General features: G+C 39.1%; 2 protein-coding genes across 2 annotated transcripts; one reads left to right on the top strand and one right to left on the bottom strand.

Moving 5' to 3' along the window:
* Positions 1-34108: 34108 nt before the first annotated feature.
* VTA1 (vesicle trafficking 1) lies at positions 34109-59215 on the bottom strand. The gene is given in 11 exon segments (XM_032215894.1): positions 34109-34789; positions 38499-38579; positions 39948-39993; positions 39995-40052; positions 40350-40354; positions 42720-42817; positions 42820-42841; positions 46139-46214; positions 46710-46837; positions 55429-55523; positions 58994-59215. Coding segments are annotated over 11 exon segments (897 nt in total). The 5' UTR covers positions 59103-59215; the 3' UTR covers positions 34109-34610.
* A 12042-nt stretch (positions 59216-71257) lies between these two features.
* Positions 71258-89384, top strand: NMBR (neuromedin B receptor). Its single transcript, XM_032215364.1, is given in 5 exon segments — positions 71258-71667; positions 85347-85609; positions 85612-85694; positions 88979-89199; positions 89201-89384. Coding segments are annotated over 5 exon segments (1161 nt in total).
* The last annotated feature ends 54795 nt before the right edge of the window (positions 89385-144179 follow it).

Below are 144179 nucleotides of genomic sequence, written 5' to 3'. Positions count from 1 at the left end.
AACAGTCTGGCCGTACCGGTAGTAGCTGAGAGCAGTTGACAGCTTACCGGTATGATGACTCGTTTGGCCTGCCTGCCTGCCTGCGTTCTATACCTGTTTTTAAAGCAACCAGCCAACGCATTCACAGTGTGCAGTGCCTGTGCAAGCCTCAACAAGCAGCTAGGTATTGCAGGGGTGGTGGATTGCGCATGCGTGTGCAGCGCACATGCACAAACAGGACACAGGGCCCCGTGAGCAGCGTACTGCTAGCAACGGTAAGAGAAACCCACCACTGGCCTCAATATATTCTTTATGATTATGTCTGTATATGACTATGTCTTATTTTCTGTAGATCAATGTTTCTCAGCCTGAGCAATTTTAAGATGTCTGAACTTCAACTCCATGCTGTCTGGGGAAATCTGGGAGTTGAAGTCCACACATCTTAAACGTTGCTAAGGCTGAGCAACATTCATTGATTGAGAAACACTGCAGCAGATCTTCTTAAGTATCATCTCAGAAATAAGTTTTCAATTTCAATATAATGTAAGCATTCACTAAAAAAAGTTAGTTTGAAAACTTGATGTTAAGAAATTGAGAATAAGACTACTCGGCATCTTTGTATGCCATTTGAGGGCAAAAGTTTAGTGCAGCATTTGCATTTTAGGATTGTGAAAAAATTGCTGATTTTTTAAAAAACTTTTATTTGTTTGGCTAAAATAGGTTTAACAAAGGGCATATGATCTGCTGTGGCAATTCTGTAGCAGCATCAAATTGAAACTACAGAAACCTTTCAACTTCTTCCTCATGCAAAGGTCTTGCAGCATGAACTCAGTGCACAATATGATTCATTAGCTCAGAGGACTCTTTTAAACTTGTTTTCCATGTTGGGACTCATAGACTAGGCACTGTATATATTGTAAACTATGTTTTCTACTATTTTTCTTCTAATTTATCAAAACAAAATCAGGTAATTAACCTTTTAAACATTACTTTTTTAAAAAAATCACACTATTAAATGTATAGCTAAAGGTTATTAGAATCCATTTTTTGTATTGACTTTTATATTGTCCATTTTCTGAACAGATGTGGAAGTTTAGAAATATGCAAGGAAGGCTAACCTCAAGCTATTTCCATCAGGGGTATATTAGCTGGAAACTTCATGAGGAAAAGTTTTCTCAGCTCTTTGTTTGCAGCCCAATTTAGCAGGCTTGAAAAGTTTGGAAAATCTGGAAAAGTTTTAAATAAACATTTTCAAATTTGGATGAAACCAAATCTAAACTCTAAAATCTTTGAAGCTGATTGTTACATTTTCATTGTATTATATTAACATGTTAAAAGGTTACAAGTGGTACAGGACAGAATTTAAATTACAGACTTATTTGAAGATATGGCATAAGATAGTTCTGTAAAAAAAAAAGAGATGGAAATAAAATGCCATATTATAACAAAGAAAAAGGAAGTAATGAAATTATCTGACTCATTTTGTCCTGAAGGATAAAGAAGTGGATAGTTGGTTCCTATTCAGTAAATTTATATTGCCATTTTAACTTATTGTTAGAAATTAAATTTTTTTATGAAGCAATGATAACTCATTAAAAGTAATAGTTTTGATTTCCTATTGGTATCATAAAATAATACTTTGCAGCCTTTGGTTATTTTATTACTATGTATCCTAACTAGGTATATTTTAATTCTGTGAGTCATTATAATTATTTTAATTGGGACAGTCTTGCCTGATGAACTAGGCAGATGAACAATTCAAGCCCCTCCAGACCTTAATTCCAGGCTGTATGGATTCAATAACTATTCATGTGGCTATCAGCATGTAGCTATTTTTTGTACATTTTACATAGTGTACTGATTAGATGTATGGAAACAAAACTCAGCACGGCAAAGAAAATATTTGCTAGCATACTCAAGAAGTGAATCCTGTGAATAATAATATTTGCATTGGCTGAAAAGCAGTTGAATGTGGTAACTGGATAGAAGCCATTTTCCCCTTTAGCAATATAAATATGTTCTATATTTCCACAGAGAGGCCACAAAATAATAAAATAATAGTAGGAAACTAACAAAGCTGATCTTATCTCAATGTATCAAACTTTTGCTTATTAGGAGATTGCTAACTGAGTTGGCCACCCATGCAAAAACTCAAGAAAGTAGGAAGTTGTGGCATAACATTTTGATTACTATATAAAAATCATACTATAATGTAACATGAGATCAAGGTTCTGATGGAGGATAAGCTCATACATGGAGTTGTAATGTTTAATCCATCTTGTCTTGGACCATGCAGTTTCTCATCTCCAGTTCACATTTCTGGCATTACTGAGTAATAAAAGGGAAACCTAAAAAACAACTAATAAGAAACATACATTATAATGACATTGATGATGCATAATAAATTGTAAAACACCATTCAAAAATGAGAATTTAATGCAAAAGTTATGTTTTTAATACAGATTCATATTTTCCCTTGAAATATGCATTCTGTTAGCAGGATATATTTATATGAGATCAAAGGACAATTACATAATAGTAGATGAAACATATTCAAGCTTGGAAAAACCACCAAGTTCAGAGAGCATTAAGGACCCTATTATCCATAATGTTTGTTAAAATGCAGATAGAATATACTGTATAGGCTAAGTGGCCTTCTTATTTATCTTATACATGTGATATCACTCCTACAACCATGTGAACAGCAAACCAAAATGTTATCTCCCATTTTCCATTCTCAATTAAAATAATTTTGGCTTACTTCCAAGCAGCCAAAATCCTAGTTCTACAGGCATGTATTTGCTTGCATTTGGTGACATTTATTTGTGAATTTTTTAAAAAATGTTTTACAATAATATTAATTATTGAATTTGAAATTGTGGAAGCAATACATAAAGCCATCATTCTACCCAAAATATTAAAACATATGTAAACAATATAAACTAACGATTAGGTACATAACGGCACTATATATCTTTAGCTTGTTTTCACAATATTTGCAAACGAGGTCAGGCAAAAATATCTATGGAGCAAGAGCTCAATAAAATTAAGCAACTTAAGGAACTCAACAGGAAGTCATAAGGATAAAATATTTACTGAGGAGAAAATGTCACAATGTTGTAAGTGATGAATGCAGAACTTCACGCTGTATGTCGGATGCTGTTCTTTCTTTTTCTTTCTTTTTCTTGAATTTTTTTTCTGGATTCTTCTTTTAGTGGAAACATCTTTGCCCTTATTCTTGTGCAAGAAAAAAAAAGGATTTTGAATAATACAGACATGAAGAAAAACTTACATATGGTCCCTAGAATGTCAACAATTAAGGCTCTTTTGATTGAAGAATTTATTATCCTATCTAGTTTTTTCAGAGGTCACTCTATTATGTCCCCATCGGTTGTTTCCACTTATTAATGAAGGCTGAAATTGAAGCCTTGGAACATCATGAGTTTAGTTTTTATGTTTACTAGGAAGGCACACTTAAAGAACTTAAGAACTGCATCCTGTGACCTTTATCATTTACTATTGTTATACTTAGAATTATGTTATCATTTTTATTTGTCTGCCATGGGCTACATAATTTTTTTATTGTACATACATCACATTCATAATTTAAGGAAAAAATCTAGATGATTTAAATGCCTCTTTGATTTTGAAATTAAATATTTCATAATGAGCTACAGAGAGGATATAATGCTATACAGTATCGTTTAACTTTAACCTATGATGATAAAAAATATGTAAGGACTTAAAATCTATTCTGTATGCTCTATGAAATGTCTACAAATGTGTATTGTTAAAAGATTGCATTTTTTTGGGAATTCCAAACTCTGAACAAATGGCAGTTTAAGATTAGTAAATTTATACATAGAACCAAAATGCAAAAATAAACAAACAATATATAAACACAAAAGATACCTTGATATTCCATAATTAAACCTTATTATAATTCTAATCTATCAATAGCTTTTTGGCTTGATAAGTTACACCTTGGTTAAAGACGAATAAGAGTAAACATGCCACTAGCAAAATATATAGCATTTTTTGTCCAAAACATTAATAACTTGGACTTACTCAAAATTCATTTCTTCTGAACATGTTCAAAATTGGGAAGTTGCCCCTTACTTAACTTCACAGTCATGGCCTCTTCAGTCTTTTATATTTTTTCGTTACTTTTATGATGAAGATAACATTGAATAATGTCAGAGCTGAATAATGAAAGGACTTTATTACTAAAATATTTATATGGGGGGGGGGGCATTCCTAACATGAAAGAAAAATTACAAATAATTTTAGGAAATGTGGCTCATTCATGGTTTCAAATAAATAAAATTCTGTATTTCATGGTATTTCTGGCAGTTATAACACAAGCAACTGGAGCAATCTGAAATTAAGCTAAATCAGCCTCTAATAGGAAGACTGGGAGAGTTTCAAAAATTTACCAGTTTAGGCAATGCATAGGTTTGCATGTCATTTCCTAACAGGAAAGTCTGTGGCTCTTTCTATGAATGACACTGTGCACAGTTGAAGATGCATTTAGAAGTGCAAGATTTTCCATAAAATACTCACCACATCTGTGCAAAACAGAAAAGATTATCATTCTCACTTCTGAGAATGATAAACAAGTCTGATAAAGTGTAAAAGAGGAAGATATGCACATTGTTACCTAAAAAGTCCCTAAGAACATTTATTTACGTTGTTTCTTGTAATTGTTTTGCCTTTGCGTCAGTATTTCACTTCTGGCAACTGTGTAGTGAGGTCTTTTTAGGATTGGGAGAGTGACTGGTCCAAAGCCACTCAGATGGCTTTGTGCCTAACAGAACGTACAGTCTCCTAGTTCCTTGCCTGGTGGCTTTAACTATTATACCAATTTGGCAGTCTCCTTGTATCTTACTTGTCTGTAATACTTTTCTCAAGTAGCACTGCTATTATAACCAAGTAATTTGTCTAGAAGATGGGCTCCTGGCACTAATTGCTAAATCTTCCGTGCAACTGGTTTAGCTGTACGGAATGAGCCAAGATCAACAAATTGACAACCATGTTGCATTTCTACATAGATAAATGCAGCTCGCTGATCCTATACTCATGCTGTCTTCAAGGCAAGACACCAGAGAAGCAGAATAGTTTGGAATCAAGGAGGTTAAAATAGTTAAGCCACTATTCTACTCCAAATAATTTAGGTTGATAGAAACAAGGTGTCCATTTGAGCTGCACGTAACAATTATTAAATAATTGTGTAGCGTTAAAGGTCTCTCAGATGAGATGGGCTGGCATTTTCCTATGTCAAGACAAAAGAGTATTTGCAAGGAGTTGGGGGCAGATTGATGAATCCAGTTTTGCAATAGCATAGGCCTCTTTTGAGATATTACATACTCACATGAAAAGTATGAAAGCAACAAGTTCCCACAAATGCTTGTATCAATAGACAAATCTTCAAATGACACATAAATAAAGCATAAAAGAAAAAAAGTGACTGCATGGCATTTGATTTATTTGTTCCTTTGCATTAGTCTTGACTGCTGAAGAGTGCATGGAAAACTCAATGCAGTTTTTAAAAAATACTCTGAGAAGTGGCTTGTGATTGCCACTCCTGGAGCTGAGACAGAAGAAATGGTCCAAAATCACCCTGGCTTCATGCCTAAGGTAAAATTAAAACTCAGTTCTTAGCTCAGTCCTTTAAACATTACACCAAACTGGTGCTAATTTCATATATATAAGATCTAAAAATTAACATATTTTAACAAACTTTCACATATTTTCGAAACAAAGTAATTAGATAAAGCAAGATATTAAAAATAGCTTGCACAGGTGGCCTATTTTGTTCATATTTAATATCATTAGTGAGTTAAGGGATAATACAGTGAGCTCCATAGTAGGACTTCCAATGCATAAAATAGACATGTCATTCAGTATTATATCCATTGAAGATTAGAGGAAGCATTTAACATATTTGATCCCAATACATTAAATAAGGTGAAGTAAGTATGACCTATGAGTCATTGCAGAGGAAACAATTGTAGTCTGACTGTCAAAGTTGGCTCCAAATTGAAACTTTTATATGTTTTTCAATGGTAATCCCACAGAGAACCTACTAAAATCTATTGTAAGCATAGTTACGCATATGATCTATTTCATTGTGCAAGGAGTCTAGGAAATGAACAAGAATGGACTTGTAAAAACCCTGCTACAAACCATCTGTACATCCTGGAGAAAGGGTGGGACTATTATAGCTTCCAAATATCAGTTCTGATTTCTTTTCCAAGAAAAATCTCATCTAGAACTAGTTGTATCTCCACAATTATTCCACTGAACAACAGTGCCACTGTATTTCTTATTCATACCTAAGTTTATTAACCCATACATAGTTTTTCACTCATTGAACTCAGAGACCAATTTGAAGCCTGCACAACTTTCTTGGCCATCAGATGAAAGGTGGCAGGAGAATTGGGTACCATTGATAAACTAAAGGCTCTATATTCTTATCTCTCCCAGTAATTCAGGTAGATGTTAAATTATGTAGGCACAAAACTGAATTCTTAGGAATTCTAAGAAGTAAAAAAACATATTGTTTTCCCAGTGTGGGGAAACATAAGGAAATACCACCACAATAAATAATATTGGAAAAGTCAAGCATGACAACGCAGGGGATAAGCTCTTCAAGTTTATTTAGGACTAGGAATGGATAGATATGTCATTTAATTTAATCCTCAAATCCAGTGGGTGCTAACTTCTGACTTGAATGAAAAAAACCAGAAACACAGTATAAAATAAAATAGAAAATTAAAAATGGTTACAGCCACAGTAATGCTTTCATTCATTGAGATTCTGAGTATCTTTGATAACTTTAAATCAAGTTCTTTCCTCCATCTTAGGCTATACTAAAAAGAAAAAAAACCCATTTGGTTTGGTAGTGTTACTGAACAATATTACATTTGTTGAATTTTAAATGCTTCTTATAAGGCTGATCATTTGCACTAAGGATTTATGTGGCAGTTTTGTGTCTATAGAAACCCATTCAAGCACAGCTCCAGAGATTTTGTGATTCTAAGGAATTGAGACAAAGACTCATTGAACTTTAGAAATGCAGAATGCTTATTATGTTTTACTTCTCCTCCAGATCATCTGGAAATGGAAACTAAATTAAACCAACATCAAAGGTCTATTATAAAAATAAAGCAGTAAAATGTACCCCATTTTTGACTGAATTGCAAATGCAGCTAGTTTTAAACCAATCTGATGTAAATAGAAATTTCTAATGGAATAATTTGGGCCTCTCATAAGTTTGCTTCCCTGAACAAGCCAAGAGCAATAGTTGCCATATTTTACAGGGGTGTAAAATACATCTCTTGGTGATGGGAGTTGGTACAGTAACCATTACATCTTGTTTCAAATCTTGAAGTACACAAGTTTATTCGTGAAAACATCACATTTTCTGTTCCTGTGGATGCCTGATTTTAATTCTCTCCCTCCCCTTTTTCCTAAGATAGGACTGGTTTTGGCAACCCACAGAAAACTCACATTGCTTTTATATTTGTTGTGGAAGAAAGGAAGAAAGTACAGAGCAGGTTGATCAGCTCAAAATGTCTCTCTCCATGGAAACGTCAGCTAATGGGAAGCATCCTTATAGAAAATGTCACCATCCACATCATAAGATCTTGAGCAACTTCCAGCCCTCAACTTTCCATCTGGTCTGGAACGCTGAAGGTTTACTGAGGTACAGCACTCCAGGGCTGGGAATGAAATAGGTTGTCATTGTTGTTGAAATATAAAGGTGTTTTTATTTCATTTTTTTTAATCATTGGGGAATGAATGTATATAATTTATGTGAATAAAAATGTATTCATAAATTTCAACCACAAGGTTTGTGGAACATATAAGGGGAAAAAAGCACCGACTCTGGGGAATTTTGAGTGCAAATTACCATGTTTCCCCAAAAATAAGACAGGGTCTTATTTTCTTTTGATCCCTGAAATAAGCATTTGGCCTTGTTTTCAGGGAGGTCTCATTATTTTTGAGGTGCAGGATGGCTGCTGCTGTGTTGCACATCGCTGGGCCTGCCGCTCTTTTTGCAGCGGCCATTAGCATGACAGAAGGGGCATGATGGCTAGGGTTGCGGGAGCGGCCGTTAGGTAAGGGGTGCATGGGGCATGTTCTCCCTGTCTTTCCCCTTTGGCCTCGCCTCCTCAACTGGTGTTCTTTCCATGGCAAGCAACCAGAGGAAATGGGGACCAGTTGCACATTTGTTTAAATATTTTGGGGAAGGCTTATTTTGGGGGAAGGGCTTATTTTAGCACATGCTCTTAAATGCCTGATTGGGCTTATTATCCAGAGAGGTCTTATTTTTGGGGAAACAGGCTAGGTAGTCTTTTAGAAGATCCAGGTTTAGACTCTTGACAGTTGGTGCTGGATATACAATATCAATGAGATGAATTAGTTGCCTGCTTATTATGTTTCACATCATGAAACTCTACACAGGTGGCTTCAACTGATGACCAAAATTGAGGCCAAAATTTCTGTGTCTAATCAAAACATTTGTTAAGTGAGTTTTGCCCCATTTTATGGCCTTTTTTTGTTAAGTGAACCATTGCAGTTGTTAAGTTAATAACATGGTTATTAAGTGAATCTGGCTTCCCCATTGGCTTTCGCAAAAAAAGTGATCACACAACCCCTGCAGTCATCATAAATATTGCCAAGCATCTGACTATGGGGAGGCTGCAACGTTTCTAAGTATGAGAAATGGTCATGAGTCCCCTTTCTCAGTGCCATTGTAATTTAGAACGGTTACTAAATGAACTGTTGTGAATTGAGGACAACAAGCAACCTGTACAGGTTTGGAGGGAGTTGAAAAGCGAAAGGGACTGATTTTTGCCTTCTTAAAAACCAACCAGCCAACCATCATACCGAGCCAGGTTTTTTTTTGAGTAATATTTCATACCATCATTTTAATGTGTGGCCAGGTTTTTTATTCATTTCTGCCCTTTATAGCAAAAGAATTTTGCAGGGCTTAATGACATCACTAACCTGGGGATTGTTGTACCCTCTTCTGATAGGTGTGATTTATAGCTGGCTCTTATGTCTGAGTTGCTTGTGTATGTTTTTTTTGTTCATATATTTTTGGCCTGGAAACCACCCATAGTTGTCATGGAGTTGGGCAGCACTGAAACTACACCCACCCACCCACCCATCCACCCAACCCTCATGGTTAGATAGAATCAGTAAGTATTACTGATTGCCTAAGCAATCTGCATTTTCTTGGCGGCATGATATCTAGAATATGATGAAGATGGAAGATCTATCTTTTGTGCTCAGTCTTTTAAAAAGTATTAGCTAGATTTCCACATTGCACTATACTGGTTTTTTATTTTATTTTCCCAAATCCTGTTTTGCAGATTTAACTTGGATATTAATTATGACACAAATTAGTGTCACAGTGTCTGGCTTCACAAACTGCCTCTAAACCAAACAAAGAAAGTTGTATAGAATTTACGGTAGCAGTCTCAGCAGATGGCAACATCTAGCTGGCCTTAGCTTGATCTTGGAAACAGCACTTACAACAGATTAATAATACTTGGAAGATGGATGCCTGGGAATTCCAAACTTATTGGCTAGAGTGAGACATGAAAGGCAACACAGAAGAAAGCAGTGCCAAGCTCTGTAGATCAGCTCAGAGGACTTTACATTTGAAAGTGTGGCAGCTCAGCTACAATTAGGAGCTTGAGGGATTGTTTGTCTGCATGATGTAGTTGATCACTGACTAGGATTTCAGATGGATTTTTTTTTTTGTCGTATCACTTCTACGTGGTTTGCTTTGAAAATATTTGCTGGGTTGACATGATTTAATGTCTAATGTTGCTTTTATTACTCTTCTAAAACTTCGAGTCTTCACTCATAAAGTTGGAGGTATCTTATATAAGATCACGTTTCCATCTGCATTCTTTCTTTTTTTTCTTCTTAAAGCAAGTTTTAGCAGTAGAAGAACACGAAGTTAATGGAAAATACTTGGAAGTGCTTTTGTTTTAATGAGAAACTAGAAGGGCTTCCACCAAGCAGATGATTTCTCTATCATCATTCCCAAAACCATTGTGCACATTATTTGAGACAGTTTGGTCAAGTGATAAGGCACCATGGGTTCTAGCGCCACATTAAGTATGAAAAGCAGATTAGGTGATTTTGAGCTACTCTCTCAGCCCAGTTCACAGGTTTGTTGTCATGAGGAAAATATGAGGAGGAGTATTAGGTATATTTGCCACCTTGTGTTATTTATAAAAATAATTAAGACAAGTTAATAAACATGTAAATAAATGTAATGATTTTTAATATTTAATAATAATATTTAACTATAGATCATTAACAATATAGAAGTAGTGTGTCAAGTATAGATGGAAGTTCCAAGGGTGCTTTTTCAAGAGGCAACTGGACTTTCTTGTTTTTTCTTTTGAAGACATTTCACTTCTCATCCAAGAAGCTTCTTCATCACTGACAGGATAGTGGAAATGGAAGGATTTATATTCCTTGCAGACAGCTGGTCATTTGCATAATTTTAGAGTGTCGTTGAAGTCCTTGGAGGTTATCTGGTCCTCAGGGTCACCTCAGTAGTGCTCCTGGTCCTGTAGTCTGCAATTTTTTCTTCTGGAAATCCATTCTTACTCCCACCACCATCAGGTGGTGGGTTCCAGATCCTGTTCCAACTGGTACGGATGAACAGGCCCCTGGTGGCATCCACATGGACACGTGCAGTGTGCGTGCACACACACGGAGCACACATATGTATCTTAGAGCCTCCGCAAGCCTCCGCAATGCTCCAGCTGCTCAGCAGAGCATGCACAGGCCCGTATGTGCCATGTGTGTGAGCGGAAGTGCAGAAGCCTTAAAGACCGGTAGGTGCTCGGGCTGGTGGGTGGACCTCCAGAGCACCATACCGGAATAGTATCCGGTGCTCCGGGCTGGCTCCAGTATGCCCATACCGGGCGTACTGCCTGCAACCCACCACAGCACATCATTCAAAGGGCGTTCATCCCAATTGTATAGCTAAGTCTGAAGAGATTCTCAGTCCTGCCAGGCCATACAGATAAAGTCTCAAGAGGAGGTGGTATTCAAAGGTTCTGAGCAGTTCTGGAGAACCGGTAGCAGAAATTTTAAGTAGTTTGGAGAGCCAGTAAATATCACCTCTGATCAGCCTATCTATTCTCTGCCTTCCAAGTCCCAGCTGATTGGGAGGAATGGGGTATTTTGCAGTAACCTTCCTGGAGTGGGAGGGAATGGAGATTTTACAGTATCCTTCGCTGCCACACCCACTAAGCTACACCCACAGAACCGGTAGTAAAAAAAATTGAATCCCTCCCACTGCTCCAAGGGCTTCAATGATCTTCTAAAACGATACAAATTACCAGCTGTCTGCAAGACATATAAATTTTCAATTCCTCATTATCTGTCAGAGCTGAAGAAGCTTCTTGGATAAGAAGCAAAATGTCTTCAAAGAAAAAAACAAGAAAGTCTAGTTGCCTCTAAAAAAGCACCTTTGGGATCTGGATGACTGAGAATCTCTTCAGACTTATAGCTGGAAGATTCTTTTCCATCACACATATACATTTACTTAATGAAACATAGCAATTACAATGTAAAAATGTTGTCCTGGAACTACCTTGAAAATGAAACTCTCATGAACCTTATTTGATTGAATTTGTTGAAGATAAGGACATATTCTTTGCAACTGTGCAGAGGATGAACCACTTATGCTTCTAGTAATATTGAAGGGCTTAACTATCCCACAAAAGAACTAGCTATTAATTTTGGCAAAGAAAAAGGAAACAACGACAGTAAAATGATTCATGCAGATTTAGAAATTCTCTTCCAAAATTATGAATCCAGCTCCATTTGCCTCCTTGACTTACTTGACTTAAGTCTTTAGCGTCGGTTACGGCATCGCCAATCCCTTCGCTGTAGAGTTGCATGCATCCCGAATCAACGGGATCCATGATTCTAAGCTGAGTACTACTTGAGCTCGCCGGGCCCAAGAGTCGACAGAGCCCCTTCTGTTGGAAAACGGTGGGCACCTCGAGAAGGCAGGGGTTGTCTTGATAATGAGAGGCTATATTTTGCGCGTCAATTATCCTTGCCCACCATTTGCCTCCTGCAAATAGTCACAACTTCATATACTATTGACTCCATTTTAAATAAAGGGGAAGGGGGTTATTCCCAAGACTCCATGTGCCTGGCACAGATTTGCATTTGGATATTACAATTTTAGCTTGTATTTTCCCCAGGTTTCCTGGGTGGGGTTCATTTTCTAATCACAACAGCAGCTGTACTGAGAAATAAGCTGGACAATGAATTAGTAGAGAATCAGTGTGGTATAGCAATTAAGGTATCAGGCTAGAAAGTAGGAAACAATGAATTTTCATCCTGAATTCTCATCCTGTTGCAAATCCAGTTGGATGACCTTGGGAAGTATCGCTCTCTTAGCCCTAAAAAGCAGGCAAAGGCAAACCATTTAAAAAAAATCTTGCCAAGAAAAACTTCAGGGACTACTACAAGCAGTCCACCAGGAGTCAACACTGACTTGAAGACACAAACAAATTAGTAACTGACCCAGGGTCATCAAATAAGGTTCATGATCAAGAGGAAGTATTAATTCTGGTCTTATATGTGATTCATTTGTACTTCTGACTTCTATAATTCCTAGTCTTGCTTCATGATTACTTCCTCTCTAGTAGAATGTACTACTGTTTCCATGACTGTTTGAGTGCATTAAGTGCACTCAATGGCACTTATTTATGAAGAGGTGTGGCAAAACTTGGGTGAAAATGTGCATATTGAGAAAACTGTGTGGAAAAATATCTACTCTTCTTTTTAAAAAAATACTAGTCTTTTTTATACCGAAAAGTGATAATGTGGAATGTTAATATAGCAAAGCCTAAAAATAATTAAATTAGAATGGGCAGGTGCCATTGATGCCAGTAAGTCAGATGAAATGTAGAAGGGGGACTGCCCGGACTGTCCTATCATGACAATAAATGCAATAGTTCTTTGAGTAAAATTGACTCCCTCTGTTTCTGTAAGAGGCAGAATTGATTGCTCACTAAATCTAAAAAAACTGTAGAGATTATTGAGTAAATAAAATATTATTTTAAAATATCAATGGTTACAGAAATCAATAGTGGAGAAACGGTGTCCCTTCCAATCTTTTAAATTACGAGTCCCAGTCAACATGACTGACAAAACCTGATAAGATCTCTTGATATAGACGTCTTTCAAGGAAATTAGGAATCAAAACCATAACAGAATGATTAACTCGGCATGCCAGTTATCAGCATTAGTAGAGATTTTTCACCAACTATGTTGAATATACATGATATTATAGTGAATTCTCAGTTTCATAGACTAAACAAGGGAAGTGTTAAAGCAAAATATCGCTCGAATCTTAATGGAATTTTTGGCATGAATATTTCATGTATTGTACAAGACACATTTAATGCATGTGCAAAAGCATTACAGTGTACAGACAGATGACACCCCCCCTGCACCCAACATCTGCTAAACCAAAAGCTGCTAAATTGAGGGTAGCTTTTCTTTCTCTTACTCCTTTTGTTCTGAATGAAAAATTTCTACCTCTAACCTCATGAGGAGATATACTTCCCTCTTCTGAGGAAGAAGAAGCAAATGTAAGCCTTTGTGAGTTCTATTTAAGTGGAATTAATGTTTGAAAAGCATCAGGTAAAATTTGAAGACTACCTAAAATGTGTGAGTTTAAAAGGCAGAGTGGAATGATAAACTGTAGACCAGGGTGTCAAACTTGATTTCATTGAGGGCCACATCAGGGTTGTGCTTGACCTTGGGGCCAGGTGGGCATGGCCACGGTGGGCATGGCCAGCTCAACATCACTCATGTCGGGGGCACCTGTGTTGGCCTGAGCACTCTGCCAACGGAAATGGAGCTCGGGAGGGCTGCATATGGCTCGTCCGTTTTCGCTAGCAGAGGGTTTCAGGAGGCTGTTACAGCTGAAAACGTTAGCTGTTTTTGCTGGCAGAGGTACTGCGGGCCAGGCCTCGTTGTTTCCAGGGTAGCCCTGTGGTCCAGATCTAAGCACCCTACAGGCCAGATCTGGCCTGCGGGCCTTGATTTTGTCAACACTGCTCTAGGCCCTGCACATTTTCTCTGCATCTTATGAATAACAGTCAGAAATAAATTACTAATTTGTAGACCTACCTTCCATTGTTAACCACTTTGGGTAGGAATTATGGGAACTATGTTCTCACATAGCTGAGACTGTTTTAGATAAATTCTGAATCTTTGGTTGTCCAGTGCATCAAAGAATGGAAAGGATGCCGAAGGCTATTGAGCTGGCACCATTTTGGGTGGTACAAAAGTAGTGCTTGAATATAGGGATGGATGAAATAGACAAATGGACTAACAGGCTACATGAAAGTTTCTGGTAGGTTATGATATTTGTTTATGGATGCACGCAACTGTATAATTTTTTCCCCCCAATGTGATTTAGCTGAAAATTTCTTTTTATATAGCAAAAAAGGAATATTTTCTATGGATAGTGGTCAAGATACTCAGAGATGGGCAGCAAATATATTTGATAAAAATAAGTATATCAATCAACCAATCCACTCTTCCAACAGGCTATGCCAAAAATTAGTTTAAATAATCAAGAAATTTCTTTGGCAATCAAAGGGTCACTCTTCATTTAACTCACACTGCCAAGTTTCAAGAATAGCTGTGATTTCATCAGCTAAACATATGAAAAAAAGTGATAATGTTTCCTTTTGCACAAAGTGATTGGGTATAATAGAGTGTGAATATTTTTCCTTCTCTCTCTTCAAGAGCTTAAGATTGATTCTTTTTTTAATTGGAAAATTAAAATTCTGGGGTAAGACTATAGAGAATGATGTTGACAAAGTAGTTTGATTTTCTATTCTCTTCTGTCTTCAATTCCTTTTGGCTAACTGCTTTGGATATCTTTTTTTTTGCACTTGGTACATTGTGACCTATTTCCTAAATAATAACATACAGGATATGTAATTATATGTGTGTATACACACAAACATTTGGGATATCTAGCAGTGGCACCTGGGAGAGGGAGGATGTCAGATGCCACATTGCAATGTAAAACCCATCCTGTTTGAACATGTGTGCAGTGTCCTAGTGGGTAAGAAAAAGGGGCTTTTTTCATAACTTTCCCATCTGCTGATTTTTAACTTCCACCCACAGACACTGTTGATAATTATTGAGATCCCCTAAGATTGAGAACAAGTAGTTGCGGACCTTTACCCAATGAGGCAGTCTCCAACTATTTGTAAGGAAAAATAAAGAAGACTTCTGTGATTAGTTCCTTCTGTTCAAGCTTTCCTGGTTCCTCTCTGCCTGGTTCTTTCTACCAATTCCTTCTTTGCTGACTGCCTAGATTCTGTTTCTTGAAAGCATTGGTATGGGAAGCATTTATTTTCCTAAATGTAGAGATATCAGGCCCACCACCTATGCATTTAATATCTGCATATAATTATTTTAATATGGTACTGTACCAAAAGTAGGTTTCTACCAGTTCACACTGTTTCAGGTGAACCAGTGGTAATTTGGCCTGGGTTGCAGAACTGGCAGCGACCCAGGCTGGCCACGTCCCCAAGGCAGTTCCTTGGTCTCCACTGCTGTTGCTTTTAAAAGTTTTTCATGATCTTTTCGCATGCGCAGAACAATTTGCAGTGAATTGCACACACACATGCAGCGCGCATCTGGGGCGCACACACTTGAAGTGAACCGGTACTAACGCAGGTAGGAACCCACCCCTGTACTGTACAACTGGGTGTATAATGGATTCTGAGTAAATTATAGCTGGGAGAGTGGAAAAATGCATCCACTTCTCCAGCCTACGTAAATAGAAGCATTTACTCAGGGCAAATTGATGGGTGATATGGATCCATTTTCTATTATGAGTGAGTCAGATGATATTCAGTTGTTTGCTAGAGTCATAAAGTGTGTTTCTCTATGCTCCTTTTCAAAAAACCTATATTCCCCTGAATATCTTATTACACATCTTGGTTTAATATTCATTCTTGACAGGAAAGAATGGTTTGCCATTTGTTCTCTTCTCTCCACAGTATTTTAAATCAAAGCTTTCATTCTGAGAGAAAAAAAATAAAAAGGTTGTGCATTAGTTACAAACCTTAAGAGGTCGTGGAACACTTTCATAAACCCTAATTTGAAAATATCTGGATGTCTGACAATAAGTGGTTAAATGTCTTTGTGTGTATGCAAGTGTATGTTTGCATTGTGTGAATATGTATATTCAAGGACTGGGAGGAAGAATACAGAAGGCAATTCCTATCCCCTCTATTAGCCCAGTTCATAACCCACTGATGATTCTGGCCACATGTTTAATAACATAATTTTTCTCTGGAAATACTGTGCCTATTATAGGTGATTGCTGGTCTCTATTCTTAGATTCATTTGGTTCACGGTTGTCCCTTGCCAGCACACACAAAGCTGGCCACTCCCCTGTCCCAGGAATAAGAATGCCTGGTTGCAATTTATTATTAATTTTTTTTGTAGGATTTCAAATGTTCCCTCCTATTGGCAAGTGTTTTATTATAGAATTTGAACGCTTTAATTATATTCAGAGCAAAATTACATTCCTTCAGTCCTGGCATTATAACTTAGAAGCAGAAAGCCATTACAAGTCTCTGGGACAAACTTTTCCATAAACATGGTTAGGGCTGGGAAGCAATTTCTATTGTTCACAATTGTAGAACATGTACAAAATTGACTGCACTTGAATTCAATTCAGATTCGGCAGTTCTATCTATGAAATGACATCACTTTATTGATTTTTAAAGCCAGATTTGGAACACAACACTTTCCATTTCTTTTCTCTATTGCGGCTATCTATTCCTGAACAATAATATTGATGGCAATCTTTGATTCCCAGATGGTTATCTATCTTTCCCTTATTCGTGTACTAAATTCTTTTACATTACATTGACCTTACTTTTGAATGAACACAGTACATAACTGAATGGCAGAGAATATGGATTCCGTAGAACCATGATGGTGAACCTATGGCTTCCGGTTGGTCTGTTGGGCCTGATTTCCACCCTCTCCAGGCTCCAGAGGCTTTCCTGAAGCCTAGGGAGGGCAAAAATGGCATCTCCCAGCCTCCCAGAGGCCTCCAGAGGGCCAGGAGGCCATTTCCGTCCTCCATAAGTTTTAGGAAAGCCTCCGGACCCTAGGGAGGGTGAAAATTCCCCCCACATGGGGGTCGCTCACCCATGCACGGTGGGGAGTTGCTTGTGCATGCACAGGTGCAGGGTTGCTCAGGCATGCACAGGTGGTGGCCACCTGCGCATGTGCACACACACAATTTTGGCATATCTTTAGAAAAAGCTAGCCATCACTGCCCTATAGTTATTCTTATTGAACTCATGGCACTTCCAGGAAGATGGGGAAATGTTTCTAAAAGTCTGGACAATCATGGTCAAGAATTCTAGGCTGACTGAACCACTCTGAACCACACTCAGATAATGTTCTATGGTGCTCTAAGATATTATACTTAGCTGACACAGAAAGCTATCTAGATTACCCCTAATGAGTAGGAAGCTCCACAGACAAATAGACAAGAGCACAGTGTCTAATCCAACAATTGCATTACTTCATAAAGTTACTCCATTTGGCCATCGTCTTAAATGATTTCAGAAAAAAATGACGAACAATCTTCTATCAATGAATATCATTTGATGGTTAAAAATAGCTATCATGTTCGAAGAGCATACATCATATATGGGATGTTGGGTTCATACAGCAGAGAAGAATCTGTTAAGCCATGTATGATATTAACATGCTAAGTTTGGCAGAGAATGTATTTTTTCATATATGAGAATACATTTCCTTAAAATTTCCAAATGATTTAATTCAATGAGTATCCAAAAAATTAGCACTGGAAACATAGCTAATCACAATAAGCTTGTGCATAAACTATAAATAAGACCAGTCTGTAGAGCATCTACAAAAGTTGAACTCAAATGTCTGAATTTCAGACTTGGAAATTTAAGTAGATTTTTATTGTGGATTGTTGTTGTTCTGGGAACAGCTATTGAATCTACCATATTTTTTATTTCATTTTCATTTTCATTTTATACAATCACTTATATACTGTGCGTAACAAAAAAACAAAAAAAAGGAAAAAAAATCCACCATAAAAAAACCAACATAACACTTCAATCCCCCATACACCCTTTCTTCTCCCCCTCCAACTTTCATTTCTCCCCTCCAACATTCCCCTCTTCTACTTCCCTTCCCCCTCAGACATCTCCCCCTCCCTCCATCTCACCCTCCTTACATTCCCCTCTCACTCCCTCTTTACTTCTCCCCTCTTCTTTCCCTCTACTCCTCACTTTGGTGTATCCCTACAATTAATCTATTCAGTTTATTTTTTAGAAATGAAAGAAAAAGAAAAGAAAAGCGAGCAACAGTATACAAGTGCATTCTTATTGTTCTAAGAATTGAAACTGTATTTCCACCCTCCCCCCTCCCCCCTATAATCCCCCCTCCCTAACCCCCTTACGGCTTCCCAGGTCCCATACCCGGCATAGTTCTTTAACAAGCACTGGAGTGTAATAAGACCAACTAACTTTAAAGTTAAAAGAAAAAAATAGAAAGAAAAAGACACACAAAAAAAAGAAAAACAAGAAAGATCAATAAACCCGCTACATTAACACAGCTTCCCATCCTCTGTAAATCTTAAACAATGTGCCTCATTCCAAATTTCGGTTATTTATTACTTGCAGGGTTTCAAACTCTATTAGAGCCAGATAAGTTAATCAGTTGGGGTTCTCCAACTAAGGTCTCATTGCTTTATCTATCTATTCGGACCTTTAATTTATCTCTTTTTTATCCAAATATCCAAACCTTTCTATAAAACCATTAAACTCAAGTACTTCTTTCATTTTTCATTTCCAACACCTCCCATTCTGTCCTTACCCACATCCACGTGTAAATTTTTTACCTTCCACCCTGCCTTTACCCATGTCCACATATATATTTTATCCGCGTCCCATTGCTCCTCACATATTTACTCCACCTTCCTGGAGACTCTCTGACTAATCTTTCTTAACCTTATATTGAAATAGCAATTCATACAAACATCAGCTTGCATTCTAGCCCCAAGTAGTCTAGTTAAGCTTTCGCTACCCTTCCATCTCCACGCAGCTCCCAACTCCGTTCGTCCCAAACCACAACTCAAGAAGATCGCGATCTCCGCTCTCCTCGCCTAGGAAAATAATTCATGCGCAATTTGAGTTAGAGTTCAAACAAATCTTATATACAATATATGTCCACAATCAGCAGCGCTTCTTTCAGCCTCCATATCTCATCATCGATGTACAACTTTTCCATTTTATACCAGGCAGAAATCATGAAGTTTTAAAAGCATCGCTAAGTCTTTATTGTTTACTCTTCTGCCCTTCCGGAAGAGGAAAGCAACACCCTCCGCCTTGTGGCCACGTGTCCCGCTGCTTGTCTTCTCCTTCTCCTTGTCTCTCTCCAGGTCCGGATGAATCAGGAAGTCCCGCCTTCAAAGTCTTGTAATAAAATTCTCGGGCTTCACAGACAGAGTTAAAGCGATGTTTTTGATTCTCAAATGTAACTGTAATGCCAGCCGGGACTTCCCATTTGTATGGAATCTGAGAATTTCTGAGTTCTTCAGTTAAGAAAATGTAGTCTCTCCTTGCTCTTAATATTTGAGATGGTATTTCTTTAAAAACAATCAAGTCCTGTCCATCAATTCTCAGCCTCTTGTTGTAAAGTCTCTGTATTATCACATTCTGGATTCCCTTGTGGTGAAATATATAATTATGTCCCTCGGAAGCTGTCGCTGTTTTGCTACCCACGAATTCTGGCGGTAAATTTTTGGATCTTGCCAATCAAAGTTAAGTCCCAGACTTCCACCGAGCGGCTAAGAGCCTCAAAGAAGATCTGTTTCAAATTCTCCTGTTCCTTTCACGCAGTCCTCTAACTCTTATTGCAACGCAGTCTTATTATAATTTATCATGACAAGTTGTTTTTGAGCATTTTCAATTTCCTGTTGTAACGTTTGGATTTTGGATGTCAAATTAGAGTTGGTTTCTTCCAAAAGTTCCAATTTATCCTCTGTTTCAGCAATATAATCTGTCATAACTGTCATTACTCCGATCATATCCTCCTTTGCTTGAGCAATTTTAGCATCAAATTGATCATATAAATCCGATATCAGTTGATTAATTTCCTGTCTGAAATTATTAAGCGTTTTGAGAAGAAATTCTTGTGTTAACAAATCTCCAGTGGAGGCGTGGGAGGCAAGGGCAGCGACTTCATAGCAATTTTTTTGAGATTTGTTATTAAGGAAGCGCTTCTGCTTAGATTGGGAGCCATTCCAAAGAAATAAAAAATAAAAACAAGCAATCAAGCAAGCCAACAATCAAAGTCTCTGCTCCCTCAGTTAATCTTTTAACAGTTAATACGGAGAAGCCTTCAGGAGAGTAGGACTGACTAAGTACGTCACATCAAACACAAAAGCTATAAGATCGCCATCTTGTGACGCAGCTAGAAAAGGGAGCCTTTTACAAAATTGAAGCTGGTATTTTGGATAATAATAGAAGAAATTCCTCAGGAATGGTCCCCGCCCGGATTATTTTTAAATAGCTTAGCTTTGTCCTGGGGGGGGGGGGCAACCTGCCTAGGGCTGCAAAAAAGCAGCTGCGAAGAACTGGCTGGAGTAAAAGCTCAGCTAATGGTGAACCTCTTCTCCATTCACAGCGAAAAAAAAAGGCTGTGAATTACAAAGAGATCCTAACGACTGACCTTCTCCCTGTCCCTTTCTGCCATAAAGGGGAGATATCTATAGATCTTATAAGATATACAGACCAGAACTTTGAGAGGAGCTCCGTTGAGCTCCCGTCGGCGACAGGCTCCTCCCCCAGAAGCCCTGGAACAGCTATTGATGTGGCAATGCAGAACAAGTGCCAAACATTTTTGTCATGCAATCAGATAAACAGGATTATATAAAAAAACTTGGCACCATGATTGAAATATATTTTATACTGGAACTTAAAGGGGCATGCATAGCACTCCCTATTTGCCTACAAGAGCAACCCTATGGGTGGATGTTGACTGGCCCTAAATTCCTCCCAGGACCGTATATGTACTGAGAGTAGACTAGAACTTTTTCGCCATCTTGAACTACTTATAAAGTAATAAATGTAGGATAAAAATCTAATAAATAAACAAGCTTCAGAATGTAGTAGGATGGGAATTGGTGGACATTATCCCAGGTGACTCTATTGCTGCAAGCTATATTGATTATCCATCAGTTTTTGGTTACAATTGAGAAACTGTAATTACCCATAAAGTCCTTCTTGGCCTAGGCCATGTTATTTGAAGTACCTGCATGGCTCTGTGTTATGGCTCCTCTCTTTGGAATAATATGAGCTGTAGATGGCCTCCATCTTCATGATGGTTAGGAAGGTATTAAAGACTTGGCTGTTCTGACCAAACGTGACCAAATGAGCTAATTTTATTTTATTGTAAGGTTACATTAACAGAAACTTGTAAGTTTAAAAGTACTTATTTTCCTTTGTTCCCTTTATAGCTCCCAAGGAAGGGAGGATCTTCTAAACCACATTCATGCTACCGGCTGCAGTCCTTTTATCTGACTCTTCTTTTGATGGTGTCTTGTTGCCTGTCGCCAATGGTGGGATATGACCGGTATGCCCCAGTATGGTGCTCTGGAGGGCCCACCTGCCTGCCCGCCCTCCTTACCTGTATTTGAGCTGATTGGGGCTTTCGTGCACAGAGCATACGGTGCCTGTGCGATGCTCCGGAGAACAGCTGGATCGGTGGGTGGTAAGTATGCATGTGCACGCTGTGTGTGCGTGCTGCACCTGTGCTGCACCCATGCTGTGCATGTGCACATCCTGCACGCCAGGCCCCGTTGTAGTGTACCGGTTGCAATGGGATCCGGAACCCACCACTGCCTGTCGCCCACTGTCATTCTCATATATCACTACACACAGGGATTTGTGTGGGAATGTGCCAAGACTCAATTTATCATGTTTGCCTTTTTGTACCACATGCAGGGGTGAAATGCTACCGGTTCCTACTAGTTCACCCGAACTGGTAGTAAAAAAAATGCTACTGGTTCAGGCAAACCGGTATTTCTGATGATCAGCTGTGATGCTTGATTTATATTAACTAGAAAACAGGATTTCCTGCTTTCTAGCTATCTAAATTGCGTGGCACAGTGGGCTCACATGCGCTTACATTTGTGAACTGGTAGCGAAGGTAAGTAGATTTCATCCCTAACCACATGTTTATGCTAACCAGGTCATGTGCAGTTGGCTTTCTGTGTATAATACTGTAAATGCAGGTTCTGTGTTAACTTAGGAATCTAAATACTAAAATTAACAAGATTATGAAAGTCTAAAATATCTACATACTAAATAATAAGATGCTGTTAACCACATGTCTAAATAAAAAAACACTATGAAGGTCAGCAATATAAATTCTGTACAATATGTACAACTCTTAAAAGTTAAGGGACTAAGAGGTGCAATAGTCAATGGGACATGCACACTTTACAACAGGCAAACCTCTATTTGAGGAAAGGTAGGTGGTCTTGATATTATCCATTAATCTATTAGCATCTGGAAAGTAGATTGAGCAGGAAGGAACATGGGAACAGGAAGAGCTGGAAACACAGGAGGACAAATAGGATATCATAAGCTTGATTTAACACACAATTGGAATATTGTCTTGGAAGTCTCCAATTGATTTAAATGGGACAGACTCAATAGAAAGAGAAGGGATGTTGCACTGTACATAAAGCAAATGCCTGCACAGATTTTAATGAAATGGAGCATGAAAATCCTGTTGAAAGTCTTTGGGTAAAAATAAAATTGAGTTTTTATTAAACACTGTCTGGATAGATTAAAAAAATAGAAATATTGATATCAGATGAGCAAGCTTTCAAAAAGGCTTGTGATGAGCCACTGTGGCGCAGTGGTTAGAATGCAATACTGCAGGCTACTTCTGCTGATCACCGACTGCCAGCAGTTTAGCAATTCAAATCTCACCAGGCTCAATGTTGACTCAGCCTTCCATCCTTCCAAGGTTGGTAAAATGAGATTGTTGGGGGCAATATGTTGATTCTGTAAAACTGCTTCACAGAGCTTTACTTCCATCTCTAAGCGGTCTAAGTGCTATTGCTATAGTGACAATGGAGGGTTTTAGTAGTCTCAGATGACAATCTGACTCTGACAAGAATCAGAGGTCCATCAAATTCTTGTACCTTTTATTGGCAATTTCATTTATCAGAAGATGCGAGGGAAAAGAATAAATAAATCTACTACCCTAGATCTAATCCTCACCAACATGGAGGAATCATTTCAAGGTGTAATGATGAATGGAAATGGTGTTGAATCCACTGGAGAAAAATATCTGCTAACAGGGAACATTCTGAAAAACGAGATCCTGAAGGCATGATTGCAAACAATTTGTATTTGAAGAAAAAAAACCAGGAGTCCACATGTGGAAGAAAAAATAGAAAGATCCCTTCTGATGCAATATGCTACAAGACACTGATAAGTTTGCAGCATAGAGTAGTTTATTTAATGTTGGCTTTGCATCATGTGTGAATCCGAGCACTCTGTGCCTTAGTCCATCATGCAACCATATTAAAATAAACCCAAATGAACAACTTATTTGTTTTAACTAAGAACAATTGATAAATCGTGGAAACATGGATTGATGGTTCAGAAATTGCAAAATACAACCTCTATCATTCTTCCTTATTTTTGCTTCCCAAAACTGCTGAGAATTGGATGAGTAATGTTCTTTAGGCCTGATTTAAAACAATTGTTCTAAGAGATCCCCAAGATGAAATGAGCAAAACTCTATTAGAGTAATTGTTTTAGGGGTAGAACATTTTTGCTTCCCATACAGGATCAAGGCAGCTAAACTTATTAATGAGTTTCTTAAGAAAGCAGGATTGCAGCTTCATCCAGTGGAAAATAGGATTCCTGTGGGGAGAAGGAAGCTTGGGGTAACATCTTCCTGCTGTGTTCTTAAGTTGGTTCAGAAAAAATGATTCTCCCTCTCAGTAGTATAAATACAAAGCTAATTATAGCAACATATGGACTGGAGATTAAGTTTTATTTTGAATTCATAAAATATAAATTAGTTCCAGTCATTACCATTACTACATGCAATGGTTTCTACTCCAGATGAGCTAAGCAATGGAGGAAACAATTTGGTAGAAAGAATAGGGATTCCACCTTTGTCTTTACTTGTCCTCTTCATGAGGTTAATGAGCACTGCCTGTGTATTCATATAGAAAAGCTCTCTTACTGCTTGGTATCCTTCTTTTTAACTGGTTCTAAAGAAGCCTACAGTATTTCAGAGTGATGTCTCAAATGAATTTGGCTTTCAATTATCTGTCTATCAAGCCCCCTCCTCCATGTCATTTTTCATGTTGACTTTTCAAAGGGGAGAGCCTCTGTTTCCTATTACTTCCAATGAGTCAGTACATTGAAGGGAACTGTAATTTAGCTGACACTTAAACAATGACAGTACATCTTCATCTTATTACAGCATTCACATGACAGAACATAAATAGAGCATCCCAGAGCAACCAGTAAACAAGGAAGAAGCAAAATACTGTTGTTGTTTTTTTAAAAAAAGAGTCACAACATGTAGCAGGTAGGAGAGGTCTGAATTACAGCGCTGGGATCTCTTTTTGTGATTATCCCTCTTTGTTTGGAAAAATTCTGGACATTATTTATGGGACAAATAACATTTTCACTGTGTCCCCAAGCTGTTGGAAATGTAAGCAAACACCAGGCACATACTACCACATGTGGTAGATCTGTAAAAAAGCATGGAAATTTTGGTTACAAATTCATAAGTGGTTAGGAAAAATGGTTAGACAACGTATAGAGTTCAGAATTATTTCTACTAGGCATTATCACAGGTGGCTATGATAAAGGAACAATATACCTAATACTACACATCCTGACCGCAGCAAGAATGGTGTATGCGCAGCAATGGAAGAGTGAAATCACCCCTTCGGAGAAGGAGATAATAAGGAAGATACTAGTCTGTGCAGAAATGGATAGACTAATGTTAAAAATAAAAGACAAAGGAGATACAGAATATTATGACACATGGAACAGATTCTATAAATGGTTAGAAGCACGAGGTGGAAGTTGGATTAGGAAAAATTAGGGTAGGGGGGCCTGGAAATCTATATATGCATTGTGGTATTAGAATGAATAAATGATTAAAAATAATTGTACAACACAAGCACTGTTTACGTAGCATATATGTTATTTGTTTTCAGTTTGGTTTTTATGGCAAGTGAAATGCCAGGACAATTACACTGATTGTTCAATATACTTATATGTAAATAATGAAATTTTTTTGTAAATTTTTTTTACTGTAAATTATATGCTATAGGTAGCCATGAAATGTAATGTTATTGTATCATGCCACCAGGACTCACAAGGAAATATAGTTTGGAGCGTTCAGGATTTTAACCAGTCAGTTGCACCTTTTTCCTGGACTTTCAAACTCTTATGACACCCTATTTACCACAAAGGAAGTTAATATTAATCAAAACAGTCATCTCCATGGAAGATTATAAACACAAATAAAAACCATCTATTGCATTGCCCTAGCCTCAATGAGAAGAAATGAGAATGTCTTTTATTTTTAAGGCAAATTATTTGAGGGGGGGGAAACCCTTAGTCTTACTTTCCAGTTCCTTTTAATGCACAGATGGTACCTTTTGTCTGCCTAGTATTTGTACTTACAGAATTGTATTCTATGTACTGCTAGTACTTAGGATATTTTTTGAAATGACAGAAATTCATAATTTTCTTTTCCTGAATTGGGAAGTCTATGGAGATAACAATGAAATACGATGGCTTTATCATTTAATTATTCTAGCCGTTCCCAGTTCAGCACAAATTGGATTTTTTAAATTCTGTCAAATACTGGAATTGACATATTATCAGACACGAAAAAGAAAGCTACTGCTCAAAGTTTACAATGGTGCATATAGTCCATGAAATACATATCAAAGAATGAATCCAATTGGATTATCTAAGGAGGTTTCCTTCTCATGCCATTATTGATATGTAATATAGGCAAGAAACCTGTAAAGAGAGATGTATTCTCTACTGGGAAATCGTAAACTCTGAGCAGCAAATGATTGAGAATAAAGCATGGATGCAAACATCTTTCTGACCATGAGCCATCCACACCTGAGGAGCTTAATCCAAAAGCAGGTAGGACAAAAAAGTGGGTCTTACACTTCATTTCATTTCATTATTTAAACACATTATTTTTCATATTTTTAATTAGTTTCTTCTCCTGACCTCCACATTTACTATTCACCATTAACTTTTGGAGGGTCTGCTGTCAAAATGTTTCAGGATTATCCCTACAAAAATCTAAATTGAGGCTCTCCTTGAGGGTGGATTGGGTACAATTAAAAGATTTAAAGTATAACTGAAAAACTTTTTCTCTCATATAAGCCTGCCTATAAAATGTGATCATTTTTATAGGTCTTGTTTTATGTTTCCCCATCAAACAATACTTGTCTCAATTGAAAATTGCTAAGGCCTTTTCAGTAGCCATTATCAACAACTGCCCCCCAACATTAGTCTACCCTTGAGGTCTTTTAGAATAAATAAATAAAATTACTTTACTTCCAGCTGAAATTGAGATTTTAGCTAACTGGTTATACGGCTTTAAGATCTACTGAATCAATTTTCCCACCTTGGTCAGCCTTCAAATGGCAGGATTCAAGCTGCAAGAACTCTTCCACATTCTCAGTCTTCAAAACTGAAAACACTGCAAGATCCCATTGGTTCTATCACGTGATATTTAATTCCAAGCAAACATTATTTTGCTTTCTCAGCAAAATAGCTTATGAAACCAGGAGTGGGTTCCTGCCAGTTCTAACCTCTTCTATAGAAGAGGTTCCACAAATCTACAGTGCCGTTTAGAACCGGTTCCAGCTCCCTCCCCCTGCCCGTCTGCACATCAGCAAGATGAAGAGCGAGAGGAGGAATTCTGGGAGTTAAGTCCACAAGTCTTAAAGCTGTCAAGTTTGAACCCGAGGTGGCGCAGTGGTTGAATGCAGCACTGCAGGCTACTTCAGCTGACTGCAGTTCTGCAGTTCGGCTGTTCAAATCTCACCGGCTCAGGGTTGACTCAGCCTTCCATCCTTCCGAGGTGGGTAAAATGAGGACCCAGACTGTGGGGGCAATATGCTGACTCTGTAAACCGCTTAGAGAGGGCTGAAAGCCCTATGAAGCGGTATATAAGTCTAACTGCTATTGCTATTGCTATTTTTCTGAAGGGTAGGGGTGTGAGCGTCTTGTATCCTGACAGCTTTAAGACTTGCGTGCTCCAAATGCCAGAGTTTCTGAGTCAACATTTTGGTTGCTAAGCAAGAGTGTCGTTAAGTGAGTTTCACCACATTTTACAAGTTGGCCATGCCCACCCACTCACATGGCTGGCAAGCCACTCCCACCTGGTCACATAGTTGGCAAGCCACTCCCACCAAGCAGGCCACACCTACAGAAGAGGTTCTAAAATTTTTTGAAACCCATCGCTGTATGAAACTATTTGTTCAAAGAAAAGTCCATCGACCTGCCCTGCCTCATGGATGGAGAAACACTGGTATTTCATTGTCCTGATTGCCAAAGAGTAGGCCTGTACTTGGCTATACTCAGGGGTTTTTTCCGTGTTGCTTTCCACCAGAAGTTGTTCAAACATTTTGTTTCTTTATTTCCTGGTGTAGCAAGAATCTTCCAGAATTTAATTTAATTTTTTATTTAATCTTGATTGCAGGGAAAACAATTTCAGCAATAGAATAGTAAATGTGTGAAACACCGTACCTAATCCTGTTGTTAGTTCCTCTAACCCCCATACCTTTTACCTTAAGCTGTCTACCATGGACCTTACACATTCTTAAGAGGTCCCTAAGGGGGCGTGTAAAAGCACACCAGCGTGCCTACCGTCCCTATCCTACTATCCCATTTATATGCACTCTTTTATGTGTTTATGGCTATGTTTTGCTTATTTTTATCCATTTAGTTGTGCCATATTTTTCATGTGTTTTTCCTACTTGTTTCCTTGTAATTGGTGACAAATTAAAATAAATAAATAAATAAATACATAAATAATAAATATTTTTTTAGTCAAGAAAGTCCCACAAGGGCACTAGGTTGTTTAATATACTTGCAAAAGTAAAGCTAAAGGTTTTCCCTGCCAGTTGTGTCTGGGGAGAAATGCTCCTCTCTTTTCTTACCTGAAGCAGCCAGCATCGTCCAAAGCCCTTTCTGTGGTCATGTGGCCAGCATTACAATACACCACAGTCCATGGAATGCTGTTACCAGCCCACCAAAGTGGTACCTATTTATCTACAAGCATCTACATGCTTTTGAACTGCAAGGTGAACAGAAGCTGGGGCATGTGGGCAATTCCTAGACATGCAATAGAAAATATGGACATAGCACAAAAACAGGATATAATTACTTACAGACAGCTTCTTACCCTAGAAAGGGTGTATTACAACTAAAATCCTTAGATGTATTAAAAGAGGAAAAGGTAATTCAAACATGGTTCCAGTATGGATAGCTACAGGCCAGGTGGAAAACAGATCGAAAAATTGGTTTTATGCAAGTTGAGGATAATTTATTTAAACAAATAAGAGATCAAAGTTTAATGCATATAAGAGAATATACAATGTATTAGTACAGATGGATTCCGAAACAGAACTAGTTGAAGACTGTATGATAAGGTGGGCTCAAAATATTGAAGAACCAATAATGTTGGATACATGGGAAAGAATTTGGGTAAGAAATGTAAAATTTACACAAGCCCAAAACCTGAGAGAAAATTTTTATAAGATGTTTTATAGATGGCATTTGGATCCTAAAAAGCTGGCTTCTATGTATCCGAATCTACAACCCAAATGCTGGAGATGTGGTTCTCTCGATGCTACATATTTTCATATAGGTGGACTTGCCAAAAGGTTAAGGCATTTTGGATAAAAATATGGTGGATTATGCAAAATGTTCTTTAAAAAAGGATAAAGTTTACTCCTCAGTTATTTTTGTTAGGTATAATTACTGACTGTAATTATAGCTGTAGAGATTAATTTGATTTTGCACTTAATAACTGCAGCAAGATTGTTGGTGGCGCAACACTGGAAGAAGGAAGACTTGCCTACAATTCACGAAAGGACATTGAAAGTCACAAATTTAGCCGAGATGGCTAAAATATCTACATATCTTAGGGACCACTCAAACGAGAGATATAAACATGACTGGAAAAAATGGATTGATATATACAAAATAAATACAGGACTAAGAAATTCCAGATAGCTTATGATTAAGATCAGGAATGATTTAAATTGTTTAAAGTTAGCTTAGCAAGGAGGAGCTAAGTTCAATGTAAAGATATTATCAATTTTTTATTCTTTTTTCCAATATATTTAGACTGTTTTTTGTTAAAAATCTAACCGTGTACGGGTTCTGGAAGTCGGGGGAGGGAAGGCTGGGGGGGGGGGTTGGGGGGGAGGGTGGGGGGGAGGGTCATATATCAGGTTTGATGAGATGTGTTAGATTTTAATGTAATTTGACCCACATGTATACTGTCTTCTCTTACATTTTCATTACTATTAGTATCATTTTTCTTTAAAACTAGGATATCTTAAGCATGATATGAATGAAGCGGAAATACACCAATGAGAGGAGGAATGGGAAACAGAAGGGAGAAGAAAGGGGAAGAGAGGGATAGGAGAGAGGGTAAGGGGGGAAGATGAGGAGGATGAGGATAAGGAGGAGTGGAATGTAGAGAGAGGAGAAGGAGAAAGGAAGGGGAAGTAGGGTAGGAAGGATGATGGAGGGAAGATAGGAAGTTGGAGAGAGGTAGTAGAAAGAGGTGTATGGAGAGTAGAAGAGCTATAATGGGTTTTATTTTTCTGGGCATTGTTGACAAGAGGAACTGATGTAATTTCTTTTAATACTATATGATACGGCTATGTATAGTATACATGTGATTGTATATTAGGAAAATGGAAATATTTTTTTTTTTTTTAAAAAGAAGCTGGGGCAGGAATGGAAGCTCACCCCATTGGGCAGTGTTCAGGTCTCAAACTCAGGCCGTCAACTTCCAGCTGAGAAGCTTTAACCACTGAGCTATTGTGCCTCGAATATACTTGTAGTCTCCCTATTCTGGAGGCTAACCAGGTTTGTGAAAGGATGGCTAATCATATTGCAATGAAATTCACCAAGCCATCTGTTGAAAGTTGAGCACTTCATGCACACCCTTGCAGACAATGTAGGGAAGCCCTTGAAAGCAGTCATAAAAATCTTCCAGAGGCTACTGTAGCTTCAGTGTTTTGAGGAACTCTTTGTACAAGCCTACTTGCTAAAAGTCACATCCATATTGATGGTAGGAAGTAAATGAACAGGTTACAGGGTACTGATTCCATCAGAGAGCTGTTTCAGGATCAGCCAATGAATGCTGTGGTTGAGTTAAATATTCTCTAGTTACATGGATAAATAGCTTCCATATGGTGGAAAGTCTAAAATGCAACATTGTGCTCTCATGACACAAAGCCATTACTCTTTTGGAAACTCTGAAGGAAGATCTAAACTACTATGCATTGTCAGAACAAGTTCAGGCAATGAAAATACCAGAAGTTCAGGTACACTTTTTTAGAAAGTGTAGAATTGTTAGGAGGCAGATTGGAATTTCCATCTTGGAAGCTTCAGGAAAATACTGCTTCAGGTATACAATAAATTAGTTTTTCATAGTCTGCCAAAGAAAATGTGGGAGTATTAAAAAGAAACCCTGACATGGCTTAAAAGAGAAACAGCTCCTGTAAATGCAACTGTAGGGGCTTCTACGAAGGAAGCAAATATTGCAGCCTTCAGTATTCCTAAACAAGAGCTTCTATTACTTTCTTGTGAAATAGTTGAATCACTGGAGAAAAAAAATAAAACACTCTACTTTCTACCAATGCCAGGAAAATTTGGAGAATGTAGTAATTTTAATTTTTGGAATTTGCAAATTCTCCAAGATTTCTTTGGATGAAGGATACTATATAGATTTCTCCTGGCTTTGCAAAGCTGAGCAAACTGAAACCTGCCTTCATGGATACAGTGGAGAATTCTAAAATGAGAACTTGGAAAGTAGCAATGGGTACTTTAAATTTAAACTTGATATATTCTCACCTTGGAAGACTCATTTTGATTGTTTGGAGGAGGAAAGAAGATGTTTTGATGTTTGGAGTGTTTTGCTGTTTGGTTTCAAGCATGAAACAAACATTGGCTGGTATCAGTTGTTCTGAGCACTGGGACTGTTGTTGTTTTGGCTTGTGAGTCAGTGCTTTTTTCAAACTTTTTTCCAGTCTATCCGGTGCATGTCTTTGCTGCTAATATTTTAACCTAATAGCTGAGAGGAATGTTAAAAGACATAAAGCAGTTGAGGATGTGCTACAACAGAAGAAAACTAACATCTATCTTGTACTTGCCATTTTTTTAAACAAAATTCTTTGTTCTGGAGAAAAATTCAAATGAATGTATTGGTAAGTTTGCATCAATGTTTTGCTTGTTTGATACTGCAGGCAAATAAGAGTAGTGCAAATAAACATTACTGCTGGTCACATATAAAGCATGCTAATTATGCTCAAATGTAAATAAAAAGATCAGCGGTGCAGAGTTGATGTGCAAACTCTCGTCTCCCATTGATGTTAAGCTTCAGAAAGCACACACACACACAAACGCAACCCCTTTTTGATTGGGCCAGTTTGTGCAGTATTGCATTTTGTGTACTCTATATGTATTTTTTGTTGTGAATATATTATCTAATGAAGCAACATTAGCAAATTTATTTTTTTGCAATTGGCAGCCCCTATCTCTTCCTCACTGCCAAAATATGATACACTGCAATAAGGAAAGGGCCCCATGGTGGAAAAAATCCCTTCTTTGAGGTGACCAGGGCCTGGGGTTGAGTAGTAACTGAAAAATTAGGCCCTTTGCTGCAGCCACTATCTCTTCATTATTAACCAGTTTCTTCCTTTTGCCCCAGCTCTCTGAGGTACCAGGAGAGGGTTGAAGGGGAAATCCTCTTCTTGCTCAGGGTTTGGGCTGAACTACAGGAAGGGAAACCAAACAAACCTTTGGAAGTCTACACCTCAGCCAAGCTAAGGTGGGTCTTAAAAGGCCACTGATCAACTCCAAGATTTAAACAAAAATCAACTTTATGAAAGCTGCCAAAAGAAGATAAAGTTCTACACACCCAACATATGGTTGAAAAGAGGTAAAACATGAAAACCCTAGCACAATTCTAGTTACAGCCAAGCAACTCAATTTCCAGCCTTGCCTGTGATGGTCGTTCCAGAATTCAAGGCAACTATCTCAAAAACCTCAAAATTCCTCCTGCCTCCCAACCTGATCTAGCTCCTTTCATTTTGTTATTAATTTTGGGGGTCAGATAATTCCTGCTGGGGGAATCAGCTGGGTTATGATTTAAATAGCCAGTTATTGCCCTCTACATACCTTTATTGTATAAGTGGAATATTACTCTCTACAGGAAAATGCCAAAAAAATCTGTTATTTAGTAAGGAAATCTCCTAACTGTATCTAATGGAAATAAGCGATAAAAGGATTACAGGGGGGAAAAAAAGAACAGCTAATCTTTTGGCTGACAAACCAGGGTGTTTATTGAAGAAACTGATAAAAATGGATTTCCTCTGTTGAACTGCGTCGCTGACGTCATCAACAGGGCGACAACAGCCAGCATGGAGAAAGAAGGGCGCTTTAAAAGTAAGCCAATTCAACTTAAGGTAAGGGTTAGGTTTAGGTTAAGGGTTAGGATTAGGGTTAGGTTAAGGGTTAGGTTAAGGGTTAGGTTTAGGGTTAGGTTAAGGGTTAGGGTTAGGTTTAGGGTTAAGGGTTAGGATTAGGTTTAGGGTTAGGTTTAGGGGTTAATTTTAGGTTTAGGGTTTACAGCGTGCTTCTGTCTCCACACTGTTGTTGCCCTGTTGATGACGTCAGCGACGCTGTTTAGTCGGACGCGGTTTTGTGGTGGAACCGTAACATAAAACTAAAAGATATAATTTTATTGCTATTACATGGCATTTTCTTTTTAATGTGCATGCACACAGTGCGTACTTCTATAGTTTGGTAACAAAGGAAAAAAGCACAGTATTTGCATTTAGCATGTAGTGAGAAAATTGAACAGGAGCGCACTAAGTGTTTACTGAACAAGAGTTCAGTGAAGAAAAGAGGTGTTTTCTTTGTTAAATGTAGTACCTGGAATGCTAGAAATGGCAAAGTTTTGTTTTAAGCTTATATATACCTAATTTGGACAACATTGCTCAAGGGTAGGTTTTATTCTGAACTCGAAACAGCAGAATGTGTTCCTCATTCCATTAATTTATATAGGAAAAGTTAGGAGTCAATGATTCAAACTCTGAAATAATAATTGAATTTGAGCTCCGAGTCAAATCAAGAGGTGAAGAATTCTGTAATTTCAAAGGGAAATTACTGTTTTTCAATTTCCCAAATTTGGGACCTAAAATAAATCTTGATATGTTCATTTGTAGAACAAATATTTTTGACATTTAAACAGTTTCTTCCACCTCCACCCAATTGAGTTGGTGATGCACAGTGTAAGGCAGAACTAAACTATTATTTATAAAAGAAAAGCTGAGACAAAAAAAGGAGGCATATCATATTTTGTACAAAATATCCATTTAAACTAAATTTATTAACAAAAACATATTTAATACTAAAATATTTTTGTTAAAATATTTATGCATTTTAACATTAATAATTCAAACACATACCTAAAGGTTCCACAATATTTTAATAGTCTACAGTACAGCAGGAGTTAAACATTCTCATTTTTTAAAATAATGGCAAATATTAAATTCCAGATGTTACTAATTTTGATTTTTTCTTAGTGTTAGAATTAAGTATGGTTGCTTTCAAAGTTCAAGATATCTAGCTTTACATTTCATATGTATTTCCTTTATCCTCAAAACTGAAATGAACCACCCAATGAAAAAAAAACCCACACGCAAAATTATATTGCTTTAATGAGTACTGAAAACAGGAAACATTACAATGTAATTTTCCAGCAATAACAGTAAAGCTAAGTATACCTTCCCAACTTAATTAGAATGTTTATTAAAAAATCATTTCTGCCTTATTTGCTGTATTGGTTTTACTATACAGTGTCCCTCCTGCCTGGTCTGGAGATTTCAATTAAATGCATGTTGCATTTCAAAACATTCTCTTATAACAAATTCCAAACAAATACGCCATCAGAAAGCATTTTCCTCCTTTCCCTACCCTATCTTGTAAAAAGGACAGCACAGCCATGGGAGCATTTTATAATTTGGGGCAAGGAGTGCCACAATTGGTGTGCTGAATATAAACCTCTGTCTCCAGATAGTTCTCATTCGTCTGACAGAACGAATGAGACTGACATAGAGGCTGTATTCTTATCACAGAATCAAAGCTTTTGTGCAAATGCATTTTCTTGACAAGAGTTAAGAGTAACTGCCTGTTAAGTTTTTTTTAGGTACAAGTGATGAAGCCAGCAGACAAAGGCATCTCTCTGCCTGTCGTCAGTAACTTGAGGGCTTTCTGTAGATTCTGCACTGCAGTGCTCACATCTTCATACTGCAAAGCACTGCCAGCAAATTTGCAGTATTTCTGGGCCCTGGCAAAATCTTCGGGAGTCAAACGAATTTCCCCTATGAAAACAGAGACAGATGACTAAGGTTCAGCTTCCATACATGACACATTTATTTATTTACCACCTGAAATGTTTTGCTAAGATCAGTGAACAGAAAAGCTGTCTGAAGCTTAAAGTGTAACCCAATACTTTGAGAGAGATTTGCCCTTTATCTAAAGTCTTTAGAAGCTTCAGTAATCATGTTACAATCTGCACAAAAACAATCAGCACAAAAAACAAGGACAAGATCCTGTGTGTTAACCTTAGATTCTCCCTCCCTCCTCCCTCCCCCCTCAAGTCTGGAGCGCAACTGAGGCTATTAATTGATTCTGCCTTTGTATAATTTGCAGAGATATGGGATCATCTCGTTACACAATAACACTCATTCCCTAGTAGAAGAATAGAGCACTGTGACATTTTATTTTTCCTGTCAGGTGAAAGAAAAGGCCAAACCTGCATAAGATACCAAGGCACTAGGAATTTAAAGCAGTAACTTTTTTGTAACTTTCATTTTGCCTAATGTAGAAGAATGAAAAATGTCCTCATTTCTAATAAAGCTATGCAGCAGTATAGTTGTTAAGAATTATTTCAAATTTAATATACTCTTATACTATAGAAGTCTAAACAAATGACAAAGGAAAAGTTCGCATTAAGTCTTTTTTACACAGCAATTCAATGGAAAGTAGTATTAATGAACAATGCAATTTCTGTTACAATTTCTTTATCATAAAAGCAAACAAATGCTAGCTACTATACAGCTAATATTGACATATTCATATGATCTGTTTTGATCATTTTGAACATTAGCTAGACAGATATATGCTTACCATTTATCCTGATGAATCTGCATCTAAGCATACTGTATTTATTCATTGTTTAAAATAAAGTTTTGTTTGTTTTGCTGCATTTCAAAGGAATGAGCCCTATCATGTTAAAATACATTATAAACACAGAAATTTAGTGTCCTATGTCACAAGTTCCAGCTTTTTTAAATCTTAGTTTTCGTAACTTTCTAAGAGAAAGAACATTACAGCTATCTTATGTTGATGGATTGACATTGAAACAGTTCTGAATCAGTATTGCCTTATTTCCACTTCAACAAAACCTTAGGAGCTACAACACAGTATAATAAGTGCTTCCGAGGCAAGAATTTAATAATATATACAGTAGGATTTTATACATATTTATATGCATTTATACATTATCTTTTCCTCACTTTAGTTATCATTGTGATGTTATCACAATTATTTATATGTGAAATTATATCCACTATAACCTAACAGTGATAAAGATAAAAAATCTTTTAATTTGTTTCAGCTTATTGGTTTCTTCATTCATAATTCAAATTTGTAACATAAAATTGTTTTTATCTTTTTTCTTTTAGAGATTAGATGGTTTGCTTTAGCAAATTAAAAAAAAGTTTTCACACACAGGATGTTTCTTTTGGTACACATTTGTCTTTTTGAAGTGGATAAATTTTTAATCCAGTCCATATTTTTCAAAAATTGTTAATTAATTAGCTAAATCTGATTTTAATCAGTGTAGCCCTACCTACAGTTTTTTAAAAAAAACTCTTAGAACAAGCATATTATTTATGAATTCACTTTGCATGTTCTAGAAAATAAACTGAACTTCAAATGAATTTATTTCAACAGGAGTCAAGTGTGTATTTGCATAGAGCAGCAATTTTTTCAAAGAATAAGCCATGTCACAAAATATAGAGTCACTTAAATTTTCAATCTGTAACGTAACATCTATGACCTGATAAATGTATAAATCCACAATTAACTTTTAAGGTTTGGTCAATGGTGGCCTCCCTCTCTTTGAAAAACACAGCGTGAACACATTACCTCAAAGACTATCTCAAGGACATTTGTTTTCTCATATTATGATGCCAAAAGAAACTTGAAAATCATTCTTTTAGAAAACAGCCAAGGCATCAGTCCAGTATTCAACTGATTTTCTGGAACAAAGCCTAAATTAACCAATCTAATATTTTTACAGTATCTACTCTATTACATGCTCTGTTGGCAAAAAGCCTTATTTATTATTATTGAGGCCTACTTCAAATATTATTAATAATGTGCATCATGCAAAATTTTAGTTTTTATTTTAGATATTATTAATCACATCATTGGGCAGAATTAAAATTCTGAAGTGCCAAAAAATTTGACACATATTCATGGCTTATGCTGCCTACCAGAAGCGAGACATTTTGCAAATAGAAAGATAATATTTATATTTATTTTTGTCAAGCTTTTATCAAGTACACTTTATAATTAATGATAAGTCACTTAACATTAAATAAATTTGTCCATTTAGCCATATACTTGAAGTACCTTCGAAGTTCTATGTGAAATTTATTTGAAATTCTTTGTAAAATTCTGTATGAAAAGCATTTGCTTAGGTATCAATATAAAGAGCTTAATTTGAATATGTTGCCTGAGATTGGCAAATCTTTATGCATTTTTTTTTAAAAAAAAGAACCGTTCCTTGTTAAATGCAAAATTAACAAAAGTAAAATCTTCCTCAAAACACAAAAAGTTAACATAGTTTAACAAGACCACATAAGAATTATTTCTCCTTATCCACTCAAATATACTATAGTCAGGTCTTTCAGAACTCTAGTGCTAGCAATAGCAATAGCAATAGCAGTTAGACTTATATACCGCTTCATAGGGCTTTCAGCCCTCTCTAAGCGGTTTACAGAGTCAGTATATTGCCCCCAACAATCCGGGTCATTTTACCCACCTCAGAAGGATGGAAGGCTGAGTCAACCTTGAGCCGGTGAGATTTGAACAGCCGAACTGCAGAACTGCAGTCAGCTGAAGTAGCCTGCAGTGCTGCATTTAACCACTGCGCCACCTCGGAAGGTAATGATGAAAAATTGGTAATCATCCATCATTCTTTGGTCTACATAATGAGCTCCTAGGTCAATTTATAGGTTATAATTATAAATATATGAAATGTTGAGATCAATACAGTCTACATTGTATCTGCTACATGTTTTGATACCAATTATGATTATGAATTCAATCTAAAGTCCCGCCTTTCTATTAGAGGGCACTCAAGATGGCTGCCAATATATTGCCTCAACATACTAAAATGGAACTCCTTTTTCCAGGAATTGTGGAATCACATGATCAATTAAGATTCTCTACTAGAGATAACCAATTTCTATATTTTCCTCTTTACTTTGAAATTATTGCTTTTGCACTGAGTTTCATATATGTTATTCCTTATACACAATACAGGACCAAACTTTTAAGTAGTACCAACAGTGTTTTTTTTCTCTCCTTATGGTCAGTATTAGGTTCCATAGGGAACTATTTTAGACTTGTGTTAGGACTGGGCTATTTCAATTATTTTGGAAGTGTTTTCTGCTTAAAAGAGAATGCTGGGAATGTGGAAAAATGTTGTTCTGAACTCAAACACCTATAGAATCATTGAGACAGTCCATTTTTAATAAACCTATCCTAATATTTCAAATGCAAAATGGCGGCTTTAAACTTGATGTATTTCTTATTTGAAATACTTTGAATCCAAGTGTTTTGCATATTCTGAAATTCTTGAATCTATGATTGTAAACATGGATACTTTTTTCTTGGAGTACCTCCATGGAATTCAGCAAGAATTTTTAAAACAAATTCATGGTTGTGTTTATAAGTGCAGGTGTGCTGTAGCCAATTCTTGTCAATGATGCAAACTATCAGGAAAACAAAACTTACCTGCAGTTTGAACATTATAAAGTGAAGGATCAACCAGGGGAACATTCTGAGGTGTGGATTGAATTGGATTACTTGTTTCTCCTATAAATAATAAAAAGAGAAAAACAAACATGCAAATTTAGAAATATCCTATTAGCTGGAATGGAATCTATTATTTCAGAATATTTGAGAACTTTTAAATAGTAATTAAATTGGGAAGAATGTAATACTTATATAGCATTAATGTTTCATATCCATCAGCAATTTAGTTTCTATGGTACAAAATGTGCTTAACTTGATGATTAACAGAAATTTCTGGTGATTGCATGTCAGTTCTACTAAGAACAAATGAGAGAAGAAAAGATCTAGTAAATCCAGTACTTTTATCCCCACAAGAACGTAGAATCCCTCTCTATGTTACTTAACTATGTTGAAAGAGCATTAGAATGAATCAACATAAGCCATTGATATGGCTTATGTTGATTTTTTAAACTATATACTTTAGTTTTTTCTTTGTAAAGTTAATGCCATAATCCAAAATACAATGGAACTACTTCAAAAGGAAGCAGCCTTTTTTAAATATGTATTTCACTGCTTACCTGTACCACCTAATTTTACAGTGAATGAGTGAAAAATAGGCAGAGTGTTTAATATGCAAGTCTAAAATTATGATTTTAGACAGATATACTTAACATAACTTTTTGAATAGTATATTAAAAGTATTTTTACTTGGTTGGTTACAGAGTTGGCAACCACTTGTTTAACCTATGAGTTCAAACCTATGATAGCACTGAATGGGTGGTAGTTACAACTATAATTATTGCTGATGTATCATCATTCCTGCAATCAATTGATATCAATGTGCAACTTTCCCTGCTGGCTTCCCATAAATAAAGTCAATGGAGAAATTGGCAGGATATCAGAAATTGTGGTCAGATGAAGTTCTTGTTTAACAACCATCATGGTCTTAATTAAAAAAAAAGAAAATGGGACTAATGGAACTGCCAGCGCTAAATGATGCAGTCACATGGTTTGTTTTTACTTATGAACATGTCACCTAATGATGGAACTTTCAGTCCCAATAAGCACCAAGAAACAAGGACTACGTGTAATTGGAAGTAGGAGGTCTCTCAATATGTTGCTAAGGAGCAAATGGGGTTAATGTAGGCCATAGATTTCATATTAATTGTATTTGCTTTGGTTATTCAGTATGGGAACAGAACAATTATCCCTCTTTGGACCTTTTGGTGTAATTGAGCATAGTTTTTCCTTTGTATTTATATGGTGCAATTTAATAGTTCTCTTATCTTTTTAAACCAGCATGGATTTACAATAAATCTGACGGCACTACTTGGGATAGCTTCCTTTAACTGCAAAAGTTCTAAGAAATAGTTTCCAATGTCTTATTACGTAGTTAACAAATGTAGGAAATGATAAACACACACTGTTAAAAATATACAGATTACTCACCTGTGCTATGGGGTACCTCTGGGGTAACAACACTGCTTGTGGGAATAATTACTTGATGGAAAGGTAGATGATGGTTCTGATTCTTGGCTGGATGGTGTTGGAGAACTCCATCAAAATAAAATAGAGACACGTTGATTTAAAAACCAAATAGCCTTTGTTTATCAACTGTTTTATTTAAATGACCATTTGCAGTTACAATAGTGATGAATAAGTAACTTTATGGTCACTTTTTGCAGTCTGCAAATTTTATAAGTCTGTAAAACAAGGGAAAGTTGAAGTAAGATCATAAGAACAGTTGTGGTTTCATTTAGTGACTGTTTTGCTTAATGAGTGATCCAAACAGTGGTTGTTAAACAGGAACTAACTGATAGCATTGATATCTGTGGATCAATGCCTTCCAACTTCACCTATTTTGGATAAGCACTGTAAAGGTAACTAAAAGCATCTTGCAATGTTATTATTATGCTATAAGAACGTAGCAAATGTTTAGGATAAATTAACACATGCATAAGATCAGTATTAAGTAGCTATTATTGACATCATCTAAAATTGACTAGGGGGAACACATCATTATAGAGTCATCTTTGATGAGATGGATAGCACAAAAATGTAATGAAAAAATAAACATTGATGCAATTATATTGACTGAAAATTTAAGAGACTAAGATGTTCTGTTGGCACAATAATAAGTATAAGTAATATTTATTGTCATTGTACTTAAATACAATGAAATTGGTTTTAACCTCACTGGTGCAAAATTATAACAGAAACGAAAAAAGAAAGAAAAAGAAAAAAAACTAGCGTGTGCATGGAGTGATTGTGGTTGTATTTAAAGTCTCACAGCCCAAGGATAGAAACTATCTTTAAACCTGTTTGTTCGGCTGGCTATACTTTGATGTCTTCTGCCTGATGTTAGAAGTGCAAAGAGACACTGACCAGAGTATGAATCATCTCTGAGTAAGTAATAATGCTAAGATTTGAACAGAAAATGCCCATGCTCTGATTTCAGCACAAGAAAGTTGCTATTCCTTTTACCCTTAGGGTATTCACTTTAGAAATTACTTTTCTGCATAGCAGCTGCTCCTATTATTCTCCATTATAATTCTCATGACCTTGTTACCCAATCAATTGGCAATGATGACTATCAGTGGGTCTAATATTATAAGACTAAGATTTTTCAAGAATAATACTTTCAGAAAACACAGTGATTTCTAAATGTTAGCTCATTCTAGTTCAGTACTTTTTAGTTTCAAGAGAAGGAAGAAACTGAGCAAGCTGAAAGGAATGGGGGAAGTCTTCCAGTACATTTAAACAATACTGCTTTTCTTTTTGAAATGCACAAAGCAAGAACTATGAGTTCTTCAGAGATTCTGGAATACAAACATTTCCATATGAACTTTGGCACGATAATACCCTAAACTTTGTGGGTCACATATCACACATAAAATAGAACTTTAAGAACATTATTTAAAACCAATATACTCATTTTTATCTTACAAAATTAAGTGTAGTAAATATACCATGAATTAGATATTCATCCTATCCAATGAATAAATTTATTATGTATTGTATCATTTAATTTTTATTATGAAATGAACCAAATATTTTAAAATATTGATTTTTAAGCAATGATATATACTGCTGTATCTGATTATTTCTCAAATTATTACTATGCACAACTATGCATTTAATACATAAACAGACACACAATATATTTGTTGTTATTAAAGTTAAGTGTCGAATGTCAAGTTTTCTTTCAAAGCTGAATTAAGCAAACAAACAACTCTCCTACCCCAAGCTCAGTCACCCAGCAAAATATAGTTATGGCTAACTGCAGAAAAACTGATTAGTATCAAAATGAAGGATGCATAAAAATGCTATCTTCCTCAGTGCTACAGATGTTATAAATATTATTTGTAATAGCTTTTAGTTATATCAACGCTTTTATATTTATTAACCACAATGGGAACATGGCTGCAATTTTTTTTGAATCTCTCAAAGGTAAGTCTAACTTAAAACAAATGGTAATACAGGACAGGGAAGTTTCTAGAAGGACTTCTGAATGTATCTCATTTGACATATCCAATGAATGGCACGAGTTTTTAACAGATTTTGACAACCTAAGTCTATAAATTGTTGCAACCAATGCTAAGTTAAGCAATGACTATGCCATTGGGGTTAAATTTCAGACACTTAAAGACATAAATAAATCCCCCAGAGCTTCAATGTGAGTAAAAAAATACTTTTACCCATATTTCATTTTGTCTCCAAAAAGTGTTTTTATTCACTAATAAAGTTTCAACCAGCCCAGAGCAAATAATTTTTAAAGTAATGTTCACGTCTGTTTCAGTGCCCCTAAGATATATAATAAATTTGGAAATTTGAACTGTTACATAAAATACTAATTTATGTATGTGTAACTGTTATATAAAACACTTATTAATGGATGAGCATGGTTTCATGCTCATTCATAAATAACAACTTATTTTAAACATTTTGACAAACTATATATGCTAACCCAAAGTTGTAAGCAGAAATATATTCACTCAAGGAGCAATGTTTCTGAATTTTGAAAAGTAGGAAAAAAAGGCTGAATTGGGTGATTAATATATGTTAATATAATTGTGTGAGGGACAACTACCATTTCAACTTTTTGGAATACCTTGACAAAGTGAGTCTGACAGATTGAGAAATGGGGATGAGAAAAAATATAAAAGACAAACTCCTATCACATTAAATATATTTCATATGCTATTTACATTAACATAAAACATTATCAGTAATGTTACCAAGTTCTTCCATTCCAATAGGTCCAGATTGGGGAATCTCTCCATTTTTTAGACAGTTATGAATATATGTTGCCTTCCACGGGCATATTTTCTGTGCTGAACATTCTAGAAAGTTAATGGAGAATTTATAATTTAAATTTGTTCATGTCTTAGATTGCGTAAGTTCAAAATTGAAAAGTAAAATAGAAGTGTTTCTATACAAATTTAATAATTTAAATTATATACAGTAGAACCTCTGGTCACGATCATAATTCGTTCCATACTTTGGTTGCAAACCAATTTGGTCATGACCCGAATCTAATTTTGTAAATTTGATGCTAACAAGCAAACAAACAAACAAAAATGATGCGAAAGGGGAAATCGGCTGCGAAAAAAAATATTGTGAATTTTTTTGGTCAGAACCCGATTTGGTTGTGGTGAGAAGTGTTTGTGACCAGAGGTTCTACTGTATTATTTACTACTTAATTGTGCTATATTTATTCCTTGTAAAATAAGAACTGCAATACGAACTTTTACTGGTCTTCTAACTTGCATTTTTACAAATTTATAGTGTAAAAGGGAAATCTAGCCCAAATGAATGGATAAAGCCATCTTAGATGAAGTTCTTGTTCCCCACTATATCTGTTTCATGATGATACATGCACTATATATTTGGATCCATTGAAAAAAATTGTAAAATGGATAAAATGTTCAAAACTTCTCCATGTAGAGAATGGGGGATATGGGCAAAGTACAGATGCTTTGCCTAGCACATCCTGAAAGCCATCCTAATGAAGATGGCATACAGTGAAATTGCTAGTATGACAATGATAAGGGAATGATGACTTTTATCTTTATTCTGCATAGGGATAGAAAGACATGGGGAACTATTGCTTCTTATCTCCTCTTCAGGAAAATGCTGACAAGAGAGTAGGGCTCTTTTCTTTTAGCTCAGCATCCATTTACTCATCTGGCCCATTAGGGAAGGTATTTATGAGATAACTTTAATATCATTAATGCATAGTCAAGATTTCTAGGCCTACGGATTCAGCCCTACAACCCTAAAATTCCAAAATGGGCATTATTAAAAAAAATTCAAAATGTACATAATAAAATAGAAACTATTCTCTCACATTTGATATGAACAATTCTTCATTCAAAGCAGTCTGACTTATTCCTTTAAGAGAGACTCTTAACTCTCAAAACATTTTTTTTGCAGAGGAAGGACAAAAGTTTACTGTAGGGTCATAACTATTTGTATTTCTCTCGGCAGATGCTTTTTAAATCAATTTCCCCTTAACTAAAAATGTTTGGGATGGTGTCACTAAAGAGTTAGCTACCAGCTGGGTTTTCATCTTTACTAAATTTTGGGAAGAAGATAAATAACAGAAGTGTTGTGAATTTTATAGGATGAAGCCTTGAAGCAAGCAATTTTCTAGTCAGTCCTTAGCAATATGCAATTCCTTCTGGCTCAATAATTGTAATTTCTTTCAGATCATTTCAGGCGTCAGCAATAAAACTGTTTTGAAGCAATTATTTTTCTCTCATGCAGCTTTCTTTAACCAGGTAGCAACCCAACAGCTTTACAGTTTTCTATATTTTTTTACTATTCAGAAAGTAGTACTTTCCTAAGTAAATTTTCAACAGGAAACAGTCACAATAACAGGAATGCAGCCCAGTTCTTACGGATGCTAGGTTATTTACTCTCTGGAACATTTGTGATTGCTGAGGAGAGAAGGTCATAACTTTGAATCTCAACAGGAATAATCTGTCTTGCCTCAAGAGTGGCATTAAACCAAAAATCTAGGATGGCTATACAATATTTCTAAAACGCCAAGTATACGGTGTAGTAGTTTCAAAAAAAGTTAAGATATATCCTTATTCCTTTGTCTACCAGAGAAATATAATGATCCTGAACAAACCATTCAATTTCTGTTGTTTTTGTCAAGTATATGACATGTGAATTGAAAATATACTTATTCAATCTCACAAATGGTGTCTTTATTGTAAGTTTCCAGGAATTCATGTGTCTTGCTTCTGGGTGATGAGTTTAATGTGCATTTAATTATCATTTTAGTATGTTTTTATTCCAGAATTACTTTTGAAATCTGCCTATATTAGTTTCATGAATTTCTGAGATGGCTTTTCATCTTATACAATTCCTTCAATTTTAATCACCAACAGCTAAGTACAAAAAAAATTGGAACTTCTTGTTAAAATTTGTACTTCGGAATATCCAGTAAAACCTCCTGCATACTTAAGAAAATAAATTGGCAGGGAAACTGGCATGCAGAATTTGAAGCAGTTTTTACAATAGTTTCCTCTTTCCTCTTTTGTCTGGCATATCTAAATCTAATCCAATGCGGCCAAAATCTAATAATGTCTGTATAAATAATTCTTAATATAAAAAATATATTTATTTATTTAAAAGGACAGATAGTTTAATAGGTAACCATTGCATAGATTTCTTTGTAGTCAATGGAATCTCCCAACCAAAGTGCTACTTATTTAAAAAAATTAAAAAGGCATTTGGGGAGTGTCTCAATATATTTATAGTCCTCAATTTATGATTGTTTAATGACAGACTAAAATTACAAGGATTATGGAACAGGTGGTTTCTGGCCACTGCAAAAGGTCTCACGCATCTATCCCTCACAAGATACATCATAATGATCTAGGTGATGGCAATCTATTTGCACTTATAACTGATTGCCAAATGTACTGTGATCATGTGTAATCCATTTGCAGTCTTCTCTGCTGATTTCCCAATAAAGCTTATGGGATTATGGTCATTGAGCAAAGCAATCACATGATATCTCATTTAATGATTGCTCTGCTCAACAACCAAGATTCCGGTTTCTAATTGTAGTCATAGGTTGAGGACTATCTGTACTAAGCATAATAAAAAGCATATATCTATTTATACAGTATAGTTTTCTTTCTGATTATACTGGAGAAATTAATTGTCTATGAATTCTAAATTAGAAGCCGGAACAGGAATACACATTGCCAGTAAATCACTCTCTTCTTGAAAGGAAATCTGTCATGCTTTGTCCTATTCTGTGATTTTTGTTGCCCCTTTTTGGAGTATATTAATTCTGGTTAGACATTTAAACTGGCCATTCTGTAATATTCCATAGTTTTGTTCTAATCTGTAAACAATGATAATGTATTTCATTGACAATGTCTCTTCCTTGAGGATTCCGGAAATAAATTTCTCCAAAGCCCAAAGAAAACTGTTGCATTTGCATTAGAATTCTTCTCTGCAATTAATATAACTAAATGGTTGCTAAATATGAGTTTCTTATAATTAATATGTAACACTTGTAACCAGGATAGTTAAGTACAAATTTAAGATGGTTAAATTACAATATTAAAAATTGTTTCCTTTGTGTTTTATTATCGATAATATATTTTACTTACCTCATCTGTTAGTTCTCCAAACACTGTCAAGACATCTATGAGAAGACTTGCAGTATAAAAGGATTTAATCATATTTCTGGAAAAAATATTTTTTTTAAGAATAGGAATAAAAATACACATTTGAAAAATAATTAGACAAGTACACATTTTTTACATTAAACTCACAGGTAAGGGCAGAAATGAGAGCACTTTCAAGTTACATTCATTCTAGTAGTTTTCCAGAGTTTTATGCAACATGAAAGTTTTGATATTTTTATTTATTTATATTCCGTCTTTATATTATATTTACAAATAACTTAAGACAGCAAACATATCCAATACACCTTTTTCCTCATATTTCCCCCCACCACAACACCCCAATGAAGTGGATTGGGTCTAAGAGAAAGTGACTGGTTCAAAACCACCCAGTTGGCTTTCTTGGCTAAGGCGGGATTTGTACTCACAGTCTCCTGCTTTCTAGTCTGGTCTAATAAAAACCATTAGTCAAGCTGGCTTTTTATTTAGATCAAATTTAGGCATTGCTTCAAGAGCTCATTATTACATCTAATATATATTTTCCTTTGCTACCTACTTGTGAAACTGACCAGCACGATCTTCATTATCAGCATAAAGAAACATTTTCAATGCATAATTCTCCACATGGGCACAGCCAACTATTTCCTGAGTAATTGCTTCATTATCGCCAAGCTGTTTCTTCATCTAAAATATATATATATACACACACAATTTAGCTGGTTATTTATCAGGCCCCATATTGTAACTGCAGGAGCAAATCAGGATTTCTGCTTCTCGAGTTGGGTTGCAAACTTTACTTATGTCAAGAGGGAGAATAAGATGGCAACTTTTACATTTGTTCTTGTCAGTGCAAGTTGACAAGTTAGATTTTAATCTTTCACATGACTTAGAAATAAGAGGGTATGAATTATAGTAATTATACGTAATAAATTCCAAGTCTTTTGTTTTCAAAATTCAATTCCCTCATACTGTGAATTTATTAATATAATTTAATACAGTTATTAAAATAAACTGAAGATCTCAAACTGGCTTCTTGTCTTCTCACTGACATGGATGAATAACATGCAGATAGGATGAGCAAGGGAAATAATTGTATAGGTCAAACAAACCTGTATGGGCATGTTAAAAATAACATTTTTAAAACTACATTTTTTCATAAGGTTATTTCTTTCCTCTGTTCACTTTTTCAATCTTAAATAGCAATAGTTCTTAGACTTATATACTGCTTAATATTGCTTTACAGCACTCTCTAAGCAGTTTACAGAGTCAGCATATTGCCCCCAACAATCTGGGACTTCACTTTGCTGACTTCAGAAGGATGGAAAGCTGAGTCAACCTTGAGTCAGTCAGGATAAAACTACTGGCTGTGGGCAGAGTTAGCCTACAATACTCTATTCTAACCATTGTGACACCATGGCTCAGTGGAAATGGAAATCACACAAAGCAATTGATGAAATATAAAGTCCTACAAAGAAGCCTGGTGGTATCAGATACACTTTCTAAGACACATAATGAAAATCCTTGGTGTGACTATTTAATTACTGGACTTATAAGTCACTCCAATCAGCCAACTATGAATGGCATACAACTACTCGCATGTGCGAACCACGAATGGCTGCTATTCCTTCCCCGCTCCGACTAGGTGGACGGAAAAACATCGGAAACATCACCGAGCCTAGCCAGAACAGATGCGGGAGGGAATCCTAAAGGTAGAGGGTGATTCGGGGGTCATGAATGGGTGGCTGTCGGAGGGTTGCGGCTCTCCGAACGGCTCCCAGGCTGTACGATTGCCCCTGGTAGTCCTCCGACTTTCTAACGATAGAGGAAATGGCGGCATGCTGACGGCGCTGCTCCCCGGCGGTTTTCAACGCGCCCAGCGTCTTTTGACTTTACTGCAGAGCTCTCGACCGGGAGAAGCCCTGAATTCGGACTTTCGGTGGACAGTGGTGCCGGAGAGGGGGTGGCTGATCTCGGGTGGCACTGAGGGGACCTGGCGGCTGGCTTTGTTTGTTTCGCCCGCCGCCGCTGCGTTCCTCCCGGAGGGCCCCCCCATCGCTTTATCAGCTGGTGACGATCTGGATGCATCCCAGCCTTTTCCTGGCCTTCTCCAAGCTTTTGGTTTTGTTACCTACAATTGAGAGGAGCCTGAAGGAGCCCCTGGATTTCCTACAAACTTACTTGGGCCCGATAGTGTTAACGAGGCCGGTGACTTACATCTTGATTCACTGGGTGAGAGACCAAATAGTCCCTTTTATGGATTGAATCGAACTGGGAGTTAAAGTGGGAACTGTCGTGTCAGGGAGAGGGCAGCTACCTTGGATACCATCAGAGGGGATTGTCTAGCAGGCCCTGGCGCCGCTGTTACGCCCCCCCCAAGCGCCCACCCCTCCCTTATATTATTCTAACGACTATGGAGATTACTCCCTTATTTTGTCATCTTTACCATCTGACTCTCCCCTGGTGCTCTCTTGCTGGATACCTGGCATCCCCCTATTGAGGTACTCCATCACCTGGCCGCTTCCAACTGTGGACTTTGGACCTTTCGGCCTGCTGGTACAGCTGCTTTTGCCATCCACTTCTATTACCATTATTTTCCATCATTGCCTTGGGGGCTCTATCCGGAACACAACTTATGGAAAAAGCCACCTGTTTGCTCCCAACTATCTTGGACTTTTCTGGCCTTTAAGAGGAGGACTCAACTTATTCTCCCGTAAACCCCGCCCGGGCTATAGCTGGACTTCAGCCATCCTGAACGCTAAGAACTATTTAGCCTTGGCAGACTTCGCACCTTAATTTTTAATTTTTAGCGCAATTTTTCTTTCTATTCTTTTTCTTCTCTTGTCTTCTTTCTTCCTTTGTTTGGGATATGTTTGGAAGATGCGTGTGATTGCGTGAATGTGCCCACTTTTATTGCCCTATTTTGCAGTATTTCATGTTTTTTAACAATCACGTGGGGATTGGTTGAGTGAACGAATGAGTGTGTCTGATTCGGAGGGCCTGGCAGGGAATGCGGGAGCTATAGGTGTGGTTGGGGGGACCACGGACACGGGAGTGGGTCGGAGCATTACGGTCGTAACGGGGAGGGGCAGATATGGCGGGGACTTTAGGGCTGGCCATTACCGGGGAAGGAGGGCTCGCTACGTTATAGAGATCCCTCCTTCCGGCCCTATGAGTCCCACTCCGAGGCCAGATGGCACGAGTAATAAGGACCCTGGTCTCCGGCTGTTGTCGCTAAATGCCAGGTCTGTAGTTCACAAAGCTCCCCTCGTCCGGGACTTAATTTTAGACGAGGGGGCAGACCTGGCGTGTATTACTGAAACCTGGCTGGGCCCGGAGGGAGGAGTCCCCCTCGTAGAGATGTGCCCAGAAGGATTTCAGGTGCTTCATCAGCCGAGAGCTCAGGGAAGGGGTGGGGGTGTGGCTATTGTTATTCGGGAGTCTTTAGTACCTCGTAGGATCCCTGCTCCGGAGCTTGTCGGGTGTGAGTCCCTGCTGGTGAAGTTGGACCTCAAGGGTCAAGTGGGCTTGCTGTTAACGTACCTGCCTCCCAACTGCGTTGCAGCAGCCCTCCCCTCGCTCCTCGAGTCGGTAGCCGAGCTAGCAATTGAGTTCCCCAGGCTTATGGTCCTGGGGGATTTCAATTTGCCTACGCTCGGTGAACACTCTGATGGGGCGCAGGAGTTCATGGCTTCCATGACAGCCATGGGCTTGACCCAGGTAATTCGGGGTCCAACCCACTCAGCGGGTCACACGCTCGACCTCGTATTCCTCTCGGAGCAGTGGACTTGTGATCTTGGTCTGAGGGGTAATGAGATCATACCCCTGTCGTGGTCAGACCACTGCCTACTGAGGCTTGACTTCCGGAGACCAAACCCCCACTGTAGGGAGGAGGAACCGACCAAGTGGTTCCGCCCCAGGCGACTTAAGGACCCTTTGAGGTTCCAGACGGAGCTTGGGGTTATTCCTGATACTCTCGCCCACAGTCCGGTAGAGACTCTGGTTGCTGCCTGGCACTCGGCAGTCCCTGGACCAGATTGCGCCACTACGGCCACTCCGAGGTGGTGGATCCCGGAGGCCTCCTTGGTTTACCGAGGAGCTCCGGGAGAGGAAACGCCGAAGGAGACGCCTAGAGCACCTGTGGAGGTCCGATAAATCCGAATCGAACCGAGCACTTTTAACAACTTGCACCAAGGAATACATCAGGGCACTTAGGGCAACAAAAAGATCATATATTGCCACCTTGGTTGCGTCCGCCGAGTCCCGTCCAGCCGCCCTGTTTAGGATAACCCGTTCCCTCTTAAATAAGAGGGATACGGGGGACCCCTTGCAGGGTAGGGCTGAAGACTATGCCCAGTTCTTGGCAGACAAAGTTGCTCGGTTTCGGTCGGATTTGGACTCCACTTTTGCAGATCCAGCCGAGGCGCGAGTGGACGATTTGGTAGACCATCGCTGGGTTGAGTTTCAGGATGTTACCCCGGGGACGTGGACAAGGCATGAGGGCTGTGAGTGCCTCCACCTGTGTACTGGACCCGTGTCCCTCCTGGCTGGTTGCTAACAGCAGGGAGGTGACACGGGGCTGGATCCAAGCGGTTATTACCGCCTCGCTTCGGGAGGGGCACTTCCCCGCCGCACTTAAAGCGGCGGTGGTGAGACCCCTCCTGAAGAAACCATCTTTGGATCCAGCCGTACTTAACAATTACCGTCCAGTCTCCAACCTCCCCTTTATTGGGAAGGTTGTTGAGAAGGTGGTGGCCTACCAGCTTCAGCGGTCCTTGGAGGAAGCCGATTACCTTGACCCCTTCCAGTCCGGCTTCAGACCTGGTTACAGCACAGAAACCGCTTTGGTCGCATTGACCAATGATCTCTGGAGAGCCAGGGATGGAGGCCACGCCTCCATCTTGGTTCTTCTTGACCTCTCGGCGGCTTTCGATACCATCGACCATGGTATCCTTCTGCGACGACTGCGGGAGGTGGGGGTGGGAGGCACTGTTTTGCAGTGGTTCTCCTCCTACCTCTCGGACAGGTCGCAGTCGGTGTTGGTTGGGGGACAGAGATCGACCACGAGGCCCCTAACATATGGGGTGCCGCAGGGGTCGGTCCTGTCCCCCGTACTATTTAACATCTACATGAAACCGCTGGGCGAGATCATTCAATATGCGGACGATACGCAGCTGTATCTGTCCGCCCCGTGCCAACTCAATGAAGCGGTGGACGTGATGAACCGGGGTCTTGAGGCCGTTATGGACTGGATGAGGGCTAACAAGCTTGTACTCAACCCGGAAAAGACCGAGTGGCTGTTGTGTTTTCCTCCCAATAATTTGGTTAGTGTTCCATCGCTCAGGCTGGGGGGCCAAATTTTACACCCCTCAGACAGGGTTCGCAACTTGGGAGTCCTCCTGGACCCACAGCTGACCTTTGATTACCACCTGTCGGCTGTGACCAGGGGGGCATTTGCCCAGGTTCACCTGGCGCGCCAGTTGCGACCCTACCTGAACCGGGAGGCTCTCACAACAGTCACTCGCGCCCTCGTGATCTCTAGGCTGGAATACTGCAACGTGCTCTACATGGGGCTGCCCTTGAAGAGCATCCGGCGGCTTCAGCTAGTCCAGAATGCGGCCGCGTGAGTGATTGTGGGTGCACCTCGGTTCGCCCACATAACACCTATCCTCCGCGAGCTGCGCTGGCTACCTGTTGATCTCCGTGTGCGCTTCAAGGTGCTTCTTACCACCCACAAAGCCCTTCATGGTAGTGGATCTGGGTACTTGAGAGACCGCCTCCTGCCAATTACCTCCTCGAGACCTATAAGATCTCACAGATTAGGCCTCCTCCGAGTGCCATCCGCCAGCCAGTGCCGGCTGGCTACTACGCGGAGGAGAGCCTTTTCAGTAGCAGCTCCGACCCTTTGGAACGATCTCCCCGTGGAGATTCGTACCCTCACCACCCTTCAGACCTTCCGCGCAGCCCTCAAGAGCTGGCTATCCCGTCAGGCCTGGGGGTAAAGATTATAATTCGCCCCCACCCGAATGCTGAATGAATGTTGTTTATTCTTTTAATTACGTGTTATGTTATATGTTATTGTATGTATCCCCTCCCATATAAGTTGTTAGCCGCCCTGAGTCCCCTCAGGGAAAAGGGCGGCCTATAAATAAACTTATTCTATTCTATTCTATTCTATTCTACTCAAACCTGTAATTGGGGAATAAAAGCAGATAGTTTTACATAGTTTTAGCTTTAAATTTTGACTAAGAATTGACATTTAAAATAGGTTTCCATGGCATCACTAGATGACACCCTCAAACCAAGAAATATGTAGAGCCAACCCCATTATCCTAGTCGATCTTATTCTCATTCCTGGTACACAGGATAAAGGGGTGCAAAGGCCCCCTTGGTCACAGCTACCATCCATTTCCTGAATCGGAACCATCAGTCCGAGAGGATTCCCAAATTATGAACCAGCTGTATTTGGAGAAGTACAGTCGTGTTCCAAATTAAATATGGTATGTCTTTGGAATCAGTGGGCTTTCTGTCTTGCCACAATTAAATTTTAACCTGTTCCTCTTCATTCAGATCTGAACAGTCTCCAGCTACATGAACAATATTTCAACAGCTTAGGGCTCAGACTCTCCTTCCCAATTAGAATCATCTTTTCATGAAGGAGGACAATCCATGCATAACAGTATCCTTGATATCCAATCCTCAAATGCATCTCAGAAGTCACCATGATTGATGGTTTGAAATCTACTGACAGATCAAGCAGAACTATGAGGTTTACAATATATCTATCTCAGTCTCCTGAGAGTTCATCCACAAGAACAATTAATGCTAACTCTGTACCATGTCCTAACTGCATTGCGGAAAAGAGATGGAAGAGGCAGGCAATGACAAAGACAGAAGAGGTGGGATTCAGCACTGTGAAAGGATTCCACCGCAGCAGCCTGATTCCTATTCACCAAAGGATCGGCACTTTTTTTAGCGAGAGGAAGTGCGTCTTATGGAGCAAAAAATATGGTAATTATCCACAGTATGCAGATGGCATCAAGATGATATTCTGACCCTTGTGGTTGCTGTGAATCAGTGTTACCAAATATTATTCATAGAAACTACACGGTAGGTCTAAAATCTACAAATGTATCCTGCGGGTGTCTACCGATACTAATAAATAACCATTACTGATTTTGAAGAATCCGTTTAATCAGCAAAGTTTTACACTGTTTGTCTATAAGGAGCATAAGTTGTAATACTTGTTTGGATACCAAATCCTACCAAGATATAATCAACTATCACAGAGAAAGTCTTGTGTTTCTAAAATGGTTGCTATGTGATAGTGACAAATATTTGTAGTTTGATATAGGATGAGAGGAGGTTCATTCTCCGAGCTTGTGAGTTGGTTTCCGAATGTTTTGTTACTAGGCTAGGTAGCATCTTCAGCAGAATTTAGAGGATAACAGTGTACGTGTTCTTCTGCTTATAAGAGCTTTGTGTGGCCAGTAGGTCTTGTGATAAGAAGATCATGTCAGGTGAGGGTAACTTCCCCTTGACAAGATGACTGACCACACAAAGCCCTTATAAACAGAAGAACACAACCATGACATCCCCTAAATTCTACCTAGCTGGGTAACGAAATATTTGGAAAGCAATCCACAAGTTCTAAGAACGAACCTCCACGCTCAATTGTGGATATATTTAATTTTATTCACATTATAAACTACAAATATTAAAAATCTTTATTTAAAGAAAATGAAAATTATAAATAAAAAATATTCAGATAACTTCATTCTATGCCACAAAATAGATAATACTCAAATTCAGTTCAATTTTAGCCTTATGGCAATTTACCTTCCCACTCTGCCCTAATAAGGCATGTAGACAGATTCAATAATAGTTAATTCATAACCTAGTACATGCCAATGAATGCAATAGAACTATATAACTTCTTGTAGAACAGCATGAGACATTTAATATAAATAAAGATTTAATTAAATGGAGAGTTTATAGCTAATTTAATTGTGCCAAAGACCTTGAGAATTACAGGAATGCTTAGTCAAGCAGTCTATTGCAATTCAAAGAGTTGTTTTCAAAGATGTTACAGATTACAACATCTACAGTTTCAACAAGTGGACGCTGAGCTGCTGAATAGTGTCACTGTTGGGATTTAGAGAAACTCTTGCTTATCCTTACAAAACAACACCATGAACATTATGGCCCCTCTTACATTTCTTATGTTGCCAAAAAGACTGGAAAAAAGAGGGGAGATGACTTAGTACAACTTTTAAAAATGTAGAAATCAGAAAGCTGTATAACACTGATGGTGCTGGTAGTATTTAAAAGTTCAATTTAAATCACATTCTATTGCTCTTAATTAATAGATCAGGAATTTCTTATATAACCACTCTTCTCTACACCATTATTGTACTTCGATTTTACAATTCAAACAATTGTAAAAAAAAATATGGACATCAAAATCAACAATGTCAATGAATGGATTGTGTTGACAGCAAAATCCACAGGAGGGCAGAATGTTGTAGGGAGTATAGAAATGTAACTGCTAGACTCAAGTATGCAAAAATATATTTAAATCCATGTTATCAGTGCCTTGTTAAACTCCAGAACCAAAATTTTTACTAATTTGCTTGTCTTCTGAAAATAGGCCTTCAGTTTCCTTATTCATCCCATAAATATCAAATTCAGAATTATGTAAGGAATTCTAAACACAAAATTAGTTGATTCATTAAAATTGTTATGTTTTGCAATAAAACTTGCAACTGGTGAAAACTTTATACTTAGCCAAAACTCACACATGCACACTTCCAAAATTCATCATAAAAACCTTTTATAATTAATACAGCTCAGATTTTATAATTATTAAGATAATTCCATATAAAAACACTGCTAGAATACAATTCTAGATATAATATGGTACACGTTCAGCTATCCCTTCAATGCAATGGAAATGTATATGAATATGCTATGATTTCAAATGTTTAGCCAATATCACCACAGTGAGATTGATAGATATTTAAATCTAACAAAAATAAATAAATAATATATATTCATTAGAACAATTTACAAATCTTATTTTTCTGGAATGAGAAGTTTTCAAATACTGTAGGAAATTTCTTCATCGACAAATCACAAACCCATGCCATTTTCATCCATATGAAGCAGCAAAGGATGGAAATGTTTCTTTTCAAAATAAATACTACCTAATTAAGAACAGATACATTGTAACTTCATTCATGTTTTTATTATTACCAGTAACATAACAAGAAACTTACAGCTTCAAGCTGATCCATTAGTTTGCATAAGAATTTACGACATTCTGGGTTTTTACTATCAATCTTCATACCTGTCTGCATAGCATACAAACGACCTGTAAAAGAAAAAAGACTCAATGAAGTTTAGGCCAGCAATTTACCTGACTAAACAAGATTAAGCAATTGAATTGCATTAGTAATAATAATAACAAATCAAGTCTAAGACAGTAATTGTATTTTTAAGGATGTAATAAACTATCATTTTAGTAATAAGAACTATTGATAGTACTTAAGTGTGAAAACCTGTTCCAATGTGAATATTGCTGTCTCAGAATGAATCTTAGAAAGTCTTCAATAGTTTGAATAAATAATATAAATACCTTTCAAAAATTGACTGAAGTTCAGACATTTCAATTTTTTGAGAGTAAATTGAAATTGAAAACATATTGGAATGACACTGGTAAATGAAAGTCTAAACTGGATTTAATCCAAACATCAGAATACAATCTACAGTTTTTCTTGGAATAATTATAGATTTGCTACTATGTGTGCAAAAGCTAGGAGATTTAACTTACAATTAAACTTAAGCCATTTTTATTCTGTAGCAAAAAAAGAATACAATTCTGAAACCAATTCACAAAAATAACAGAGATAAACATGAAAACATATGCAAAAATCATATGAAATACTTCTGTTGGATTGCCAATTCACCTAAAACTAATCTTGTATATTCCCCCCCCCGTGACCCGACAAAAGCGCGCTGACAAAACTGCGTTGCTAAAACCGCGACGTCATCACCGTGGCGACAGAATGGCGCTTTACAACAGCGCGGCGACAGAAAGCCGATTTAAGTTAAGGTAAGGGTTAGGGTTAGGTTTAGGGTTAACGTTATGTTTAGGGTTAGGTTTAGGATTAGGGTTAGCTTTTGAATGCTAGTAAAAGCATTTTGCCCTCCGCGGTTGTCGGTGCGCTAGGGTCGCATTTTGCTTAGCGCTTCGGACAGCACGGATTTGCCCTCCACGGTTATGTCGGCGCGGAAAAGGGCTTCGCGGTTTTGTCGGTGAAACCCCCCCCAATAGTTGTGTGTAGCTCACTTATATTTGACTGTGCAAGTTTTTAATACATATTGGCCCCACACCTACATTAGTTTATTTCCAAGCGAGTACTAAGAATTTGTTTTAATTCTCCAGAGTTAGAACATTAAAGTGCCTCAGCAGTCATTTTGGAAGACATGCATTATTTCAATAAAGTGTTTTTGAAACCAGAAGACAGTAAAGTGACAATTTAGAAACTAACAGAATTGTGCCTCCATGTTAACTTCAAATATTCTCAGCTATAACTGCATTTCCTCCACTGATTTATTTAGTGAGAAAATGTATATGGTCACGCATCGTAATATACCAACATGTAATGGTAAGAGGTATCAGATTGTCAGTTTCTAAACTGGATCCAATTAATTTTGTTGTTGTTGAAAGCTAGGGTGAGGCGAAATGATTTGAAACTGTTTAAAAAAATGCACTAGGGCTGTGTATTCTTGTAAAATGATTCAGAAATTGTATTTTATATCTTGCACAAATGCAAAATAAGTAGTTTTAATGAACAGCAGAGCAGTGTTGCACTGATGCAAGTCATGAAGTATATCTCCCAAATAACTGTTCGTGTATAGCCCAAAAATAAATTCTAGAAATTATAAAGTAAAAAAAAACAAGCTGTTCTCCAAAAGCAAAAGATTACTTTATGAATCAGCTCGTTTTGAGTTAGATTTTTCACAAAATATATGTAATCAAAATTTTGAAAGCTTAAAATACATCAGGAAACATGGCCAGAACTTAAAAGTGTAAGAGTTACTGTTTTCATCCTGCCTTTATATGTATTATCCCTTCTATTTGATTTGTTCAGAAAATGCACAGTAGAACAGTATATACAAGAGACAAAACAAAAAACCTGTTATTCCAAAAATTACACAGGCTCAGTCAGAAAGCCTGCCATCTTGAGACATAGTTTTTATTTATTTATTGAACATATATCACCCCCACCACCCCATCTCAAAGACTGAGTCTGGACAGCTAACAGAAAATAAAAATAAGATTAAAAATGATAAAAACATCAAATAAGAAATATATGATCCAAAGATAAATTCAACCAACACCATCAATATAGCCAAGATATGGGCTCAACCACACAACCAAGTCCCCAAGTTCAGCAGTTAACCCAGGTTTTTAAAGCCTATGGAAAGCCATAGAATTGGGGCAAAGATCACTTCTGGGGCAATAGTATTCCAAAAGGCAAGTGTTGGTAAATAAAATGCTCTCCTCTAGGGACCCACCAGAGCCAGTGTATGATTTTCCTGATGGCCTTCACAGAACAGGTAGCTACAGCCTTGCCCTTGTCTGCATTCATCCACCAAAAAGGGTCACTAATACCAAATTGACAGCTTTGGAAGCCATATTAACACCCCCGTTTTGGGGTGAAAAGTCTTCAAGGGAACAATCCAGGCCATTGCTTCAACTTTCCAGAAGAATCCTATGGAAAAATATTCTTTGCGCTGTCACCAAGAGAATTTCATCACAGACCTCATGAAGTTACCAAGAGTAAAAAAAATGAGTTTTTTTTACTCAAAGCTCTTTGGTGTGTTCACACTTTGGTGCGAAACGCAAGATTCGTTTTTCTCGCCATGTAAATGTATACATCAGAACTAAGCTATGTTTCTCCATATCATATAATATATATGGGTGCATGCATAATGTATGTATGTATGTATTTTGTCAAATTCATGTAGTGTATATTAGAGGTGGTGACCTTTTGAGAGCTATATTCTTCTTCTTGTTCCACATCTGTCATCAGACATTGGCGATCATGTTAGCAATTCTATATTTGTCAACAGCCGTATGAAAAAGTGCTGTTGAGTTTTGTCCAAACCAGACGCTTATATTTTGAAGCCATGATGTTCTTCTTCTGTCTGGACCTTGTTTGCCTTCAATCTTTCCCTGGAGGATTAAGTGAAGGATGTCATATCACATATCCAAAATATTCTAACTTTCACTTTTTAATAGCTTTGATGATTTCCCTTGGATTTCCCAGGCGGCTTGTCACCTCATTTGGATTTTGTCAACCCAGCTTATAGGTAACAGCCATGTATAAATCCATATTTCAAATGCTTCTAGTTTTTTCCAAGTAGTTTTCTGACAGAGACCAACTCTCTACTCCGTAGAGCAGGATAGAAAAGATGTAACATCTGACAAGCCTGATTTTCAGACTTAGGCTTTTGTCTAAGAGAGCTTATATGCAACGAAATTTCATTTTAATGTAAGCCGATTACTGTACTTTCAAAGTGACAATAAAGTTATTCTCTCTGTCTGTCTCTCTGTGTGTGCGCGTGTGCTCACGTGACTCACCGAGGATCTCTCGCCCCCAGCTACGGCTCCCCGTCCCCAATGATATTATACCAGCGCAATAACAAGGGGGAAGGGTCGGACCTAGTTTTTTGACAGTTAGGATACCCAGAGAGTATTCCCCAGAACGTCAGCGGGGAAAGAGGGACGGATTGGGGGCTTCGCCGACAGTAAACCCCTCTCCCCTAACTTACAATAATAAGCTACCACAGGCTCACGCTTCTCGAGCTCCTGCGCGGTTCTCAGGAAATGTTGAATGGGCTTGAATTGCGGAGGCAGCGGGGGGAGTCCCGAGGCAGCCATGGCACTATGGGTTCACTTCAAGGAAGGCGATTCAGTTAAGGGAAAACAGCCGCCACTACTACCGTACTCCTACTACTACCACTCCTGCTATGGACTACCGTTCAAGCACTTCCGCTTCCGGGGCGAGAACCGAAGAACGGGCTCCGACCAGCTCCTTTGAAGTGCGCATGCGCGAGGAGCGCCATCTGGATGCGCGGGTGGGAGCCGGTTGGAACAAAAAGGCTGTGGCTTCTGTGGTTTTTCTAATAAACGTCCGGGTTCCTTTCTGGAAATGGAAGCAAGAGGAGAAGCAGGGACATAAAATCAAGCCATATTTTAGGGGAAAAACGATTTGGTAGAAGATAAATAGGGATTCTTTTTTTTCCCCCAGGCAGGCATTGGTCACAACTTTTTCTGGTAGATATACATTATTTTGCTTAGGGATGAGTTGACGAAAAGGCTCCCTTTTCTCTCTATGTTCTCCTACTTAATTGTTTCATTTGGGGGAGTTTCTCACTATTGGATCTCAATGAGCATTGCTGCAGGACCAACACCAAACAAAAACACCTGAAATAAACTTGGTAGACAGACAGCGTGTTCCTGGCAAGGATTTCTGTTATGGATTTCTGTTATTCACAAGTATAGCAACATTGCTGTATATCAATGTTTCTCAACCTCAGCAATTTTAAATTGTGTGGATGCAGCACATTGGCATGCTTTTTTGGGGGGAATATTTAGAAGACCACACAATCTAAAGTTGCTGAGATTTAAGAACAGTGGTGTTTATAATAGAAATACTTTGTTTCTTAGTACTACAAACTTCCAGAAGGGGGTTGACACTTGAATTGATATTTTTTTAATTTTGCTATTTCATTTGTTTTCTGAATAGAAAAAAGGTTGTTTGCAAGTACTTCTCAGGGGTAAAAAGTTGAGAATCAAGTCTCTTAGCTTGTCCAAAAACAATCCAACAATCATTTTAATCCTAACAGCATCCATTCTGCAGTATTTCTGCTTAATGATCATGTATTTGGGTTTGTAGGTCCCTCTTGTATTTTAGCTTAGAAGTTCTGAGCAGAAATGTTCTTGCTTCAGGATAATTACAACAATAATATAAAATAATACAATTGATACATTGATACGTAACCTATTGTTTTCTGGTTATGCAATGTTACAACTGATGAAATCATAATTCAGCACATAAAACATGGTTCCCAGCTATCATTGGAAGCCAAAATCCCCATCCTCATGTCATAGTGTGTTGTTGTTTGGGAGCCACAGTCTGCTTCCTGCTTGTTCAGAGGTGTCAAAACTCGCAAGATCACGTTGTCACCTGACATATCGTGATTTCCCCCCTTCACTAAACTGGGGATGGGTGGGGCCAGCACTTGACGCATCTGGTCCATGGGTCGCAAGTTTGTCACTTCTGTGGTTGTTTCACTGGGACTGATTTTTCCTGATTTCCCATCCATTCCATGTTCAGTTCAGTTTATTAGTTCAGTTTATTAAATTTCTAAATTTCTGTTCAGTTTAGGAATAATAAGGCAACACCATCATCAAAAACAAACTGAGCATTAAAGGCAAAATCTCCTTTAAATAGAACTCTACATTCAACGAAATTCTTGGCAATAATGTGAACATGGTTTTCAGCCCCAGGATTTCCTTGTGATCTCCTTCCAACTGCTAACTTGGGCCAATTCTGTTTACTTTTTGGAAATCAGCCTAGGTTGGTTAATACTGCCACATAGTTGTGTATTGGACCAAAGATGTGGCTGGGATTTAAACCTGTCTAAAACACCCTTACACTTCTAATAACTGATACAATATTGAATGCATACTTGTGGGGGGGGGGGAGGCAACCATAGTGTCAACTGCAATTATACAAAGAGAGTTCCTAAAACATATTCATGGAGGAGGAAAATGCCTTTTATGATAGCAAATATTATAATAAAGGTGATTCTGTTACTGCTTCACTAAAATTCTAGAACACGGATATTAATCAAAAGGGACTTGTTTGGAGCCATACAACACATGTTTCAAAGGGAAAAACTTTGATAAATAAGGTTGCGGTATTTCAAAACACCCTGCAGCTGCCCCTGTACCGGTAGAATGAAAGTTTGTGCAGATTGAAAGTTCAGCATTTGTGTAGAATGAAAATTCAGCATAAAATTATAAAACTGTCAGGCCAGAACCCACAGCGAGGTACAGTTGAATCCAATCCTAATGGACATAGTCTTGCAAAACTAACCTCTGCTTTGCTGCTGCTTCGGCTGCCATTGAAACGGGGAGGGAGGGCATGGTATTTGGGAGGGGTTTACTAATTGTGCTGGAGGAAGATTCTGGAGTTCTGCTGCCTGTCGGACTACGCATGCGGAGGTTCCCGCCAAGGCCAATGGCACCGACATTCCATCTTGGTGATGCCTTTAGAAGTTATCTCACACCTGACACTTAGGAGAATTATGATTGGACTGTAACTGGGATGCCAAGGGGTGGGGAATGGGTTATTTTATATATCATTCTCTTTCGCGCCTAAATAATCAGTCTTCGCTTTGCTACGCTTCTAATCATTTATAATTAGTAAAAGTACACTTGATTTCTATCAATGGACTCTCGTGGTTTTCTTTCCTAATTATTCAATGAAGAGGTGCTGACAACTAAACTAAAACTAATCTTTTAAGCCGCTAGATATATTCTGAGAGTTTTTAGGGTGTAGCTACCCTGAACTACTTCCTCATTCCCCCATACTATGCAGTCCCTTAATCTGGACCTCTTTGTGGTGGGATTTACTGACTCCTTCCTGGGAAACTGTTTTGCCAACATCCCTCTCCCCACTTCTCCAATACAAAAAGGCTCACAAAAGCCGCAGAAGTATTAGGGCAACATAAATAAACTTCTGCAGCAGTGGTGGGATTCAGAATTTTTTACTATTGGTTCCGTGGGTGTGGCTTGGTGGGTGTTGCTTGGTGGGCATGGCAGGGGAAGGATACTGTGAAATTTCCATTCCCTCTCCACTCTAGAACCTGCTGAATACCACCTCTGTTCTGCAGTCTAATGCAGCAAGAAGCAATTTATCAGTGAATATTTTCTGTAGTAAAATGCTCTCTGTGCTGATGATTCCATAACAGTGCTCTCACAGAAATGAACAATAAATTTACAACAATAATCACTGATCACTAACAGCAAGAATAATTGTGTCAAGAATTAAAAACAGCTGCTTGGCATTGTGGTTAAAAACAGACAGTGGTTCTAATATAGAGAAGAGGAAGAAAGAAGATTTATTTTTCCTTACAGAAGATAAAGTACCTGCCTAAAAGGTGTTCTGACTGCTGTAATGAATAAGACAGTGGCATTCTGGACATTTTTGTTTCAATGTGTTCATAAGTTTCTGGAAAAGTATGTTCAGTAAAAAAATGTTAGTAGTGATTAACTAGTGTGAGTGTAAAATTCATTACTGTTGAAGAAAGAAGATAATGTCAAGTCAAAAACTTTTCTTGCCCAAGTCATTAATAGAAAGCTGGATACTTCAAAAACATGTGTAGCTGGAAGTGTTATCATGAACTTCCATACCTTGTGCTTATTGTGTCTTTATGTTTCAGTGAATGAGTGCTGTTACTAATCAAAATCTGGTAATATTAATGATACATATATTTGAACAATCTCACCTTATCTGAGAAGATTTGTTGGCAAGGGATAGGTCACACTTGAAAGGAGAGAAGGCTTGTCAAATGCCTTTATGGAAATGCGCCTCAGGGCAAAGTATTAGTACAATCTATGTGCATTGGTGTGGTGCAGTCATTGAAAACTTGGAATACTAATTGCATCTATAGTCATCAAAGCTCACTGGCTGAATTTCACCAATCATTAACACTGTATTTTTCAGACTATAAGATGCACCGTGTATAAGACGTGCCAAGATTTTGAAGAAGTAAGTAAGAAAAAAGTTTTTGTCCTCCCAGCCTCCAGGAGCACTCTGCAGGCTTCAGCAGGGCTGAGTTAAGGCAAAAATGCCCCCATTTTAACCAAAATGGGGACATTTTTCACTCCCTCCAGCCTGCAGAATGCTTCTGGGGGGTGGGGGAAGGCAAAACACTCAAGTTTTGGTGAAAAATGGCCTATTTTTCACCTGTGTTTCACCAAAACGGGGACATTTTCCCCTTCACCCAGACCTGCTGAAGCCTGAAGAATGCTTCTGGAGGGTGGGGGAAGGCAAAATGCCCCCGTTTTCACCCATTTTTCACAAAAATGGGTTGCAGGGGCAGGGTTTTGGGAGGCCAAAAATGGCTGTATTCGGTGTATAAGATGCACCAAAATTTCAATGCTCTTTTTTGCGGGGGGTGGGTGGGGGGAAGATGCGTCTTATAGTCCGAGAAATATGGTAATATACATCACAATTGCTATTATGGGGAGAAAAATAGAAGAAGGAATGATGTAACTTCTGTTTCAGAATCTTGGAGGACAGGTTGGTTGTAAATCTTAATGAATGATGATTGACTGAAATTCCACAGAAGCAGTCATCTTAGTCCTAAAGAGTCTTCTGGAAGTGTAAACATTTTAAAAAAAAAAAATCATAAACCTGGGCTTCTAAACATGACACCATGTTTATCTGCAGACTCTTTCTTTGGCACTTGCCAAGTATTTTTGATTATTTAATTCAAATAATTATTTAAGCAGTTGAAGTGGCTGCAATTCACACATTGCAACTCTGAGTAGCTAACACAAAATGAAATCCAAACACAAAACCCAACAAAAATAAAAACAAAACAAAACATAATTGATTTCAGCCCACAATTGTCCCATAATCACTGGTGTTGCATAAAAGCGACCTTGCCCTAGCTGCTGTAAAAATATTGAAAAAAATTAAATGGGAAGTTGGCATGCTGAAACAGAAGTCTTCTGCCAGACTTTATTGCCAAGGATGTTGGTGGGATTTGCAGATGGACCATTAAGAAACAAAGTGAGTCCCCAGTGCTTTATTGGTTGTACTTCCATCTGATTAAAAACAGTTGCTAAAATCCATCTTCAGTGACAGACCAACTGACAAAATTGCCTTTTTATCTATGAGTGCTTTAGGTCTGACTACAGTTTTTCATGGGAGCCACTTTGGGAATAAACAGGTCCCACTCATCCAGTGGTGAAATTCATTTTTTTTTTACTACTGGTTCTGTGGATGTGGCTTGGTGGGCATGGCAGGGAAAGGATACTGTAAAATCTCCACTCCCACCCTACTCCAGGGGAAGGATACTGCAAAATCCCCATTCCCTCCCCACTCCTGGGGTAAGGATATTGTAAAATCTCCATTCCCACCCTACTCTGGAGCCAGCCAGAAGTGGCATTTGCTTGTTCTCCGAACTACTCAAAATTTCCGCTACTGGTTCTCCAGAACCAGTCAGAACCTGCTGAATTTCACCCCTGCACTCATCCCCTAGCCTCCAAGCAGATAATTGGTGAAAAGTGCCCATGATCTGCTCTCAGATGCTCTATTATTCCCCTCAGGACAAAAATTTCAAGGTTCTTGCATAAGCTTTTGTTGATTTCAGTTTTTTTCTTCAGATGCCTGAAATGTTATTTTGAAATAAAAACACATATACACACTTCCATAGCTGAAGGGATAGCTAGATTATAAAGACTGAAGTGGTGGGGGGGATGAAATCAATGATGTAGTGATTCTGATAATAATCTTATAAACAACTGTTATTTACGAAATAACATTCTTGTTATAGTGGTAAACTGATAAACTGATATGGCGGGGACTTTAGGGCTGGCCATTACCGGGGAAGGAGGGCTCGCTACGTTACAGAGATCCCTCCTTCCGGCCCTATGAGTCCCACTCCAAGGCCAGATGGCGTGAGTAATCAGGACCCTGGTCTCAGGCTGCTGTCGCTAAATGCCAGGTCTGTAGTTCACAAGGCTCCCCTCGTCCGGGACCTAATTTTAGACGAGGGGGCAGACCTGGCATGTATTACTGAAACCTGGCTGGGCCCGGAGGGAGGAGTCCCCCTCACCGAGATGTGCCCAGAGGGTTTTCAGGTGCTTCATCAGCCGCGACCGTGGAGGTGTGGCTATTGTTATCCGAGAGTCTCTAGTACCTCGTAGGATCCCTGCTCCGGAGTTTGTCGGGTGTGAGTCCTTGCTGGTGAAGTTGGACCTCAAGGGTCAAGTGGGCTTGCTGTTAACGTACCTGCCTCACAACAACGTTGCAGCAGCCCTCCCTTGCTCCTCGAATCAGTAGCTGAGCTGGCAATTGAGTTCCCCAGGCTTATGGTTCTGGGGGATTTCAACATGCCTTTGCTCGGTGAACACTCTGATGGAGCGCAGGAGTTCATGGCTTCCATGACAGCCATGGGCTTGACTCAAGTAATTCGGGGCCCAACTCACTTGGTGGGTCACACGCTCGACCTTGTATTTCTCTCGGAGCAGTGGAGTTGTGATCTTGGTTTGAGGGGTAGTGAGATCTTGCCCCTGTCATGGTCGGACCACTACCTACTGAGGCTTGACTTTCAGAGACCAAACCCCCACTGTAGGGAGGAGGAACTGATTAGGTGGTTCCACCCAGGCGCCTTATGGACCCTTTGGGCTTTCAGACGGAGCTTGGTGTTGTTCCTGATACCCTCGCCCGCAGTCCGGCAGAGTCTCTGGTTGCTGCCTGGAATTCAGCAGCGGCAGAGGCTCTTAACCGGATTGCACCTTTACGGCCGATCCGAAGCAGTGGATCTAGGAGGGCTCCTTGGTTTACTGAGGAATTCCGGGAGATGAAGCGTCAAAAGAGACGCCTAGAGCAACGATGGAGATCCAGTAAGTCTGAGTCAGACCGAGCGCTTTTAACATCCAGCATCAGAACCTACCTTCGGGCAATTAGGACGACAAAAAGATCACACATTGCCTCTCTGATAGCTTCCGCTGAGTCGCGCCCAGCCGCCTTGTTCAGGATAACCCGTTCCCTCCTAAACAGGAGGGATACGAGCGATCCTTTGCAAGGCAGAGCTGAGGACTACGTCCAATTCCTCGCGGATAAAGTTGCTCGGCTTCGGACGGACCTGGACTCCAATTACGCAGAACCAGCCGAGGCACCAGGGAGAATCTGGATGGACATCACTGGATTGATTTTCAAGCTGTTACCCCTGAGGAAGTGGACAAGGCCATGGGAGCTGTAAGTGCCTCCACATGTGTGCTGGACCCGTGCCCCTCCTGGCTAGTTGTTAACAGCAGGGAGGTGACATGGGGCTGGATCTAGGCGGTTGTTACCGCCTCCCTTTGGGTGGGGTTCTTTCCCCCCGCTTTAAAGACGGCGGTGGTGAGACCCCTTCTGAAGAAGCCATCTTTGGATCCAGCCGTTTTAAACAACTACCATCCAGTCTCCAACCTCCCCTTCGTGGGGAAGGTTGTTGAGAAAGTGGTGGCCTTTCAGCTCCGGCGGTCCTTGGAGGAAACCGATTATCTAGATCCCTTTCAGTCGGGATTTAGGCCTGGCTACAGCATGGAAACCGCTTTGGTCGCGCTGACCGATGATCTCTGGAGAGCCAAGGATGGAGGTTATGCCTCCGTCCTAGTGCTCCTTGACCTCTCAGCGGCCTTCGATACCATCGACCATGGTATCCTTCTGCGACGACTGCGGGAGGTGGGGGTGGGAGGCACTGTCCTCCTCTTACCTCTCGGACAGGTTGCAGTCGGTGTTGGTCGGAGGGCAGAGATCGACCCCTAGGCCCCTGAATTGGGGCCGCAGTGTTCGGTCCTGTCCCCCCTCCTGTTTAATATTTACATGAAGCCGCTGGGTGAGATCAATCGACAGCACAGGATAAAATACCATCAGTATGCGGACGATACACAGTTGTATCTGTCCGCCCCGTGCCAACTCAGTGAAGCGGTTGACGTGATGTGCCAGTGCCTTGAGGCTGTTAGGGTCTGGATGGGGGATAACAAGCTTGCACTCAATCCGGATAAGACCGAGTGGCTGTTGTGTTTCCCTCCCACTAATTGGCCAAGTTTTCCATCTCTCAGGCTGGGGGGGTCAAACAGTATGCCCCTCAGACAGGGTTCGCAATTTGGGAGTCCTCCTGGACCCACAGCTGACTTTCGAACACCACTTGTCGGCTGTGACCAGGGGGGCATTTGCCCAGGTTCGCCTGGTGCACCAGTTGCGTCCCTACCTGAACCGGGAGGCCCTCACAACAGTCACTCATGCCCTTGTGACCTCTAGACTGGACTACTGCAACGTGCTCTACATGGGGCAGCCCTTGAAGAGCATTCGGAGACTTCAGCTTGTCCAGAATGCAGCCGCGCGAGCAATTGTGGGTGCACCTTGGTTCACCCACGTAACACCTATCCTCCGCGAGCTGCACTGGCTGCCTATTGGTCTTCGGATACGCTTCAAGGCGCTAGTCGTTACTTATAAAGCCCTTCATGGTATTGGACCTGGGTACTTGAGAGACCGCCTGCTGCCAATTACCTCCAATAGACCGATCAGATCCCACAGATTAGGCCTCCTCCAAATTCCATCCGCCAGCCAATGCCGACTGGCGACTACCTGAAGGAGAGCCTTCTCTGTGGCTGCTCCGACCCTCTGGAACGAGCTCCCCATGGAGATTCGAACCCTCACCACCCTCCAGGCCTTCCGCAAAGCCCTTAAAACCTGGCTGTTCTGACAGGCCTGGGGCTAAAGAGTTTTTGCCCCCCTTCTCGAATGGTATGGTTGTTGTGTGTTTTTAAATTTTGTATTGTTATGTCTTGTCTTTTTATCCCCCTGTCTGTACCTCCTTCCCTGATTGAATTGTGAGCCGCCCTGAGTCGCCTTCGGGGAAAAGGGCAGCATATAAATGTAATAAATCAATCAAATCAATCAATCAAATGCATGTAAACTCACAGGACACATAGAAAACTCAGCTGGCTTAGTCCATGATTTAAGTAAACAGACCAAACTGATTCTTTATAAACCACTTATACCCGGGGGGGGGGGGGAATCAGTGAACAGAAGACATACAGAACAAATGTAGAAATGTCTCAGTAAGACAGAAATTCCAGGAATTACTGTACAACATCAAGATTTCCTATTTCAGCTGCATTTTCTTTCTCTTACAATATCTTCTGGGTAGATAATCATTCAGGAATGTTGTCTCTCCAAAAATTGAATTTCAGAAAGTCTGAGAGATAAGTGTTACAGTAAGAGTTATGGATCTAGTGCTGAATAAAATGCTGTTTGTAAGTACTCAAGGTAGCTAACAATATTAGAAAATCATATGTCAAAAGCTAAACATTTATGTAATAAATCTTCTCAGTGGTTGCCACAAAGAAAAGGGAGTCAAGCTATTCTTCAAAGCGCCTCAGGGCAGGACAAGAAGCAATGGATGGAAACTAATCAAGGAGAGAAGCAACCTAAGACTAAGAAGAAATTTCCTATCAGTTAGAACAATTAACCAGTGGAAAAACCTGCCTCCAGAAGTTGTGAATTCTCCAACACTGGAAGTTTCAAAGAAGAGATTGAACAACCATTTGTCCGAAATGGTATAGGGTTTCCTGCCTGAGCAGGGGGTTGGACTAGAAGACCTCCAAGGTCTCTTTAAACTCTGTTATTCTATTTTAAATGCAATCATTAATATATTAAAGAACTGGAGAAGCAAATGCAAAGGCATGGGGTGGGACGACATCAACACATCTCTTGAGATAATATATTGTATAGCCTGGGAGCAATGCAGAATAATTTGTGCCAGAAAAACAAGCTCCTGATACCAAAGCAAGGGGACACATATTCAGAATACTTTTGCAATTCTTAAAATACAGGTAGTGTCAGGCACAAGTAACAGGCACAAGTGTTGAGTTCAAAGTACTAAAGATTTATTACATTCTACCTGCATACAAGAATCTGATCTACAAATGGTCTAGCCAAATTGGCACTAGATAAGAGTCAATGGAATTCACAGCGGGAAGGGACTTGGGTCTCTTGTGGGAGTTCAGCAACTCCAAACTGATGATGATGCAGGCAGGTTTGTAACAATAAAGATGTTCCCTTAGACAGCCAGGCTTTAACTTATTTAGAGCTTATGATCAATACCAATGTCATGAATTTGTGGTTACTAAACACTTGGTTGCTAATGCAGATATTCCAATATAGGCCTGTGTTTCCTGTAATTTGCATCAATTAGCAATTTCCTGTAGTATTGCACATAAAATTATTTCTTTCCCCTATTCTGCTATGTTCGTCTTTCCATCTCAACAGAACTGTCTTTATTGTGTTTGGATTTTCTCTGGTCTATTTTGTGAACTTCTGGATCCTGCTGTCATCTCATTGTCCTCAAAAGTTCTGAATAACCCATTTGAGACTTCTACGGTAGGTTAATAGACTGGATCATCTGTCAAGAATGCTTGTCAAGACAACATTAATCTGTATATTAACTTTTTAAAAATGCCACAGCATCTAGATTTTTAATTGCCTTCAGGATAACAGAATATTAACACCTGAGGCTTCATCTGCTGTGCCCATCTATTGTGATTTTCATTGCCAAGGAACATGCTCTCCAGGAAGTGGTTTATTGTCACACCAAAGTGTTCTCTCTAAATGTAATCTTTGCTGTCTGAAGTATGATATAAATTGAATGAATGAATGAATGAATGAATGAATGAATGAATGAATGGTATTGTAGTTCAATACATCTGGATAGCAACATTTTGGAGAAAGAGAACCCCAATTCTTTAGATCTTGGAGACTCTTGGATCCCATATCTTCTTTTACTTAAAGATTTCCAACCTAGTTGCACAGAGAACATCATTGCTTGGAAAGTGGTCAATTATTTTAAAGTTCTTCAAAAAGAAAACTGCAAGTTGATCAGAAAGGACTTTGTTACCCAGCTGCTTTGCTTTTGAATACAACTTACTGCACCATGAAGGAAAACAATGAATATGAGGGATTTGCTTTCAAAGCAATATTGTAATCCATATCTGAGCCAGCACAAAAGCATATGTATGTGGAACAGGGAATGCAATCCATGTCAAAGCATTCTGCTTTCCCCCCTTTTCATTTTTCCATCATAGAGAGTTGATCTGGTCTTTCGTTTTTGCAGCCTGCCTTTCTGTTATAGACATTCTTTCAGGACTCCTTGGAATAAGATGAAAATGGTCCAGCTGTACATTCTATATTGATGGGCTATTTATTTTATCATTTAGGCTGAAGACCAAGGAACAGAAGATTAAAAACTACAAGATAATAGCATTTTCTGCTCCTTGATACAGATTAGGCTGCAAATATAATTTATCTCAGTGGATAGTGGTTCCCAAGAAAGCGCCATAATTACTGTAAACTCTGCCCCGAAGCTAAACAAAGAGAGATTAGTTTCAGAGAGCTTTTCAGCACCAAAGTGTCGGACAGTTCCAATTTATCTCCATTATCCCCGTTTGCGCATTGAACCATTTGTTAGGCTGGGTTCCCATAAGCCTCAACTAAAACCCTAATCACGTTTAAACCTACGCAGGCATTTTATGTGAAAGTAGCCATCAGGGTTGTAACTGATGATATACAGGGTTCTATGATGATATACTGCGAAGAGTATGGATTGGGGAAAAAATTAAGACCCTAACCTCAGACCAGTCTCTGCTTGCTCTGCCGCTCCGTTTGCGGCCAGAGTCATTACAACACAGAGGTCAGTCCTACAGTTCATAGGGAGGACTTTGAAATGGACCCCTAAAAACCAAAGATATATACAGGCATTCTCCTGGATCTTGATGAGGGGGAAAAACCCTTTCCCCACCCTACCTCAGCTCGGGGCCCCGGGTGTGCCTCTCGCGCACTGTTCCTCCTTGTGGAGGCGGACCCGCTCGCCTTTAAAGGAAAGGCGCCCCCCTCTAAGGAGGCCAAAGCGAACTCGGCTGGAGAGAGTCGCGCTCCAGACAGAACAAGAGGGGCTGCGAGCCAGGCGGTTTGTTTTAACACTACACTCTGCAGAAGACGGAACAGCCCCTCGGACATCCAAAGCTTTCCCAAGAACCTTTCAGACAGAGAACTGCCAGCGTCTCGCTTCTCTTCGTCCATCCCATTCCTTCGGAGGTAAAGAGGACGCTTGACTCCGACGAGACTTGTTTCCTTCTTGGGGTCTTCGGGGAGAGAAAGATTGGTTGGGGCGGAGGAGGAGCACCCCCAAACTGCCGGCTTCTAGATCGAGGACTTGGGAGAAGGCCGTCGAAGGAGAGTCTCCGCGATGCCACCGAGGTCGACAGAGTCCACGTGGCTCCAAGGGACGGTGGCGGGCAACGAGACCGAGGTGGCTGCTCCGGGGACCTCGTCCCCTCAGGCTGGGGCGGTATTCGTCATCCGCTGCATGATCCCCTCGCTCTACCTGCTCATCATGGCCGTGGGCTTGCTGGGCAACTTCACGTTGCTGAAGATCTTCGCCGCCCGGAGCGCCGCCCGGAGCGTGCCCAACATCTTCATCTCCAGCCTGGCCGCCGGAGACCTTCTGCTGCTGCTTACCTGCGTCCCGGTCGACGCCTCCCGCTTCTTCCTGAAGGACTGGATCTTCGGCGAGGTGGGCTGCAAGCTGCTGCCGGCCATTCAGCTTACCTCCGTGGGCGTTTCCGTCTTCACCCTCACCGCCCTCAGCGCCGACAGGTGAGTCCAGGAGCGACCGAGGAAAGTCCTCCAGAGACTGAAGGCGGGTGGCGGAGCGAAGCGAATTCGGTGGGGAGAAACCAATCCCTAAACGGCAGGGGGAAAAACACTGCAAACTTCCCGGCCCACATGCCAGCCATTGGCTGCCTTTCATGCCCTTAAAAGTTCCCACTTTTAATAGAGTCCGCTAGAGTTGGGACGCCAATAAATTTAAATGAACGAATAACTAATTGAATTAAAAAATGTTCCAGCAACCAGCCTTGGTGAAGCTTCTGCTTCATTAGAAGTTTGGAAAGGTATCGGTCCCTCTTTTTCCCCCTCCACACTGTCAGACTTTCAAGCTGAGAAGGCTCAAAATGATACCCTGTCTGATTGGATTGCCAGAGGTCAGTCTGTCCCTTCAGGAGTCTCTTAGCTCATCCTATGCTAATCGCACCCACAAGTAAATAAGGAGATCCATCCTCATCTGAGGGTACATCTATTTATTTTCTTTAATGACTTCAGAGGGAACCAAATGACTTCTGTGGACACACAGAAATAGGCTTAACATTACCCTAAGTAGTCTTAACAAGGGAGGTTGGAGGAATTCGTTTAAAAAAAAAGTCCATCAGCTGTGATAGATGAACTGAATGTTTCTTTTTAGATGCAGTTTTTCCCTAAATGCTAATTCCACGGAACAAGAAGGAGCAACCTTGGCTTTTTCACATGAGCAGTTTTCAGAAGGGATCTCCTATAACTGGTCACATTTGTAGACATAAATGTGAATAAGACAAATGATTAGTCTAAAAATCTTATGTTCTTCTTTAGAAATATTTGTCTCTTTATTTTTTTTTGAAATATTCTTATTGTTTTATATCAAACATTCCACTTGTATGTTGAGCAGTGTGTTCTCTAGGTCAGTGTTTTTCAACCTTTTTTGTGCAAAGGCACACTTTTTTCATGAAAAAAATCACGAGGCACACCACCATTAGAAAAGGTTTAAAAAATTTAACTCTGTGCCTATATTGACTATAGGCGGGTGTTTTTCCCACGGCACACCTTACACTATGTCACGGCACACTAGTGTGCCGCGGCACAGTGGTTGAAAAACACTGCTCTAGGTGTCCAAGGTGTTATCATACAAACATCATGATTATTATAATCTGTGTGTGTGTGTGTGTGTGTGTGTGTATGTATGTATGTATACCAATATACAATAATGTATAAACAAATATATGATAATATAAAGCATCTTTACAGCGTATACTATCTTCCATTATAGTATCAATTATACAACCATAAAAATATTTACTCATCTGTTTTTGTTCTCATGTAGACCATAGAAATATTTATCTTTTCAAATGTATTAAATTGGGAGATGTATTATGTTCCTAAGTAAACATAATGAAAGTTGAAATTAAGGAGAAGAAATTAATTTCCACACAATATTTATGGAACTATCAAGCAGCAGAGACAAAGAACCAAGCAACATATGATTAAAGATTGCTTTACTTTAATACAAAGTTGGAAAAATAGAGGAGAAAAGGTCATGATTTAACATCAAGATTAGAGGATTCTGACCAAAATCATCAGCAAAAGAATATGTCTTTTCCCCCTATGGACAAACTTGCATAATGATGATAAAATGTGCTGGCATTACTTGTTTCCTTACTGAAATCTATCAATTTGCAGTTGAAATAAAAAATGGTGGCAATAGTTTTTATTCAGAAAATGTGTGTTGCCACTTGTATGAACTTCCTGAAACAGACAAGTTAATAGTCTATCTTGAAATGTCTATAGATAAATAATAACAGGATGTTGGAATAAAAAAAGTTGCCATCATTACTGGTCCTCTTAACTTGTTTTTCCTTTTGAAAAAGAATTAAACTGAGATTACAATCTCATTGCATGCTACATTTTCACACGAGACTAGCACAACCTCAAGGATAAATCACACAACCACATCTTTGAGGTTACATATTTTGAAATCTCCCAAGTTGTTGGAAAATTATTGGAACTTGTAACCAGCTAAGCCTTAGGCTTTGAAACAGATGTAATATTGAGAATACATAGGTGCAAACTTACACTCATTCATAAATGCACATGTTTTCACCAATATGAAAAAAATGACAAGTTGAATGACACTCAATAAATGGCATAGTAGCCACTTGGGGAGAGTTGTTTGGAAAAACCAGGAATGCTTTTTAATAATGTGATGTTTTGTCCTAGTACTCATTTCTATTTGTGAGAAATGAAGATTGGTGTCATAATTACCTCATAGGGTAAGCCAATGCAAGCATGCTGATAAATAAGCCCAGTGAATTCCTAGTGTACAGAATCTTTTTGTACAGAAAATCCTATCTCTCTCTTTCTCAGTCTTAGGATGGTCTCCTCTTTGCCAAATTTACTATTTGCATGCATGTGCAAAGAGATACAGTTGTGCTAATAATGATTTATTGTCAATGGTTAATATGCACACTGATATAGCTATGCAACAACAGATAACAGCATGCAAGTGGTTGCAGGCCACTTGCTATCTGCTCATGCAGGAATGTTTCTTTTCAGAAGAAAAGTGATAACATTGCAGACTGTTTCCCTCCCTATATTAGACCAGGCGTGTCAAACTCAATCAGGGTTGTGTTTGACCTCGGGTGGGGGGGTTGGGTGGGTGCAGCCAGGGTGGGCGTGGCCATCTTACATCACTCGAACTCGGGGGCGTCTGTGATGGCCCATGTGCTCTGCCAGGGAAATCAGGCTCTAGAGCTCCATTTTCAGCTGCGAAGGCCTCCTGCCACCCTTTGCCAGTAAAAATGGACCCCAGGGGGGCATATGGACCCCAGGAGGGCATATGCACCCCTGAGCTTTGTTTTCATTGACAGAGGGCAGCAGGAGGCCGTTGCAGCTGAAAATGGAGCCTGAGAGGACCACATGCGGCCCTGCCGAGCTCTATTTTTGTTGGTAGAGGCACCAGGAGCTGATTCTTTGCTGTTTCTAGGGCAGCCCCGTGGGCCAGATCTAAGCATCCTAGGGGATGGATCCAGCCCCTGAACCTTGAGTTTGATACTCCTATATTACACTCGGTTTTCCCTTTGGTCACACTGATCAGAATTTTTAAGGATTTTAAAGATGGATTCAAGAAACAAAATATTCACTTGAGCTACCAACATCTTTTTCTCTTTCTTTTTTTATCCTGGTTTGATTCAGTTTTGAAGATGACGGTCTAAATAAAGGATAATGGAGAAATCCAGAATTTTGAAACAATACAACTGAGCAATATTACTACTTTGAATGTAAAAAGAGAATATTCCTTATTGTTTGAAATGATATATATTTTTTGACTAAGTCATCATAGCCTTTTTTCTGGCTAGAAAGATCCTGCTTCACATGTTTTTCATAAAAAATAATTTAGGTAAGGTAAAAAAAAATTATGTAAAAGAGAATGAGCTGCATTCATCAGGAGTCAAGCCTAACTAGCTATGTAACAGATGGCAACTTCACAGGACCACATCTGATTCTGCAGTAGTTTTTTCAAAAGGAGGATCCTATTTGCTGTGTTACGTTCTATAGCATCTAAAAAGAGATGGAACGTTTCCCACAAAGATTAGGACTCACTAAAATGGGATAAGAAGAATAGTAAAGGTAAAGGTTCCTCTCCCACATATGTGCTAGTTGTTCCCAACTCTAGGGGACGGTGCTGATCTCTGTTTCAAAGCCAAAGAGCCAGCGCTGTCCGAAGATGACTGTGGCCAGCATGACTAAATGTTGAAGGCACATGGAATGCTGTTACCTTCCCGCCATTTTTTCTACTTACATTTTTACACACTTTCAAACTGCTAGGTTGGCAGAAGCTGGGACAAATAATGGGAGCTCACTCCATTATGCGGCATTAGGGATTCAAACCACCGAACTGCTGACCTTTCTGTTCGACAAGCTCAGTGTCTTAGCCACTGAGCCACTGCATCCCTAAGAGAGAATAGGTCACTGCATAAACAAAGTAAACAAGGTATAATTTTATACCAAAGTAATTTTAAGTAAGTTTAAATAAAAGTTGACTAAACTAAATATAGATTTTTGACCTCATTTAGTTGAGACATGATATATGAATGCTAGATGTCAGTGAGGAACTCAAAGATAAAGAAACCAAATGTCTGCCGAATAAAAAAACTTTTAGTTCCATCATTGGACTTTCTCCAGATTAGCTACAGTTATGCATTCCTTATTCAATGTGATAAGCTGTTGATACCACTTTCTACAACATTCCCTTCATTAAAAAATGCTCTGAAAAATGCGTTTTTGGAAATATTGATAATGGAAAAAGACAAAGGAAAAGAAACAGCGGCTTTTGATACCATCGACCATAGTATCCTGCTGCAACGACTCAGGGGGTTGGGAGTGGGGGGCACCGTTTTATGGTGGTTCTCCTCCTACCTGTCGGATCGGTCACAGTTTTTTTTGACTGGAGGGCAGGGATCGACCCCGAGGCGCGTCACTTGTGGGGTGCCCCAGGGATTGGTTCTCTCACCCCTCCTGTTCAACATATATATGAAACCACTGGGTGATATCATCCATGGTTTTGGGGTATCATCAATATGCTGATGATACCCAACTTTTCATCTCTACCCCAAACCACCCAAATGTGATGTCCCAATGCCTGGATGGGGGAACAAGCTCAAGCTCAATCCCTCCAAGACTGAGTGGCTGTGGTTTCCGTCATCCCGATTTGTGCATCTTGTTCCATCTTTGATGATAGGGGGAGAAATTCTAGCCCCCTCAGAGAGGGCCCGCAATCTGGGTGTCCTCCTGGATATGCGGCTTAGTCTAGAAGAACACCTGATGGCCGTGACCAGGGGGGCCTTTTACTAGGTTCGCCTGGTACGTCAGTTGAGCCCCTTCCTGGATCGCTCTGTGCACAGTCACTCATGTCCTTTCTCGCCTGGACTACTGTAATGCTGTCTACATGGGCCTGCCCTTGAAGAGCACCCAGAGGCTTCAGCTGGTCCAGAATGTGGCTGCATGGGTTATCATGGGGGCACCTATGTGCTCCCATGTTACACCCCTCTTAGGCGTCGTCCAGCACTGGTTGCCGGTTGTCTTCCAGGTGCGATTCAAGGTACTAATTATGACCTTTAAAGCTCTCCATGGCTTAGGCCTAGGATACCTGCAAGACCACCTACTGCCACCGGTAGCCTCCCACTGTCCAGTGCGATCCCACAGAGTTGGCCTGCTCAGGGTGCTGTTGGCCAGACAGTGTCGGCTAGCGACCCCCAGGGGGAGAGCCTTCTCTGTGGGAGCGCCTTCCCTCTGGAATGAGCTGCCCCCGGAGCTTCATATAATCCCCGACCTCCGGTCCTTCCGACACGCCCTAAAAAGTTGGCTTTTCCAGCAAGCCAGCCTGGCCTGAACAAAACAAAACAAATTATTGATCATTGTTAATTTTAATTCGAATTTTTTTAAAAAAATGTTATTGTTAATTCTAATTGAGTTTGTTTGGGATATTCTATTTAATTTTTTTTAACTTTTGTATTATGTGTTTCTTTTAATGTTGTACACTGCCTTGAGTCCTTGGGAGAAGGGCGGCATATAAATCTAATAAACCAAACCAACATCAGATTTTGGAAAATTACCACCAGAGATGGTCTCATATAGCTTGAAAACTGCAGTTTTAGTAAACATTAAATTCCTTCTGACAAAATCATTGGGAGGAGATTTGTTTGTTAAAAGCTTACCCAACATAGCTCTAGATGAATCTTACCAAGTGTGGTGTGCTGTAAAATACTCCATTTGATAGCCAGCCAGCTGAGTTTGTCTTCTTCTAGGAGATTCTATTCTCTTTTTGTGGTTTTTCCAGATTTCAGCTAAATGTCTATGGAGGTTCTCAACCATCCATGGTTGTCCTAAAGGTGGTTTTTCAAGAGGCAACTGGACTTTCTGGTTTTTCTTTGATGACGTTTTGCTTCTCATCCAAAAAAGTTTCTTGAGGTCTGAGGTCTGACTGGATGGTGGGGATGGAAGGATTTATACTTCTTGCAGACAGCTAAAAGAATGCAAATGAGCAGCTATCTGCAAGGAGTATAAACCATTCCATTTCCCCACCATCCAGTCAGAGCTGAAGAAGCTTCTTGGATGAGAAGGGAAACATCTTTAAAAAAAACCAGAAAGTCCAGTTGTCCCTTGAAAAACCACCTTTGGGCAGATTTCAGCAAGCATTCCTTAAGCACTAAGAATATATACTAAGGAGTATATTAAGGAAGTAGACCAAGGATTGATTAGGTTTAGATTTTCTCCTGAAAGGAACTGAGAAACATTAACAGATGTTTCTGCTTGTCACATATCATTGTATAAATGGTCCCAGTTGTGCCTTGTTCTAGTCACATCATATTGTGCTAATGGGAGTCTTTCACTGACAAACAATGTCTGTCAGCACAGAAGTTGAGGGTGATGTGAATTATGTGAGAAGTGCTTGAGTCCATTTTTCAAATGCTGTTCTTCTACCAGCAGTGGAATGACATATAATTGTATGTACAACCATCAGGTCAAGGATATGTCACTTTGGTGGGCACATAAAGGCGTAAGCACTTTTCGTGTGTGTGTGTGTGTGTGTGTGTGGTGTGGTGTGTGTGTGCGCACTGAAGAGATTTGAATTTTGGCATGAAAGGGAATAACTGGATGAAACAGTTATTTCTGTCTAGTTGATGAGAACTAACCAAAAAAGGTGAAATTGGAATTGAATGTTGCAGAGCTTCAAACAAGTAAATATGTCCATTTCTGTTATATTTTGCTATCTTACAATCTTAGATCAGCTTATTAAAGGCCTGCATTGTTTTAAGTATGAGAAAAGGATGAGACCTGATGACTTTGGTAATGGAATGACTGGTCATTTAGAAGTGATTTCAGTCTTTGAATGCCTTTTGTTTTTGAAGGTATGGTTGATTGATCAACAACCCTTGAATTCTGTTTCTTTCCACAAACATTAGCCTTCCTTATAGACTAATTTACTCTCCTTTAGTCTGGGTGGTGCCCATTGTGGTTTCACAGTGATACTCCCTTGAATAGATTTGCCATCAATATTTTGAATATGCCAGAGAAGAGGGGTTTGTATCTTAGTAAATATAATTCACATTATGTTTTACAGAAGGTGTTTCAGTACAGGATATAAAAGGTTTGAGAATGAAAATGAAACTGGAAAGCTGTTTCCATATGAAATGATTAACTAAAATATGGAGGTAAAAAAATTATTTCCAGAAAGTATTTCTCCTAAAGAATGTAGTATTTTACATATTTATAGAGCCGAGGTGGCGCAGTGGTTAGGGTACAGTACTGCAGGCCACTTCAGCTGACTATTATCTGCAGTTCAGCAGTTCAAATCTCACCGGCTCAAGGTTGACTCAGCTTTCCATCCTTGGGTGAAATGAGGACCCAGACTGTGGGGGCAATTTGCTGACTCAATTTGCTAAAAATCTGTAAACCGCTTAGAGAGGGCTTCAAGCCCTATGAAGCGGTATATAAGTCTAATAAATAAATAATAATAAATAATAAATAAATAATAATAAATAAATAAATAATAGTTAGTTACTTCTTGCATCTGAAATGAACCCAGATAATTATTTCTTGCATCTGAAAATGAACCCAGAAAATGTGTATGCTTGCAGCTCTAGCCAGTTTCATTTTTCAATATTAAATTTACATTTTCTTTAATCATCCCTCTTTAATTTTTTTATCTCTCACTGCATTTTCTGATAACTAGACTCTGGAGAGAAACTAGAGAGGATGACTCAAGCAGAGCAAAAGTTTTGGCTGGATAAATAGGAAACAAGCCCTTTCTGTAATCATGTTTATCACTTTTCCATTATTTGGCTTTGTAAGGGTAAACTATGTGGATATATCTTTTTTGCCACTGGCTGTGATCGCCTATCAGGTATCCATTGATCTTGCTTATCAGAATATCTTTCTCATTTCCTTCATTCATTCCTGGTTCACTGAAAATTCTTGCAACTACAACCAACTCTATCAAAATGAAATCTTTTAAATGATACCCACAGAGGCATAATGCTAGAGAAATCCTGAAATATTTCTCAATTTTCTACTGGCAAGCACCATTGCTTGCTACAGATGGGGGATTTATTATGGATCACAATGAAGTCTTGGTAAATGTGTAACATAGGGATGATGTGTCTTTGCTGCTCACTATGCAAATTGGTTTGAATCTGCAAACTAATTCTTAACTATGGGCTATTTGAAGAAACATAGAAACAAATGCCAATAGTTCATCCAGGAATGAAAAGAAAACTTTCAGGTGGAGGGATTTTAATAGCTTTTACTTAAGCAGTGTATGGATTTTAGCTCTTGCCTGATCATACATTTCTGTGAAATCCATATGCAATTCAGGAAGTTGTAATGGAGGGAGAGAACACAAGATCAAAACTACGTCCTTGATTGCTTTTCCTCTTTGAAAGCACAAAAAGGGAAGTACTGGTAAGTTTTCATAAATTTGTGATGAGAAAAATTTATTGCATTTATTTTATCCTCTTCTTTATTGAAAATGGTCTGGGGCAGGTATAACCTCTCTCTCACTTCTCATGAACAAGAAGAGTTAGATTAAGCTAAGAAATAGTGGCAAACCACTAAATGTAATGTTTAAATCAGAATCTGAACACTCCCCTCTTCAGTTTTTCTAAATACTGAACCACAACCCGCATTACAGATAGTAAGGCATTGGAAAACGGTTTGGTCCATCAGAAAGACATCAGAATGGTCTTCCTTTTCTTAATCTGATGCTTATTTGTTAACACAGTAGTTTAACAGGAACAGTAATAGGTTCTTTGGATATATGATGATAGGATTACGTCCTGGATACCAGCCAGCATTTAGCTTTGAAGACTCAGACAGACCTAATTATAATGAGAGGAAAGCTCCTATTAGTGCCAAGGCATGTTATGCCTCCCTTGGCTGACAATATGTACTGTAGTCTTTTTGTTAGAAGATATTCAGAAGGAAGCACAGGAGAGGACCAAAGAGCTTAAGGATCCTCATCTTGATCTGGTTAAGCCTATATATTGAAGATATGCTAGAAATAAGCTAATTTTAGTATACTGCCCTTTGTGTCCTGATCAATGTACACCTGAGAATCTATTGGTAGCGTGACAGATCATAATTAATGTTGCTAGCTTCTGGGCAAGATTTGTTTAACTTGTAGATATTTTAAACTTGTATTTTATATTTTATGTTATATAGTATGCCTTATTTTAATTGTGTTGCTTCTGATATGAATAAATAAACAAACAAAGAAGCAAACAAACCACAGACTTAGCAATAGTCAAATACATAGTATGCCATACATGATTAGCATGTGATTTTCAGTATAGGTGTAATTACTTATTGGTGATCCAGGCTCTTTGGACCATTAAAATAAAATCTATTGTTCCAGAGTGCCATTCACTCTTGTCTTGCTCCAACTGAGCAATCCACATAGCAATAGCAATAGCAGTAGACTTATATACCGCTTCATAGGCCTTTCAGGCCTCTCTAAGCGGTTTACAGAGAGTCAGCATATTGCCCCCAACAATCTGGGTCCTCATTTTACCCACCTCGGAAGGATGGAAGGCTGAGTCAACCCTGAGCCGGTGAGATTTGAACCGCTGACCTGCTGATCTAGCAGTAGCCTGCAGTGCTGCATTTAACCACTGCGCCACCTTGGCTCATACAGCTGCACATATACTAATAGCCTTGGATGGTCATCAGCTGGGTATCTCTCAGTGGTGGGATTCAACATTTTTTACTACCAGTTCTGAGGGCATGGCTTAGTGGGCATTGTAGGGGAAGATTACATTTTTGGGAACAAAAATGGGCTGGGGGGGGTGTCCGCACCGCACCACTGTGCTCTGTTTTGGGCCTCTCTGCACTTACCTGGGAGCCAAAATGGGGTGAATGGGGATTCCTGGAAGGGGCAGGATAGGCAGGGGCCAGGCCAGATAGAGGTAGTATTTGCCAGTTCTCTGAACTACTCAAAATTTCCGCTACCAGTTCGCCAGAACTGGTCCGAACCGGCTGAATACCACCTCTGTTATCTTTCCTGTAAACCTGTATTTTGGTTTCTTTTTCAGTGCTCTGCAGCCAACTGTTTGGATTTACTAGGGACTTAGTTATACTCAGGGAATTTTTCTAATCTAATCACCAGGTTTATTGGTTAACAAGGTAGTTAATAAAAGAAACACATTTTCCACTTCAAACTCCTGAATGCCATTAATCATAGCTGTTTGCAGAAAGCTCAGAGGCACTTGCTCCTTGAAAGCAGAAGATGGATAGTTTTCATTACATTTGACAGGATGGAACTAAAAGAATATATAAGTATAGCTATGCACATGTGGGGGTTATGCCTCTGTAATGTGGAGCTAGAATGGATATCATTAGAGACCAATTTAAAGATCAGCTGGGGTTAGTCCTTCCTGCAATGATTTTTTTTATGGACACTATAGGAGACGTGGCAGGATTGCAAGAAATGGATGTATATCAAATGAAAAGAGAATGAATGTTATCACCCACTTAAGAATACACATTTAGTTTTAGAATCTGATTTAATTTAAAATACTTAACGCTTTTTGAAATTCTCCTTCGCTTTCTGTGTACTAAGACCTATTGAATGCAAAAGAGTTCATTCCTAATTAGAAAAACTCCAAATCTATGGAAAAGTTATATTTTGTAATGTCAAAGTTCTTTCTACCATCAGTGTGAGACAGTGTCAAAAAATAGTGCCAGGGAGGAATTAGTATTTTGCATAGGCTTATAAGTATTATTGTGTTTATTACTATTTCAGATATGTAAGAGTGAAACCTGGGGGTGGGATTTTGGTGTATAAATATACAAGTAGTCCTTGGTTCACTGCCACTTATTTAGTGACCATTCAAATTTACAACAGCCCTGAAAAAGTGACGTATGGCCAATTTTCTCACATGACTGTTGCAGCATTCCCCATGGTCACCTGATCAAAATTTGAGTGCTTGGCAACTGACATGTACTTATGACACTTGCACAGTGTCCTGGGGTCATGTGATCACCATTTGTAACTTTCCCAGTTGGCTTCTGACAAGCAAAGTTAATGGAGGAAGCCAGATGTGCTTAGCTACTGCATGATTCACTTAACAGCTTTCAGTGATTTGCTTAGCAACTGTAGCAAAAAAAGGAGGTAAAATGATGTGCAACTCCCTCAACAACTGTCTTGCTTAAGCAATTGGAATTTTGGGCTCAATTGTAGTAGTAAGTCAAGGACTACCTTTATTGTTAAGATATTAAAATTAAAAAAGTATAAAAAAGCAAGATACCTATAGAACAAGATTGCTAAATCTGAATTTTTTAAAAAACACAGTGAAAAAAAAGTTAATTACATCAACTCCTTCTCTTTTGTTTGTATCTTTAGTCACAGGCCATCCTTTAGATATTTGAACTTTGCATCAAACTTTAGTAATTGTTGTTAGTTTCCATTTGAATCTTAAAAATTACATTCCAAATATCTAATCTGCCTTGCTTTGTATACAAGGAAACCATTATTACTTGAATTTATTTTATGTAATTAATTAAACTTCTATTGTACAGGTAGTCTTTGACTTAGGACCATAAGGACCAGAAAGTTCTTCATTAAGTCATGCGGTTGTTAAGCGAGACGTTATGTTTCTGTGACTTGCCACCTTGTCCCAGTTTTCCCATTGACTTGGTTTGTCAGAAGTTGGCTAAGAAGGACACATGGGACTGCAGGACATTGCAATTGTCATAAATGTGAGGTTATCCAAAATCATGATCATGTGACCCTAGGAGAGCTATGATGGTTGTAAATGCAAGGACCGGTTGTAAGTCCCTTTTTTCAGTTCTGTTGTAACTTTGAATGGTCACTAAACAAATGGTCATAATTTAGGATTATCTTCTTTAGATATAAATGCTGTCAATTTGACCATTGGACTATACCTTCTATCTCACAATGTCCTCCCTCTCCAACCCCAGAAAGCAATAGAGAAAACAGATGCTTTGAATAGATAGTGTTACAGGTTGAAATTCTTATCTTGTTACATCAACAGTTCCTTTGTAAAACTAATCAGAGCATAAATGAACTTGTTGATATCTGTTTGTTTGTGGCAATAAAAGTCTAATAGTTATTTGCAAGACTCAAGTTGTACTTAAGATCAAATCTAAGGGCTTCAGAAATGTTCTCTATCCTTCTTTCCAGTTTTGTTTTATTTCAGCTCCAGATAGCTGATTCAATTTTAGGAACTGTTATCCTGGATTTAGTAGCAAAGCATTAACTACTATAAGCTTCCTCCTCTCCAAACCTAAGAAACAAAGAATGCCTTATTAGTTTAGATCAAACTAAGAATTGTCTACTCCAGTGTTATGGTGTAGTCAGTCATTTGCCTCTGGGCACTCATAGGCAGGTTTTGAAAGTGATTGCATTCATTCCCTTCTTGAGGTATAGTTCCTTATTTGTCCACTGACATTTTCATTGCTTTTGTAATAGTAGCACAATTAAAAGAAGCCTTTGGATTTTTATCATTGTCCAGAATTGATAAAAAGGTAAAGGTAAAAGTTCCCCTGGCACATATGTACTAGTCATTCCTGACTCTAGAGGGTGGTGCTCATCTCCATTTCACTGTCCGAAGATGTCTCAGTGGTCATGTAGCAAGCATGATTAAATGCCAAAGGTGCATGGAATGCTGTTACCTTCCTACTAAGGTGGTCCCTATTTTTCTACTTACATTTTTACACGCTTTTGAACTGCTAGGTTGGCAGAAGTTGGGACAAGTAACAGGAGCTCACTCTGTTACATGGCACTAGGGATTTCAACCGCTGAACTGCCGACCTTTCTGATCGACAAGTTCAGCATCTTAGCCACTGAGCCACCGCATCCCTAATTGATAAAGAGTGCCAAAAATTGATCTGATATCTTAAAGCAGGATGGACAGGAAGTAAGAAATATGAGTTGAAAACTATGGCATATCAGCCTTCAAGTTGTATAGGGTAATGTCAACACATTTTTGAACCATGTTAAAAAGTAGCGGAATACATTATATAACTCCCCAAATCAGAGAAATTGCATTATATATTTCTCTACCCTAATACAAATAAACATTTATTGGAAGTTGAAAATAAAAGGAGATTAAATAAGAGTAGAAATATATTAAGATAGAGATGTAAACAATATGATAATTGTTAGTATTATGAAGATTACAATGCTCAATGTTATTATTATATTCTTATTAGAAGATATGCTAAGAGGGAAAAATGAACAGGTTTACTATGTTCAACTGTTTAATATCCTATAATTGTAAGATTAGAGAATTAATATCAATGTAATGAATGATATTGTAAATTCTGATAGTCATTGCACAGAGATATTTGTACCCAGATGACACACTGTTTAAGAAAAGATGGAATGCTTATATTTAAAAATAATAATAACTTTTTATAAAAAAAACAAATAAACATTTTGTGCTTTCTTTCCTTTTGCTTTCCCTCCCTCCTTCCTTCTCTAAATAAATTATTTCTGTTTAGTCACTTGAACAAAAGTCAAATAACTCCCAGTAGCATTTTTTCTGTCTTAACATTTCCCTCAGAATCATGGGACTCTTGGTTTCTTTCAACAACAACAACAATAAAAACCACCCCAATATACTACTATTGTCTGAACAATAACATTCATTTTCCTTTCTACATTTTAGGTACAAGGCCATTGTAAACCCAATGGATATTCAAGCACCCAATGCAGTGCTCTGGACATGTATTAAAGCAATCGGCATCTGGATAATTTCCATCTTGCTAGCAGTCCCCGAAGCCGTTTTCTCTGAAGTGGCACACATCAATGATGCAGATAATGTCAGCTTCACAGAGTGTATGCGCTATCCTTTGAAGGATGATCTGCACCCAAAGATTCATTCGGTGATGATACTTTTGGTATACCTTCTTATCCCACTCACTATCATTAGTATTATTACTACCATATTGCAAAGACATTAATTAAGAGTGCACACAATCTGCCAGGAGAATACAGTGAACAATCTAAAAAACAGGTAAGTTTTCCAGAAAAGATTGATTTTAAGAAAGTCTACAAGATAAATGAAATGGTATGTTTAGTATACAGGTAGTTCTTGACTTCACAGCCACAATTGGAAGCAGAATTTCTATTGCTAGGTGTTAAATGAGTCGTGTTTGATTTTAAACCTTTTTAGCCATGGTTGTTTGGAAAATCACTGCATTTGTTAAGTGAACCACATGGTCATTAAGTGAATCCAGTTTCCTTCCTTGACCTTGCTTGAATTGGCTGGGAAGGTCCTATGGTGATCACATATCCCTGGGATGCTGCCACCTGACATAAACTCATGTCAGTTGCCAAGCACTCAATTTTGTTTTTACAATTTGTTTTTATTTTTAAACATAAAAAACAAATAAAAATCTCATCCATTACATACAGCATGTCATTTGGCTACAAGTGTTTTTGCATCCATATTCTCAATTACATTTACAATCACAGATTTTTCATCTAATATAACTAAATACCTCACGTTCATTGTACAATGTATATTCAATTACAATTAATATTTTTTTCAATAAACCTAAGTGGGAATGCTACAATGATTGTAAGTGTGAGGACTGGTTTTAAGTCACTTTTTTCAGTGGTGTTGTGATTTTGAATGGTCACTAAACAAACAGTTATAACTTGAGGACTTTCTATGCATCACATACTTCTGTTTCCCAGTTGTTGTTTAATTCAGGTGGTACGGTCTGAATCAAATCCATTCTATGGGTAATAAAGAATCCTTCATTATATAGGAGGACACAAGTGGTGCAGTGGCCCAGAGGTGGAGCTGTCACCTTACAATCAGGAGGCTGTGAGTTCGATCCTGGATAGAGGCACATATTCTCTCGATGGGCACATTGAGAATATATCTGCTGAATATAACTCCGCAATGGTGGCAGAAAGGGCATCTGGCCAGTAAACACAGAGCTCCATTCAGTTGCCCAGACTCCATCCTGTAAGGGATTATGGAGTCGTTAAAAGAGATGATGATGATGACTATATAGGAGGGCAAGTGGTGGATTGGAAATTTCAAATTTTTCCTGAAACAGGACACACCTTTTTAAAAAACAACAACACCAATCCTGACACCAGTGGATTTTTGAAAAACAAGTTTTAGTCCTAGTAGAAAGAACTAACTCTCCCATAGGCAGAATAGTTCCAAATGAAATCAGTCCACTGTACATTTCTACTTCAGAAAGAAAAGGAAGGCATGAAGTATAAGCTCAGGTCTTTCACAGATCAACAGGCAAGGACAAATAATTAAAAGAACTAATGATCAGCCCTGCCTCTCCCTTATTATGAAAATAGTGTTCCTGACACTGCATTTATTTCGTGGTTAATAAACAAAACTCCACAAGACAGAATTCTGATCACATTTTGCAACTTCATTAGCATGTCCGCATAGCAGATGTTCTATCAGATCCCTGCAGGCTTTTCTTCTAGTTTTCCGTAGCCTCAAGAAATTTCACTTGTTGCAGGATCTATAACTTAATGACTTAAATCAGCTTGCATCAATACAAGGATCTTCTGCAAAAAACTGATTTTAATTGAATATTGATGCATCTCCAGACTTTATACCCAATATCTGTTATTGGAATTTTGTATGCCTGAACAAAGATTAAACGCTTAGCTTGAACCATATACAACATGTTCCAAAAGTTAAAGGGCAATGATTGAAATAAATCCCCAGTTACTGAAATTTTATTAACATTTAAAATTCGCCATCTCTTGCTCGTATATAGTTATTGATTTTTTTAAAATTGATGTTCCTTAATTCTTCTCTCTTTTCTGGTTTGTTGCTAAATTTTAACTGCTGTATTAATTCTGAAGTGCTTTGTAAATTCCTTTTTAAATATCCTTTAATTCTGCTTTTCATTATTTTTAGAAATAACTGAAGGCAGCAAAGGTATCTAGTTCTTTGTCATCTTCTTATTTTCCCCACAACAACAACCCTGTGAGATGGGTGGGGGTGAGAGTGACTGACCCAAAGTCACCCAACCAGCTTTCGTGCCAAAGCAGGTCTCCTGGTTTCTAGCCAGAATGAGAGAGCAGTTTAAATAGCCCTCCAAGCATTACTGGGAATAGATTACAATCCTGTGGTCCACAGATAATTTATGTCCAGCTGTTAAAAGCTTGAGACTTGAGAATTATTGCTTCAGAATAATTTATTTTGGCAATTGAAATTGACACATGCTTTGTGAAGGTCAGATTATTAGATGGGGAAATGGTTTGCACCAGGGATTGGCTTCAAAATTTTTAGCAAGGGGCTCTCTGCCCGGTTGCAGCCATGGTGGACATGGCCTAGTCAGCCTCCTGCACCACAGCAGGGTAGGGGGGCATTTTTACCCTCCTGAGGCTCCAGAAGCTTTCCTCGAGCCTCTTGGAGGGTGAAAATGGCCTCTCCAGGCTCTGGAGGCCCTTGCGAACTTCCAGTAGGCTCACCCCACTCCCGAGCCTCCATGCACGCCCTGCACTTACCTGCATCCAAAATGGGCCATGTGGAGACTCCTGGAAGGGGTGGAGTGGGGCCAGCCAGAAGTGGGATTTGGGGGTTCTCCAAACTGCACAGAATTTTAGCTAGAGGTTCTCCCAAACCCCTGCAAACCCCCAGCAGCCCACCCCTAGTTTGCATTACTCTAAATTAATTTTCTTCAATTGATCATCCTCTGGATATGGTGGGATTGTTGCTCCAGAATTCTCCAGATAAACACTTATACTGAGTAGGGAATGCTGGGAGCTGTAGTTCCAATACGTCGGGAGAAAGTTGGCCTGCTGTATCTTCTTGATAAAATATTGTATAAGTGTGAAAATGAATGATGGAATCATTCACTATAAGATGTGAATGACAGTTCGATCCTTGATTAAGACAGACTCAGGAAAGAATATCCCTTATCCTCATCTGTCTTCATTCTTCTGAATTTTAATCAATTAAGTTCAGTTGTCAATAGTCCTGATTAAACAGGCCTTGGCAGAACTTGCACTTTCCTTCTCTAGGGGAGCTGCTCAAACTACGTGAACTTTCTCACCTTTTTTCCCAGATGTCATTGGTAAAATTAAAGATGTCATCAGACTTATCTGTGATAGTATATTTAATCTAATCCGAGAATATGCACAGAATAATTGTCATTAAAAGACTTGATTGGAAATTAATTTTCATGCTCATCCTTGAACAATGTATTGTGAACACTGAAAGAAAGCATAGAGTCAGATCAGCTATTTTGTGGGACAGCTCCACTGCCCTCAGATTGTTAATCTCTGTTTATTTCTTCACTCTAGATGGAAACTCGAAAACGCCTGGCCAAGATTGTACTGGTTTTTGTTGGGCTGTTTGCTGTGTGTTGTCTGCCAAATCATGTGCTATACATGTATCGGTCTTTCTCTTTCAATTATCGTAAGATTGATCCATCCCTCGGCCACATGGTTATTACCTTGCTGGCTCGAGTGCTGAGCTTCTGCAATTCATGTGTCAACCCATTTGCCCTGTACTTCCTCAGTGAGTTTTCGGAGACACTTCAATAGCAAACTTTGCTGCTGCAGGAGGCATCCTGAGCAAAGACCTACCAGCTACCTGAACAATTCTTCAGCCATTCGAATGTCTTCATTAGAGAACCATGCAAGGCACACTGTTGCCATGACAACCCTGCTGAATGGTCATACCCCTAAACAAGAGATGTCATTGTGATCAACCAGTGCAAGTCTGACCTCAAAAAGATATTATTTTAATTATCTTTCTTCTGGCTGGCCTCAGTTCCTTTAAAAAGCCAATAGATCCTAATATAAGGAATATCATATCCTGATCTGGGAATAAGTATTTATTAATTATCTTTCTATCACTGTCGTAAGAAATGAAGGCTATTATACTTTACTTACTCTCAACTGAAGAAATGCTTCCAAGCTTATTGTCTTTAAAAAGTTGAACTAAAGTTTAAATAAAGTATGAAAAGGGCATACATGCTCAGCTGCTACTTGGAGGGAATTAGTCTAGATTTCCAGGTGTGTAGATAACTCTGAAAGTCAGGCATCTCTTGTCAAGAGTTTGTTTTTCCATCCCACAGGAAGGCAACTCTGCTTATGCCATCTCTGCTGAACTTAAACAATGAGCCTGGTAAAAATAAAAATGTTAACTTGGCTATTCCCTGTCAAATGATTTTATTTAGATTGGATAACAGTCCTAAAGAAGAAGAGCTTGCAAAAGCACTGTCCGAGTTGGTTGATTAGCTGTTTACAAAGCAGTATGACTGTAGCTGGATCAGGGTCATCCAGGTGTAAATGGCACACCAAGATATTGTGAACCGTATAGTTGGAATTAAGTAACACTGAAATGAACATGAATTTGAGCAAACTCTGGGAGACAGTGGAGAAGAGGTGAGTCTGGCATGCTATGGTCCATGACTGAACAATTGGACATGGCTGAACAACAACACTGACAAAGTGGGCAAACACCCTATATATTCATCTTTTCTTTTACTCTGTACTTCATCTTTTCAGCTCTAGGTTATTCAACTTGACTAACCAGCAGCAGACAAAGAACACAAAATAATGAACCTGTGGTTGAACAAGACTTTGTTGACATCAAAAGACTTTGCTTTATAGCTAGGAAAGCTAAGCACAACGTCTGTGACATGTTTCACAACTTGAGAATGACAGTGGAAAAAGTGCAAGGTTCAAACTCTGATAATAATGCTCATCTTTTTTTTTATCTGTATCATATATTCCCATTGTACAAAGAAGGAAATCAGTGATAACCTTAGATCCATTAATTCTGCTACCCATGTAAAGTTTTTACTGCCTGTCCCATGTTTGGCTCTTAGAAAACTAGAAACTGAGCCTTTTTAAAAAGCTGTATATGGAATCTTTGCAATTTTTTTTATAGGTGGCAGCATGGAGCCAGGACACCTGATTGCCAGAGCCAGTTTTCTCCTTCCAAAGTGTCATCTAAATGGGGAAACACAAATGTAGTAAAAGCAGCTTGAAGATAATTCAGAACTAGGAAACAAGTAGAGAAAAAAAGCTCATTATCTAATTCATTCATTTAGCCTTTATCTGATGCTAGAGATGATATCAGGGATGGGTTGTGTCAAAAATTCAGAAAAGGTTTAACTTGACTCTGCTCTGCCGAACTCCCAAACAAAGAGAAACAATTATTTACTTTTTAAAAAAACAAATTCAGTCTACTCATATGTGTGATCCCCAAAATCTGTTGCATGCCACTTACTTAGGATCCATGATGACCAGTGACGTGCGGTGAGTTTTATGGCTGGTGAGGCAGCTTTTTAGACTTGTGGACTTCAACTCCCAGAATTCCACAGCCAGGCATGCTCAGTTCCAATTTAAAGCGACAGCATTTTCCCCCTTGCAAAATAAGTTTTTCCCATTCTTTTCTTCTCCCTCTCCCTCCTTTCTCCCTCTCTCCCTCCCTCCCCCTCTCTCAAACAGACACACGCAGACAGAGAACTTGGATCCCTCTCTCACTCACTCTCAAACAAACACAAACAGAGAAGTTGGATTGGATATATTTTCCAAAGGCTTGAAAGCAGCTCCTCTGCCATCCCCCCCCTTCCTCTGCTGCCTTCCGATCAAAGCCTTTGATTGCAGGTGAATCGCGTTGCCTTTTCAGTGAAGCTGGGCTTATACTTTTATCCAGCTGTGTGTGTGTGTGTGTGTGTGTGTGTGTGTGTGTGTTTGAAAAGGCAACGTGGGTTCTGCATGCAATCAAACTTTTTGAATTCCTCCCCCCCCCACACACGTACCTTTTCCAGCTGTTTCAGAGAGGATTTCAACTCTGCCCTCATGGAAGGCCAGAGCTCTGAGTCAGACTGAGCTAGTTGCTCTCAGAGAACTCTAAAAAGCCTATAAAAATGCCCTCTACAGGAGGCGAGAGAACACATGCCTCATTTGCATAAGGAATTCTTCACTTTTTAACCCTTGGTTAACTCTTAAAAGGCGAAAAATTCCTTATGCAAAAGAGGCCCCTAGTTCTCTGGCCTCCTCCTATAGTTAACACTAAGCACTGTTCCAAGTCACTGTGACTTAGAATCTGGTAGCAACTACCTTGGCTTTAATTATTTTTAAAAAATTCTTTAAAATTATTTCCTTTTCCTCATGACTGGTGAGGCCTCACCTCCCCTGCCTCTAGTGACTGCACATCCCTGATGGTGACACTGTGGTTAGGATGCAATATTGCAGACTAACTCTGTCCACTGCTGGGAGTTCAAGCCTCATCAGCTCAAGCATGACTCAGTGTTCCATCTTTCTGAGGTCGGCAAAATGAAGACCCAGATTGATGGGGGCAATACACTGACTCTGTAAACTGCTTAGAGAGTGCTGTACACAGTGTTGTAAAGCACTGTGAAGGGGAATATCTGTCTAAGTGCTATTGCTATTGCTACTTTCAGGCAGTATTCTCTTTCTGGGGACAGGCCCCTGTGGACTACTTGAGGCAACTCCAGGTCACACAGGTCTTTATTTTTGAAGCGGCTTTGAAAAATTCGCTTCTGCAGCCTCTGTGGCTTCTAAAAAAACTGCAAAAGCATACCCTTCTCTTTCGATGTTTTGAGGCTCCAGAGGTCTGAGCAAGGCCCTGTCATACACCACTTCCAGGGGGTCCAGAGGCTGCACAAGATGCCTAATTCCCACATGCCTTCATACCCTCTGAAAATTGTGCAGGAAAAGGTGTGCTTTTAAGAATAGTTGTTGGGTGGCATAATATTGTGGCATGTCACCTTTGACACTCAAGTCATAGGGTTTGCCATCCCTGGAGAAGATCATGAGCATCATGATTTCTGGTGCCGGCAATCATGATCCAACCACCAAATCCATATGCTGAGCAAAGGGAGAATCATGTGAGTCTCCCTGTCCCTCCACCATTCCCAAAGTATGGGAGATTATATTTTTATCTCAGTCATAAGATTACCAGAGTTGGCACTAAACCCCAAGAATGCCAAAATGACAACATACAGTATCTATGGTGAAGTCATTGTGTAATCATGCAATTACAGACTTTCTTCCCAACATCTAATTAAGCACATAAGTGGTATCATTTGCATGAAGACTATATGTGTTTTGCCTCTTACCTTCGTCTGTATCAGGTGTGAAGGTTCAAGGTCAGATGTTAATTAAACTGATTTATTGCTCACACTTATGCATGACTTAGAACTTTTGTGGAAACGTAGAGACTCCAGGCTAATTCCTCTTTCAACTCTGCCCCAGGCCCTGACAGTCCTTCTCCTAAACTCTATATAGAATAAGAAAGGAAACCTTAGCAATAAAATAAACAGGCAAACAAAATTTTAAAAACAATTAGAATGGTCTAACACTGGACTATGACAAGAAAGGATGAGATTCAGTTCGCTATCTTTTATTGTTGCTTTCTGTTCAGCATGTAGAAAAGGACCATGGCTGCTTATGTGGATAGAAAAAGAGTATCTTTGAACCTTTGACTCTGCTGCCTTTTATTTTGGGAGATCAATGGTCCTAAAAGTCAATGTGCTGTGTAGCTTGATAATCTGTGACTGGTCATTGTCTTTAACTCCTGTGAAATCTTCTCCAGTGTTGTTTTAATAAAAATGGTGCACCATATGGATCAATTTGAATTGATGATCGATAACAGTTTGATATTGTTCTATGTAACAATCATTAAACATGCTTAAAATGAAATATAGCGTGCATGGCTTTTTCTCCGATTGAACAAAATGGCTAAAAAATCACCTCATAAGCTCTGATCCAAAATGTGTTACTTATACTTAAGCTAAAATCTTTGGACAAACTAAATGTACTTCTGAGTAAATATGTATGGGATTGTGCTGTATGTCCTATTTAGAATAATGTGCAAATCTTTGATATATCCACAGGTTTTCGAGGTTTATAATGTTCCTCTCAGAAAGCAGACTTAAAGGTCCAAACTTCTTCAAACGTTGCCTTCCCTCTTTGCTTTTCTTTACTGCTGAGAAAACAGAGTTTTGTCAAATCTGCTTTCTCTTTCCCTCTACATCAGGGTGTCAAACTTAATTTCATTGAGGGCCACCCTTCTTCTCTTCTCTTCTCTTCTCTTCTCTTCTCTTCTCTTCTCTTCTCTTCTCTTCTTCTCTTCTTTTCCCATCTCTCTTCTCTTCTTTTCCCATCTCTCTTCTCTTCTTTCCCCTTCTCTCTTCTCTTCTCTTCTTCTCTTCTTTTCCCATCTCTCTTCTCTTCTTCTCTTCTTCCTTTCCTCTCCTTCTCTTCTCTTCCTCTCCTTTCTTCTTCCTTCTCCTCTTTCCTTATTTTTTCTTCCTTGCTCTCTTCCCATCTTTCCTTCTCTTTGTTTTTCTTCTTTCCCTTTCTACTTTCCTGTTCCTTCTTGCATGCTCAAATACAAAAGGGGAAACATTTCTCCTTTTGTTTTGTTTTTAGTTTGTTTTGCTAGCCTTTTGACAGCGAACATGGAGCTCTGTTTTCACTGGCAGGACGGGCTGGTCCTTTGCTGTTTCCAGGCCAGCCCTGTGGGCCAGATCTAAGCACCCCATTGGCTGGATCCGGCCCTCAGGCCTTGCATGTAACACCCCTGCTCTACATCAAATGGAATCAAATCTTCATAGACCAGTATAAGGAGAGTGGAGTCGAGTCAATTAAAAAGATTCATCACAGGTTTATTTTTTTTTTTTTAAAATGAAAACCTGATGTTAAGGTAGAAAGAATGTAATATCTAAAAGTCTATAAGAATGTAAATGAAGGGGTAGGAACATCATGAGTGTAGGGGAGTATAAAAATTGCCATGTAGAAAACTATAGCAAATTATAGAGTGCTTTAATTTTGTGAAGTATATGTTCAATCAGTCTAGTTTATGCCACATGTCATTGTCTGGCAAATTTGAAGTGCTATTGGGCTGAATCTGGCAGCTCTGTACGTTGTTATAGGGTTGGTATATGAAAACAGCAGGAGGGTGCAGAATCTTCCTGTGCACGCTGGATATTTATGTAGTAATGCTAAAATGAAAGTAGTATGAATGCCTCTGTACTAGACACTGGAGAAATATAATGTTCTATTGTTTCTGTCTGTCTAGAATTGGAGAGGCATTCTTTCTCCTGGTAAGGATTGTAGTCCTGTATTTTATGTAGGAATTCCTATATTAGCCTTAAAATGAGAGGAGGACATGAAATCATGCCAGAGTAATGACCCTTCAGTGTTTAGGGAATTCACTGTTTGGTGAAGGGAAATTTGGTATGTCAAAGGGAAATCAGATTACCTGTTTGATTCATTGGTAATAAAAGTTGGAATCTTGGCTTGATCCAGTTGGCATTCTGTGTCTGTGACACATTGTTTAATCATTGCTTTGGCTCTGGGATCTACTGCTAGAATTCCAGGGGGGGTAAAAAGTAATAGTGGCATCTGGGAAATTTAGTTTTCTCTGATAGTACCATAAAAGAGTGAAATATATAAGATAATGTTTCATAGATGCAGTTTCATCACCACTAGTAGTCTGGCTTGAGTTCAGAAACATCTGGAGGGTTTTAAAGTCTAACAAGAGGGATAGATTACCAGCTATCTTATTTTACAGTACAATGTAATGAGTTAGCAAAGGGCAACTTAAGATGAAACAAACTTAAATTCATTATTTAAAAAACATGGTAACCAAAGGTTGCAAAAAATTGGTGGATGGCAACCAAGTGATGTAGAAATTAGACAATTTCTGCCATCTACTGATCATTCAGATATTGCAGCCCAGATCTGGCAAAGCCTTGTTTAAAACAACTTATTTTCTCTATCCTAGGCAATGACATGCGGTGAGGTTTATGGCTGGTGCGGCACTGACACAATGGTGGGTTTCAATTTTTTTTAGACTTGTGGACTTCAACTCCCAGAATTCCACAGCCAGGCATGCTCAGTTCCGATTTAAAGTGACAGCATTTGTTTTTCTCCTTTGCGAAAGAAGTTTCCTTCTTTCTTTTTCTTTTTATTCTCCCTTCCCCTCCTTCCTCCCTTCTCCCTCCCTCTCCCCCCTCAAACACACACACACACACACACACACACACACACACACAGAGAGAGAAGTTGGATTGGACCCCCTTCCCCCCCTCTCTCAAACCACACACACAGTTGGATTGGAGGGAGAGCACCTGTGAGGAGACCACAGGAACAGGCAGGAAGCCAGTCAAAGAGCTATACTGGAGCACACACACTTTCCCCCAGCCCCGGAAGGATCCAGCCCAGCTTCACTGATTACAGGTTTGAAAAGGCAACGTGGCTCTGCCTGCAATCAAACTACACTTGGGGAGGAGAGCACAAGCGAGCCAGGGTCCTTACCTCCAGCCTTTGCCCAAAGCCCCGCACCAGGAGGATGAAGTTTGAATTCCTCCCCCTCCCTCCGACCCATACGTACTTTTTCCAGCTGCTTCAAAGAGGACTTAAACTCTGCTCTTGCCTCGGGTCCTCTGAAGAAGCCCCGCCCCGGGGGAGAAGGCGGGGCTTAGCAGTGAGAAGACAGACTTTCAGGCAGTTCCTGAGAGACCATCTAAACCAGGTCATCTGGATGATTCGTTTCGGATCTAAGCTGTCCCGGAGACAGTGAAAGGTAGAGGGAACTCCAGTGGTCCCAGAGATGTTCGCAAAATCTCTGGGAACCTAAGGAAAGCCCTCCTAATCCAGTGATTTCCGCATCAGCTGATGCTGACTATAACTGCAAAAGCCCAGAGAGAGAGTGGATATAAGCATGTCATTTGGTGTGAGTTTTAAATCTTTTTTCTTGTTGGAAAGAGAACACTTTAAATTTGGAAACTTAGTTTAAAATAAGGCTGACTAGTGAGAAAAGCAGCGGGGATAAATGTTGCCGTTTGAAAGTTTATTTTTCTGTTCCTTTTTTTTATTTTTGGAAGCCGGGCTGGACTCTTTTGTATTCTTACTGCATTTCTTTCTTCTCTGAAGAAATTGGACATCAACAGATGATCCAATTTAAATTTTGAACAAAATAGTTGGAAAAGTTCCTTTTTCTTCCTTTCCCTTTCTCTCCCTTCTCCCTTTTCTTTTCCTTTCTTTTCCCCCCTTTTCTTATCTCTCCCTCCTCTCCTTTGTGTACTTTACGTACTTAATCCACCATATTTATAACCCTCCACTGTCTAATACTAATTGGCTATGAGTAGAAAAGCAGCTGCTTTTGGCTCTACATCAACCTCTGCCTCCTCACCTGCGGGAGGCCAGAGGACAACACAGGCGATGTCCCAGCATGAAAAAGAGAAGGAAGCCAATTTTGAAACACTTATACGAATGATGCAGAAAATGCAAGCAGGAATCGATAGTAAAGATAGCAAGCTAGACACCCTTGTAAAAAAATGGAGGTAATGGAACAACAAAATCAAAGCATAGTGCAAAAAGTCGATAATATGGAAGGAAAAGTAGAAAGTATACACAACTGGATGCTGAAATACGAAGACAGAATTCAAAAATTGAAAATAAAATTCAAGAAGGAGAGAAGAAAACCGAGAAGCTAGAGATCAGACTAAGTGATGTAGAAAGAGAGAGCAGTGGAATATTAAGATGGGAGATGGACAGGTCTGAATTTTTGTTAAGATTTCAAAACATAGAAGAAGAAAAAGGAGAGGACTTAGTTCAGATAATTTCAAATATTTTGATAGATGTTCTGGAGATGTCCCAGGACAAAATAATAGAAATTATTGATGAGACTTTTAGAGTATACACAAGATATGCAATGAGAAATGCTCTTCCAAGGGAAGTGCATGTAAGATTTACTAAGAAAACAATTAATTAATTAAATTACAAATTTTACAGAAATTGAGAGATAGAAAATTAGAATATAAAGGTAAGGAGATTGTAGTACTCAAACAAATTCCAAGAGAGGTGAGAGAGGAGAAGAGAATATCAAATTCTGACTAAAGTATTGATAAAAAGGGTGTTAACTACAGATGGCTCATACTGGAAGGTTTACTATGTACTTGGCAAGGACAAAGACACAGGATAGATACAACCGAGAAGGCAGAAGCTTTCTACGAAGAATACTTTAGAGAAATGGCTGAGAAAGCTGGGAAAGACGATTCAGCGGTACAAATACTGGAACCACCTGCAACCGCGACCGAAAAAATAGAATGAGCAGTAGGTGGAAGTGAGAAAGAAGGGGCGACAGGGAATGGAAGCCGCAAAGAAAAACGAGAACCTAGATCTACTAGAACGATAAATCCTGTATATAAAGTATAAACATGGAAGAAAGAAAAGATTACAATTAACATTAATGGACTTAATTCGGCAATTAAAAGGAAGAAAATATTCCATAAATTAGAGAAATTACAACTTGACATAATTTGTCTGCAAGAAGTACATATTCAAAAAATATGAACATTTATTAACTCAACCAAAGCTTGGGAAAATGTTTTCATCATTGGCAAACTGCAAGAAAGAGGAGTGGTCTTTTATATTAAAGGCAACATCCCAGCAAAAGTAGTCTACGCAGAGGAAGAGGGAAGAATTTTGATGGTGGAAATTATGGATACCAAAGAGACACTCCTAATTGGAATCTACGCCCCCAATGAAAAACAAGATGAATTTTACAAAAAACTACACAAAAAGTTTTGGAACTAGACTATGCTGATATTTGTATGATGGGAGACTTTAATGGCATTGTGAATCAAAATATGGACTATAAAACACATAAAACAAAAATTAAATAGGAAGCTTCTGCCGAAATCTTTTTTTAGGATGACAGATGAACTAAATCTAAATATATGGAGAGAAAGAAATGCTAAAAAAGAACAATATACTTTCTACTCAAATAGACATTCTTCATTCCCTAGAATAGATATGATATGGGTCTCAGCGGAGTTGAGCTCCAACATAAAAGAAATTGAGATTGAAGCAAGTACCTGGGCAGACCACAATCCAATTTTAATTAAATGGAAAGACCAAAGTGCAAGATCTAGATGGACACTAAATAACACTATATTGAAAGAAAAAGAGTTTGTACAAAAAATGGAAAAGAGCTAGTCCTTTTCCTTAAAGAAAATAGGAAAGAAGATACGTCGTTGCAGAATCTGGGATACAATGAAGGCTGTTATCAGAGGTTTGACAATAGACTACACAAGGAAGAGAAACTCAAAGAAAAGACAAATGCATAAAGCTCTAGACAATGACTATAAAATACTTGAAAGAGAACTACAGAGAGCACCACAAAAAAAGATGTTAAAATAAAAATGGACATAATTAAACACAAAATGGACCTATTAGAAAAGGAAGAACTGGCACAAAAAATTAGAGGTGCCAAACAGAATTATTTTGAAAATGCGAACAAGCCAGGCAGGTGGTTGGCATATAAGATGAAAAAAGAGAGAAACAAAGAAAATACTTCAACTAAGAGATAAACAAGGAGAAAGGAGTCGTTAGCACCTCGTAGGATCCCTGCTCCGGAGCTTGTCGGGTGTGAGTCTCTGCTGGTAAAGTTGGACCTCAAGGGTCAAGTGGGTTTGCTGTTAACGTACCTGCCTCCCAACAGCGTTGCAGCAGCCCTCCCCTCGCTCCTCGAGTCGGTAGCCGAGCTAGCAATTGAGTTCCCCAGACTTATGGTCTTGGGGGACTTCAATTTGCCTTCGCTCGGTGAACACTCTGATGGGGCGCAGGAGTTCATGGCTTCCATGACAGCCATGGGCTTGACCCAGGTAATCCGGGGCCCAACCCATTCAGCGGGTCACATGCTCGACCTCGTATTTCTCTCGGAGCAGTGGACTTGTGATCTTGGTCTGAGGGTAATGAGATCATACCCCTGTCGTGGTCAGACCACTGCCTACTGAGGCTCGACTTTCGGAGACCAAACCCCCACTGTAGGGAGGAGGAACCGACCAAGTGGTTCCATCCCAGGCGACTTATGGAGCCTTTGAGGTTCCAGACGGAGCTTGGGGTTATTCCTGATACTCTCGCCCACAGTCCGGTGGAGACTTTGGTTGCTGCCTGGCACTCGGCAGCATCGAAGACCCTTGACCGGATTGCGCCACTATGGCCCCTCCGAGGCGGCGGATCCCGGAGACCCCCTTGGTTTACCGAGGAGCTCCGGGAGATGAAGCGCCGGAGGAGACGCCTAGAGCACCTATGGAGGTCCGATAAGTCCGAGTCGAACCGAGCAATCCTAACAACCAGCACCAAGGAGTACATCAGGGCACTTAGGGCAGCAAAAAGATCTCACATTGCCACCTTGGTTGCGTCCGCTGAGTCCCGCCCAGCCGCCCGTTTTAGGATAACCCGCTCCCTCCTAAATAGGAGGGATACGGGGGAACCCTTGCAGGGTAGAGCTGAGGATTATGCCCAATTCTTAGCGGACAAAATTGCTCGGTTTCGGTCGGATTTGGACTCCATTCCTGCAGTTCCAGCCGAGGCACAAGAGGATGAATTGGTTGACCACCTCTGGGTTGAGTTTCAGGATGTTGCCCCTGGGGATGTGGACAAGGCCATGAGGGCTGTGAGTGCCTCCACCTGTGTACTGGACCCGTGTCCCTCATGGCTGGTTGCCAACAGCAATGAGGTGACACGAGGCTGGATCCAGGCGGTTGTTACCGCCTCCCTTCGGGAGGGGCACTTCCCCGCCGCACTTAAAGCGGTGGTGGTGAGACCCCTCCTGAAGAAGCCATCTCTGGATCCAGCTGTTCTTAACAACTATCGACCAGTCTCCAACCTCCCTTTTGTAGGGAAGGTTGTCGAGAAGGTGGTGGCCTTCTAGCTCCAACGGTCCTTGGAGGAAGCAAGTTATCTTGACCCCTTCCAGTCGGGCTTCAGACCCGGTTACAGCACAGAAACCGCTTTGGTCGCATTGACCGATGATCTCTGGAGGGCCAGAGACCGAGGCCATGCCTCCATCCTGGTTCTCCTCGACCTCTCGGCGGCTTTCGATACCATCGACCATGGTATCCTTCTGCGATGACTGCGGGAGGTGGGGGTGGGAGGCACTGTTTTGCAGTGGTTCTCCTCCTACCTCTCGGACAGGTCGCAGTCGTGTTAGTGGGGGGGCAGAGATCGACCCCTAGGCCCCTAACATATGGGGTGCCGCAGGGTTCGGTCTTATCCCCCCTACTATTTAACATCTACATGAAACCGCTGGGTGAGATCATTCGGAGGCACGGGATAAAATACCATCAATATGCGGACGATACTCAGTTGTATCTGTCCACCCCGTGCCAACTCAATGAAGCGGTGGACGTGATGAGCCGGGGTCTTGAGGCCGTTATGGACTGGATGAGGGCTAACAAGCTTGTACTCAACCCGGAGAAGACCGAGTGGCTGTTGTGTTTCCCTCCCAAAAATTCGACCAGTGTTCCATCGCTCAGGCTGGGGGGTCAAATTTTATACCCCTCAGAGAGGGTTCGCAACTTGGGAGTCCTCCTGGATCCACAGCTGACTTTCGACCACCATCTGACGGCTGTGACCAGGGGGGCATTTGCCCAGGTTCGCCTGGTACGCCAGTTGCGACCCTACCTGAATCGGGAGGCCCTCACAACAGTCACTCGGGCCCTTGTGACCTCTAGGCTGGAATACTGCAATGTGCTCTACATGGGGCTGCCCTTGAAGAGCATCCGGCGACTTCAGCTAGTCCAGAACGCGGCCGCGGAAGGGATTGTGAGTGCACCTCGGTTCGCCCACATAACACCTATACTCCGTGAGCTGCGCTGGCTACCTGTTGATCTCCGGGTGCGCTTCAAGGTGCTACTTGTCACGCATAAAGCCCTCCATGGTAGTGGATCTGCGTACTTGAGAGACCGCCTCCTGCCAATTACCTCCCTGCGACCAATTAGATCGCATAGATTAGGCCTCCTCCGAGTACCATCTGCCAGTCAGTGTCGACTGGCAACCACACGGAGGAGAGCCTTTTCAGTAGCAGCTCCAACCCTTTGGAACGATCTCCCCGTGGAGATTCGTACCCTCACCATCATCCAGACCTTCCGCACAGCCCTTAAGACCTGGCTAGCCCGTCAGGCCTGGGGATAAAGATAATCTACCCCCACCCGAATGATGAATGAATGTTGTTTACTATTTTTACTTTTATGTACTGTCTTGTGTCTATTGTCTGTACCCTCCTTCCCCATTTTATGTAAGCCGCCCTGAGTCCCCTCAGGGAAAAGGGCGGCCTATAAATACTAATAAATACCTAAATACCTAAAAATTCAGTATGGAAACACTGAAAAAAAATATTATACAAGACTATTATGTTAAACTCTATGAACAAGAGAAGGTGGAGGAGGGACGAGTTAAAAAGTACCTACAAGATGCCAATCTCCCCCAGGTACCAGACGAAACTAGAACAATGTTAGAAAGTAAAATAACAATGATGGAGCTAACAGAGGCACTTAAAAAACAAAACAATGGGAAAGCTCCAGGACCAGATGGACTACCTGTGGAATTCTACAGAACATTTGAAGAAATATTGACCCTCCCACTCCTACAAGTCATGAATGAAGTGATGTCTGAGAGCCAAATACCGAAGTCATGGTCAGAAGCGTATATCACACTACTACCCAAGGAAGAGACTGATTTAACACAAATCAAGAATTATAGACCAATTTCTTTATTAAATTCAGACTACAAGCTATTTGCATCTATACTAGCTGAGAGACTTAAAAAATATTTAAATGGCCTCATCCATTCAGATCAAAATGGCTTTTTACCTAAAAGACAAATTAAAGACAATATGAGAATGATTTTGAATACCTTGGAATACTATGAGGCCCACCCAGAAAAACAATTGGCACTGATGTTCCTCGATGCGCAGAAGGCCTTTGACAATGTGAATTGGCAATTTATGTTTTTGCAACTGGAGCAGATGAATTTTGGTAAGAAATTCACTCAAACTATACGAATGATATACCAGAAACAAGCAGCAAAGATAATGGTAAATGGAGAACTAACAGATCCGATTGAAATAAAGAGAGGTACAAGACAAGGCTGCCCACTGTCACCGCTACTCTTTGTCCTAACACTAGAGGTCTTAAATAGAAAGATCAGAGAAGAAGAAGAAAGAGGAATGAAAATTAAGAGAGAAGAGTATAAATTGCAAGCGTTTGCAGACGACTTAGTCTTTATTCTTGAAGATCCATTAGAAACCGCACCCAAATTGCTAGAAAGAATAGAGGAATATGGAGAAGTAGCAGGCTTGAAAATAAACAAAGATAAAACAAAGATCATGACAAAGAATATCCCAGCAACACAAAAGGAAGAGTTGTCAGAAATGTTGCAGATTCAAAAGACAAGTAAGGTTAAATATTTGGGGATATATCTATCACCCAGATGTAGCACTCTTAAAGAGGATAACTATACCAGATTAAAACGACAAATAGCAATCGACTTGGAGAAATGGGAAAACTTGCATTTATCAATGATGGGAAGAATCTCTACAATTAAAATGAACATTCTACCTAGAATTCTATATCTGTTTCAGACAATCCCAATCAGATTGGGTAAGGATTTTTTTCAAGATTTAAATAAAATAGTTTTGAAATTTATTTGGCAAGGGAAAAAAGCTAGAATAAAACTTAAATTACTACAAGATGTTAGATCAAGAGGAGGTTTTGGGTTACCTGATTGGGAACTATACTATCAGGCAGCAAACCAGATGTGGATTAAGGAGTGGATATCATTAAAAAACTCTAGATTATTGAATGTAGAAGGTCACGACTTGCTGTTGGGATGGCATGCTTTCTTATGGTATAAGGGAACTAAATCACATGGTTATTTTAAAGACATTACATAAGGGAGGCGTTGTTGCTAAACTGGGAAAAGGTTAAAAGATTACATTATTTAAAAATTCCAGCCTGGATATCAACAATTGAAGCATTTTCGTATCCGATAATATAAAAAGGTACAAACAGTTAGATATACAGAATTATTGAATACAGAGGGTGAGCTCAAATCTAGTCAAGAGTTGAAGCAAGAAGGGATGGAAATGAACTGGTATTCATATGTACAGATACAATCTAGATATAATGAAGATAGAAAAACTAAAGGTCTTTATAACAAAATGACTGAGTTAGACAAAATTCTAACAGGTACTGATGAAAAAGTAATTAAAAAACTATATGGATATTTATTGGAGTTTAAATTGCATGAAGAACAAGTTAAAGTCACCATGAGTTGACAACCTTGAGTTGTGAGCCGCCCTGAGTCCCCCCAGGGAAAAGGGCGGCATACAAATAAAGCATCTCTCAATCTCTCAATGATAGCTTGGGGAAAAAACTTTAGGTATGGGATTGATTTAGAGAATTGGCAGAAATTGTGGTCTCAAAATTACAAAATGACAATGTCTACTGCATATAGAGAAAACTTGTATAAGATGTTTTACAGGTGGCACCTACCCCCGACCAGAATCGCAAGAATGTTCAAGAATAAATCAGAAAAGTGTTGGAAATGTCACCAGATACCTGGCTCATACTACCACATGTGGTGGACTTGCACTGAAGCTAAAAGATACTGGACTAAAATCCACATGTGGTTGGAGAAAATGACACACAAACAAATAGACTTTAAACCAGAGGTCTTTTTATTGGGAATCATACCAGAAACCTACAACAAAGACTTAAAATATCTGATTGTAAATGTGTTAACAGCAGCCAGAATTGTATTTGCAAAAACTGGAAAAACGAAAATACCAAAAGAGGAAGAAGTTATCCGAAAAAATGGACTGTGCCGAAATGAGTAAATTGACATTTGAAATTAGAGAGCAAGAGGATGAACAATTTTATAAGATATGGGACTTGTTTTATCGGTGGCTAAGGGAAAAAAAAACTTTGGAAATGAAAAATGATACACTTATGCCTTAATTGAATTATGCTGTGAAATAATCTAACAATGATACAATTAAATATTAATATAAGGTCTGGTGATATAATGTATAAGGTTAAGAACTTACTATAATGATATTTCGCTGCTGATAAAGCAATTCTAATGGGGGAACAAATGAAAACTGGTATATATAGGCAGCGACGCCTTGTTGAAAAATGAAGGAATAAGCTTCCAGGGGAGGAGCCTGTCGTCGCAGGGGGCTCAACGGAGCTCCCCTCAGAGTTCTGGTCTGTATATCTAAAAGATCTATAGATATCTCCCCTTTCAGGCAGAAAGGGGCAGGGAGGAGCTCAGGTTAGAATCTCTTTGAAGTTCACAGCCTTTTGTCTTTCGCTGTGAACGGAGAAGAGGTTCAACACAAAGCTGAGGTTTTTTTTTACTCCAGCCAGATCTTCTCAGCTGTTTTTTTTTCAGCTCAAGGCAGGTCGTCCTCCCCCTCAGGACAAATCTAAGCTATTTAAAACGGTCCGAGCAGCGACCATTCCTGAAAACCTTTTTTGTTTATTATTATTTAAAATACCAGCTTCAATCTTACAAAAAACTCCTTTGTTTAACTGTTTTTCAAAATGGCGATTTTATAGCCTTCGCAGCTGATATATTTAATCAGCCCTGTTTTCCTGAAGACTTCTCTTTACTAATTGCCAAAGTTTACTCAAAGTATTTTATTGTAAATCAAGGTGCGCAGAGACTTTGTTTGTTCGCTTTTGTTCTTTTAATGGCTCCTAAGTCAAAATATTCTAAACGTTTTCTTAACAATACATCCCAAGTAATCGCTATAAAGCCACAGTCTTTGCCTTCTACGCCCTCTACTGGAGATTTGTTAACGAAAGAATTTCTTTTTGAAACTCTCAGAGAATTTAGAGAGGAAATAATGCAATTTATTTCGGAACTATGTGATAAACTCGATGCCAAGATTGCCCAAACAAAGGAGGATACCATCGGAGTTATAAATGTGATGACAGATTATATTGCAGGAATGGAGGATAAATTGGAACTTTTGGAAGCAGCAATTTTAATCTGACATCTAAAATCGAAATGTTGCAACAGGAAGTTGAAAAGGCAGAGAGACAACTTGTTATAACACATTATAAAAAGACTGCGTTTGCAATAAGAGTTAGGGGATTGCGTGAAAACGAACAGGAGAATTTGAAGCAGACCTTTTCTGAGGCTTTCAGTCATGTGGTGGGAGGTCCGGGACTCAACTTTGATTGGCAGATCCAAAAAATTTACCGCCATAATTCGTGGACAGCAAAACAGAGACAGCTTCCGAGAGATGTGGTTATATTTTGCTACAAAAGAATCCAGAAACGCGATACTACAAGAGTTCTACAACAACAGGCTGCGAATTGATGGACAGGATTTGATCGTTTTTAAAGAGGTGCCACCCCAGATGTTAAAAGCCAGGAGAGACTATGCTTTTTAACTAAAGAACTTAGAGATAATCAGATACAGTACAGATGGGAGGCGCCATTTGGTATTACAGTCACACTTGACGATCAGAAACATCGCCTCAATTCAGCTTGTGAAGCCCAGACTTTTATCATAAGATCTTAAAGGTGGGACTTCCTGAATTACCCGGACCTGGACAAATACAAGGAGAAGTACAAGAGAAACAACCAATCACACAACTACAAGGCGGGAGCTACCTTTTTTCCCCTTCGGAAGGGCAGCAGAGCGGAGAACAAGGATTTAGTTATGCTTCCAAAACATTTGCTTAATCTTAACTTGAATAATACTCTGTGACTATATCTTGTAGAAAATGGCATAGTGGTATACCGATCAAGAGATATCAAGGCTGTAAGAAATGATGCTGATCTCCTCGGAAATTATATTGTATGGGACTTAAAAAAAAAGACTTGATGGACAACTTGGAACTATTATACTGTTTATGTTTTTCTCTAGGGTGAGGAAGGCGGAGATTGTGATGCTTCCGGATTGTGGTTTAAGTTGAATCGAGTTGGGAAGGGTGGCGCAGATGGGAGGGTAGTGAAGGTTTAATTAGAGCTTATTTTGAGCCAGAAAGTAAGTTGACTTTTATAGTAATTTTTATTTGAACATAATGTTTGGAAGAATATACTCAGGGAGCTTGAAGGAAGGCGGAGCAAATATGGGAGGTGTACAGATGATAATAAAATATATATGGACACGGGTAGAGGCAGGATGAGAGGAGTTGGAACAGAAACTGAGAAATATTTGAGGTGTTTAAGTTGCTTTATAGAGAAAGAGGCAAAAGGGATATATTAAAGGTTTGGAAATGGATATATATTTAGATAAAGAGATAAGGTCCCTAGCTAGAGTAGAATTTTATTTGATTAACTCACTTGGTTTCAACATAGTTTGAAATCCTGCAAGTAATAAATTAATTGAGATTAGGAATGATGCACATTGCTTAAGTGTTAATAATGATGGGAAGCTGAGCTTAAGGTAGAGAGTTTATTGATTTCTTTTTTGGGGGGTCTTTTTCCCCTTTCTCTTTTTTTATTTATCATTTTTTTCTTTTTTTCTTTTTTTATTTTTTATTCTTTATTTTTTTTAGCTTCTAATCTATCTGGTTTCAATATACTCCAGACTTTGCTTGATAAAGAACGATGTCGGGAATGGGATCTGGGAAGTCGGAAGGGGGTCTGGGAGGGGGGTTCATGGGGGGGAGGGGGGGAGGGTGGAGAATATAGCAGTCATTTTAAAACAATGAATGCACTTGATACCGTTAGCTTTTTTTTCTTTCTTTTTTTCCTTTCCTTTTATTTTTTTTTCTTATAATTTTAGTGTAATTACAAAACGAATAGACCAAGGAATAGTAAAAATACACCGAAGTCAGGAGTAGAGGGAAAGAAGAGGGAGGAACTAAGAGGGAGGGAGAAGGGAATGTAAGAGGGTTGAGATGGTGGGAAGGGGAGAAAGGAATGGTTGAAGGGGAGGGGAAGTAGAAGAGGGGATTGTTGGTGGGGAGAAATGAAGTTGGAGGGTAGAAGAAAGGGTGTATGAAGGATAGAAGTGTTTATGAGTGTGTTTATTGCTTTTTTAACTGCACAGTATTTAAGTGATTGTATAAAGGAAATGAAATGAAATAAAAGATGTTAATACTGAAAAATGAAGGAATAAGATCTCTGTTTTGAAGGTATGAAATGCAAGGTTAACAATGAATAGACGTATACTTTCTGGGAGGAAATAATGCTAATGTTAACTGAATATATATTGTAGAATGAAAAATGAGGCCTTTAGTTATATTAGATGAAATATCTGAGATGGTAAATATTATTTGAAGATGCAGATGTTAAAACAACTGTAACCAAACAACATGCTGCATGGATGATGGTTCTTTCTTTTTTTCCCCTTCTTTTTTGGACTTTTTGTCCTTTTGTCTTTTTTGTCCGTTTGGCTTCCCCCTCCTTCCCCCCCTTTTTAAACCCTAGCTTATTGTGGTTGTTTATTAAATATACAACAGAGAGATATGGGATGTAAAACGTAGTAGGGATGCACCTGTGATCAAATGACATATTGTATGTGATGATGGGGTCCCCCCCCTTTTTTTTCTTCTTCTCCTTTTCCCATTGTTGTCTATGTAATAAAAAATAAAAATAAACATGCAAAAAAAAAAAGAAGCCAGAAAAGCCTGTCTGCTTTGCTTTCCCTCAGATTGTGTATCTAAAGGGAGTAGTAGCTCTTGAGCAAAAGGACAATGCGGAGGTAACAGTATCTGTCTGATCATCTTCAAAGACTCCAACCAGGAAGAGCTGCAGCAGGGCCACAAAGCCTGATCTTGGTTAAGACACAGATTCAAATGAAAGTTATCTTCTCCTTCTTCTGCATGTTTTTATAAAGGTAGATTGAAGAGACAGCGCCCGTAAGTGTTTTACCGGGCGTCCCTTCAACCAGCGGTCCACTTGCAATCCAAATCCCTTAGACTGCTCCCAATAAGACACGAAGGCAACGGTCTGGGCAAAAGTGGCAGTTTCTCTTTTTCCAGAATGCCTTTTTATTAGAAGCACGCTAATTACATGTTATCAGAAGGAATGTATCAAAGGACATATATATCAACAGATGGCACAAAATAAACTAACACAGTATTCTACAATTCACATCCTGGCAGAAGGGAGGGCAGGAAGGGGGAACAAAAGATTTACAGCTAAATGACATTGAGGAGATAGAAAGTTGTAAATCACAGCAGGGAGTAACAGGTTTTTGTTACATGAGGCTTTGCATAGTAAATCAGGTCAGAAAGATATCTTTTTGGTGCGAGGTCTTTTCATGTGTGTTTGTATCTTAGATAACGGAGGTCTTTTCACACAAACACTTGAATTCCAACACTCTGGTTATTCTCAGAGTTGTCTTTATCTGATTCTCCTCAGGGCTGTTTCTTTGATATGGCTGTGGCAAATGTTCACTAGGATTCTTAAATTCAGATAGCTTTTATTCTATCCTTTTGATCCTTAGCTAATTCACCTAGCCTGTTATGGACAGCCCTGGCTCCTACAGTAGATCATAAATTCTTGGGTAGAGATTTCAGCATTTGTTATTGACAAAAACAAAACACACACCCCTTGCAATTCATCCAAATTTTTAATAAGGACTCTTACAGTGCAGCAGGTATATGAATGACTTCTGATAAATAAAAAGCAAACAAGGCCAGAAAGAACTATTTTATTAGTACTTAAGTTAACTATTAAGTTAACTATAAGTTACGTTGACTAAGTCCTTAAGTTATCATATCAACAGTGACCTTAACCATTCTATTTGTCTATCTATCTTACCATCCATTCATCTGATAAGAGGTCAAATATAGGCAATACCATTAAATAGATCTGAAGCTCACTTTCAAATCTTTCCTAAAGCATCATTAGAATGATTTGTATGATTTTCCAAGAGCCAAGAAAGCAGAGAAATGATCTAACCATAACCCAACTCCATTAAAATAACATCAGAATCCACAAATAAAATGATGTCCTGACAAATCCTTTCAGGGGAGTCTGATCAACTCTGGTTAATTAAAAAAACAAAACACCATAGGTTGGAATTACAGGATTACAAATTCTGGTGTACTTAAATCCACCAAGCATGGAATTTTAGATTCAACAATGTTATCTTCCATTTGGGCTTGTGAGTGTTGAACCAGCCAATTGGAACCTGAGCTATCTCAGCACAGGGCAATTATAATATGCAGCCAAATTAATTAATCAGCAGAGCTACTCAACAGATGATCAAAAGTGGGCAGGAATCAGGAATATTTTTCATATTTCTTACACTGGTGGCAATTTTCTTCCTTTTAGGATACCTAGAAGTTTCCTATCATGTCCCCTTTTACAAAATTGCTGAAAATCTGCACTAATAATTGGTACCCTCAAGGGATGGTTGCTGCCAGTGTGCTGCCAGTTCAATTTTAACGCGAGCTTTGCGCAGTTGAGTGTAAATTCATGAAAAAATGAGTGAAAACACAAGCCAGCAACGGCAGTAGCACCGGTGCGAACCGTAGCAACTGATGCGAACTGGTAGCAAACACCTCTGGTATCCTCTTTTGAGAAGTATTGAAGATGTGCAGATGAGGCAAAATCAGACAGAAATGGTTATATTCCATGTTCCATGGCAGCAATAAAGAGAATATTTGTAGCTCAAGGTCAAACTGTGGAATCCTTGGTGACATGGTCCTTGTCTTGGTCCTTCATTAATCAACGAGGTGATATCTTCAGAGTTAGGGACTGAAGAGACTAAGGATTAGATTAGGACTAGCACTGAAGATGTCACCTACTTGGGTCATGAAATGTCTGAAAGAAAACAATCAAGCTTAGAAACCACCAAAAACTCCACATTCTTATAATTCCTGAGTAGGTTTTATTATGGGTTTATTACATATAGGTACAAAATTAAGACAATAGCTAGATTGTCAAAGAGATATAGCAAAATTAAGTTCTTTTGAATGTTCTGATCATCTGGAGTTTTTCAGCTCATACATGGCAGTCATAACTGTGTTTAGGAAGTTTTCTTAGTGGTGGGGACAAGCTCCAGATCTAATTGCAGGAACATGAGCTAGTCTTCATATATGCTAGTCACAGGCAAACATAATCAAAGAGTAGCACAATTTTATGTTTGCAAGAGACATTAAGCCACAAACTAACCAACCATATTTTACCATGACATGTTATTGAATTAGTTTTTGTAGCTCAGTATCTAATGAAAAATAAAAGGGTTAATTGCATCAACAGTAAATGGTGGATTTTAATTGTCTAAATACATACAAATAGCTCCATGTTTTCGGTCACAATAATAAAAACGGCAAATGGTTATATAATTTCTTTTTAACTTTTCCCAATTTTCCTTCAGTTACAAAGCCAAATATTAAACAAGACAAATAACATTCCTATCAAAATATACGCTGCAAAATATTGCTTGTAGCATAGAAGTCCTTCATTTAGTTTGCCATTGGCTTTTCTTTATCTTTGTCTCAACCTCTATGTCACTTTAAGTAAAGTGTTCAATTATATTTGCTGAAAGGTTGGCTTTATGTTTTTTTTCCCTATTGTGTTTGCACGAAGGCAATAATTGTTTGCGACGTGAAGACAATAACACAGCAAGAAACTGTAATACTGCAATGACTTGTCTTCTAACAAAGAGAGAATGAGAATTCTAATTTTACAGTTAAAACTGATGTTAAAAATTATTATAATAGAAAGTTTTTCTTTATTAATTCGAATATTTGTAAAATAGCTGGCTATCTAAAAAAAGCCCAACAGTTCTTAGGAAAGAGAAAATTGTTGCTAAAGAATAATTATTTAGAACAATTTAATAACTTCTCTCCTCCTTCATGTAAAGATGCAAATGTGCATATTTTGTAATTGTAAAACTCTAGGTTTGAATTTTAGAACTTGCTCTGTGATCCACATTTTCATGTGAAAATCCTGAGTCCAATTATGGATCACCTATTGCTGTGCACAAGTACGATGTCAAAGATCTGGGTTCAACTCTTCCACTATGACGCTCACTCAATGACCTTGCATCAATCACTTTCTTTCTTTCTAATCTATCTGACAGGATTATCCTGAGGGTAAAAAAAGAAAGAGAACTGCATACAGTGGAAGAGACATAAATGGAAATATAACTAAAAGGTAGGGCTGGAATCCCCCAGTACAGAAATATTTGATATGCTAGTATATATTGTCTCAGAATACAGTAATTATGTATTGCTTTTCCTGTTTCTGCCCTTCAGCCACTGCCCTTTTTTCCAAATGAATATATGGTTGCTATTATCTAGATAAACCTATTTAGGTTTTATTTTATTTATCTGATCAGTGTTCATCTCAATCCCATGTCTGCTCCAACGGGCATCCAATACCGTGCTATAATTTACTGCCAGAAATTTAGCTTAGAATTGTATAACAGTGATTGGGCCCAATCATGAAAAGAGTACTGTTAGAGATACAAGCTGGTTTGGATGAGAAAGAGGCACTCAAAACTGCAATACAAATGTTGGATGGATTGTGGAACAAGCACATGGATTTTAAGAGGATGTGTATTTAGCTATAGCGAAGTCTTCAGTAGGGGCTAAGAATGAAAAATAATGGATTATTTAAAAGAAAAGTGCATTCCAAAACATTTGATTCAGTTAATAAAATCGGTATACAGCAACCAAGAAGCACTTATACAGATACAGATTTAATATTGGAAAAGGTATGCAGCAAGGGTATAATCTATCTTCACTTCTTGTTCATTTTATGCACAAAGGCAGTATTAAAGAATCTTAAACTTACCAAAATTATTGGCAGAAAAAATTAACATGAAAGTCACAGAGAAAATACTACTCGGCTGGCAGAAAATAAAGAGGATGTAAAACAACTTATTCTAAAACCAAGGCAGAAAGTGAAAAAGCTGGATTGCATATAAAACATCAAGAAAATCAAGTTGATGTCAACATCTGGAAATGATGTGTCAAGTTAAAAATTGACAACAAAGAAATTGAATCAGGATTTTTATTGTACTGTATTCCCAATTCAACTGAAACAAGAGTCTATCTTCTAGTACTGTAATACATTTAAAATTAATTAATAAGGATATCTGTAGCTTAACTTATTTATTCCTCCCAAACAGCCAGTCAGATATGCTCACAAAGCAGGAAATGGAGGCACATTCCACTTTCATTTTGCTCCTCTGCAACTTATGTTTTTGAGGCATGCTGTGCCCCACTCACAGGTTTAAAAAGGTAAATTCTTGATCGCCCTGTCTTTTACAGATCTATCCAATCCTGTTTAAAGCAATACAAATTAGTGGTTATTGCCTTCAAGAATGAGCAGATGTTTGTGCTGTCATTTTTTTAGGGGGGGGATAGACTACTTCCATGACTAATTATAGTATCTAGATTACTATATTATAAAAGATAGTATCTATCTATCTATCTATCTATCTATCTATCTATCTATCTATCTATCTATCTATCTATCTATCTATCTATCTATCTATCTATAGCCGAGGTGGCACAGTGGTTAAATGCAGCACTGCAGGCTACTTCAGCTGACTGCAGTTCAGCAGTTCGGCTGTTCAAATCCCACCAGGCTCAAGGTTGACTCAGCCTTCCATCCTTCCGAGGTGGGTAAAATGAAGGACCCCAGATTGTTGTTGGGGGCAATATGCTGACTCTGTAAGCCGCTTAGAGAGGGCTGAAAGCCCTATGAAGCGGCTAACTATTGCTATTGTTATTGCTATTGGTATCTATCTACTATCTATCTATCTATCTATCTATCTATCTATCTATCTATCTATCATCTATCATCTATCATCTATCATCTATCATCTATCATCTATCATCTATCATCTATCATCTATCATCTATCTATCTATCTATCTATCTATCTATCTATCTCTATCTATCTATCTATCTATCATCTATCCCTCCCTCCTTACCTCCTTACCTCCCTCCCTCCCTTTTATCTATCATCTTTCGACCCCACCCCCTTTCACCTAAGTGACACATAGTCATTGTTTAGTGAGGAGCCTAAATTAGCATTTTATGTGATGCTAATTTGATGCTGCATAAAATACACTGAAGCCTTTGCTAGTGCAAGGACTCTTAAGTTGATAAAACTTTGTCTTTTCCAAGAAGTTTAAATTGTACCCTAAAATGGTTGAGGATTGCTGTTCTAAGATGTGCTAGATAAAGCTTATTATTTATTTGGAAATATTACATGCCTGCTTATCTTAAGCCAATACCTCTGGATGACTAACAGTACAAGACCAATCCAAAATAACAAAAAAAATATATACAGTTAGGAACAAGCATAACAAATACAAAAGCTGAGGTATCTTACAGACAACTCAGAGTTCCCTATGTACATAGATTGGACTCCATTAATGCGGGGACCTAAGTTCCCAGATAAACGACCATGTCATGAAGAGCCTAGACTACCCTGAAAAAGGAAATAATGGAGAAATGCATTACTTTTATCTTATTTTACATTGTAAAAGTATAAAAGAAACAAGAACAGAGCATATTAAATGGACCATGCACACTTGAAATGCATAATGAGCATCACCTGCAAAGGCTCCTGAATTGGGGCTGAAAGGCGAAAGCCTATACTCTGTCCCATAACTGGGTAGACCAGGGTGGCCCCTGATAAAAAACACATAATCAGCATCAATTACCAAAGCTTAGGCAATCTTTTTTCTATATTTAGAGGAGAGTTGATTTACAAACATAGCATCAGGCTTATACAGTTAATGGAAATAGGCTACACACTTTTCATACTAAATAAATAAACAAACAAATAAACAAACACTGAACTTTATAGCGCTGAACTTTTGTTTTCTATACCTTAGCTTTTGATTCTTGTCTCAAACCTCAACTAGTTGGCTTCTTTAAACTCAAGTGATTAAATATTTCTTGGTGGAAAGCTTTCTTTGTGCATAGATGTCATCAGATTTCCAGAATAGATTTATATCATTAAAAAGGGATGCAATTTCCATTGAGTTGGAGTCCTGCAAAGGTCCAGCTGAAACCAAGGTACACTTTATTTATTGTAAATAAATTAGTACCTTAAGTTTTCTTAGGGGTAGTTTGTCTCAGTCTTTGACAATAACAACAAAAGAAACTTGTGGCATTTTAAAGACCACCAAATGCTTATGTTTTCAAAGATTACGCTCCCCATCCTCAAGTCCATGAAACCCTATAGCACAAATGAATTTATTAGTCTGTATGTTCTCACAAGATTCTTTAATATGGAAAATACACAGCTTAAAGTTGGCTTTCTGTGTTGTTTGAAGAGTATAATTGTTTTCCCCAAGTAGAAGGGATCTCTGCCTTTATGAGGAAATCCATACGCTATTTAGTGTGAAATTTAGTGTGGGGTGCCCCACCAAGGGATTGAATTCCCAGCTCTAATGGCCTTCCATTTTATTTACTACTTCTACAGCTCAAAGGGAAAAATGAAACTTCTGTTTGTTCGGAAATGCAATTAAGCAGGTGCAATAGCATTTGCCGTTGCACTCTACCGTGGTAATCATTTGGCAAACAGCAACCTGGAGGAGTTCATAACTGTATTGGTTGACAGAGAACAAGCTCCCCACTGAGGATTAATTCTAGCCTTTCACGAAGGGAACCGAGAAGGACTTCCACTCAGAACAAGTTCCTGCAGATGCTGTGTAGATTGTGCAGAAAGATTGTGCGAGCAATACTTATTTCCCCATGAAAATATAGAATTTAGTGCTTCCTTCAACATGTTATCTGGTTTTTGAGTTCTTTTTTCTTCAGAGAGATTGGATAAATATATTGCTGTAGTAAAATACAGGCCACCCTCCTTTTATCCTGTTGTGACAGACTATAAACACCTTTCATTTAATCTTCTCCAAACTGATACTTCCAGATGGGTTAGACTTCTGCTCCCAACATTCTCAACCAGCAAGGAAGGGCAATTTAAAACAAGTATTGACAATATTGTATTTCCCCTGGGGAGGATGAGTTTCATCCTTGACAGACAGTCTGCTACAGCCTGACACTGAAACTTTTAAGAGTCTTTATATACTGACAATTGCCTCAAATCTACATCAGACGGCTGCTGTTTTTATCCCTGAAATGTTGAAATGTAATAGATTTAAAGGGCATTTTTTGTGTTTCTATACTGGGATAGGCAAAATAACTGAAGTGTGTTGTCACACCCACTGGTCTTTCCATTTTCAGGATTTCAGGATTGTCTTGGGAAATGGTAGTCCAGATCTGTTATCATATTTTTAGTAGGGGACTCTGAGCTTAGGGAGAACAGTATCAATGCTGATGTTGATAAGTTGTAATATTCGTCTGTAGCATTTGCTCAAAACGTTTAAAATACTTAGAGGCAAATGTAGCAGCTGATGTGCAGGAAGGATTTTTATCTATTGATTTGGCTTGAAGATCTGAATTATTTGCTTTTTACAAGAAGAAAAGAGCTTGCTGTCCTCTCGGACAGGTTGCAGTCGGTGTCGGTGGGGGGGCAGAGATCGTCCCCGAGGCCCCTAACCTATGGGGTGCCGCAGGTTCGGTCTTATCCCCCCTGCTGTTTAACATATACATGAAACCGCTGGGCGAGATCATTCGGAGGCACGGGATAAAATACCATCAATATGCGACGATACACAGTTGTATCTGTCCGCCCCGTGCCAACTCAATGAAGCGGTAGACGTGATGAACCAGTGTCTTGAGGCTGTTAAAGACTGGATGAGAGCTAACAAACTGGTACTCAACCCGGACAAGACCGAGTGGCTGTTGTTGTTTTCCTCCCAACAATTTGGCCGACATTCCATCACTCAGGCTGGGGGGTCAAAATTTATACCCCTCAGACAGGGTCCGCAACTTGGGAGTCCTCCTGGACCCACAGCTGAGCTTCGACCATCACTTATCAGCTGTGACCAGGGGGGCATTCGCCCAGGCGAGGCCCTCACAACAGTCACTCGAGCCCTTGTGATCTCTAGGCTGGAATACTGCAATGTGTTCTACATGGGGCTGCCCTTGAAGAGCATCCAGCGACTTCAGCTAGTCCAAAATGCAGCCGCGTGAGTGATTGTGGGCGCACCACGGTTCGCCCACATAACACCGATCCTCCGTGAGCTGCGTTGGCTACCTGTTGATCTCCGGGTGCACTTCAAGGTCCTACTTACGTTTTCCAACTTTTTTATTTTTCTTTAAAAAAAAACACAAAGATGTCATCATTTGTCAATCATTAAGACTTGAAGTACAATTTTTTTTGTTGTGTGTATCCCTCCCTCCCTCCACCCCCCCACCCCCCCTCCTCCTTCCCCCCCCCCCGACTGCCAGAACCCGTACACGGTATGGATTTTTAACTAACACAGTCTAAAATCTATTGAGAGAAAAGAAATAAAGAAATTAATGACATTCTAGATTGACCTTAGCTTCTTCTTACTGAACTGACTTTTAACAGTTTTAAAATCATTTCTGATCTTAAGCATAGGCTAACTGGAATTTCTTAGTCCCCGTATTTATTTTGTATATAGTCAATCCATTTTTTCCAGTCTCGTTTATATCTCTCATTTGAATGATCTTTGAGATGTGCCGATATTTTAGCCATTTCAGCTAAGTTTGTTACTTTCAATGTCCATTCTTGGATTGTAGGCAAGTCTTCCTTCTTCCAATATTGCGCCACCAACAGTCTTGCTGCAGTTATCAGGTGCAGAGTCAAATTGGTCTCTACCACTGTAAAGTCAGTACATATACCTAATAAAAATAACTGAGGACTAAACTTTATCCTTCTTTTAAAAACATTTTGCATGACCCACCATATTTTATCCAAAATGCCTTAACCTTTTGGCAGGTCCACCATATATGATAATATGTAGCATCGAGAGAACCACACCTCCAACATTTAGGCTGTACATTCGGATACATAGAAGCCAACTTTTTAGGATCTAAATGCCATCTATAGAACATTTTGTAAAAATTTTCTCTCAGATTTTGAGCTTGTGTAAATTTCACATTTCTTACCCAGATTCTTTCCCATGTATCCAACATTATTGGTTCCTCAATATTTTGAGCCCATTTTATCATACAATCTTTAACTAATTCTGTTTCCGAATCCATCTGTATTAATACATTATATATCCTCTTTATATGCATTAAGCTTTGATCTCTTATTTGTTTAAACAGATTATCCTCAACTTGAATAAAACCAATTTTTTGATCTATTTCCACCTAGCCTGTAATTGCCCATACTGGAACCATGTTTGAACTACCTTCTCCTCTTTTAATACCTCTAAACATTTTAATTGTAATACCCCCCTTTCCGAGGTAAGAAGCTGTCTGTAAGTAATTCTGTCCTGTTTTTGTGCTGTATTCATATTTTCAATTGCGTGTCTAGGAATTGCCCACATGGGTATCTTGTCATTTAATTTATATTGATATTTCTTCCAGACCCGCAATAAAGCATTTCTTAAAATATGACTTTTAAAGGTCTTATCCAATTTTTGTTGAATAACAGGTAAGCATGCCAACCAAATACCAGATCGTGTCCCTCAATGTTCAATATTCTATCATTGGTTAAATGAATCCAATCACTAATTACAGATAATGCCACTGCATCATAATATAGTTTTAAATTAGGTAGTTTCAATCCTCCTCTCTCACGTACATCTTGCATTATTTTCATCTTTACCCTCGGCTTCTTTCCTGCCCACACAAATTTGTTGATACCCTTCTGCCATTCTAAAAGGTTCGCATCTTTTTTAAGTATAGGTAACATTTGGAAGAGAAATAAAAATTTTGGTAAAATGTTCATTTTCACTGCCGCTATCCTACCCAGCAAAGATAAATGCAATTTCTCCCATTTTTTCATCTCTGTCTGTATGCTATGCCAAAGTGGTTCATAATTATGCTTATATAATTTCCCATTTGAAGTTAAAATGTTAACTCCAAGATATTTGACTTTTTTAACTACCTCACATCCTAGCATCACTCCTAATTCTTCCTTTTGTTTAATATTCATATTTATAGCTAATATTTTGGTTTTTCCTAAGTTTATTTTAAAGCCCGACACTTGACCATATTGATTAATCATATTCATTAAACCATACTGGATTCCTGCGGTTGTTCCAATATTATGACCAAATCATCCGCAAAAGCGCGGACTCTATATTCTTGCTGCCTAATCTTAATCCCTTTTAAACCATCCAAGCCCCGTATTTTATTCAACAATACTTCCAAAGTTATAATAAATAATAATGGGGACAAAGGACAGCCCTGTCTTGTACCTTTTCCAATTTGAAAAGAGTCTGTTAGACTTCCATTGACTATGATTTGTGCTGTTTGCTGTTGGTATATTGCTTTAATTGACTGTAAAAAATTATCTCCTATCTGCATTTTTTGCAGTATCTTCAACAGAAATTGCCAATTAACTCGATCAAAGGCCTTCTCAGCATCCAAAAATATAAACGCAGCAGGGATCTGGTTGTTCTTTCCCAAATATTCTAATGCATTAATAATTAATCTAACATTACTTTTCATCTGTCTCCCTTGTATAAAACCTGTTTGGTCCGTATGTATCAATTGTTGAATGACCAACATTAACCTATTTGCTAATATTTAGTAAAAATTTTATAATCTACATTCAGTAATGAAATGGGTCTATAATTTTTGGGTTGAGTAATATCTTGATCTTCTTTGGGTATCAAAGATATAAACGCTGTCTTCCAAGATGGAGGGACTTTACCTTCCGTTTGAATCATATTAAATAATTCTCTAAGAGGTTCTACCATTTCTAACTGTAAGTTTTTGTAGTAAACCGCTGTCAAGCCATCTGTACCTGGTGCTTTCCCTGGCTTTAATTGCTTAATTACCTGTAGGATTTCCCCCGAGGTTATTGGTTGATTCAATTTTTGCCTGTGTTCTTCTCTAACTGAAGGTATTTTCTCCTTGTCTAAATATTGTCTATGTCTAAACCATTAATTTTATCCCCTTTATACAGTTCTGTAAAAAATTCCCAGAAAGCCTTTTGAATCTCTTCCTGTTGGAACACCTCCTTCCCTCTGTAAATCAGTTTAGATATATTTCGAGTTTTCCTTTTTTTCCTAATCTGATAAGCTAACCATCTGCCAGGTTTGTTTGCATTACAAAAAGTATTGTGTTTTGCATATAATAAATTAGTAGCTACCTGGTCAGAGATCAACATGTCAAATTGAGATTTTAATATGTTAATAGCTTCCTTAACCTTTGTATCGTCTGGTTTCCTTGTTAACTCCAGCTCTTTTCTCTTAATTTCCTCTTCCAGTTCTGTTCGTTTTAACCCTTGCTTATTTCTATGTGTTTTATTTATATTCATCAAAACTCCTCTCATATACGCTTTGCTTGCATCCCATACAAATTCCATAGATGTACCCTTATTCATATTCAAAACAAAATATTCAGATAATAATTTTTTACAATCGTTAATATACTTTTCATATCTAAATAAGTTTTCATTCAATCTCCAAGACCTTCTTGCCTGCACTACCCTTCCCAACTCCATCCAAACTGGGTTATGGTCCGAAAGGACTCTAGCTGCAATCTTTGTTTTCTTGACCCTAGAAAGCAAATCATTAGTGGTTAGAATAAAATCAATCCTTGAAAGGGATTGATGCCTGTCCGAGAAGAAAGTGAAGTCATATTCCTCTGCATTTCTTTCTCGCCAGATATCTCTCAATTCAAAATCATCCATAATGTCAAAGAAAGATTTGGGTAACTTTGCTCGCATCTTGGTATTTAGGCGGGAAATCTTCTTATCTCTCTTAGTGTCTATCACTCCATTCCAGTCACCCAATAGTATACAGGAACTATAGTCCCACTGTACTAATTTAGCATGAAGATTTCTATAGAATCTATCTTGCTGTTGATTGGGAGCATAAATTCCCAAAAGTAATGTCTTTTTCCCTTCTAAGATTAAGTCTAAAGCAATATATCTTCCGAAGGGATCTGCTTCTATTAATTCAGCTTTCATATCTTTTCTTAAGTATACAACTATACCATTCTTCTTTTCCATAGCAGAAGCTGCAAAATGTTGACCAAGTTTTGAGTTGATCAAATATTTTTGATCAGTTGACTTGATATGAGTTTCTTGCAAACAAATTACATCGTTCTTAAACTGTTTAAGATAATGAAATATTTTCTTCCTCTTCTGTGGAGAGTTCAGTCCGTTGACATTCCATGTTAAAATCTTAGTTGTCATCTTTGGTTGGTTGAAGCATTTTTAGAGCTTCCTGCACGGCCTGTTTAACCTTAGGTCTAGCTCCTCCCACTGCTTCCAGATTTGTTGTTGTAGTTCCTTGATCGATGGCCGATGATTGTTGATGCTGTTGCTTCTTAGCTTGTTTCTCCATACGTCTAGTAGTCATGCGGCTAGGTCTTGGTTCCATAGCACCTTGCACTTCTAGAGAAGAGAGATGCTCCATCTTGTCTGGTGGTTGTATAGTTTGCTGTCTATCCTGTCCTTCTTGTGGTCTTTCTCTAGGTCCAGATGGTGCAGGGTGTCCGGCCTTCAATATATTATAATAAAAATCTCGGGCTTTCCATACAGAGTTGAGGCGGTACCTTTGCTTATCAAATGTAAATATGATGCCGAATGGTGCATCCCATCTATACTGTATCTGACGATTTCTGAGTTCTTCGACCAAAAAAGCGTAATCTCTTCTGGCTCTTAACATTTGAGGTGGTATCTCTTTCAAAACAGCCAGGTCTTCACCGCCAATTTGAAGCTTAGTGTTATAAGACGCTTGCAGTACCATATTTCTGAACTCTCTTGTAGTAAAATATATAACGATGTCTCGAGGAAGCTGCTTCTGCTTTGCCAGCCAGGAGTTAACGCGGTAAGCTTTGTCAATTTGCCAGCCTTGGTTGGTCCCTGGTCTTCCCATCAGGCGGTCAAAAGCTTCCGATAGGATCTGTTTCAGGTTCTCCTGTTTCTCCTCACGCAGCCCCCTTACTCTTAATGCGAACTCCATTTGTCGGTACTGTATCATAATAATTTCTTTTTCAGCATTTTCCACTTTTTGTTCCACCACCTCTGTTTTCAATGTCAAGTTAGCATTGGCATCATTAAGAACCTCTAGAGTATCTTCCACTCCAGAAATATGTTCTGTTAATACAGTTACAAGACTCAGCATGTCGTCTCTAATTTTATCAACCTTAGCCTCAAATTTCTCATACAACTCCTGTTTAAGTCCTTTTATTTCACTTTTAATTTCACTTTTAATTTCTTCTTTCATTTCTTTTATTTCCTCTTTTCTCTCCTCTCTATTATCTCTAAATTTATCTTCCATTTTAATTGTCTGTGCATTAAAAGCCTCGCTTAGATTACTCAGAAAAAATTCTTTCGTTAACACATCCCCAGCAGGGGGCGTAGGAAGCGGAGGCTGCAGCTTTGTACCAGGCACTGAGGATGTGCCCCTGAAAGTAGAGGGTGACGTCTTCAAGTTAATATTTGGTTTTGAGGCCATTTCAAATTTGTCTGCCTGCAGTTAATAAAACTCTATTGCCTAAATATGCAGCTTTAAGTAAAGAGGCTTTTATTTTGAAATTTAAGGCTTGGCAAAAGTTTCAGTGAGTAAACATTGTAACAAAACCGTTCAACAGATTCATCACCATTTAACTTCCAAATAAGCAAAGTTAATGAAGGAGTAAAATTCTTCTATTGTGAAACCAAAACATATGATAAGCTATCTCTTTTGTTTTGAATTCTTTTGAAGTCTTGTGAGAATTAGCAAAAAGTGTTCGTTATTACCGGAGAAACCAGCCTGCTCGGCGCCATTTTAAAAGCCTCTGAGTAAATAATTTTTCGGAGGAGAAAAAGAGAAGAAGCTAAAATGTTGATAAGCAATTATTGTCCTCGCAGTAAACGGATTCAGCTCGTGATAAGATTAAATCAAACAAAACTTAGAGCAGAGTGGGAGAGACCTACTTTGTCCTGCACAAGGCAGTTTGAAGTTCCCAGCACGGACAGCCGTTCTGCCTTGGGCTAGCCCCCCTTTCCTTGCAAGCACAAAAGCTGCAAAAATCGAAGAGCATTTGCCAGCAAAACAGTTTCTTCTTTCCCTCTTGCCTGAAGGATAAGAAAACCTGATAAGACGTCAGATGGAAGATCCTCTAAACAGGTACGTAGCCAGGAATTCGGAGGCAGCTGATTTTTTGCTGCCTTCACCAGTAGGCTCCTCCCAGGAAGTCCCAAGGTCCTACTTACCATTCATAAAGCGCTCCATGGTAGTGGATCTGGCTATTTGAGAGACCGCCTTCTGCCGATTACCTCCCTCCGTCCCATCAGATCGCATAGAGTAGGCCTCCTCCGAATTCCATCCGCCAGTCAGTGCCGACTGGCGACTACGCGGAGGAGAGCCTTCTCAGTTGCAGCTCCGACGCTATGGAACAATCTCCCCGTGGAGATCCGCACCCTCACCACCGTCCAGGCCTTCCGTACAGCCCTCAAGATCTGGCTATCCCGTCAGGCCTGGGGATAAGACTTTACTCTCGCCCCTCCCGAATGTTGAATGAATGTTGGGTTTTTACTGCTAATTATTTTCAATCACATTTTCTTTTTGTGTTTTGTCCTGCACTCCCCCCCCCCTATTATTGTAAGCCGCCCTGAGTCCCCTCAGGGAAAAGGGCGGCCTATAAATGCTTAATAAAATGAAGAAAAAAAAAATTAGTGAGGAATGGTGTATTGTGATTATTGACAGGTTCCACTTGGACAAATGAATTTATTCATACAAGCTATATAAATGGCAACAATCCTGATGCTGACCATACCTACGTCACACACATACAGATGAATAAATACAGTGCTAAGCACAATAACCTCTTCAAAATGAACATAATTTCCGTGTAAATTCTTGGTCTTTTTCTATTAAAAAAAACTACAGAAAAGATAATCCTGCAAACATATACAGATGCAGATTAGAGGTTTTTGGTAAAATAGGGAAGGCCTTATCTGTTTAATTTTTTAATATGCACTTTCTCAATAATATGATATTCTCAATGAATATATGGGAGAAGTAGTCCAGTGTCCAAAGTATCCATGAATTCTTTACTGAATCAAAAATATAATAGAAAACCCAGAATATTTGAATAGTTAACATGTCCTTTTTACTTTTGACTTTATTTTCCACAGAACTGAGTGGAAAAATTATCTCCAAAAGTGCAAAGTCGATAGCCCCCCCGTTGGTAGAGCGAGTACGTTCAGAGAAGCATTGTGAGAGTTGTGTTGGAGAACACACAAACCAGCATACAGAGACACTGCAATTTAAATAGGCTTTTACTTTTGTGGAAATAGAGGTATCAGAGTCCATCAAACAGTCCAAGTCATGGAGAGAGGAGCCAGTGTCACGATGACACATCGCACGGACCCGATAGTCCGGGTCCGTCGATGAAACTTTTCTCTTTGGACGGTCCGGTAGGACCTAAACCGTCCCAAAGAGATGGTGACAGGGAAGCCAAAGCCTTGCTGGTCATAGGGACATCGCAAAGTCCCTGTTTGACCCAAGGGTAGTGCTTCCAACTGAGGACAAACAGGCAGTCCCCAAGATGGCATAGTCGGAGATGGCTCCTGAAGGAAGAGACGAAGCAAAAACGTTCCATCTGGTGAGGTTTTTTTTTTCTTTTTTTACTTTCAGAAGATCCGTGTTAAGAAACTTTTTTTTCTTAAAAAAATAATAACATCTAGTCCCCAAAGTAAGAATAAAGCAGAGATTTTGACACCTATTGGACTGCTACTAGAAAATTTCCTGCTCTAGTTAGTAATGATGTTTTGTGGATTGAAGTAATTGCAATATTTCCTGTCTCCCTGCTTGTAGTCTATGGACTGATCTTTTTTTCTATTTTTTCCTTTTTACTACCCTAATTTTTTTTGTTGGCTAATTAAACTTCTTTTCTTACTTCAACAAATTTTTCCTTCTATTGGTTAAAATTATATGAAAGATATTTAAGGGAAAGCAAAAAAAACAACAATTGCCTAATTATTGAATCTGCCACCTGGAAGCCAAAGTCTGAACTTTGTTTCTGTTTTGGATGCAATGTATCCTTTCTTCTGCTTCACTTATACTATAAGTTTCAGTTTCACTATAACTGAAACCTGGCTGGGCCAAGAGGGAGGAGTCCCCCTCTCAGAAATGTGCCCAGATGGGTTCCAGGTGCTCCACCAACCACGACATCAGAGAAGGGGTGGGGGAGTAGCAGTGGTTGTCCGGCAGTCGCTAGTTCCTCACAGGATCCCTTTATTCATTCAATAATCAGGAAAGAAAACCACAGGATTCCATTTGTTGAAATCAAGTGTACTTTTGCTAATTATAAATGAATACATGTGAAGCTAAGCTAAATCTGGTTAATTAGGTGCGAAAGCGAATATATTGAATAATCCATTCCCCTCCCCTTGGCATCCCATGCACAGTCCAATCATAATTCTCCCAAATTTCAGGTGTGAGATAACGTCGAAAGGCATCACCAGGATGGAATGCTGGACCGTTGGCCTTGGCAGGAAACACTCCTCCTCCACATGCGCAGTAAGGTGGTCAGCACAAAGTCTAGAAACTTCCTCCAGCACAACAATGATTCCCCTCCCAAATACCATGCCCCCCCCTCCCCGTTTCAATGGCAGCCGAAGCAGCAGCAAAGCGGAGGCAAAGCGGAGGCTGACATCCAGCCCTCCTCCAGAAAAAGGCGGTCAGACCTGCAGAAACGACAAAACACAAACAAACAGACGAACAACAAGACACAAAAATGGGGGAAAGGGGAGAGGAAGAGAGAGAGAAAAGAGAGAAAAATTTGTCAGGAAAGTAGCCAAATCAGGGCTTGTCAGGATAAGCAGAATAGAACTGGCGGAGTAACTGAGGGGCCTGAACATGGGACCCGTCCACCCATTCAGCATGAGATGGGGGAAAATGCTTCCAAGCCACCAGGTACTGGACACGATTCCGGCATCTATGGGAGTCCAGAATTTCACAAACCTCGAAATGTTGTTCACCATAAATCAACAGCGGGGCGGGCGATGATGGAACAGGCGGACACAAAGATGAAATGCAAACAGGCTTTATGAGGTTAACATGGAAAACAGGGTAAACCCGGTTGAGGTGTTTAGGCAGTTGCAGCCAAACAGAAACAGGATTGATGATCTTGATAATAGGAAATGGGCCAATATATTTAGGCCCCAACTTCTTTGACTTTTGTGGAGTCTGAAGAAACTTGGTGGACAGATAAACCTGATCACCAACCTTGTAATCATATGGTTTAGTCATTTCTTATCAGCCTGTTTCTTATGTGCACGATGCGCAGTGTCCAAAGTTTGGAGTGCCAAAGGCCAAACGCGCCGAAGGCGATCACTCCACTCGGAGAGAGACGATACTTGGGGCTGCTCACGAGGAACCTCAGGAATGGGCACAAAATCCTGACCAAACACCACCTGGAAAGGTGGTGCTATGCACAGTGCTGCTATGCACAGAATTATTATAAGCGACCTCCGCATGCGGCAACAAATCCACCCAATCATCTTGCTGGTAGTTGAAACAACATAAATATTGTTCTAGAACAGAATTAGTCCTCTCACAAGCCCCATTAGTCTGAGGGTGGTGGGCAGAGCTTAAGCCTGGTGGAGCCAATCCGCTTCAGAAACTCCTTCCAGAACACGGAGGTGAACTGCACGCCCCTATCCAAAATGATGCGACCGGGCACCCCATGTAAGCGGTAAATGTGGGAGATGAACATCTTAGCCAGAGTCTTAGCAGATGGAATCTTGGAACAGGGGATGAAATGGACTTGCTTGGAGAACAAGTTGGTAACCACCCAGATAACGGTGTGTCCCTGACTCTTAGGGAGTTCGACAATGAAGTCCATAGATATCTCCTTCCAAGGGGCGACAGGGTGAGCTACAGTCTGGAGCAGTCCCTGTAGTTTCCCCGGTGGGCGTTTAGCAGCGGCACAAATGGGACATAACTGGCAACATAACGTTCAATGTCCTTTTTCAAAGAAGGCCACCAAAATTGTCTCTTGACGAGATGGAGCATTTTTACGAACCCAAAATGCCCCGCCATCCGGGAATCATGAGCTCGCTGAAGAACAATTAATGGAAGAGACGTAGGAACATAAGTTTCGCTCCAATCCAGGGTAATTCATCGCTCATGGTACATTCACTCACGTGCTTCTGGAACCAATCATCATCAGGAAGGGCTTTCTTGAGATTGGAAAGAAAGTCCTGGGACATATCTACCTTAGAACGTGCTTGACATCTAGTAACAACCGGAGCAGCGAGGCTCGCCATGGGAATGACAGGCTGGACCACGCTGAGCTTAGAACAGTTGTACTGAGGAAGTCTGGATAAAGCATCAGCCATAAAATTCTTCCCCCCCCCCCCCGGATGTATTTCAGAGTGAAATTGAAACGATTGAAATACTGAGCCAGCGCATCTGTTTAGGAGAAAGTCTCCTGGGAGTTCTCAAAGCTTCCAAATTTTTATGGTCAGTCCACACCTCGAACGGGTGTTTGCCACCTTCCAGAAATTGGCGCCAAGTGGCCAAAGCCCAACAAACCGCAAATGCTTCCTTCTCCCAAATGGCCCAACGTCTCTCCGTGTCAGTCAGTTTTCAAGAGGTGTATGCGCAGGGTTGCAAGTTACCTTGATCATTGGCTTGAAGCAATATGGCGCCTACTGCCATGTCGCTGGCGTCAGCTTGAACCACAAAAGGCTCGTCCATGTCTGGGTGTTTGAGGACAGGTTCCTCCACAAAAAGTCATTTCAATTTCTCAAATGCAGCCTGACATTCCATGGTCCAATCCAACGGCTTGCTAGGCTTGGGTTTCGTCCACCTTTGGACTTCAAAAGGTTAGTTATGGGAAGAGCTATTTTAGCAAAAGAAGGGATGAACTGGCGATAGAAATTGGCAAACCCCAAAATTTTTTGTAATTGCCTGCATGTGCGAGGGGCCTCCCACTCAGTGACTGCCTTGACTTTAGCGGGATCCATTTCAACACCTGCATGTGAGATTCGATAGCCCAGGTAGTCAACCTTCTCCTGATGGAATTCACATTTGGACAATTTGGCGTAAAGCTCCGCAGCCCGAAGTTTCTTCAGAATGGTACGAACCAGCTTTACGTGTTCCTCACGTGTTTCCGTGTAAATAAGGATATCATCAAAATATACGATAATGCCTTTGTAAAGTTAGTCATGTAACACCTCATTAATCAATTGCATGAAGACCCAGTTGCCCCCTGTAGGCCAAAAGGCATCACACAAAATTGGAAACAAGCCAAGGAGGCAATTGAAAGCTGTTTTCCATTCGTCTCCCTCTTTTATACAGACCCTATAGTAAGCTTTCCTCAAGTCCAGTTTAGTGAAAATGCAGCCCTTCCCCAATTGGGCCAACATGTCCTTCATCAGTGGCAGCAGATAGAGGTTTTGGGCCGATATCCCATTAAGGTTCTTAAAATTCACACACAGACGAAGAGAGCCATCTTTCTTCTCTCTGAATAGCACAGGAGCTGCACCTTGGGTCTAGCCGGTTCTATAAATCCCCTTTCCAAATTTTTATCAATGAATCTTCTCATTTCCTCCATCTCCCTAGGGGACATTGAATATATCTGGTGCTTGGGAAGCTTACCCCCAGGCAAAATATCAATGGTGCAATCAGTGGGCCTGGGGGGGGGGAGTTTATCAGACGATTTCTCACTAAACACTCCCCTTAGGTCCCAATATTCTTTTGGAATTTTCTCCTCCCCTTCGATCCTCTCTTGCCCCCTGGCAGCCAATGTGGGGTTAGAATCAGCAGGATCTGAGGTCTTCAACCCCCGTTCAGGGGATGTGCTAGTTCGAATACGTAGCCACCCCTTTCTCCAGTTAATGCGAGGGTTCCACTTACGAAGCCAGGGGAGTCCCAAAATAAGGGGTCGGTCCATCCCAGGTGCCACAATAAAAGTGATTAATTCTTGATGGGTCCCCATTTTCATCTCTAAGGGCTCAGTAGAAAAATGAGCAGGGCCCCTTCCTGCAATAGAACCATCAATTTGGCAAAAAACAATGGGAGTTTTCAAAGTCCTCAATTTTAAGCCAAGTTTCTCCACCATTGCAGGACTTATCATACAGCGAGAACAACCCGAATCCAGGAGAGCTAAAAGTTTTTCAGTCGCGCCAGGAGGTGGCACTCTTAGTTCAATTGGGATAAGCATGGGACCCCTATTTGAACTTATCCAGCAATGAGATTGTTCCTCATCTGATTTGTAAGACGAGCTGGAGCTAACGCCTCCCTCCTCCTCCGGCTGGAAATGCTGGGGAACATTTTCAGTGGCACACGTAGCCTCTCTCTTCTTGCCCGGGGCCTTACTTGCCCTTCCCTCTCTTCTGGGAGGGGGTGGAGCAGTCGGAGTCACTTTTACACGGCAATTCATGGCGCGATGGCCTTCCTTTCCGCAGCGGAAGCACGTGAAAGGCTTGGTTTTGCTGGAGAAACCCCCTTTTCCCTCACTTTTGGGGTGGAGGGGGGCTTTTGGAGCCGCTGGGGGGGATTTCTCCGCTTCTCCCTCTTTCATGCATTGAAGCCTGGCCAAATCCAACTCAACATCTGCTGCGTGTTCATACCAAGCAGTCACCCGGCGGGGAATGTGTCTGTTAATGCACTGCTGGTATATTTTTTCATTCAATCCCTCAGCGAACTGATCCAGCACCTCCTCCCTGACCACCCCCTCATATAAGCGGACAACTGTTGAAATTCCTGGACATAATCTGCTACCGATCTATTTCCCTGCTTCAGGGCCATAAATTTCACCCGCCCGCGTCTCTTGATCAGCGGGTCATCAAACCTCCTCTTCATGGGAGCCATAAAGTCATTAAAATTCCTCAGGAGAGGGGAATTGCATTTGTGTAGGCCCACCATCCATTCGGCTGCCTTTTTCTCTAAGGACATCAAGACCATTCTTACTTTCATATCATCAGTCTCTAAATCAGGTATTTTACAGTTAAGGGAGGGACTTTTGCCATTCGGCGTCGCCTGCCCCCCCTACTCTTTGAGCGGCCCTAGCTGGAGGGGGGGAGGCTGGTTCTGGGCTTTCTTGCGCCCAACCCCCCTCGGCTTCTTCACCCTCCCTTAACCTATGCATTGAGTATCTTTGCTCCAGATCTTCAGACGGCTCTGTTTCCACTGCTCTTTCATGGCTTTTGCGTTCAGACCAAGCTTCCTCGAGGAGTTTCATGGCGTGTGACAGCTTGTAATCCTCTTCCCCAGAGTCACCCCTATCCACTGATTTTTTCTTTGGTCTTCTTCTTGTGACTCCAGCATCCAACTCCTCCGACTCCTCTTTTTGTCCCACACCCAAAGTCCATCTGGGACGAACAACTGGCTCTTCCACCCTTAGCCCAGCCAGCCTTTCAGTTAAAGATGGTCCTGCCGTCGCCCCCTCATCTTCTTGGTCACTCGCATGCAAAGACATTTCTTTTCTTCTTGTGAGGACACCCCCCTCGGTAGGTTGTAGCTCCGGGTGGAGTGGAAATGAGATTTAGCTTATTGTCAGCTTTTCTTCATTCAATAATCAGGAAAGAAAACCACAGGACTCCATTTGTTGAAATCAAGTGTACTTTTACTAATTATAAATGAATAGATGTGAAGCTAAGCTAAATCTGGTTAATTAGGTGCAAAAGCGAATAATATATTGAATAATCCATTCCCCTCCCTTTGGCATTCCATGCACAGTCAGAGGAAGAAAATCTAATAATCCAAAACATCCTGACTGGACTTCAAAATATTGCAGAAGGACTTAAGAGATTTGATAAGAAATGGGACAGTGTATGGGGTACTACATTTAAAGTGGAGGGGGTTCGAGCCCCAGAGATCAAAGAAGAGAATGGAAACATAGAAAATAAAGATAAGATCTCAGATGAATCTATCAATGGACTAAATATGAGTGAAAGTGAAGGTGAGTTTTTGACAACTCGGAGCCTTTCTTTCAATTTCAAGATGCAGGAGGGAAAAAAAGAGTGAAAAAGATGGAACTAAGAAGATAAATATATCCAGAAACAAGTTTGATAACCAAAGTTAAGCCCACGTCAATAACAATTAAAGAGCAACGAAACTACGTGAGAGATTCCTTAAATTACAGAGTGCGGCGAGAAATGTTAAACCCTGAAAAGACTCTAATAATAGAAATGACACAACTGCTGGCGAGAGAGAAAGGTTTATTTTGCTACTGGAAAGGCACTGGCTGATAATGCCAATTGATGATAAAAATTAGTTAATTTTTGATGGTTAATAAATAGGGATTTTAGTATTTTGTAGACTCTTATAGATTATTATTGAATGTTTAGTCACTAACATGTAATATATCATGATATTAACAATGAAAGGATAACCTTAATTAGGATAAATAACCAGGCCACAAATTGCAACTGAGATTTGGTGGAATGATAAAACCTATAAATTTGTGTTTTAGAACTTGCTATGAAGCTATAAATAATTTGGATTAGAATAAGAGGTGATGTGACGTAAATAGCAAACAACTGTTTTCTTTTCTTTTCTTCTCTGTCTTTCTCTAATTACAGTAATAAAAGAGAATGTTAATGCATATCTTGGAGATTTTCAATTAGAAATTTTAATTTGGATTAGAAATGACAAACAATTGTTTTTTTTACCCTGTCTTTCAACTATAAAAACAAAAGGGAAGGTTAGCATATATTCTGGTGATTATTAACTAGAAATGTCAATATCCAAAAGACCAAGGTTTTTCCTTGGTCTGGAAGAGGCATAGTTTTACGTGCCACCTGCCTCCCGCAGATAGGGCTTTGTTTGTTTGCGCGGCCCAGTTTCTGCCATGCTGTGCAGTGGTGGGATTCAAATAATTTAACAACTGGTTCTCTGCCCTAATGATTTCTTCGATAACCAGTTCACCAGATTGCTAAGAAGGTAAGCAACCGGTTCTCCTGAAGTGGTGCAAACTGGCTGAATTCCACCATTGATGCCATAGCCCAGTGCCAGTCCATACACTGGGCGGTTGGGAATCCCTGTATTAGAGAATAAGAGAACACTGTTTTCAGTGGGAGGTTTGGTTAGCCGAGGTGGCGCAGTGGTTAAATGCAGCACTGCAGGCTACTGCTAGATCAGCAGTTCAGCGGTTCAAATCTCACCGGCTCAGGGTTGACTCAGCCTTCCATCCTTCCGAGGTGGGTAAAATGAGGACCCAGATTGTTGGGGGCAATATGCTGACTCTCTGTAAACCGCTTAGAGAGGGCTGAAAGCCCTATGAAGCGGTATATAAGTCTACTGCTATTGCTATTGCTATTGGTTCAGGTGAAAGGATTAAATGTGATTAAATAATAGGGCACTTTGAAAAGGATGAGGATTCAACTGACATCTATATAACTGTAAAAGTGTTTTTGTCAGGGCAACCTGGTCTAACCAATTGCGGAGTGGAGCATACTGCTTCCGTGGGCTTAACGTAAAACATAAATTAAACACATATACTGTAGTTTTGCTTATTGAATCTAAGTCTCTTAATGACTCATTGAATGGTATGGATTGATGGAATCATTTAATCAGAATTGTAACTGGGAGGAAAGTAACGCCAGATTTAATTAGGACGCCAAATAATTACACTCTTTACACATTATTGCATGTTTTTATTTGTGTGATATATTATAGCCTCCCCTTCATTCTATAATTATGCAAACAGAGTCATCAGATGCTGAATGAGTCACTAGGGCAAGCAGATGGGATAATACTACTAAATCCATTGTCCCATTCAACCCACCTTTTTCAATGTCTCAACAATTTGAAGCATCTTGTGAATTATATAATATTGGCAGACAAACACATCAACATGATTCTATTCAAATGCCACAAGGCTTTCTGGAGTGCTTTAAAAAAAAAAAACATTTGCACCTTCATATAGCCCAGGAAGGAAAGCAGAAATTTGAAATTAAGACTTTTATTCTTGTATAGAAGTTAATATTATATACCTTACTGTATTATACTTTCACTTAAGGAATCATCAAAATTACTTCAGAGATGCAAATATGTGTAGGACGTTACCAAACCATCAAGGCAATTTCACAAGTAGCTGACAATGCAGAGTAGTCAATTGCAGCTTTGGAATCTAAACCTGATACCAATCTTTATTATGATGGTTTAAATATAAACCTCCCAACACAATTGAGAGAAGAGTTCCAAGAAAATCTGCAATTTTCAAAAGGACAAGTATAGGACTTTTTCTTCATGGACACAAACAAGGTTGAGAAATGCTTGAGAAAAAGAGAAGTTTGTAAGTATTAGATAAATATTCCAGAGAAGAAAAAGATTTTATTTCATGAAGATAAGGTGGCAGAAGTCACTTAAACTTAATGAGTCAATTGACATTAGGATGAATTTTTATCAGTCTGATATTGGTAATTCAAAGAAAGTTTTAATGTAAAGTGGGTATGAGCATGATTTTTTCCCCTTTTTATATATAATGCTTAAGTAATTTTAAAGCTTGTAAAATATTGCTGAAAGTATATTTGCAAATATCTGTGTTAGGTAAAGGTTAATGTTTCCATCGCACATATGTGCTAGTCGTTCCCAACTCTAGGTGGTGGTGGGCATCTCCGTTTCAAGGTCAAAGAGTCAGCACTATCCGAAGACGTTTCCATGGTCATGTGGCCAGCATGACTAAATTCTGAAGGTGCATGGACCTTCCCACCAAAGATGGTCCCTATTTTTCTACTTGCATTTTACATGCTTTTGAACTTCTAGGTTAGCAGAAGCTGGGACAAATAATGGGACCTCATTCCATTACATGGGTCTAGGGATTTGAACTGCTGAACTGCTGACCTTTCTGATTGACAAGCTCAGCGTCTTAGCCACTGAGTCACCATGTTCCTTTTAATCTGTGTTAAGAGAATGTTAAAGAAAAAGATGCATTCACTTAAAGAAAAGTTTAGAGTTTTAAAAAGGATGTATATAAGGAAAAGAAAAAAATATTGTATATGGGCAACTTGGAGGGAGTTAATTGGAGTTAACTGGAACTTTATTGGTCTAACTGAAAGTGAACTTTAAAGTTTCATGTTAAGAGGAAGTTAAAAAAAGATGTATTAGAATTTTTTGATCTTAGAAATGTTTTTTAAAGAAAAGTATAATGTTGTAAAACAGATGAAAAAAAATACTTTTTTTACTTTAAGGTTAAAGAACCTGAAAGAATACAGTGGAATTTGCTCCAGTTATTGTATCAGGCTGTTCCTGAGAGTCAAGAGATTGGGGAATCTGAGTTTTGCCTTATGGGCAAAATGCTACACAAATTGGTTGATTATACCAGCAGGGAGTTAGTTATGTTACTGGCTTGCAGCCTGCCAGTGCAATAAGAGACAAGTAGCCTTATTTTTCCTTTCTTATCAATTTGAGTAAGGATGAAACTAACTTTATACCATGCTCTGTCAGATTGACTTCTCGGTTACCTCTATTAGTGCTACAGGCATCTCACAGAGTATATGAGTAAATTAAAGTGCAATCTGGGATCAGCAGGATGAGAAAATCTTGTCAAGAGTCTATTGTCAGGAGGCAACTAAGCACTTACTGATCTTTGAACACTACTATTGATGAGTTGGGAGATAGCAAACTCCCTAGAACATCAAAATTTGTCAGGAACTTGACAAACTGGAATATTGAGCAAAACCCAGCCATAGAACATCAAGAGATTGTCATTCCTCTCTATCCTCTATTGGTCAGGCTGTACTTAAAATATTGCACTAGTTAATGGGAGTTACATAATATATTGTATATATTAGTATATTGACATGGACTGTGTCCAAAGGGCAGGAGCTAAGATGATAAAGGGCATGGAATGAAAAAAAAAATGGTTGGAGAAATTAAATATGCTAGCCTGGAGAAAAACCATGGGGAAACATGGTAGCTGTCTTGAAAGAATTGTTCAGGTTTGTTCCAGCAAACAGGACAAGAAGAAGCAATGTCTTTAAATTACAAGAAATTGTGGGTGGACTTCAGGAAAATAAATCCTAATAGGAAGAGCTGTTCAACAGTGGAACAGACTGGCTTGAGGATGCGGAAGACTCCTTGACTAGAAATATTGAAATAGCAGTTAGATGACCACCTGTCAGGGTTCCTGTATTAGTGTATTTTTGAATCACAGTGGATTAAACTAGGTAATTTCTATGGTGCCTTTTAATCTTAAAATCTATGAATCCAGGATATCTGTCAATCCTGAAGTGAACCTGGCTGAAGCCATGTTGGAGGCTTCAGGGTTGCCACACAACGGTGAGAGGGGTGAAATAGTTAGATGGGATTTTGTAGCCAAAACAATAAAGTTTTCCTGTGGGAACCAAGGACATTTTCACAGGTGGCTGACCAGAGGAGGAGCAAGTAACCAAGCGACCGGCCAGCACTGGGGGGGGGGATTTTTTACTTTTACAGTTGTACCAATATACTGTTCTTTGAGGAACTTGCCTGTCTCGGAACTCTGTTTTCTATGGGTGGATTACTTGGAACACTGACAATATAATATTATGGAAACCATTTGGTGTAGTGATTAATGCATCAGGTGAACAACTGGGAGACCATGAGTTCTAGTCCCACCTTAGGTACAAAGCCAGCTAGGTGATGTTGGGTCTGTCGCTCTTTCAGCCTTAGAAAGGGGACAAAGGCAAACTGTTTCTAAATCTTGAATCTTTGCCAAGAATACTGCAGAAAATTGTCTAGACACTTACCAGGAGTCAACACTAACTTGAAAGCATAAAAAAGAAGACATGTTGCCTTGAGAAATTCTAAATTCAGAGAATAATAAACTCTGCTAAACAGCATGAACACAAACACTCAAAGAATACGGTAAATCTTTATTCAATTCTATATATTATAAGATATTACAATGGGAAAATGTATTTCTTCCTGCATCAATGAAGTATTAATAAAATAGACCCAGATTACTAATTGAAGTTACATTGAAAATATTATTTCTCTCATCCTTTCTTTTGCTGTAAGACTATTGTTCCCTAATGAAATATAGAATTTTATGAGTCCTGAGGAGTAAGCTAAGTTCAGGGTTCTGTTATTAATGAAAGAATTAGCAAAATTGTCAAGCTAGCAGACTGAAATTGAAATAAAGCTATTTTCTGTCCAAATGATTCTTAGCTCTGCTTTGAGCTATTCCAGGTTCTTTGGATTATAACTTTGGAGGAGATAATAAAAGGCTGGTGTTTGCAATTTGCTTGTTATTATTTCTAATGTTACCATAAAAAATAGCTAGTGTTATTGTAAGCTTTAGCTTTGTAGAGAAAACCAGAATCTCTTTTTGGTCTAAATAAGCATACCCAGAGAATATGAATGGTACTGAGATGAGCTTTCAGGAAGAAAGACAGACAAATTAACAGAATTGGAAGGGACCTTATAGGTCATCTAGCCCAACCCCTCCTCAAGCAGGAGACCCTACACCATTTTTGACAAATGGCAGTCCAATCTCTCCTTGAAAGTTTCAAGTGATGAAGCCCCCACAACTTCTGAGGGCAAAATGTTCCATTGGTTGATTGTTCTCACTGTCAGAAAGTTCCTTCTTATTTCTAGGTTGAATCTCTCCTTGGTCAGTTTTCATCCATTATTCCTTATCTGGCTTTCAGGTGCTTTGGAAAATAGCTTGACCCCTTCCTCTCTGTGGCAGCACCTCAAATATTGGAAAACTGCTATCATGTCTCCCCTGGTCCTTATCTTTATTGGACTAGCCATGTTCAGTTCCTGTAACCATTTTTCATATGTTTTAGTCTCCAGTGCCCTAATCATTCTGGTTGCTCTTCTCTAGAGTCTCAACATCTTTTTTACAGTGTGGTGACCAAAACTGGATGCAGTACTCTAGGTGTGGTCTTACTAGGGCTTTATAGAGTGGTATTAATATCTCATTTGATCTTAATTGTATATCTCTGTTAATGCAGTTTAGGATTGCACTGGCTTTTTTGGCTATCGTTGCACACTGAATGATGCAACAGAATTAAAGCAAGGTTTAAAAAAACTTATTCTAGTAAGGAGGAATAACATAATTTACAGAATGAAATAAGGATCTAACGTTGCACAGATTCAACCACTTGTGACATTCTGGGAATGTTCAACCAGCTGGGAATGACACAGATTTAAAACAAAGGTGACCAAACTCACGGTCTTTGTCCACTTTATCAGCACTAGCAGATTCAAACTCTCTCCCAATACCCAAGCAAGAGTGGACTCAGTTAACTTCGTAGTACTTGTACAGCTGGAGATCAATTTCAGGCAACATTAGATAGCAGCTAAAATAATCCTCACAATGGCCATACAACTGCTTTTCCAGTTCTTCCTTAGCCAGAAGAGACCAAATCATCGTAAAAGCTGGCTGGCTTCCTATATTTGCAACAAGAGAGGGAAAATAGTTATAGTTTGTGTCTCTTGTCATCATGAAATAAACATTAAGAACACTTCTTACTTGTGCATGGTTGATTCATTCTATTTTGCTTCAGCAATTTTTTAAAAGACATCTCTTATTTCAATAGCCAGAGGGGGCCCTGGATCTGGACAGTCCGCACAGTCACAATTCTACCTAAGGCCATCGTCATTCCAAGCAGTAACTAAGCCTCAGCCAAACCATTTAATAAAGTTTCAGGAACAACTCTTTGTTTTTGAACTCTTTGAGGGTCCATTTGGTGCCTGGGCCAAGTTATCTGCCTAGGTCCTTCTTGTCTATAGTATGGCTGGAGTGTAGTGCAGCTGCAGAGCATTACAAGGTTAACAGAGAGTGATCTGGCCAATGCAAAGAACTGGGTAAAATATCTCCCCCACAATTCCAGATCATTTCACTACTGACCCAAAATAAAAACCAGATCTAATGCATAACCACTGCTGTGAGTTGAGTGAGTGATAACCTTGGTCAGATCCATGCTTCCCACGGTGGCTATGAACTCCCAAGTCCATAATTCAATATGAATATCTCAGTTGGCATAATTTGGTGTAGAATCAATGAATAGATTTTAAAATCTGATTTAAAAAAATGATTTCCCAAAACTTGTTTATTGTTTGTCAGAACTGGATGAAATAGTATGTGAAAGGAATCATCATCTTCTGACATAATTCATTTAAGGACTTTGTACAGGAAGCGTATAACCCATATGAGGGGAAGTGCAGGGAAGGAGAAACTTTTTGTGTTTATTTTCTCTAAATATGTCTGCATGAGTGTTTGTGTGTGTATGTAATTGATATGATGATGACATACAGTATGGATGTGACTTTAGGTATGTTTGTATAAATGTAAACTACAGTTACAGTGGATTTACCCATTTCTGGGAGAGGGTAAATTGGTTTGCTTCGTTACAACACAACCTTGTAATGGTAGTGTGTTATTGCAGAATGAATTTTCCTTAGAGATTCTGGGAGGATTTTGTGACAGTAAATAAAATCACAACATTGCATCATTAGCGCAGTCACCTTAACAAAGTTTCTCACTTTTTGCATAGAATCTTAGGATTTATAAATGGGACTCAGCATGATTTGTGAATCTTAACCATTATGACTTGTTCAGCTATGGCTATGGGTCTAACAAATAATGATTTAGTGTAAACCTGTGTCATTAAAACTGTAATCCATTGGCCCATGAAAAATCATTCAATCACGGTGTTCCTTTTTAAATCAGGCATTAAATCTCTTACTAACAACTGAATAAATCTTGTATATAGCGTAGCTAATTCATTTCTGCTACATTTGAGATATAGGCTTTATGTATCTGATAAAATGCCTTTTGTTTAGCATAATCCATTTTCAAATGGATTTTACAGTGCTTTACTTAAAAGCAAAACATCTTATGCATCTATTAGTTGCTCCTTTGGTGGCAGAAGTCAAATCCAATGAAGAGATCATACAGATTAGCAGAGTGATTGGATTACATTCTTGATTTTTAACTTGTTTGCTAATGCTAATTATTTTAAATATCCATTGTTTATATCAAAAAAATTATCATAATGACATAGATAAAATAAATAGCCTATTTTGTTTCATCCAGGTGATTGGAGATTACACACATACTAAAAGGCTTCCTGCATCCTTTTCATGGTAAATCCTGCCTATATACAGTTGATATAATTTCTCAGGAAATAGTTTTCCTGGGACAGCTGCCAAGCAGGCTTTTTACTATAGTACTTAGATCAGAGGGTTTGCAAAAGAATTCCTGCCATAAGCTTTAGCTGGCTATCAGACAACTAGTGCTATATTTTAGATTCTTAATTGCTGAGATGTTATAGACATGTTGTATGTAGAATTCTGGGGAGAATGAAGGGTGCATCTCATAAGATTTTATGTTTTGTTTTCCTGACTTTTGCAAGCTGTCAATAAAACAGAAATTGATTATAGGAATGGTTGAAATTGCTCATACCTCCATTTACAAAGAAGCAACAGGCTGCAACCCCAAAAATTACAGGTTTATAGTTGGGATATTTTCATTCTTTTTTTTTTACCTTGTAGACTCAGGTATTGATAGATGTGCTGTGTTTCTGAAGATTGCAAATCCAGCTATGTCTCAGGAATTTTTAGAGCTGTTGACTCCAATTGACTGCAAAATTTGGATTATTATAGCTGTATTATAGCTGTGATATTGTTTGTTTGGTTGTTTACTTATGTAAGGAATTTATATGGCTAAACCAGGTTGCTCCCAGTTCAGCCCAGATTGGCCAAACTGGTAGTAACGGCAGCGGGAGGCTTCACCCACCCACCTGAACACTTCTGTGCATGCGCGTGAGCACAAGTGAACTGGTAGCGTCAGGATTTGAAACCCACCTCTGGTAGAAAGGGTAGACTGGATTTCAATTTCCAGAAATAAATGAGCCCTGAATGCTGATAATAACAAATGGGATTAACCTTCTTTTTGTCTTGGTCAATTTTTAAGAGATTTTTTTTTCTTCCTTAAAAATTTGTATAATTTTTAAATTTTAATTTTTAATTTTATATACTGTTCTATATGTTGGCATTTTACTGCACACTGCCCAGAGTCCCTCCTTGAGGGAGATGGGCAGTTCAGAAATGTAAAATATGAATGAATGAATGAATGAATGAATGAATGAATGAATGAATGGAATAGCTGCTTGGATGGAATGAGGCAGGACAGTTCCATGAATACAAAGAAGGAAACCTCTTTGCATTATGGCGGATACTGAAGAGGAGAAGTGGGTTACCCCACACTATTTTCTGCATGTGTTCAGCATTAAAGAATCTCTATAACCTAATATTCTCCCTTTGGGCATAGAAGGATCCTCAATTGCACAGAACATTTGTGTGAATTCAGATTCTCCTTCTCCATCTTTAAACTGTAAAGATGAAAGAAAGGTTGATTTCTCGTGGTGACTTCTCAAAAGACTTCATAAACTGCTGCTTCAAGTTTGTAAATTTAATATGCTGTAAAAAGGAAGATTTATTCCCTGGGAGCCCATTTTCACTATATCTCTGTAGGGAACTAATGTGTACTTCAGTCTTACAAAGATGGGCATTGATTGCCTGGCAGCTGCAAAGGAGTTAGGATAGCAGATTCTTGTTCATTTTCTGAATCAGAGAATGTCTCCCTGATTAACAACAGTCAATCAGATAGTTAGATTAGAGGCAACAGTACATAAATCCTCACTGTGTTTAAGTCGGTTGGCATTTGTTCAGCCTAAAAAGAAGCACAATATGGAACTAATATGATTATTGGACAGGAAAACTGCCTAGCTCTGAGAAGTTAGCAAGGTTTTTTATTTTCCTGGCCTATCTAAAGACCCTAATCTTAAACTGCTCTTTCACCAAATACAATTAAAAGTTTGTTTTGCCTTTGTTAGAAAAAAAGAGCATCACAAAAGAGTCATGCTTATTGAGAATCCTTCCTTCCTTCCTTCCTTCCTTCCTTCCTTCCTTCCTTCCTTCCTTCCTTCCTTCCTTCCCTTGACAGTGTAAAAGGAAACAAACAAACAAACAAACAAACAAACAAAGAATAGGACTTCCTCTTTACAGATGTACCATAAAGCCACACTGGAAGAACTGCAAAGTGGGAAACTGAAATAATATTTTGTTCTGTTATAACAGGAAAAAACTCTTGTTTAGAAATGGATGAGCAAACAGAGAAAGAGGAGGAGAAATGGAAAGCAAATGGGGTACTAGACAAGAGTTCCTGTGGGTGAAGGCTCACCCAGTTTTGGCTCCAGTTCCTCTCATCACTGGTTTCAATCTCATTTGTAAAGTGGCATTCAAAAAATGATACCTGCAAAAATATGGTCTTGGATTAAAAAAAAAATCCTTGCCCCTGACAGATAATTGACTAAGACATCACAATAAAGTTAAAAAGCAGAATTAAAACATTTTCAATAAAGATGGTTTTAGTAAAGTAATAATATGTTTGCTAGTAAATTAAAATTACATGGTCCAAATAAGTAAAGACATGATGACAGAGTCTGATAGTAATCTTGGTTTTCTTAGGGCCCTTCTTTTTGCACAATGAGTCACACATAAGAAGGAAACGTCAAGGAACTTGGGGAAATGCCACCATTTGCAGAAGAAAACATCAGTGGGGAAAAACATAGAGTTTGGGAAAGTGTTTTGTGAGCTTGTGTATTGGCTGATTTTTCTGTGGAAAGGGAATGGAAAATTGGGCAAGGACAGTAGCAAGATAGAATCAAAGAGTAGCTGCAGTTCCCATATTAAAGCATTTGGTAGCAGATCCTATTTATTATATTGTCTTTCCAGGCTATGATTATATTCCCGGGATGTGTTTTATCTGTCATGTCTACAACATAAGAACTCTCTGACTGTCTTTGTTTCAGTATCAAAATTGGGATGAAAGGCCACAGTAACCGTTAAATCTGCAATGAAAGGCTAATGTGTAGCATATTGGGCAGTGGGATTCTCATCCCCTAATCTGAGTTTTTAAATGCATGAACTATTTGGTAACTGCTTCTAATACTGAGTATTATACAGAAGATCATGGAGTAAAAAAATCCCATATTAACTGAATATCAGAGAAGAGAATGTGATCATAGTAAGTAATCTTTATTCATATTAATAATGCCAATAGTCCTTTCTCAGTTATGTGCAAATACTGTAGATAACTGAGGCCAAATTGGAATAATCGCTTCTAACATGGAGTCCCAATTCCTGGTCCTTGATAGAAAAATTCCTTGATGAAAAATCCTCAAGTCTGTTGCAAATTGGCAAGACCTTGAACAGTACAAGGCTTGAGAGCTCATACTCAATTATGCTTTCTGTAAACATCCCTTGCTAACCATTGTTAAGAACTATGTCTTCCTGTTTTTAGCTCCATCTCATGTCCAGGGAGAGGCAAAAGTAGCTTGTCTTTAATTGTTCCACTAGTGAAGACTTCATTATTTAAGAGGCTTTTGAAACCACCTAGTTCTTCATTGATGTTTATTTTTCTGATTTTTTTAGTATTCTATTTATTAACATATTTCTGGCTACAATTTAAGATAATTGTTTGTCATTGATTACTGAATCAATATCGTGACCCTATTTTCTTGGGGAAAAAATAAAGAATAAACCTGAAAAGGGGGAAAATTGAAAAGAGATGAATAAAGATTTTTTTTAAAGTAATTGTTTGTGGTCACAATTTGTTTACAAAGGGAAGTTTGGGAGCCAAATCAAGAGAATAAATTAAATACATTGATTAACACTGCGGCTCTCTGTTGCTACTTTGACTTGGGCTGAAAAGAGTCTGGATCTTTGGCTTGTACATCCTTTTCTGCTGTTGCTGATTTCCGGAAGGACTGAGCTTTTCCAAACAAGTGTTGGTCTTCTAGGAGAGTGACAAAACCCAAACATAATAATAATAATAATAATAATAATAATAATAATAATAATAATTATTATTATTATTATTAATAATAATAATAATTATCCCCCTCGTCTGGTGGGAAAACCGGGATCCAATTTTGATTGGCAGATTGACAGGATTTTTCGTGTTAACTCATGGGCGGCAAAACAAAGGCAACTTCCCCGAGACGTGGTAATATACTTTGTTACAAGAGAATTTAGAAATATGATACTACAAGAGTCCTACAATACTAAGCTTCAAATTGGTGGACAGGACCTGATTGTTTTGAAAGAAATACCGCCTCAGATGCTAAGAGCCAGAAGAGATTATGCTTTTCTGGTGGAAGAGCTCAGAAGGCGTCAGATACAGTACAGATGGGATGCCCCATTCGGTATTATAGTTACAATGGACAAACAAAGATATCGTCTCAGCTCTGTATGGAAAGCTCGTGATTTCTATCATAAGATTCTGAAGATGGGATACCCTGAACCTTCGGGATATGGTGAAAAACCACGAGACGAACAAGATAAACAGCAAACCACACAACCATTAGATAAAATGTATCATCTCCCTCTTCCGGAAGGGCAAGGAGTCAAGGAAAAAAGATCCAACCGTAAGACCACCAATCAAACGGATAAACAAGCTACTACGCAACAATCTCAACAATCATTGGCCACTGACCAAGGAACTACTGCAACAAGCTCAGAAGCTGTGGGAGGAGCCAAACCAAAGGTGAGACAGGCCTTGCGGGAGGCTCTAAAAAAGCTTCAGGCAACCAAAAATGATTTTGACATGGAATGTTAACGGACTGAACTCTCCACAGAAAAGAAAGAAAATATTTCATTATCTTAAACAGTTTAAGAATGACATAATTTGCTTGCAAGAAACTCATATCAAATCAACCGATCAAAAATATTTGTTTAACCCCAAACTGGGCCAACATTTTGCGACCTCAGCCATGGAAAAGAAAAATGGCATAGTAGTATATTTAAGAAAAGACATTAAAGCTGAGCTAATTGAAGCAGATCCCTTTGGAAGATATATTGCATTAGATTTAATCTTAGAAGGGAAAAAGACGTTACTTTTGGGAATTTATGCTCCTAATCAACAACAAGATGGATTTTATAGAAATCTCCATGCTAAATTAGTACAGTGGGACTTTGAGTCTTGTATATTATTGGGTGACTGGAATGGCGTGATCGACACCAAAAGAGATAAGAAGACAGCTCGCCCGAACACCAAATTTCGAGCTAAGTTACCCAAACCCTTTTTTGACATGCTGGACAACTTTGAATTGCGAGACGCTTGGCGCGAGAGGCATGCAGAAGAATATGACTTTACCTTTTTTTCCAATAGACATCAATCTCTTTCAAGGATTGATTTTATACTAATTACAAATGATTTACTTTGTAGGGTGAAGAAGACAAAGATTATGGCGAGAGTTCTTTCAGACCATAATCCAGTCTGGATGGAATTGGGAAGGGTAGCCCAGGCAAGAAGGTCCTGGAGGTTGAATGAAAACTTATTTAGATATGAAAAGTATGTTAATGATTGTAAAAAATTGCTATCGGAATATTTTGTTTTCAATATGAACAAGGGTACATCTTTGGAATATGTATGGGATGCAAGCAAAGCGTATATGAGAGGAGTATTAATGAATATAAATAAAATACATAGACACAAACAAGGGCAAAAACGAAAAGAATTGGAAGAGGAAATTAAAGGGAAAGAGTCAGAATTAACATTGAATCCAGGAGATACAAAGATTAGGGAAACAATTGCTATATTAAAATCTCAGTTTGATATGCTGATCTCTGACCAGGTAGCTACTAGTTTATTATATGCTAAACATAATACTTTCTGCAATGCAAATAAACCCGGTAGGTGGTTGGCTTATCAGATTAGAAAAAAAAGGAAAGCTCGAAATGTATCCAAATTGTGTTACAGAGGGAAGGAAGTGTT

Source organism: Thamnophis elegans, chromosome 4 (genome assembly GCF_009769535.1).
Source record: "Thamnophis elegans isolate rThaEle1 chromosome 4, rThaEle1.pri, whole genome shotgun sequence".
NCBI classification, from domain to species: Eukaryota; Metazoa; Chordata; class Lepidosauria; order Squamata; family Colubridae; genus Thamnophis; species Thamnophis elegans.
Note: the sequence above shows the minus strand (reverse complement) of the source record. Positions and strands in the feature narration are given on the sequence as shown.